The sequence below is a fragment of the Saccopteryx bilineata genome, chromosome 3 (assembly GCF_036850765.1).
Source record: "Saccopteryx bilineata isolate mSacBil1 chromosome 3, mSacBil1_pri_phased_curated, whole genome shotgun sequence".
In the NCBI taxonomy this organism is placed as follows: domain Eukaryota; kingdom Metazoa; phylum Chordata; class Mammalia; order Chiroptera; family Emballonuridae; genus Saccopteryx; species Saccopteryx bilineata.
Window position 1 is genome coordinate 213,801,491 of NC_089492.1, and position 144,179 is coordinate 213,945,669.

Below are 144,179 nucleotides of genomic sequence, written 5' to 3' on the forward strand. Positions count from 1 at the left end.
TGAGGGTAAAGACTCCCTCTCAGTGCTCCTCTCTCCCAAATCTTGTCTATCCAGCCCACATGGATTCTTTCTGTCAGCTAGCCCCTTTTCTTAGTATAAATAAATGTGTAATCTAGTCTGAAAATTCAGTTAGGTGTTTTTTGACTTCATGAGCAGCCAGCAGCTCTAAGTATTTCCAAAAAAAAGGCTGTCTATATTGTTCCTCTGGAAGCTTCTTCCTCACAACCCAGCTATTTCAATGCTCTTTCCAGCACTACGTAATTGGTGGTGCCCCAACTAAGATTTTAAAGTTACCACTCTTCTTAACTTTGCTCACCCTCCCAAAATTCCCATTCCCTGAGCAGTGGGTGAATGAATGACAAAAGCTAAATATCCTGCAAACTACAACAGAATTTGAAGGGTTAGCACAAAACAGCCTACTGCTAAGAAGCCATTTCTTTGGGGTCTCCTTATACAGCAATAATAATAATAATCATCATCATCATCTCAACATGATGTAAAGATTAGGTGAAAGTGCCTAATGCCCCGTATGTTTTTTAGATTTTCTAATCTTGGTAGTTTGAACTTTAAGCCAGTCTCAAGTTCAATGCCCATATGCTGGTTGATACGGAGGGGATGTTACTGACAGAGAATTGAAATAATAAAAGTTAACACCTTCTGTTCTACCTGAAACCTATTAGGAGTCCCAATATATAGCCAGCATATATTGAGTTTGCTTCAGCCACTGCTAGCTTCTTTCCATGCAGGAGTGCATTTGATCTTCACAGTAACGCTAAGAGATTTGTAATACCATCATCTCTAGTGCATAGGTGAAGAAACTAAAGCTTGGAGAAGTGTAGCATAAGGCATTTCTTTCATTTTCATACATGATCAGATTTACTTTTCAACGCAGATCAGAGTGGGTCTTCCTATTCCAAGCCTATGGTTTAGCTTCTGTCCTAGTACGTCTTCCAGTTTCTTCAGAGTCAAGAATTGTGGTCATGCGCGCCGAGCTGGAAGGGAGGATGCCTCGCAGGAGGCAGGGTTTGGCATAGCCCCGCCCCGAATGCGGGATCACGGGGGCCGTGGCCTCAGTCCTAATCGCTGACTGACGATCTGGGCGGACCGCCGTAGAGCCGTAAAGAGCTCTGGTGAGTCGTGAAGTAGCGAGACGCGAAAGCGTTGCTTTACGACGATTTGGAGCAACACACCAGGTCGGCGTTCACGGCTGATGGCTTCTCTGTGTCAGTCTTCCGCCGGTAATTCATACCTGTGAGCGTGGACGGGCCACGTTGAAAATTAGAGTGGCAGCGGAAGGCAAGGGTCGTGAGCTGATGGATTTTGCTGCTGAAAATGAAGCGACTTCCGTGGGCCGTGTCCAGCGTGGAGCTGAAGGGGTGCGGCTGAGGCACGAGTCCGGTAGCGAGGGAGTCAGGGGCAAAGCCGAGACGGAGGGGGCCGGCGGTGGAGAGGCGGGGAATGGACTGACGGGAATGGAGAAGATAGGGGATAGAGAAGAGGGAAGTGGGCAAAGGGCAGAAGAAATGCGAGTGAATCCAGCGATTGTGAAACAAGAGGTTATGGACTGGTCGGAAATGGAAGAAAGCATGCTAGATGGCCAGCAGATAAAGCAGGAGGTGGAGGATGGGCCTGCGGTGAAGGAGGAGAAACCAGACACGTTGGAGGTGAAGCAGGAGGTGGATAATGGTTTGATGGTAAAAGAGGAGAAGCCAGAGATAAAGGAAGAGAAAGTAAAGGTGAAGGAAGAGGTGATGGACTGGCCAGAAGTGAAGGAAGAGAGGAAAGATAACTTAGAGTTAAAACAGGAGGAGATGCTTTTTGGCCAGAACGTAAAAGAGGAAGTGATGGATGAAGTGTGGGTGAAGGAAGAGAAGTATTTCCTGAAGGAAGAAATGTTGGATGATACAAAGGTGAAGGAAGAACCTCAGATAAATCCTCCCGTGGGCTCAAAGCGGAAACTGGCCATGTCAAGGTAAGGCAGGGAGAAGTCCACTGGGGGAATAAAGCTGTGGAGTCCTCAGTTGTCTAGTTTAAAGGAAACCACTCTTCCAGCAGGTGTAGAAAATTAAGCACAAGTTTGGGGTCCCTGGAGCCTGAGCGGTGGGAATGGGGGAGTGGGTAATTGGGAATGGAGAGTTTTGTCAAGGTAACAACAAATTCAGTGAACATATGTGAGGTTGGTAGTACCCAGTGGACAAGTCAGGAGATGAAAATTCTGGGGACCAGAAAACCCTTGCACCGGATTCTGGCTTGGCTTAATATGCTCTTGACCCAGTATTTGAGAGAGGATAGAGATGAGGAAAAGTCTACTAAAACCAACAATGACAAAGCAGATTAACTTGAAATTAGAGAAAAATGCACTCGAACTCATCTGATTGTTTAATTTTCTATGGGTGCTTGAATATTCATTATTTCTATTTAATTTTTCAGTAGTGTGTGATCATGTAACAGCATAGAAAATAAAAGTGTTCCAATTCTTGGAACTTCTATCTAGATCAATAAGCAAAATAGAAGTTGTTACTATCCCAAGATCCTAGAAGAGTAGTTGAAGACAGTGGGTAATAATAGCATTCCTAGATTATTCTGATATAGTTGATGCAACTGCTACTCCCTAAATTTGACTGGGTCATATATTATCTTACTGGTGTGTGTGTCTGTAGGAGGTCTAAACATAGCTTATTTGTTGAACTTCTGGGTATATACATGCACTCACACAGTCATTAAGAGATTGCCAGGAATTACAAGTTAAAATGTTACTGAGTAATCTCATTCTTTGATTATAGTAGAAAAAGAAATCAAAGTCATCAAAGTGAGATGACTTTTAAAAAATCTAATACTTGTTCTTTTGAATTACCTGTCATGAACAACATTATAAATGTAGTTGTCATTTGGACGCACTTTTTTACAGGAGAATTTTCTAATGATGTTTGACAGCTATCATGTATTTTATCAGAATTACTTGCATATGCTTTATTCACTGTGATTATGTCTGTAAGTTGATTATGATGAATAATTGACTCAGATTAAAACTTTATAAGCAAATAAGTAGAATTAATAATTGATTGTCATGTCGGCTTTTGTAGGTGTGAAACTTGTGGTGCAGGAGAAGCCAAGTACAGATGTCCACGTTGTATGCGGTATTCCTGCAGGTATATATTTAATTTCCTACCTTATTACCACTATCTGTGCCGTTTTTACCTCAGAGTGTCAAAGTACTTTCTCTTTGTCTCTTCAGTTTGTCCTGTGTAAAGAAACACAAAGCAGAACTGAAATGTAATGGAGTTCGAGATAAAACTGCATATATTTCATTACAACAGTTTACTGAAATGGATCTCCTAAGTGGTAAGCTATCTAATGTGTAGTGGATTGATGCTTCCTGGCTATTGGCATATGTCGTTTGTTTATTTTTCTATTTTGAAATTTTTAGATTATCGATTTTTGGAAGATGTGGCAAGAACAGCAGACCATATTTCCAGAGATGCTTTATTGAAAAAACCATTAAGCAATAAACACGTAAGTATTTCTTCTCATCTTTTCCATTTACATTTTCTTTTAATTAGATTGATTTTTTCACTCAAATGTATTAAGTGGCTACCATGGTCCGTGTCTATTCCAGTTTCTAGGGAGACAAGCACTGACCAAAACAAAGTCCTTCCCCTCATGGAGCTTGTATTATACGGGGAGAGACAGGAGTTGAGTAGAAAAACAAATATAATTTCAGATAGAATTAAATGCATGTGGAAAATAAAGAAGGTACCAGAGATTAAATAAAACGAGAATGCTGTTTGTTGGGAGGAGGTTGTAAGGATACTATTTTCGATAGAGTGGTCGGAGAGGCTTTGCGAGATGAATATGAATGATGAGAAAGATGCAGTCATGAACATTTGCACGAAGACTGTACCAGGTAGAGACAAAAGCAAAAGTAAAGACAGGAACAAGATTGGTGTGTTTGAAGAATTAAAACAGGGGTAAGGTGACTGAAGTGTAGTTGAGCAGAATGTTGAACCTTATTTCTAAATTCTAAGTGAAACTGGAAGCCATGAGAGGGTTCCGAGAGTGTGCTTTCTGAAAGATCACTCTTGCTGCTGTCTGGAAAGTGAGCGTTAGCAAGGGTGGAAGATTGGAAGCAGGGAGACGAGTTTAAAGGCAGTTGCTGTGGTTCAGGTGACAGATGATACTATTAGACTTATTAGGAAGTAATTAGATTCTGGGCTTAAAGAAAGAGTTAATAGGACTTGCTGTTTCAATGCACTTTATTTTCACACTCTCTCATCCCTTTTTCATTCATGAGCACTATTCAAAATTAAAACTTACATATTTGAAATTTTTGTAACTTCTATACTTCCAGAAATTCTTTAATATTGTTATTAAAGCATGTCATGTTTCAGAGACTATTTTAATATTGAGGTTGCAGAATTTTAATACCTTTTAAACACCTCCTTTTATTGGTGTTACTGGTATAGACGTGACATCACACATATCTGAAAGAAAAATTATCATGCATCAGTTTTTTTCCTCAAGCTTAATCAGGCGTATTAAAATTCTACTTAAAAGATATTTTTTTTTTTTTTTACAGAGACAGAGAGAGAGAGATAGGGACAGACAGACAGGAACGGAGAGAGATGAGAAGCATCAATCATTAGTTTTTTGTTTCAACACTTTAGTTCATTGATTGCTTTCTTATATGTGCCTTGACTGCAGGCCTTCAGCAGACTGAGTAACCCCTTGCTTGAGCCAGCGACCCTGGGTCCAAGTTGGTGAGCTTTGCTCAAACCAGATGAGCCCACGCTCAAGCTGGCAACCTTGGGGTCTCGAACCTGAGTCCTCTGCATCCCAGTCCGACGCTCTATCCACTGTGCCACCACCTGGTCAAGCTCTACTTAAAAGATAAATTAATTTCTTTTTCTTGTCAAGTATGACATGCACACTAGAAAAGCATAAAAGAAATTCACTCTTTAATGAATAGTTATAAAGTTATCCATGTAACTCTCACTTGGGTCTAAAATTAGAACATTCACCAGCTTCTCAAAAGTTCCCTGCTACCCCTTTGTTCCCTTCTTATTTCTTTTTCTTTTTTTTAAATTTTTTCCAAAGTTAGAAGTGGGGAGGCAGACAGACTCCTGCATACACCTGACCAGGATACACCGGCATGCCCACCAGGGGACAATTCTCTGTCCACCTGGGGCGTTGCTCCATTGCAGCCAGAGCCATTGTAGCACCTGAGGCAGAGGCCATGGAGCCATCCTCAGCGCCCTGGCCAACTTTGCTCCAATGGAACCTTGGCTGCAGGAGGGGAAGAGAGAGATAGAGAGGAAGGAGAGGGGGAAGGATGGAGAAGCAGATAGGTGCTTCTCCTGTGTGCCCTGGCTGGGAATCGAACCCGGGACTTCCAATCACCGAGCAGACACTCTATTACTGAGCCAACCATCCAGGGCATTTTTTTTACTTTCTAATTTTTATTAATTTAAATTTTGTTCCCTTCTCATTTCTGAATAGTTTTTTTGTTTAGGATTTAATACCACAATTTATCCATTTTTCTCTTGGTGGGCTTTGGGTCTTCTGTAATCACATACATACAAATAGAAACAATGCTACTGTGAACAATTTGTTTATGAATTGTGGTTTGCATTTGCACATTTTTCTGAGGTTTATCTTCTGGGAGTGGAATTACTTTGTTGTGGGGTGTACATATCTTCAGTTTGACTAAATGTTACCAAAACATTTTTTGAAGTGCTTATACTTCGAATAGCTCCCAATAGTATTTAAATGTACCTATTGTCACATCCTGTCCAATACTTGATTTGGTCAAAGTTTAAAAAGTTTTGTCAATTTGATTACTATAATTTTTACGTATTGTGATTTTTAATTTGCAGTTCTCTGATTCCTAATGAGACTGAGCATCTTTAAATATTTTATTGACCTTTTAGATTTTCTCTTTTGTAGAATGCCAGATCAAGTCGTTTGCACATCTTTTCATTGGTCAGCTTCCTTTTTCTTACTGGTTTGTAGGAATTCTTTGTATTTTGTAGATGGTTGTGTATATGTTACCTTGAAGTTATAAAGTTATTCTCCCATAATTATTTTCTAAAAGCATTTAGTGTTGCATCTCACATTTATGTTTGTAAACTACCTGCAATTGATTTTTGTGTAACATGTGAAGTGGAGGTCCCATTTAATTTTCCATATGGCTAACCCAGTTTTCCTAACACCATTTATTGAAAAGTTTATCTTTTCACTGTTGCTTTGCAGGACTGTGTTTTTTGTACATCAAGCATCCACATATGCTTGGGTCAATTTCTGGCCTGTCTGTTCCACTTGTTTATCCACACCAATACCACACTGTAAAGCCAATAGCCATGGCCACCATCACCGCTGCCTGGCCCGTGCAGGTTCACATTTGATTTGGACAGACGGTAATGAAACAATCTCAGAGCCAAGAACTGGTGGGCCATTAGCTTTCATCCTAGCTTGTACCCGGTGGGCAAGAAATGCACACAGTAGGAAAACACTTCCCTTTCCGTTTAGGACTCCCAAAACCACTGACTTATTCGAGTTTCCTAGAATCAAAGGTTTCTACCTCACCAGCCTTATTCACCTCTGTTCCCCATCTTCTTCTCTCTGCACAAACTATGCACAAACTGGCTTCTCCTTCAGCACTCCGCCATCTTGGCTGCTTCTCCTCTCCTCCATGTGGCCTTTCTCTGCTCTCCTCTTGCATGGGCTCCTTTGCCCCATTTTATAGTGTAGAAATCAAAACCTTTAATCCAATATACAAACAAGGAAGTCTCTGATACAAAGTCACTTATCTGAGGCAATAATGGGATTCCTCATGAGATTGCACCACCCCACATCATGCAGCAGTCAAGGGTGTGGGGAAAAGCTTAGTTTTGAGAAGACCTTAGTATCAGAAGGAAGGGAAAGATTTAGTCTTAAAACTAAGCCTTAGGCTATAATTTCTTTGCCAGCTTACAGACTGTCTCCCACACTCAAAGTGAGCAAACATATCATATTTACAAACTTATTTGACCAACCCACAGTCTTTCAGTTATTGTAGTTTTGTTGTTGTTTTTTAACTGAAACTTGCTTTCTGATAGACTAAGTCCTCCCACTTTTTTATTTTCTAGAGTATGGCTGTACTCTGTAATTCTATACAAATAGGAAGAATCAGCCTGTTGATTCTACAGTCCTCTTTCCCCCCACCTGGGAATTATGATTGGGGTAGCATTTATTTTAAAGAATAACTTGGGTGATTGTTAGACTTCTTTATAGCATTGAATTTTTATTCTTTGACTGTGTCTCTGCATTTATTTGTATCTTCTTTAATATTTCTGTAATTTTCTCAGTGAAGGTCTTGCACATTTTTTGTTAGATTTATTCCTGGGTGCACTACTTTTTGAGGCTATTTAGATAGCATTAAAAAAAGTTATCTTTTTCTGGTATTTAAGAATTAAGTATTTTTGTTGTTTACTTTATAATGAGCAGCCATATTAAAATCTGTCCTAGTACCTTATCTTTATACAGTGGCGCCTTGAGATACGAGCAGACCAACATACTTTTTTTTTTTTTAAGATACGAGCTGCGTCTCGGTTCATACTTTTGTTCAAGATCTGAGTGAAATTCCGAGATACGGGTTATGATTTGGGAAGCTGCCGCTAGTTGGCATGTTGGCACATGGGTCCAGTATCAGCAGCACAACACCAGCATCTCGTTCTTTCTTGTGTTACCCGCAGAATCAAGTCGAATCTCGTGCACTGTACTCATTCTTGCATCATTTTTGCATTTTTTACTACCTTTTTTGTGTGCTGTCATGGGGCCAAAGAAAGTGAGTGTAAAGGACAGTGGTGAGAAGAAGAGAATGATGTCAATAGAAGTAAAGCAAGAAATAGTAGAAAAACATGAGCATGGTGTACGAGTGATTTAACTGGCAACGCTGTATGACTGCAATACATCTACAATTTGTACCATCCTAAACAAAAGGATGCCATCAGAAGTGCAAATCCAGGCCCTGGCCGGTTGGCTCAGTGGTAGAGCGTCAGCCTGGCGTGCGGAAGTCCTGGGTTCGATTCCCGGCCAGGACACACAGGAGAAGCGCCCATCTGCTTCTCCACCCCTCCTCCTCTCCTTCCTCTCTGTCTCTCTCTTCCCCTCCCACAGCTGAGGCTCCATTGGAGCAAAAGATGGCCCGGGCGCTGGGGATGGCTCCTTGGCCTCTGCCCCAGGCGCTAGAGTGGCTCTGGTCGCGACAGAGCGACACACCGGATGGGCAGAGCATCGCCCCCTGGTGGGCATGCTGGGTGGATCCTGGTCGGGCGCATGCGGGAGTCTGTCTGACTGCCTCCCTGTTTCCAGCTTCAGAAAAATACAAAAAAAAAAAGTGCAAATCCAGCGAAAGGAACTACAATTCTGTCCCAATTAAGGACAAATATCCATAAAGAAATGAGAAACTTCTGCTGGTGTGGGTGAAAGAGAAAGAGCTGGCAGGAGATACAGTGATGGAGACTGTAATATTCGAAAAGGCACATATTATTTACGGCGACTTGAAGAAGAAAGAACCATCAACCTCAAAAGAGGCAGTAGAAGATATGTTTAAGGCAAGTCACAGCTGGTTTGAAAATTTAAGAGATCTGGCATCCACTCGGTGGTGAGGCATGGTGAAGCTGCAAGTGCTGACGTTAAGGCAGCTTAGGAGTACATGGCACGTTTTGCTGCGCTTACCGCAAAGGAAGGCTACATCCCCCAACAAGTGTTCAACTGTGATGAAACAGGATTGTTTTGTTGGAAAAAAATGCCCCAGAGGACTTTCATCACCCAGAAGAGAAGAAACTGCCAGGCCATAAACCCATGAAGGACGGTCTGACCCTTGCATTGTGTGCAAATGCTAGCGGTGACTCTAAAGTAAAGCCATTGCTAGTGTATCATTCTGAAAATCCTTGAGTCTTTAAGGCTCACAAGATTCTTAAAGAAAAACTGCAGGTTATGTGGCGCACCAGTGCTAGGGCATAGGTTACACGGCAGTTTTTTATTGAATGGGTAAATCTCTTCTTTGGTCCTACAGTGAAGAAATATCTTCAAGAAAATAAACTCCTGATGAAAGCATTACTCATCCTTGCAAATGCTCCAGCCTACCCACCTGGTCTTGAAGATGACATTCTCAATGAGTTCAAATTCGTCAAGTCCTCTACCTCCCACCCAACACGACTTCGATCTTGCAACCTATGGATCAGCAGGTCATTTCCAACTTTAAAAAGCTTTACACGAAGCACTTGTTCCACCTTGCTTTCAGGTGACTAAGAATACAGAGCTAACTCTTCCAAGAGTTTTGGAAAGATCACTACAACATTGTGATATGTTTATACATTATTGACTTGGCATGGCAAGAGTTTACAAGAACTCAGCATGGAAAAAGTTATGGCCTGATGTTGTTGCAGACAGGGACTTCGAAGGATTCGAATCAGAGACCGAGACCAAGGTAGAAGCATTGGAGGAGATTGTGTTGCTCGGAAAGTTGATGGGCCTGGAGGTAGATGAGGGTGACATAAATGAGCTCATCGAGGAACATGAGGAGGAACTCTCAACTGAGGAGTTGAAGGAGCTACAGATGATGCAACATACCAAGCTTTTGCAAGAGATTAGTAGTGAGAAGGAAATAGAGTCAGAGGAAGTGATTTCTACAAGTGAAATTAAAGACATGCTGGCAATGTGGGAGAAGCTTTCAAGTTTCATTGAAAAGAAACACCCAGAAAAAGTTTCAACTGGTTGAGCTTCAGCACTTTTTAATGACACCTTTTTAATTACACTTTTTAATGTGTTGTCACATTTCCATGACATTTTAAAAGGCAGGCAAAAGCAAACCTCTTTGGAGAGATTTTTATTCAAAAGTCCTGCAAGTGAAAGTGCCGAAAGTGCAGCCAAAAAGGCAAAAGCAGGTGGTGATTAAATGAAAAAATACGTAATGTTAAGCTTAGATTAAGTTTAAAATTAAGAAAGTGCATTTTTTAGTTACGTTTTTGTGGTTTCATTTTAAGAAAATGTAGTTTCAGTTTTGTTTAAAGAAAATGCAGTTTTAGTTTACATTTTAGTGTTAAGAAAGTGCAGTTTCAGTTTACAGTGCCTGCATCCCTTCCTCCCTCCCTCCTCCTCTGCCATTCACCTCCATTAGCCACACTAGTCTGTCTCCAAGGTAATAATACAGTACTAAATAACAATTTTTTCTTTTATTTCATATATTTTGTTATGCATTGGTAAAGTATACATGTGTGTTTCTTAATTAAAAACGTCTTTTTTCATAATTTAGAATGATTTGGGGATGTTTCATAGGGCTGGAAAGGATTAAATCTATCTCAGTTATTTTAAGTGGGAGAAATTTGATATACGAGTTGACTGACTTACGAGCTCGGTTACAGAACGCATTAAACTCATATCTCAAGGTACCACTGTATTCTTAAGGTTTTCTGTATAAATAATTCATTATGTTTCTATCCTTAACTTTTTAGTGTCTCTATCTCTTCTTTCTCTCTTATTTATTTATTTATTTATTGCCTTGTTGAAATAGCTATGACTTCCAATTCAATGTCAAATACTAGTGATGATAGTAGATATTTATGTTGTAAGTCCCAAGTTCACCCCCAGGCTTAATAGAGTGATTTTGCTGGAAATACATACAGTTGTACTCGTCGATGTAATTTATGGATATAATTTATTATAGTGAAAGGGTACAGAGAAAAATTAGCCAAATGAAAAAGCATTTGGGGTAAAGTCTAGAAGAATTCAGTCACAAGCTTCCAAAAGTCCTCTGCTGTTGGGGTGACATAGTATACAGTTAATTCTTTGGCAGTGGGTTGTTTTAATATGTGTGAAGTATTATCTACCAGGAAGGCCCATTAGCAACTCACTGCTCAAGGGTTTTATTGGGGGCTGGTTGCAGAAGTACTCTCTGGCCAGCATGTGCCAAATCCCAGACTCCCAGAAGGAAAGCAAATAAAACCACATTGTTTATACAAACAATTTAGGCACAATGACCCACTTTCATCATTTGGAAAAGTTTTATGTCAGTGTAGGGAACCATTTACCAGTTAGTCAAATTTCCAAACACCAGCCAAGGGTCAACTTTGTAAGCAGAACCTTTTAAGGATAACAGTCTCAGGCCCCCTGTGTTAACTCTTCTGTACATCTTTGTTTTGTAAATCCTGATTATAGAGGGAAAACTTTCAAGATTCACCATGATGTTTGCTTTTAATTTTTTTGTAGATACAATTTGCTATTTGGATTAAGGAAGTTCTATTTCTGTTTTGCTAACAGATTTTATCATGAGTTACTATATTTTATCAAAATTCTTTTTCTGTATTTGATTATTTTATTTTTGTTTTTTAATTTGTACTATGATAATAATATGAATAATAATCCTAATTTATTTTCTATTTTAAGCTAAACTTAAACTCCTCTGGTGGCAGTTGGTGTCAGCATGGATAAGTAGAAACCTTATAGCTGCCTCAAGAGTAGTCTTGAAGAGGCTGCCAGCCCTGCTGATAAGCAGGAGTGTCCCACTGCATGGGGAATTCGAATTAGGGATGCTTGATTGTTATAGAGCAGTGGTAGTCAACCTGGTCCCTACCGCCCACTAGTGGGCGTTCCAGCTTTCATGGTGGGCGGTAGCAGCAACCAAAGTATAAATAAAAAGATAGATTTAACTATAGTAAGTTGTTTATTTATAAAGATTTATTCTGCCAAACTTAGCGAAAATCCAACATAAAGTACTAGGTAAGTAATTATTATTATATGCTTTAACTTGCTGTAACTCTGCTTTCTAAACTTTATAAAGTAAAGTTACTTGCCTGCTTGATAAATCACCATTACTGTGGAACCGGTGGGTGGTTAGAAAATTTTACTACTAACAGATACAAAAACGGGCAATAGGTATTAAAAGGTTGACTACCCCTGACATAAAGCTTGTGCTCTACTGGGACAACCTTTATTAGTTATGGAACTGATCCATTTTCTGAGTCTTCTTGAGTCCTTTATTAATAGATTACATTTTTCTAAGAACTTGTCCATTTGACCGAAATTTTCATATTTGTTGGCATAAAGTTCTCTAATATTCTTTATGTGTGTGTGTGTGTGTGTGTGTGTGTCTATTATGAGTCATAGTAATTTCATTTGTGGTATTGGTTACTTGTCTTCTATTTTTCATAATCAGTTGCTATTATTTGTTTTTTATTTTGTTAATATGTCCTCTTGACTGTTGTTATATCTTTTGAAAATTTTTTAATTACATTGTGGTCAGAGAACATAGTCTTTATTCTGAGTTCATTCCTTTAAAATACATTAAAATTTGTGTTTATAACCCAGCATATGGCCATATTTTATAATGTTCTGTTTGCTTGAAAAATAAAAAATATTGTGCAGTTGCTGAATATATAATAGTATTCTATATTTTCCTTTTAGGTCAGGTTTAGGTAAAATCAAAAGGATTTGTATGTTTCTCCTTATGGTTCAGTTAGTTTTGCTTTAAGTACTTTAAGGCTAAATTATTAGATGCATACCTCAGGAAGTATTTACTAGTCTTTTGCTTGGTATTTCCATAGTGTATTTTTCCCCTTTTATTATGTCTTTCTGTACCCTTATGTTCTGGTTCTGTCTTTTCTCTATACCATATAATTGAGTTCTAGTTTTTCTGAAGTCTGACAACTATAACTTTTAACTGAATCATTAATTTCATTTACATTTTGATAAAATTACCTATATATTTGACTTTCAAATTTTTATTTTTCAATTATAAGTGACATTCAATATTATATTTGTTTTGGGAGTATGGCTTAGTGGTTAGACATTTATAAAATGTATATGTAATTTATGAAGTGATCCCCCTAATAAGTATAGTACCCCCGACACCATACATAGCTATTACAATATTTTTTACTGTATTTTCTATGTTGTACTTTACCTCCCATGACTATTTTAACTGCCAATTTGTATTTCTTAATCCCTTCACCTTTTTCACCCAGTTACCTCCCAGCACCTGACAGCAGTCAGTTTGTTCTCTGTGAGTTTGTTTCTATTTGTTTGTTTGTTGTGTTTTTGAGATTTTACACATAAGTGAACTCATATGGTATTTGTCTTTCTCTGTCTGACTTATTTCACTTAGCATAATACCCTCTAGGTCTATCCATGTTTCACAAATGGCAAGATTTCATTCTTTTTATGGCTGAGTAATATTTCTTTGTATATATGTACCACAACTTCTTTATCAATTGTCTATTGATGGACACTTAAGTTGCTTCCATATCTTGGCTATTGTAAATAAGACTGCATTGAATATAGGGATACATTTGTCTTTTCAGATTAGTTATTTGGATTTCTTTGGATAAATACCCAGAAGTGGAATTGCTGGGTCCTTCTCTGTCTCTTGTTATAGCCTTTGTTTAAAGTCTGTTTTGTCTGATATAATTATTGCTACCCCAGCTTTTTTATTGTTTCCATTTGCATGAAACATTTTTTTTCCATTCCATTACTTTCAGTCTGTGTGTGTCTTTTGATCTAAAGTGGGTCTCCTTTAGACAGCATATGTATGGGTCTTTGTTTTCCTAACTGTTGAGCCACGCCATGTCTTTTGATTGGAGCATGTAACCATTTACATTTACTGTAATTGATAGGTATGTAGTTATTGATTTTATTAGTAGCATTTTTTTATCTTTATCTTAAAGAAGTCCCTTTAGCATTTGTTGCAATACTGGTTTTGTTGTAATGAATTCCTTTAGCTTTTTCTTATCTGGGACGCTCTTTATCTCTTCTTTGATTCTAAATGATTGCCTTGTTGGGTAGCTTGATATTGGTAGTAAGTCTTTGCTTTTTATCACTTTGAATATTTTGAGCTGTTTTATAATCTCTATGATTCTTTTAAGTTTCTTAATACATCTGGAACTCTCTAAGCTACCTCTTTTTATCTCTTTTGGCTCCTACTCACTAAGCCTAGTTTTCCTACATTGTTTATGCTTGTTTATTTTTTATTGTATACTGCTTTTTCTCTTTAAGATATTATTTGTGAGAATTTTTTGAAAACAGGATGAACAGGCTTTTTATTCTACCTGGTACCTGAGAACATTGCAAATCTGGGCCTATCTAAAACTAAGGTTAAGATTACGTTGACCACACAAGCAAGGGAAATTTTCATTTTAAATCTGAGCAAGGGCTAACTTGTGATTACAACTTCTTTTTTATTTATTTATTTATTTATTTATTTAAATTTTTTTAAAATTAATTTTACTAGGGTGACATCAATAAATCAGGGTACATATGTTCAAAGAAAACATGTCCAGGTTATCTTGTCAATCAATTATGTTGCATACCCATCACCCAAAGTCAGATTTTCCTCCGTCACCTTCTATCTAATTTTCTTTGTTCCCCTCCCCCTCTCCCTTTTCCTCCCCTACCCCCCCCCCCCCGAAACCACACTTTTATCAATGTCTCTTAGGCTCGTTTTTATGTCCCATCTACGTATGGAATAATACAGTTCTTGGTTTTTTTCTGATTTACTTATTTCACTTCGTATAATGTTATAAAGATCCCACCATTTTGTTGTAAATGATCCGATGTCATCATTTCTTATGGCTGAGTAGTATTCCATAGTGTATATGTGCCACATCTTCTTTTTCCAGTCTTCTATTGAAGGGCTTTTTGGTTGTTTCCATGTCTTGGCCACTGTGAACAATGCTGCAATGAACATGGGGCTGCATGTGTCTTTACGTATCAATGTTTCTGACTTTTTGGGGTATATACCCAGTAGAGGGATTGCTGGGTCATAAGGTAGTTCTATTTTCAGTTTTATGAGGAACCACCATACTTTCTTCCATAATGGTTGTACTACTTTACATTCCCACCAACAGTGTATGAGGGTTTCTTTTCTCCACAGCCTCTCCAACATTTGCTATTACCTGTCTTGTTAATAATAGCTAATCTAACAGGTGTGAGGTGGTATCTCATTGCAGTTTTTATTTGCATTTCTCTAATAACTAATGAAGATGAGCATCTTTTCATATATCTGTTGGCAATTTGTATTTCTTCCTGGGAGAAGTGTCTATTCATGTCCTCTTCCCAATTTTTTATTGGATTGTTTGTTTGTTGTTGAGTTTTATGAGTTCTTTGTATATTTTGGATATTAGGGCCTTATCTGAGCAGTTGTTTGAAAATATAATTTCCCATTTAGTTGGCTGTATGTTTATTTTGTTATCAGTTTCTCTTGCTGGGCAAAAACTTCTTAGTCTGATGTAGTCCCATTCATTTATTTTTGCCTTGACTTTTCTTGCCTTTGGAATCAAATTCATAAAATGCTTTTTAAAACGAAGGTCCATGAGTTTAGAACTTATGTCTTCTTCTATGTACTTTATTGTTTTAGGTCTTATATTTAGGTCTTTGATCCATTTTGAGCTAATTTTAGTACAGGGGGACAAACTGTAGTCCAGTTTCATTCTTTTGCATGTGGCTTTCCAGTTTTCCCTGCACCATTTGTTGAAGAGGCTTTCTTTTCTCCATTGTGTGTTGTTGGCCCCTTTATCAAAAATTATTTGATCATATATATGTCGTTTTATTTCTGGGTTTTCTATTCTGTTCCATTGGTCTAAGTGTCTATTTTTCTGCCAATACCATGCTGTTTTGATTGTCGTGTCTCTATAATATAGTTTGAAGTCAGGTATTGTAATGCCCCCAGCTTCATTCTTTTCCTTTAGGACTGCTTTGGCTATTCAGGATTTTTTATAGTTTCATATAAATCTGATGATTTTTTGTTCCATTTTTTTAAAAAATGTCATAGGAATTTTGATGGGAATTGCATTAAATTTGTACAATATATTGCTTTGGGTAATATGGCCATCTTGATTATATTTATTCTTCCTATCCAAGAACAAGGAATATTCTTCCATCTCATTGTATCTTTTTCGATTTCCCTTAACAATGGTTTGTAGTTTTTATTATATAAGTCCTTTACATTCTTTGTTATGTTTATTCCTAGGTATTTTTGTTGTTGTTGTTGCATTCGTGAAGGGGATTATTTTTTTTTTTTTTGAGTTCATTCTCAAATGTTTTATTGTTGGCATATAGAAAGGCTATGGACTTTTGTATGTTAATTTTGTATCCTGCGACCTTATTACTGTATTGGTTTATTGTTTCTGGTAGTCTTTTTGTAGATTCTTTGGGGTTTTTGATGTATAGGATCATATCATCTGCAAAAAGAGATACCTTTACTTCTTCTTTTCCGATATGGATGCCTTTTATTTCTTTGTCTTGTCTGATTGCTCTGGCTAGAACCTCTAGCACCACATTAAATAAGAGTGGAGAGAGTGGACAACCCTGTCTTGCTCCTGATTTAAGGGGGAAAGCCCTCAGTTTTGTGCCATTTAATATGATGTTAGCTGATGGTTTATCATATATGGCCTTTATCATGTTGAGATATTTTCCTTCTATACCCATTTTGTTGAGAGTCTTAAACATAAAATTGTGTTGTATTTTATCAAATGCCTTTTCTGCATCTATTGATAAGATCATGTGGTTTTTGTTCTTTGTTTTATTGATATGGTGTATTACATTAACCGTTCTACGTATGTTGAACCATCCTTGAGATTCTGGGATGAATCCCACTTGATCGTGATGTATTATTTTTTTTAATATGTTGCTGTATTCAATTTGCTAGTATTTTGTTTAGTATTTTAGGATCTATATTCATTAAAGATATTGGTCTGTAGTTTTCTTTTTTTGTGCTGTCCTTGCCCGGTATAAGGGTTATGTTGGCCTCATAAAATGTGTTTGGAAGTATTGCTTCTTCTTCAATTTTTTGGAAGACTTTGAGTAGAATAGGAACCAAGTCTTCTTTGAATGTTTGATGGAATTCACTGTATAACTGTCTGGGCGTGGACTTTTAGTTTTGGAGAGGTTTTTAATAGTTTTTTTTCTATTTCTTCCCTACTAATTGGTCTGTTTAGGTTCTCTGCTTATTCTTGACTCAGTCTAGGAAGGTTGTATTGTTCTAGGAATTTATCCATTTCTTCTAGATTGTTGAATTTAGTGGCATAAAGTTTTTCATAGTATTCTAAAATAATTCTTTGTATATCTATGATGTCCGTGGTGATTTTCCTCTTTCATTTTGGATTTTGTTTATATGAGTTCTTTCTCTTTTTTCCTTGGTAAGTCTTGCCAAGGGTTTCTCAATTTTGTTGATCTTTTCAGAGAACCAGCTCCTTGTTCTATTAATTTTTTCTATAGCTTTTCTGTTCTCTATTTCATTTATTTCTGCTCTGATTTTTATTATCTCCTTTCTTCGGTTGGTTTTGAGTGGTCTTTGTTCTTCTTTTTCCAGTTCCTTAAGGTATGAAGTTAAGTGGTTCACTTGGGCTCTCTCTTGTTTGTTCATATAGACATGAAGTGATATGAACTTCCCTCTTATCACTGCTTTTGCTGTATCCCATAGATTCTAATATGTCGTATTGTCATTTTCATTAGTCTGTATATATCTTTTGATCTCTGCACTTATTTCTTCTTTGACCCATTCATTTTTAAAAGTATGTTGTTTGGTTTCCACATTTTTGTAGGGGTTTTTTCCTCTTTTTTGCAGTTGTATTCTAGTTTCAAGGCTTTGTGATCAGAAAATGTGCTTGGTACAACTTCGATTTTTCTGAATTTGCTGATGTTGTTTTTGTGGCCCAACATATGGTCAATTCTTGAGAATGATCCATGTACACTGGAGAAAAATGTATACTCTGTCACTTTGGGATGAAATGTCCTATAGATGTGTGTCATATCCAGGTGCCCTAGTGTTTTGTTTAAGGCCAATATATCTTTATTGATTCTCTGTTTGGATGACCGATCTAGAGCCATCAGCGGTGTATTGAGATCTCCAAGTATGGTTGTGTTTTTGTCAGTTTTTATTTTAAGGTCAATAAGTAGCTGTCTTATATATTTTGGTGCTCCTTGGTTGGTCATATATATTAAGAATTGTTATGTCTTCTTGATTCAGCATCCCCTTAATCATTATGAAATGACCATTTTTGCCTCTGAGTACTTTTGCTGTCTTGTAGTCAGCATTATCAGATATGAGTATTGCTACACCTGCTTTTTTTTGGATATTTGCTTGGAGTATTGTTTTCTAGCCTTTCACTTTGAATTTATTTTTATCCTTGTTTCTTAGATGAGTTTCTTGTAGGCAGCATACAGTTGGATTTTCTTTTTTAATCCATTCTGCTACTCTACCTTTTTATTGGTGAGTTTAATCCATTTACATTTAGTGTAATTATTGACACTTGTGAGTTCCCTATTGCCATTTTATACATTGCTTTCTGTTAATTTGGTGTTTTGTTTGATTCTTCTCTTTCATTTTTCTATCTTTTGTTTTAGTTTGGTTGTATTCCATACATCTTTCCTCTGTTGCTCTTTTTTAAATCATTTACTTCTGTGGTGGTTTTTTCAATGGTGGTTACCATTAAGTAATGACAAGGGTTCATACCCTGTTCATCGTAGTGTGCTATCTTGTGAGTACTTTTGCACTCCATCGTCTTTTGCTACTGTTAATCTCCGTCCTCTCCCCCCACCTTTTTTTTTGTTGTTGTCACAGTTTAAATTTGGTTTTATTATGTTCCTGGTGGAGCTTTTACTTGTGGTTTTGTTTTGTTTTGTTTTGTTCTTTGTATCTGGTTGGAAAACCCCCTTTAGTAATTCCTGGAGTGGGGGTTTTCTGATGATAAATTCCCTCATCTTTTCTGTATCTGTGAATGTTTTTATTTCTCCTTCATATATGAAAGATAGCTTTGATGGGTATAGTATTCTTGGTTGAAAGTTCCTCTCTTTCAGGACTTTAAATATTGGGGTCCACTCTCTTCTAGCTTGTAGAGTTTCTGTTGAGAAATCTGATGATAATCTAATGGGCCTTCCTTTATATGTTGTATTCTTCTTTTCCGTGGCTGCCTTTAGAATTTTTTCTTTGTCATTGGTTTGTGCCAATTTCATTATGATGTGCCTTGGAGTAGGTTTGTTGGGGTTAAGAAAACTTGGTGTTCTGTTTGCTTCTTGAATTTGATGCTTTAGTTCTTTCCACAGGCTTGGGAAGTTCTCATGTATTATTTGTTTGAATTTGTTCTCCATTCCATTTTCTCTCTCTTCTCCCTCTGATATACCTATTATTCTTATGTTATTGTTTTTGAAGGAATCAGACAATTCCTGTAGGGCTTTCTCATTTTTTTTTTTAGTTTTTGAGTCTCTTTCTTCTTCTCTCTGTTGTGCCTCAAGTTGCTTGTCTTCTATTTTACTAATCCTACCTTCTATCTCGCCTGTTCTATTAGCTAAGCTTTTTACCTCGTTTTTCAGCTTGTGAATTGAGTATTTCATCTCTGTTTGATTTGTTTTTATAATTTCAATTTCCTTGGTCATATATTCTTTGTGTTTGTTGAGTTGTTTTCTGCGCTCCCTAAATTACCTTTCTGTGTTTTCTTGTATATCTCTGAGTATTTTTAGGATTTCTATTTTAAATTCTCTGTCATTTAGCTCCAAGGTTTCCAATATATTAAATTTTTCCGCCATAGATTTTTCCTCATCTATCTGTGCTACCTCCCTGTCTTTTGTATCTATGATATTCGATTTCTTTTTCCTTAATGGCATCTGAGGGTGGTTTTGTTGATAGTGTTAATGAGAATTAGTAAAGAATAAAAAGTTAAAAATAAAAATAAAAAAGAATAAATAAAAAAATTATTATTCCCCCCTTTTTTTCTTTCCTCTCCTCTCCCCTCCTTCTTGAGAAAATCTTGTGGTGAACTGTGAATTATATTGTGCTAAATAGAACAAAAACTACCTATAATGGAGGGCTTGAGTTGGGGAGAGGAGATCAAGGGGCAAAAAAGGGGTATGGGCCCACAAAATGCAAAAAGGAAAAAAATTGGGTCAAGAATAAAATGATTTGCTTTTTGGTGATGGTTGACTAAGAGGTATGATGAGAGGAATAAGAGGGAAACAGGAAAAAAGGGGAAAAAATTCAAAAAGTACTATTGTATTTAATGGAGCATGAACTAGATAAAATGGAGAGCCAGGGTTGGGGGCTCTGCTAGTGAGTTAAAAAAGCGAAATAAAAAAACCCCAAAGCGCCACAAAGAAAAATTTAAGTCCCAGATAAAGTAATTTGTTTGTGATTGAGGATTGAATGAGAGGAAAAGTAAAGGAGAAAAGAAGAAACTAATATAGAAGGAGAAAAAAAAGAGGAAAACACAAAAAGAAGAAAAAAGAATTAGAGAGAGAGAGAGAGAGAGAGAGTTAAGGGTTTTGGAGTACAACCCTCATAGAGAGAAAGGAAGAAGAAAGAAAAGATAATGGGAGATGTGACACTTATGGGTAGTGTAGTTTAAGGAGAGGAGAGAGTAAGACCAGCAGAGAATTAAATGACCAAATTGGAAGAGGAAGAAAATAATCAAGACAAGAAGATAAAGAGAAACAAACAAACAAATATAATAAAATGGGATAGGTTATAAAGTCTGTGGATTATTCTTGATTTTGAGAGGTTATCTTCTTGCTTTTTTTTTCTCTCCCTCTTCCTGGTCGGTGACTCTGTACCCCGGGTTCTGCCCCTATGGCATGCTTAGGTAGAGGTGTGCAGTTGATAAGTCTCTATGGCGATGTCATATATTGGGCTTCAGTCTCTTTGGCAGTCGAGGCTCATTAGCATTTGCAGGCTCCGCCAATGAGAGAGTCCATATTCCCGGAGCCTCTCTCCTAGTCTTTCCTTTCTGAATTAGCAGCCTGATGATCCAGCTATGGGGTTGCTGCTGCCTCTGCCTGGAGAGTAAGAGGTTCAAAGAGCTGGCAAATCCCCACTCTATTCCCACTCAGTGTAGGGATCTGGGTAAGGCTTAATCATTCAGAGCCGCTAGTATAATCTGGCAGGGCTTTGGCCCACACAAAGACCTCTGACTCTGCCCCTCTGTCCGGGAACATGGGCGCCCACTCCCCGGGGGAATCTCTCGCCGACCAGGATATCCGTCCAGCTGCCTCTCACTCCCGGTGAGGCGCCCTGCCCACATGGAAAAGATCCAGAGTAGGAAATTTCGCTACCACTCACTCCCCGCTTGCTGCTTTTGGGGGCGCAGGGGCGACCTCAAGTCTCTGGTTTTGGCCCAGAGAAAGGCCTCTGACTCTGCCCCTCTGTCCAGGAACACAGGCGCCCACTCCCTGGGGAATCTCTCACCCACTCTCCGCACTCGCCGACGAGGAGATCAGGCCGGCTGCCTCTCACTCCGGGTGAGGCACCCCGCCCGCACGGAAAAGTTCGAGCGTAGGGAATTTCGCTCCCACTTACTCCCCACGCACTGCTTTTTGGGGCTCAGGGGTGACCCCGAGATTCCGGTTTTGGCCAACACAAAGGCCAGAGGGCCTATGCCCCTCTGTTTGGTAACACAGGCGCCCACTCCTGGGGCTCTAGGAGGAATCTCTCGCCCACTATCTGTGCGCACTGGCCAGGAGATCGGGGCGGATGGCTGTCCCAAGTGCCTTTCTTTGTCTGGATTTGGCGCAAGTGTTAGCTTGTGTTGACTGGGTTGCCACAAGCACAGTTTTTCCTCTGCTTGGATGTCCGTGCCACAACCTGGTTTGGACGTTTGTGCCGCAGTCTGGTTCTGCGGCACCGTATGCCCACCTTAGTTCCTATACTCTCAGTTCCCAGTGAAAGCAGTCCTTATTTAGGTTACTGAGGAAGGCAGAGTGTTTCTTCCTCCTTATTTCCTTCAGTGTTGATTATATATTTAGTCAATTTTTCGCTCAATCATACCTTTGTGTTTAGTGTGGAACTTCTGGAGGCTCCAAGGATAGATTTTTCTGTCTCTGGTTGAAGATCTCGTTGAATTTTGGGGGAGATTTATCGGTATTGCTCCTTACGATGCCATTTCTCTGACGTCATTGTGACTACAACTTCTAATGGATTTTTCCCCCTCCTGTTTCAGTTAGACCAGTGCAAATTTCTTAGCATGCTGTCAGGGTAGAATTTATACTGGGTCCACCCTTTTTTGAGGGTGTGTTATTCAGTGACCCAGCTTCATTAAAGGAAGGCTTCCTAAAAGATAACGAGGTCTTGATTCAGGCCCTCTTGCTGAGGAGGCTGTGAAAGGGGAAGCCTGTTTTTGCCAGAGTGAGCAAAAGTGCCTTCATTACATTACTACCTCTCTGAGTTTTCACTTTTTATTAAAATTGGCCAGTATTTTCCTGTTTCAGTCAGTTCCTCAGTGCTTTTAATGTGATTTTAAAATACATCTAATTACATATATGTATTTCCTCCATTGTCTGGTATTCTTGGATGCTTTCATTGGGGAGGTTGGTCATTATAACCACTGCCATAGTTGAAATGAAAGTTCCATAGTTATAAAATTACATATAATTTCTTAAATCATTTTTATACTTATCCAGTGATGGCTGGCCCTTTCTTTTTCTTGGCTTATGTCTTGATTTTCTTAACTTTACATTGCATGTTTTAGATCCCCATTCAGTTAACCAATAAACTTGCTTCTATACCTTGCCATTTCTTTGAGTAATCTTTGTTCTTCCTTGATGATATTACTTCCTTTATTAATCTCTGGAGTAGATTAGTTTAGCTCAACCAACCCAGGTGGTCAGTGGAGTAACACATGTCAAAGCCAGAATGTTCTCATGTCCCATTTTGTACAGCCTACAACATGGGCTACTTTAAGTTAGGCCTTGTACCTGACAGTGCCATGATTCCTCCCTGAGTGAACTACCTGTCTAGTAATAAAAGCAAGTGTTGTATGTGTGTGTAGCTGTTTATGGTTTAGTGTGTATATCTAACTAACTATGGTATAAAACCATCAGTAAAACAGAACTGAATAGGTAACTCCTGTGATTGCCAATTGACCTGTATTTTTTTCTAATCCTTCTCTTGGCTTATACAGTGTATCGGTAAAAGCTCAGGCCCTGGAATTTCCAGACTTGGGTTTGAATACAGTCTCTACCTCTCAGAAATATATAGTTGTGTTATATTATCATTTTAATAATTCTTACTGTTAAAATGGGGGGTAATAGTATCTTTCTCATAGTATTGGAGGAGTAAATGATATTGCTGCTTAGCACCATTTGTGAAACAAGTAACTCAATAAATCTTAACCATTATGTTTTAAAAGTTACTCACTTTTGAACTTTAAGGCATTTTAAAATTAGTCTTTTTTTCTTTGGTTGTTAGATGTACTTTATGAAAAATCGTGCCCGAAGGCAAGGTATTAATTTAAGACTTCTACCCAATGGATTCAGCAAGAGGAGAGAAAATTCAACATTTTTCGATAAGAAGTAAGTTTCTATCAGCTGTTTCGATTTTATCAGGATCATCTTTTAAGGTTTGGTTTGATCTAGAGCTACCAAAAGTATGTCTATGAGCTATCTGGGTTTTTTTGAGCTGTTTGTTATTTTTTCTATGAAAACATATTTATACAAATTAAAAATAAGCATTTAGAAACTTAAGCTAATTTTGTTTCATGTGACTCTTAATAAAAATGTGGGCTTTCAGAGTGTATGTATGTGTGGTGTTTCTCTATGTTTGTGTGTCTGTCTGTCTCTGAAGCCTAAGATACCATGGAAGTATTTCAGAGGCTTCAGGGACAAAGGAATGAATCAAAGCAGGATTCGTGAACAGTTTTAACCAGAGCAACTCAGCTTTTTAGAATTCTTTCTACTTTGGCATTTTAAATAAGATTTCATTTGAAAGCCAGTGATGGGAAGGATTGGGGACTTGGGAAACATTTTACTCTGTAGTGAGTGTGAGTACAGGCAATACAATAGAGATTAATTTGCTGCTTTCCAAAAATACTATATCAGAAAGGCCGCACTGGTATAGAATACTGGAAGGATTCCAGAGTACTCTACATAGCCCACTGAATTATTGGGTAATATCTTTTAAAAGTCAGGATTTTGGATTTGGAGTAAAAAACTGAGTGAGTCCCCTCCTCTTCAGTCTCTTATTATATATGAGAACTTGTACAAATTACTTCTTTCCTCTGGGCTTCATCTGTGTGATGTGGAAGTTATACTACGTAAACTAAGATTCCCTTCCAATTTTCCTACTCCATAAATTGAAAAGGCAGAGCATCAGAGTTCTTATTCCAATAGACTTTCTACCTTTTTAAAGCATGTTATATTAATAGATAATGAAGTTATCCATTTATATTTTTATGTTTCAAGACATAAATATTTGTAAAGGTGGTTTTCCTTTTTCCTGGTTGGCTTCCAAAAGTAAAGTAATGCCTTCCATTGTCAAATGTGAGATGATTCCTTTGTACATTTTGAAACTAACATTTGGAAGATGATATAGTTTTTTGAAATTTCTGGTTGGTGCCTTCTCAAATATAAAAGTACAACTTTTTTCTGCAGCTGGCTTTTTTCTCTTTAACAATATAGTATGGACCTCTTTTCTTGTGAATGCTAATCTGCCTCATTTTTAAATCTCTGCTCTATGACTACTATATACTAATTTATTTAATTGTTCCCATGTTCATGAACATTTAGCTTATTGCTAGTTTTTAATTTTTTACAAATAATGTTGTAATAAATATCATTGAACAAGTTGTTTTGTATGCTTATGTAACTTTTTCTGTTGGATTGGTCCCTAGAAAGTGAAATTACTGGGTCAGAGACTACGTGCATTTAAACTTTTTAGAGAAATTCCTATTTTCTCCAAAAAAGTACCATTTTGTACCTTCATCAAAAAAAGTATCAGAGTGCCTATTTTATTTATTTATATATTTTTATTATTATTTTTTAATTGATTTTAGTGAGAGAAAGGGAGAGAGAGACAGAGAGACAGGAACATCAGTCTGTTCCTGTATGCACCTTGACTGAAGATCAAACTGGCAACCTTTGTACTTCTGGACAGTGCTCTCACCAATTGAGCTATCTGTCCAGGTCTTCAGAATGCCTATTTTATTGATAGTTATACCTGCACTTTAACTGAATATCAATTAAACTCTTGCCTATATGATTGTTAGAGAGGCTGATCTCTCAATTTTCTTTTTATTTCTTTTAAGATGTGCTTCTTTATATATCATCTTGATCTGTTACATATATTTGAACATTTTAATCAATCTATTTATCCTTTAATTTTGTCTTCCATTTATGATGCATTTTAAATAGTTATAAAAAAAAGTATGTAAAACATAGAGCTAGTTGATAGAGTGGTTAAGAATATAAACTAGGCCAGGCTACCTGAGTTCAATTTCTCTGGTCAGCCTTTTCCTAGCTATGTTGTCATAAGCCAATCACCTGATTACTTTCTGCCTTCAGTATCCTCATCTATAAAGTGGGACAAGAAATAAATTAGAGTTAAGCCAGTTTTTATTTCCGCTCGTAGTCCTATATGGGAATGCCTGTGTAAATATCTCACCAGTACTGAGTTGTCTCTTAAAAAATTTACTGGCCCTGGCCGGTTGGCTCAGCGGTAGAGCGTCGGCCCAGCGTGTAGAAGTCCCGGGTTTGATTCCCGGTCAGGATACACAGGAGAAGTGCCCATCTGCTTCTCCACCCTTTCCCCTCTCCTTTCTCTCTGTCTCTCTCTTCCCCTCCTGCAGCCAAGGCTCCATTGGAGCAAAGTTGTCCTGGCACTGAGGATGGCTCCATGTCCTCTGCCTCTGGTGCTAGAATGGCTCCGATTGCAGCCGAGCAACACCCCAGATGGGCAGAGCATCACCCCCTGGTGGGCGTGCTGGGTGGATCTCGGTTGGGCACATGCGGGAGTCTGTCTGTCTGCCTACCCCCCCCCCCCCCCGCCCTCGCTTCTCACTTCGGAAAAATAAAAATTAAAAAAATTACCAATTTTAAAGGATGAAATAATATTTTGTTTTAATTTGGTTTTAATTACTACTGAGTTGGAATATTTGCCCACAAGTTTCAGAGTGATATCTTAAAATTTAAGTATAATATTTTACTTTAATCCAGTCTGCTAATTTAAAATGATCTATCATTCATAGAACCATTTTGGGAGTTCAGTGGGAAAAAAATTTAATCTATGTAACCGAATTTTTCCATTTGTTCATTGTTAAATGGCCAATTATATTTTTTAAATGAAAAATGGTTTTGCTATTAACTGAACTTAAAATGTCTGTCTTCAGATGTTAGGTGAATAATAAAGCATTAACAGGAATTCCAACTCTCTGAAAGCCATACTTAAAAAATATTATTGGCTAGTCCTAGCTTGGAAATCTCTTTAATCCCAATTATTTTGTTCATTCTTGTTCTTCATTTTCATCATTGATTTAAATCTTGGCACTGTTGACATTTTGAGTCAGAGAATTCTTTGTCATGGAAGTTTGTCTTGTGAATTTTAGGATGGTAGCAGTATCCCTGGCCCTCTACCCTCTAGATCAGGGGTTGGGAACCTTTTTGGTTGAGAGAGCCATGAACGCCACATATTTTAAAATGTAATTTTGTGAGAGCCATACAACGACCCGTGTATGTTATGCATTATTCAATAAAAATTTGGTGTTGTTCCAGAGGACAGCTGTGATTGGCTCTAGCCACCCGTAACCATGAATATGAGTGGTAGGAAATGAATGGATTGTAATATATGAGAATGTTTTATGTTTTTAACGTTATTATTTTTTTATTAAAGATTTGTCTGCGAGCCAGATGCAGCCATCAAAAGAGCCGCATCTGCCTTGCGAGCCATAGGTTCCCGACCCCTGCTCTAGATGTTGCACAGACACACACACACACACACACACACACTCTGTTATGATAACAAAAATGTCTCCAGACATTGTTAGATACCCCCTGAGGTGGGGGCGGAGGAGAGGGACAAAATCACTCTTATTATTAGGATTACAGAAAATTTCAATTGCTAAAAGGTGGTATGCAAATATTAAGATAAGTAAATAAGGCCTAGGGGAAGAATATGAAAAAAGAAACAGAAGTACCGTCTTTCTGATAACTCTGTTTTCTTAACCAGTCATAAACAAATGACCAAGGTATTAGATGATGGTAGGATTATTTATTGGAAGGCATGAAAAAGTGAATACTAAATCTTTTAAAAGAATTGTTTTCACCTGGCTCTTAGTAAATAATATACAGTGATAGCTAAAGTTCTACATTTTCTTATCTGAAATGCTAGGTATATAATACATTTACTATATATTATATTTACCTGTAGTAGTTCTGGGGCAGCATGGCATAATCATGCAATACTATTTCTGCATGAAACCTACAACTACTCACATTATAATGGTAAATAATGGCAGTGAATGGGCTCAGTCAGGTTTTGCTGCACAAGGAGTTATGAAAAAATTTCGTTTCTGATATTTGGGGATTTTGGACTTGTTGATGTGAGATTTGGTCCTACACTAGGTTTATTATTATTACCTAGGTATTAAATTGGTCCTATACTAAGATTATTTTTATTACTCCCTAACTATTAAACTGGTCCTTTGTTCCAGCAGCTTGAACTATAATATAATCAAAAGCTCAAATTGAACTGTCTGACTAGGTGGTGGTGCAGTGAATAGACGGTTGGCCTGGGACACTGACCCAGGTTCAAAACCCCAAGGTCACTGGCTTGAATGCTGGTTCATCTGACTTGAGCCTGGGGTCGCCCACTCAAATATGGAATCATAGACATGGCCCCATGGTTGCTGGCTTGATGAAGCTCAAGGTCACTGCTGGCTTGAAGCCCAAGCTCAGTAACTTGAGCAAGGGTCACTGACTCCGCTGGAGCCACCCAACCCCCCACCCCCCAGTCAAAGCACATATGAGAAAGCAATTAATAAACAACTAAGGTACCGCAATTATGTGTTAATGCTTTTCATCTCTCTTCCTTTGGTCTGTCTGTCCCTTTCTCTCTTTTGCTAAAAAACAAAACAAAACAAACAACTTCAAATTGAACTTACTTAAAATCAAATGTTCTAATGGTAATTTGATCAATCTGAGTGAAGAAGAATCTTTGGATATTTTTGTAACTTTTCTATAAAGTCTGAAATTATTTCAAAATAAAGTTTTTTAAAAATTTAAATACCCCTATATGAAGTGTACTAATGGGTCATGTGCCTGAACTACTTCTGTAGAACTACCAGCAGGTTATGTAACAGTAGACACAATCAGTTACCTCAGAAGCATAGGTTCATTCAAACTCAGGCATCTTTTATGGCAGGAGTGTTTGATCAGTATCACCCTGAATCTCCTAAAGTTCCATAAAATATTATGTAATGTGTGAATATATTTAAGAACAGCAACTGTAATTTTCACTTTATAGTCAAAGTGGGATGTATCGCTAACCAGTCCGTGAGGTCAGAAATGTAGTATTTAATAGCAGTGGATTTTAGAGGACTGATGAATTTGCAAGGACATCATAATGGATAGCTTTAATGAACAAAGAAAAGTTAAGGGATGTATATGTTAAGAATAATTGAGCCAAAGCAAAACCAACATTCATTATGAAAAAGAGGAGGATGGTATGAAAATGTGTCCAATAGAAGGCTCCCCTACTTTGAGCAGATCCCAAACTACCTCTATAAAATAGTGACTCTTTCAGAGGTAAATCCTTTACCTCATCTCTTGGTGGGCCATATAACTTTATGTTCCCTTTTACCCAATGCTAATCAAAACCAGTTGAAAGAAAGGTAAAGGATCTATATATGAGGAAAACTAAGTCTACCAAATGACTGAAAAGATTTGAACAAATGTAGAAAAAGTACCTTGTTTGGGGGAGAGTCAGTATTTTAAAAATAACAGTTATTTTTTAAATGAATGATCTTTAAATCTGATGTGATCCTAATCAGAATACTAATGGGATTTTTGTTGTTACTGAAGAACAAACGTGAGAGGCAGACTGGTAGTAGCACAGTAGATGGAGCTCAGCCTGGGATGCTGAGATCCCAGGTTTGTGGCCTGGAAGTTACCAGCTTGAACATGGGCTAATCTAGCTTGAGCGCAGGCTTACCAGCCTGAGTGCAGGATTGCTGGCTTGAAGCCCATGATTATTGGCCTAAAGCCCTTGATTACTGGCTTGAGCCCAAGGTTGTTGGCTTGAGCAAGGGGTCACTGGCTTGGCTTGAGCCCTTTGGTCAAGGCACATATAAGAAGCAATCAAGGAACAACTAAAGTGATGCAATTACAAGTTGATGCTTCTCATCTCTCCCTTCTACCACCTCCCTCTTGCAAAAAATAATAATAGTAATAAACATGGAAGAAGACAAGGGAAAACCTGAGAAAAAAGAACAATGAGGCTAGATTCATTAAAATTTATGAAATTCTAATTGTTTTATGGTGTTGACATGGAAATCTACAGTGACTTAGATTGTAGGAGATAAACATGTACCGTATTTCCCCATGTATAAGGCGCTCCCATGTATAGGACATACCTTAATTTTGGGGCCTGAAATTTTTAAAAAAGTACATAAAGTTATTGAACTCAAGTTTTATTCGTCATAAAATTCATACAACTCCTCATCACTATCAGAACTCCCATCCATTAGCTTGTCCTCCTCTGTGTCTGATGAGGAATCAATGTCTTCAACAATCAGCGCAAAAACAAGTGGGAAATGCAAGTAAGAAAATCTACGACCACTGTATAAGATACACCCAATTTTTAGACCCCAGTTTTTTCGGGGGAATGCGTCTTATACATTGGGGAATACGGAATATTTGATCAAGATAGCATTTGAAAGTAATACATATATTCCATTAATGAGGTAGAAACAATTTGCTTGCCATTTTGTAGGGAAAAGCTGGATCTTTTACGAGAACTTCCAGGTGGATCAAAAACCTAAAGTAAAATAAATAATAGTGGAATATTTTCATAATTTTTTTTTTTTTGTAAACAAGAGAGACGTTTATTATAAAGATACAAGGTGTCAGAAACCAAGGATGAAATAAATCTGGGCCTCCTTATGTTTTTTCTCCAAGTGCCTCTTATGCTTCATTTTTTAAAAAATTCTATTTTAATTTATTGGGTTTACATAAATTTTACTGTCCCCCCGAATACCTCCTCCCTGTCCCATGTTCCCCACCATATCACCCTTGCCCTCCTCTCCGCAACGCAGTCCCCCCGGTTTTGCTTCTCTGCTCTCATCCCATCCTATCATCCCCTTTCCTTCTATCCGCTTTCCCTCTGGACCTTTTGATCCTGCCTCTGTCTCTATTCTGCTCCTCAGTTCATATTGTTCATTGAATTCCTCAGATGAGTGAGGTCATATGGTATTTTTCTTTCTCTGCCTGGCTTATTTCACTTAACTTAATAGTTTCCAGGTCCATCCATGTTGTCACAAAAAGTAAGATTTCCTTCTTTTTCATGCCCCATAGTATTCTATTGTGTATATGTACCACTGCTTTTTAATCCACTCATCTACTGAGGGATACTTGGGCTGTTTCTAGATCTTGGCTATTGTAAACAATGCTGCCATAAACATGGGGGTGCATTTCTCCTTTTGAATCAAAGTGATTTGGTATTCTTAGGATATATTCCTAAAAGTGGGATGGCTGGGTCTGAAGGCAGTTCCATTTTTAATTTTTTGAGGAATCCCCGTACTGTTTTCCACAGTGGCTGCACCAGTCTGCATTCTCACCAGCAGTGCAGGAGGATTCCCTTTTCTCCACATCCTCACCAGCACTTATTCTGTGTTGTTTTGTTAATGAGCACCATTCTGACTGGTGTGAGGTGATATCTCATTGTGGTTTTAATTTGCATTTCTCTAATGATTAGTGATGTTGAGCATTTTTTCATATGCCTATTGGCCATCTGTATGTCCTCCTTGGAGAAGTGTCTATTCATTTCTTTTGCTCATTTTTTGATTGGATTGTTTATGTTCCTGGTGTTGAGTTTTACAAGTTCTTTATAAATTTTGGTTATTACCCCTTATCAAACATATTGTCGAATATGTTCTCCCATTGTGTGGTTGGCCTTTTTATTTTGTTCATATCTTTAGCTGTGTAAAAGCTTTTTAGTTTGATATAGTCCTATTTGTTTATCCTGTCCTTTATTTCATTTGCCCGTGGAGATAAATCAGCAAATACACTGCTGTGAATGATGTCGGAGAGCTTTCTTACTGCCTATGTTTTTCTCTGGGATGCTTATGGTTTCATGACTTACATTTAAGTCTTTTATCCATTTGAGTTTATTTTTGTGAATGGTGTAAGTTGGTGGTCTAGTTTCATTTTTTGCAGGTAGCTGTCCAGTTGTCTCAGCACTATTTGTTAAAGAGACTGTCTTTACTTCATTGTATGCTCTTACCACCTTTGTCAAATATCAATTGTCCATAAAGGTGCGGGTTTATTTCTGAGTTCTCTGTTCTGTTCCATTGGTCTATATGCCAGTTCTTATGCCAGTACCAAGCTGTTTTGAGTACAGTGGCCTGTAGTATAACTTGATATCAGGAAGTGTGATACCACCCACTTTATTCTTCTTTTTCAAGATTGCTGAGGCTGTTCGTGTTCTTTTTTGGTTCCATATAAATTTTTGGATTATTCTATATCTTTGAAGTATGTCATTGGTATTTTAATAGGAATTGCATTGAATTTATAAAGTTCTTTGGGTAATAAGGACATTTTAATGATCTTTATTACCTAACCATGAACATGGTATATGCTTCCACTTGTTTGTATCTTCCTTGATTTCTTTTATCAATGTTTTATAATTTTCCGAGTACAAGTCTTTAACCTCCTTGGTTAAATTTACTCCTAGGTACTTTACTTTTTTATTGCAGTAGTGAACAGGATTGTTTTTCTTAATTTATCTTTCAGACAGGTCATTGTTGTGAATAAAAATGCCTCTGATTTCTGAGGATTGTTTTTATATCCTGCCACCTTGCTGAATTCATTTATCAGGTCCAGTAGTTTTTTTACTGCGACTTTAAGGTCTTCTGTGTACAGTATCATATCATCTACGGATAATGGTAGTTTTACTTCTTTTCTAATTTGGATACCTTTTATTTCTTCTTCTTGTCTGATTGCTGTGGCTAGGACTTCCAGAACTATGTTGAATAAGAGTGGTGAAAGGGGGCACCCCTGCCTTGTTCCTGATCTTAAGGGGATTGCTTTTAATTTTTGCCCATTGAGTATGATGTTGGCTGTGGATGTGTCATAGATGGCCTTTATCATGTTGAGGTATGTTCCCTGTATTCCCGCTTTGCTGAGAGTTTTGATCATAAATGGGTGCGGGATTTTTTTGGGGGGTGGTTGCTGGATTTTATCAAATGCTTTCTTTGCATCTATTGATACTATCATGTGGTTTTTCTCCTTCCTTTTTGTTTATGTGATGAGTCACATTGATTGATTTGCAAATATTGGACCATCCTTGCCTCCCCAGAATAAATCCCACTTGATCCTGATGTATGATGTTTTTAATGTATTGCTAGATCTGGTTTGCTAATATTTTCTTGAGAATTTTAGCATGTAAATTCATCAGGGATATTGGCTTATAGTTTTCTTTGTGTTGTCTTTGCCTGGTTTTGGAATCAGAATTATGCTCACCTCATAAAAGGAGCTTGGAAGTCTTCCCTCCTCTTCAATTTTTTGAAATAGCTTGATAAGTATAGGAGTAAGTTCTTCTTTGAATGTTTGGTAGACTTTGCCTGTGAAGTCATCTGCCCCAGGGCTTTTCTTTGTTGGGAGTTTTTTGATAACTGTTTCGATCTCATTTGTTGTAATCAGTCTATTTAGGTTTTCTGATTCTTTCAGATTGATTTTTGAAAGATTATATGTTTCAAGGAATTTGTCCATTTCACCTAGGTTGTCTAATTTTTTGGCATACAGTTTTCATAGTATTTTCTTACAGTTCTTTGTATTTCTACCATGTCAGTTGTAACTTCTCCACTCTTGTTTCTGATTTTATTTATTTGATCCTCTCTCGTTTGTCTCTTGATGAGCCTGGCCAAGGTTTATTAATCTTGTTTACCTTTTCAAAGACCCAGCTCTTGGTTTCATTGATCCTCTGTATTGTTTTTTTAATCTCTATGTCATTTATTTTCACTCTGTCCTTTATTATTTCCTTCCTTCTACTTCCTGTGGGCTTTACTTGCTGTTCCTTTTCTAGTTTTTTTAGTTGCAGGGTTAAGTTGTTTATTTGAACTTCTTCCAGCTTCTTAAGGTATGCCTGTAATGCTGTATGTACTTCCCTCTCAGGACTGCTTTTGCTGTGTCCCATAGAGTTTGAGTTGTTCTAAGCTCATTTTCATTTGTTTCTAGGAAATTTTTTATTTCTTTCTACATCTCATTGTTGACCTATTCGTTATTTAATAACTTGCAGTTTGGTTTCCAAGTGTTTGAGTGTTTTTCAGGTTTTCTATTGTAGTTGATTTCTAGTTTCATGCCATTGTGGTCAGAAAAGATACTTGATATGAATTCAATCTTCTTAAATTTGTTCAGTCTCATTTTATTGCCGTAATATGTGGTCTACCCTAGAGAGTGTACCATGAGCACTTGAAAAGAATGTATATTCTGCTGCTTTAGGGTGAAAGGTTCTGAAGATATCTATTAAATCAAGTTGATCTAGTGTGTTTCTTAATTCTGTTGTTTCTTTGTTAATTTTCTTTCTTGAGGATCTATCCAGTGATGTTAGTGTGGTATTGAAATACCCTACTATTATAGTATTGCTTTGATCTCATCCTTTATGTCCATCAAAATCTGCTTTATATATTTAGGTGCTTCTATATTAGGTGCATAGATATTTATAATGGTTATCTCTTCCCATTGGATTGTTCCCTTTATCATTATGTAGTGACCTTTATTTCTTACTATAGTCTTTGTTTTAAAGTCTATTTTGTCAGATATATGTATTGCTACCCCAGCTTTATTCATTTCTATTTGCATGAAAAATTTTTTTGCCATCCTTTTACTTTCAGTCTATGTGTATCTTTTGTTTTGGGGTGGGTCTCTTGTAAACAGCATACGTACAGGACCTGTTTTCTTATCCATTCAGCTATTCTATGTCTTTTAATTGGAGCATTTAATCCATTGATATTTAAGGTTATTAGTGATATGTAGTTGTTTGTTGCCATTTTTTTCTTTAAATCTACATTCATCTTTTACTAGATTTTTTATTTCCCACTTTGGTCTGTCTACAGCAGGACAGTTAACATTTCTTACAACATTGGTTTGGTTGTGATGAATTGCTTGAGTTTGTTTGTTTTTTGTTTTTTTCTTTGTCTGGGAAGCTTTTTATTTCTTCTTCAATCTTAAGCATTAGCCTTGCTGGATAAAGAAGTCTTGGTTGTAAGTTCTTGTTCTGCAGTATTTTGAATATCTCTTGCCATTCCCTTCTGGCCTCAAGTGTTTCTTTTGCGAAGTCAGATGTCATCCTTATTGGGGTTCCTTTGTAGGTGATTGACTTTTTTTCTCTTGCAACTTTTAGTATTCTTTCATCACTAAGCTTTGGTATTTTGATTATGATGTATCTTGGTGTGGGTCTCTTTGGGTTCTTTTTTAATTGGGTTCTCTCTGCTTCTTGAACCTTTGTGACTCTTTCCTGTATCAATTTAGGGAAATTTTCAGCTATAATTTCTTCAATCAGGTTCTCTATCCCTTGTTCTTTGTCTTCTCCTTCAGGATCCCATATTATGCAGATATTGTTTTTTCTTCATGTTGTCACAGAATTCTCTTAGTTTCCTCAAACTGTTGATCCTTTGTTTTTTTCTTTGCTGTTCTGCTTTCATGCTTTTACTTATCTTGTCCTCTAAGTCGCTGATTCAATCATCTGATTCATCCAGCCTGATTTTAATTCCTTCTAGTGTGGTTTTCATTTCTGATACTGTGTTTCATTTCTGTCTGGTTCTGTTTTATGATTTCAATGGCCTTTTGATACTTGTTATAGCTTTATTAAGTGTTCATTATATCCATCTATTGTTGCTCTAAGATCTTTGAGCATCCTAACAATCATTATTTTAAACTCTGAATCCAGTAGTTTGGTTATTTCCATCTCAGTTCTTTTTCTGGGGATTTTTCTTGTTGATTCAATTAGATTGCAGTGTTTTGTCTTCCTATTTTATCACTGTATACACTCTTCCTTTGGGTGTGTTGTTTGTGGAGCTGAGTCTAGGGTTGGTATTATCTGCCTCCAATTTTCAGTTGTGTTGTTTCTAGGTCTTCTTGGGTTGGCATCAGCTGTTGTTTGTAACCTGCTGTGGGCTACTTATCTGCTATCACTATTCCTTTTACTATTTATGTTGGCATTTTCTATGTCTTAGCTGGGTCACGTGTGAGGAGCCCTTCCTTAAGCTACCACTCTAACAAAGGTTGTTAGGTCCTGAACTGATGCTCTCTGTATCTGGCCACTGGATGTGCCTGCACTGGACTTCCCTGGCTGGAGTCTGGCACAAATCGGTGGAAGTCACTGCCTATAACTAGTTCTTATCAACCTTTTTGGAGATACAGGTGATCCAGATCTTGTGGCTGCCTCTGTTGGGCCCAGGTGCTATTGTAAGTATCAGCTGCTCTCCTAGGTTAGCTTTTATCTACTCTTGTCCTGGGGGAAGGTCCTCTACAAGTTCAAGTTCCCTTGAGATCCACTCTCTGCTGCTTCTTATTGCTGGCTACTTGTTGGGCTCAGTACTATAATTCATTGATTAGGTACAGTACTGGATGTGGCTTGCCCCTTAGCTTCAGCTGTCTTTCTATCCAGATATTTTATTTTATTTTGGTTTGTTTTTTTCTTCTTTTTCAGCACTCAGAAGAGTGTGGCCTTAGGTCCAGTGGGTATGGCCTCTGTGCTCCTGATATGTGGTCTGTCCGCTGCTGCCTCCTGCTTTTGGGCTCCCGCGCTGCCAGTGCCAGCCTACCTCTGCGGTCTCTGCGGCTTCCGCTGCCCCAGGTGGGCCCGCGCGTGCCTGCTCAGACCCCAGCCGCAGGCAAGGGCTGGCTTGCACCATGGGAGGCATTGTGTGGGAGCTCGGACCTCCCCAGCAGCCCGCCACGGCTTCCGCCTCTGCTGACGAGCCCATGCGCGCCTGTTCAGACTGCTTCTGCTGTCGCCCAGGCCTCAGCTGCTCTTAGGGGTGGGCCCACGGCACAGGTGGGATTGTACATGAGCTTGGATCTCCACAGCAGCTGCCGTGGCCTCTTCCTCTGAGGGCAGGCCTGCGCATGCTTGCTCCGACTGCCTCTGCAGTCGCATGGGCTCAGCCGTGGGCGGGCTTGCGTGCTCTCTCTGACCTCCGCTGCAGCTTCCGCCTTCATGAGCAGGCCTGCGTGCACTTCGGCGGCACTGCCTCCAGCAGCTGCGCCCCACCACCACCTGCCCGCCTGCCCCCAGCGAGCACTCAGCAGCCTGGGGGGGGGGCAGTGTAGCTCAGACCTCAGCACTCACTACCTGTGTCCCTAACATGCTGCCTGCCTCTAAGCACTTCTGTTCTAACTGGTGCAGGAGAGCCTCTGGTGGACAGAGTAATTTCTTCCCTTTGCTGGTGTTGCTGCTCTGAGGAAAAATGTTTGGTTTACATTTGGGGAGTGATTCAGCCCAGGGGTTAGGGTGTCCATCCCTCAAAATATCTACTCCCTGTGCCTCCAAGACCACACTCTCCCCTGGCAACTCCAGTTCTCCCAGCGCTCCTGCTTTTGGAGCCTCGGGCAGGTGGCTGTGAGCGAGGCTCTCTGTGCGGTTCCTTTAATACAGGACCTGCGTCCGAGAGTTCTGTCTCCTCTCAAACAGTATCTAGGCTCCTTTTTCAGCCAAATACCGTCCATTTGTCCCTCTAGGCTCCAGGGCACTAGGCCAGGACTCCAGTTCTGGGGCTGAGGACCCACAACCCGCCAGGCAATACTGCCTACCGTGAGAGTCCCTCGGGGCCACCACTTACTCCAGGGAGCGGGGCAGCCCTTTCCATGTCTCCGCCTTTCCTACGTGTCTCAGTGTGGGTTCTTTGGTGGTCCTTGGCTATAGAATCCTCTTAGTGTAGTCCAAAGTTGGTCTTTCAAGATGACTATTCTCAAAATTAAGTTGTAATTCACTTTGGTTCTGGGATGTGGGAGTTGGAACTTCCGCCTACTCTGTGGCCATCTCGTCTCCTATTTTCATAATCTTAAAGAAAGGAAAGGAAACAGCCCATCCAAAGCCCTAAAGGGGGAAAAAAAACCCCTAAATTTACATAAAATTTTAAAAAATTATATGGCAAAAAAGGGCCATAATAAAGTTAAAACATTGAGTGGACAAAAAAATCTATAACATATATGACAAAGAATGCATATGCATTAGTAAGAACAAAGACTAGCAATTAATAAGGAAAAGAGGTAAAATAAGAATAGATGGTCATAAAAAGATATCTATGCATATATAATCTATGGCTGTAAGCATATATTAATAATACATAAGGAAGGTATAGGTTAGCCAGACCCTTTTCCTCTTCACTGTTCTTGAGAGTATAAATTAATAGTTCTGTAGAAGGCAGTTTGATAATATTTATGAAAGTCTTATATATGCTTCCTCAAGGAATTTAGCCGACAAATGTATTAGTGTAGTTTACAGAGATATATGTACACATATTTGTTGCAGTATTGTTTTTTTTAATTAATTTTAATGGGGTGACATTGATAAATCAGGGTACATATGTTCAGAGAATGCAGCATTGTTTTTAATAGTGTAAAAACTCAAAAACCTCAAGTATACATCAGTATGGGAATGAGTTAAATTAATGATGTTACCTTTATGCAGTGGAATTCTATGTAGCCATTAAATAAACAAGTTAGATGTAGAAGTACTGTCATAGAATGACATCCATGATGTATTCAGTGGAAAAAAATATGCTGTACTTTAAACAATTGAAAAATATGAAGCTCACTTTTTCTAATGATGTAAAATTTACATGCATGAAATACACAAATCGTAGGTGTTCATTTGTTGGGTTTCAACAAATGCATGTACCTTGTGGAACCTACGCCCTATTAATTTATAACTTTACCATCACCCCAGAAAGGCTTTTCTAATTAGTTCCTGTCTTCCCCAAAGACAGCCTGTTCTATACTGCTCACAAAAATTAGGAGATATTTCAAAATGAATATGAAGCAATAAAATATCCTCTAATTTTTGTGAGCAGTATGTTTTTTTTTCCTGAAGATGTTGCCTGTTTGTAAATTGTATATATATGGAATCATATAGCTTACCCTTAACTTTTGTGTGACCATTTAGGTGAATATGAAATATCTTAAGTTGGCATTTATTTTAGTACTTTGTTTGTCTCTCACTTTTGCCACTGTTGAAAATGTTGTTTTATATCGTCTTTTTTATTTCTCATTGCTTTTAAGGTCTTTGTCTTTGGTGTTCTGTGGTTTCACTGTGATGTGTGTCTTCTTATTTATTTATCTTCCTTAGGATTTGTTGTCCTCCTGAATATGGCAGTTCTGGAAAATTCTAATGAAATATCTTAATCTCTTATATCTTTTTCTTTGCTACATTCTGGGTAATTTACTCAACTATATCACCCAAGTCATTTTCTCTCCCCAGCTCTATCTAATTAATCTGACCTTTAGCCTGTGTTGTTTTGTTTCAGTTATGTTTTTTATTTCTAGAAGTTGTTTCTTTCCCAAATCTATCTGGTCTTTTAGATAAAATTGTGTTCCTGAGTGACGTCACGGAAATGGCGCTGTGAGCAGCGCGTCCGACAGCTCTCCCCTAAATCACAACAAATTTATCAACTAGAAACAGAAAAATTTATCCTCGGAGCATTCCGGAGTTCCACACAAACTGATAGTGAAAGGACTGTTATCACTTGAATCTGAGAGACGAGGGTGTGGAGGAATCTACCACAGGGACGTTCTTTCAAACCGCGAGGAAGTGCGCCTGTGGTGAGTTAGCCCATACTTGGGAGCCAAGAGCCGCTGCCGCGAGCCGCTGCGAGCGGCCGCGCGCGCGCCCGGTCCGGTTGAGCACCGCTGACGTTCCCAGCAGCCCGCACACTGCGAGTGGGGGTCGTCGGCCACCGGTGCCCGGAGTGCCCCATTCGCGCGCGTGCCGTGGACATTCCACGCGCCCAGGGCGCCCTGCTGGCCCGCACACCCAGGGTGCTCCATTATCCTGCGCCTGGTGCGGTCCAGCCGCCAGCGGCGGGGCGAGCGGGAGAGGCTTGGGAGATTCTCTCCGTGGGCGGGGCACCTCACCCAGCCATTCAAGCTAACAATCAAGCGTTGGGGGAGGGGCGCGCGCAGGCAGCCTAAAATACCTTCGGAAGCACAGCTGCGACCCAATCACTGAAATTAGCTTAACCCATGAAATCTGTGCACCCTCAGTTCTAATTGATAAGATCTCTCTCAGTTCAGCGACCCAAGACAAGAGGCGTGATATTTTTTAGTGCCTCTCGCTAAAGGGGCGGGGGCAACTTCTGATAGATAGAGCCTCCATATTCAGGGATAAACGCTAACAAGAAGGACTTGGCAGATAATAAGATCTATACTACACTAGTCGCAAGCAGAGACTAGTGCCTCTTCTTCCCTGCAAAAACAGGCTACAAAGTGTGGAAAGCCTGGGTTGAGAAGTCCAACTAAATGATAGGCGCTGAACAGTCACCTTGACAACAATTGACTCCCACCCCCGCCTGATTACACTGGAGGCCCTGACTGTCAGAGCCTTTCCCAAAGCCTTGCACTGAGTGGGGATAGAGTGGGGATTTCCCAGCTCTTTGAGCCTCTTACTCCCCAGGCAGAAGCAGTTGCAGCCTTATAGCTGGATCACCAGGCTGCTAATTCAGAAAGGGGGGACTAGGAGAGAGAATCCAGGAAAGCAAACTCTCTCATCGTTGGACCCTGCAAACGCCAACAAGCCTTGACTACCAGCAAGACTAAAGCCAATTATATGACATTGCCATAGAATCCCATCAATTGCAAATCCCTACCTAAGAGTGACACAGGGGCAGAGCCTGGGGTACAGAGTCACTGACCAGGAAGAGGGAGAGAAAAGAAAAAGGAAGAAGTTAACCTCTCAAAATCAAGAAAAATCCACAGACTTTACAACTTGATCCACTAATTTTTTTTTTGTTATTGTTTGTTTCTTCTATCTTATTGCCTTTATTTCCTCCACCTCGGTCCTTCTATTCTCTGCCCATCTTATGCTTCCCCTTTCTTGAACTACACTACCCATGAGTGTTGCATTTTATTTCTCTTATTCATCCTCACCCTCCTTTAAGGTTATACTCCAAAACACTTAACTCTCACTCTCTCCTCTTTTGTTTTTTTTTGTCTTGCTTTATTTTGTTTTTTTCTCTTCCTATTTTATTTCTTCCTTCGTTTTTCTCTTTTTCTTATTTTTTCCTTTCTATTCGTTTTTTCTTTTCTCATTTTATTTTCCTCCCATATAATCCTCAATCACGAACAAATTAGTTAATTTGGGATTCAAGGCTTTTTTTGGCTTTATTTCTCTTTTTTGCTTTTGTTTTTATTTTTTTTTCTTGTTTGTTTATTTTTGTGGCATTTTGGGTCCTCCCAACCCAAGGTCTCCTTTGTATTTAGTCTTCGCTCCACTTAATGCAACAGATTTTTACTTATTATTTTTATTTTTTCTTCTTTATTATTCTTTTTTGGTCCTTTTTTCTGGTTCCCTCTTATCCCCCTCATCCCTCTCATTATATCTCTTAGTTGGCCATCACTTACAAGCAAATCATCTTATGCTTGTCTAAGATTTTCTTCTTTTTTTTTTTTTTTTTGCATTTAGTAGGTCCCTACTCCCTTTTTTTTGCCCCTTGAACTCTTCACCCCAAATCAGGACCTCCATTATAGGCACGATATTTCCCTGAGGAGGGGAGAGGAGAGAAAGAGAAGAGAGAAAAAAGGGGGAAATAGTAAATTATTACTGTTTTTTTTTTTGTGGGGTGTTTTACCTTTTTTTTTTTTATTTTATTTTATTTTTTTTTTTTTTACTTTTTACTCTTTATTAATTCTAATTAGTGCTATCAACAAGACCACCCTCAGATGCCAATAAGAAAGAAGAAATCTAATATTATGGATACAAAAGAAAGAGAGGTAACACAAATAGATGTGGAAAAATCTATGGAGAAAAGACTTAACATATTGGAAGCCTTGGAGCTAAATGACAGAGAATTTAAAATAGAAATCTTAAAAATACTCAGAGATATACAAGAAAACACAGAAAGGCAATATAGGGAGATCAGAAAACAACTCAATGAACACAAAGAATATATTACCAAGGAAATTGAAACTATAAAAACAAATCAAACAGAAATGAAAAACTCAATTCACGAGCTGAAAAACGAGGTAACAAGCTTAGCTAACAGAACAGCCCAGATTGAAGATAGGATTAGTGAAATAGAAGACAAACAACTTGAGGCACAACAGAGAGAAGAAGAAAGAGACTCAAAAATAATAAAAAACGAGAAAGCCCTACAGGAATTGTCTGACTCCATCAGAAAGAATAACATAAGAATAATAGGTATATCAGAGGGAGAAGAGAAAGAAAATGGAATGGAAAATATACTCAAACAAATAATAGACGAGAATTTCCCAAGCCTGTGGAAAGAACTAAAGCCTCAAATTCAAGAAGCAAACAGAACACCGAGTTTTCTTAACCCCAACAAACCCACTCCAAGGCACATCATAATAAAGATGACACAAACCAATGACAAAGAAAAAATTCTCAAGGCAGCCAGGGAAAAGAAGAGTACAACATATAAAGGAAGGCCTATTAGATTATCATCAGATTACTCAGCAGAAACTCTACAAGCTAGAAGAGAGTGGACCCCAATATTTAAAGCCCTGAAAGAGAGGAACTTTCAGCCAAGAATACTATACCCATCAAAGCTATCCTTCAAGTATGAAGGAGATATAAAAACATTCACAAATACAGAAAAGATGAGAGAATTTATCAACAGAAAGCCCCCACTCCAGGAAATACTAAAGGGGGTTTTCCAACCAGATTCAAAGAACAAAAGAAAACAACACCACAAGTAACAGCTCCACCAAGAACACAATAAAACCAAACTTAAACTGTGACAACAAAGGAAAAAAGGGTGGAGAGGATGAAGATTAACAGTAGCAAAGGACGATGAAGTGCAGAAATACTTATAAGATAGGGTACTACAATGAATATGGTAGGTACCCTTTTCATTACTTAATGGTAACCACCCTTGAAAAAAACACCACAAAAACACTTGACTTAAAAAAGGTAGCAACAGAGGAAAGAAGTATGGAACACAAACAAACAAAAACAAATGATAGAAAAACAAAAGAGAAGAATCAAACTAGATACAAAACTAACAGAAAGCAATTTATAAAATGGCAGTAGGGAACCCACAAGTGTCAATAATTACACTAAATGTAAATGGATTAAACTTACCAATAAAAAGACACAGAGTAGCAGAATGGATTAAAAAAGAAAATCCAACTATATGCTGCCTACAAGAAACACATCTAAGCAACAAGGATAAAAACAAATTCAAAGTGAAAGGCTGGAAAACAATACTCCAAGAAAACAACACCCAAAAAAAGGCAGGTGTAGCAATTCTCATATCTAATAATGCTGACTACAAGACAGAAAAAGTACTCAGAGACAAAAATGGTCATTTCATAATGATTAAGGGGAAGTTGAATCAAGAAGACATAACAATCCTTAATATATATGCACCAAACCAAGGAGCATCAAAATATATAAGACAGCTACTTATTGACCTTAAAATAAAAACTAACAAAAATACAATCATACTTGGAGACCTCAATACACCGCTGACGGCTCTAGATCGGTCATCCAAACAGAGAATCAACAAAGACATAGTGGCCTTAAACAAAATACTAGAACACCTGGATATGATAGACATCTACAGGACACTTCATCCCAAAGCGACAGAGTATACATTTTTCTCTAGTGTACATGGAACATTCTCAAGAATTGACCATATGTTGGGCCACAAAGACAATATCAGCAAATTTAGAAAAATTGAAATTGTACCAAGCATATTTTCTGATCATAAAGCCTTGAAACTAGAATTCAACTGCAAAAAAGAGGGGGGAAAACCCACAAAAATGTGGAAACTAAACAACATACTTCTAAAAAATGAATGGGTCAAAGAAGAAATAAGCGCAGAGATCAAAAGATATATACAGACAAATGAAAATGAAAATACGACATATCAGAATCTTTGGGATGCAGCAAAAGCAGTAATAAGAGGAAAGTTCATATCACTTCAGGCCTATATGAACAAACAAGAGAGAGCCCAAGTAAACCACTTAACTTCACACCTTAAGGAACTAGGAAAAGAAGAACAAAGACAACCCAAAACCAGCCGAAGAAAGGAGATAATAAAAATCAGAGCACAAATAAATGAAATAGAGAACAGAAAAACTATAGAAAAAGTCAATAAAACAAGGAGCTGGTTCTTTGAAAAGATCAACAAAATTGACAAACCCTTGGCAAGACTCACCAAGGAAAAAAGGCACAGGACTCAAATAAATAAAATCCAAAATGAAAGAGGAGAGATCACCACAGACATCATAGATATACAAAGAATTATTGTAGAATACTATGAAAAATTATATGCCACCAAATACAACAATCTAGAAGAAATGGATAAATTCCTAGAACAATACAACCTTCCTAGACTGAGTCATGAAGAAGCAGAAAGCCTAAACAGACCAATCAGCAGGGAGGAAATAGAAAAAACTATTAAAAACCTCCCCCAAAATAAAAGTCCAGGCCCAGACGGTTATACTAGTGAATTCTATCAAACATTCAAAGAAGACTTGGTTCCTATTCTACTCAAAGTCTTCCAAAAAATTGAAGAAGAAGCAATACTTCCAAACACATTTTATGAGGCCAACATAACCCTCAAACCAAAACCTGGCAAGGATGGCACAAAGAAAGAAAACTACAGACCAATATCTCTAATGAATACAGATGCTAAAATACTAAACAAAATACTGGCAAACCGAATACAACAACATATTAAAAAAATAATACATCATGATCAAGTGGGATTCATCCCAGAATCTCAAGGATGGTTCAACATACGCAAAACGGTTAACGTAATACACCATATCAACAAAACAAAGAATAAAAACCACATGATCTTATCAATAGATGCAGAAAAGGCTTTTGATAAAATACAACACAATTTTATGTTTAAGACTCTCAACAAAATGGGTATAGAAGGAAAATATCTCAACATGATAAAGGCCATATACGATAAACCATCAGCCAACATCCTATTAAACGGCATAAAACTGAGGACTTTCTACCTTAAATCAGGAACAAGACAGGGTTGTCCACTCTCTCCACTCTTATTCAACGTGGTGCTAGAAGTTCTGGCCAGAGCAATCAGACAAGACAAAGAAATAAAAGGCATCCATATCGGAAAAGAAGAAGTAAAGCTATCACTTTTTGCTGATGATATGATCCTATACATCGAAAACCCGAAGGACTCCACAAAAAGATTATTAGAAACAATAAACCAATACAGTAAGGTCGCAGGATACAAAATTAACATACAAAAGTCCATAGCCTTTCTATATGCCAACAATGAAATATTAGAAAACGAACTCAAAAAAATAATCCCCTTCACGATTGCGACAAAAAAAATAAAATACCTAGGAATAAACATAACAAAGAACGTAAAGGACCTATATAATGAAAATTACAAAGCATTGTTAAGGGAAATCGAAAAAGATACAATGAGATGGAAAAATATTCCTTGTTCTTGGATAGGAAGAATAAATATAATCAAAATGGCCATATTACCCAAAGCAATATACAAATTTAATGCAATTCCCATCAAAATCCCTATGAGATTTTTTAAAGAAATGGAACAAAAAATCATCAGATTTATATGGAACTATAAAAAACCCCTAATAGCCAAAACAATCCTAAGGAAAAAGAATGAAGCTGGGGGCATTACAATACCTGACTTTAAACTATATTATAGGGCCACGATAATCAAAACAGCATGGTATTGGCAGAAAAATAGACACTCAGACCAATGGAACAGAATAGAAAGCCCAGAAATAAAACCACATATATATGGTCAAATAATATTTGATAAAGGGGCCAACAACACACAATGGAGAAAAGAAAGCCTCTTCAACAAATGGTGTTGGGAAAACTGGAAAGCCACATGCAAAAGAATGAAACTGGACTACAGCCTGTCCCCGTGTACTAAAATTAATTCAAAATGGATCAAAGACCTAAATATAAGACCTGAAACAATAAAGTACATAGAAGAAGACATAGGTACTAAAATCATGGACCTGGGTTTTAAAGAACATTTTATGAACTTGACTCCAATGGCAAGAGAAGTGAAGGCAAAGATAAATGAATGGGACTACATCAGAATTAAAAGTTTTTGCTCAGCAAGAGAAACTGATATCAAAATAAACAGACAGCCAACTATATGGGAACTGATATTTTCAAACGACAGCTCAGATAAGGGCCTAATATCCAAAATTTACAAAGAACTCATAAAACTCAACAACAAATAAACAAACAATCCAATTAAAAAATGGGAAGAGGACATGAACAGACACTTCTCCCAGGAAGAGATACAAATGGCCAACAGATATATGAAAAGATGCTCAGCTTCATTAGTTATTAGAGAAATGCAAATCAAAACTACAATGAGATACCACCTCACTCCTGTTAGATTAGCTATTATCAACAAGACAGGTAATAGCAAATGTTGGAGAGGCTGTGGAGAAAAAGGAACCCTCATTCACTGTTGGTGGGACTGTAAAGTAGTACAACCATTATGGAGGAAAGTATGGTGGTTCCTCAAAAAACTGCAAATAGAACTACCTTATGACCCAGCAATCCCTCTACTGGGTATATACCCCAAAACCTCAGAAACATTGATACGTGAAGACACATGTAGCCCCATGTTCATTGCAGCACTGTTCACAGTGGCCAAGACATGGAAACAACCAAAAAGCCCTTCAATAGAAGACTGGATAAAGAAGATGTGGCACATATACACTATGGAATACTACTCAGCCATAAGAAATGATGACATCAGATCATTTACAGCAAAATGGTGGGATCTTGATAACATTATAAGAAGTGAAATAAGTAGATCAGAAAAAAACAAGAACTACATGATTCCATACATTGGTGGAACATAAAAATGAGACTAAGAGACATGGACAAGAGTGTGGTGGTTACCAAGGGTGGGGGGGAGGGAGGACATGGGAGGGAGGGAGGGAGAGAGTTAGGGGGAGGGGGAGAGGCACAGAGAACTAGATAGAGGGTGACGGAGGATAATCTGACTTTGGGCGAGGGGTTTGCAACATAATTTAATGACAAAATAACCTAGACATGTTTTCTTTGAATATATGTACCCTGATTTATTAATGTCATCCCATTACCATTAATAAAAATTTATTATAAAACAAACAAAAAAAAAATTGTGTTCCTTTCTCATGTTTTAAGCTTCCTTTTGTTCATTAGTTTAGGGTACTTATTATCTGTATAAGTAATTCCAGTATCTGAAGTGCTTGTAAATCAGTTACTACTAGTAGCCTGCTATTTCAGTTGAGTCTTGATTATGGTGGCTGGTTTCCTTGTGTTTTTTGTGTTGTTTGTTTGTTTGTTTGTTTCCTAAAATGTGATCGTGAAGTCAAGTTCATGTAGAAGATAGTATGCATTTGCTTATGCCAGATACTATGGCACCAATCTAGAACCTTCTTTAATTTCTAGTCTGAAGCTTCTGAGGCTATAGTAGTAGGAATAATCTGAATCCCAAACCGATCTGAGGAAGGTGTAGTTAGACATTCTCAATTGAAACCTTTCTCCCTACCTCATCAGCTTTATTCTCTTCCTAGAGCTCAAGCTGGTGTCAACTAGTCTCCTTGTAGTCTCCCTTTGCTGGTGGTCAGTATTTTTCTGGTTCACCCTTTCAATGATTTTATTCAATGATCTCAGTTTAAGGTCTCCAATTTATGTGGGCCCAAGATCTTGCTTTATGTCACCCAGTAGCTGTTGAAACACAAGCCTATTGGTTATCAAGATTGGCAAAGGCCTCCAGAGCTTTTGTATCTTAAGTATTCCACTATTGTTTGCAGTTCCTGCTTTCTTTTGGTCCTAAGATTTTTTTTACTTTATGATGAGCTCAGTACGTGTATATCTCTCCAGGGTTTCTTACCATATGCTATTGGAAGGGTTTTCAGATTATTTTCTCTATCATCTTGCCTTTAATGTTTAAAATAAGCACTGGCCCCAGGACAAAGATAAAGTCATTAGTGGGAAAGAGGTGGATCTGAAAGGCATGAGAATTACGTTTGCCCTGCAATTCTACTTGGAATTTGTCTGATAGATAAAATCTTTTATACAGAAAGTGAAACATGTATAAAGATACTCAGTACAACATTGTAATAGCAAAAAAATGGTATGAATCTAAAATACTCATCAATAATGAACTGCCTAAATAAATTATAACATACTTTTACAATAGAAAAAGAATGAAACAGCTCTAAATATACTAATGTAGATTGACTGCCAGAAATATTAAGTGAATAAAGATAGATGCAGAACCATGTTAATTGTATGTTAGCGTTATGTGAAAATAAAGTTTTTATACATATATGCTTATATTATAAACTGGTAACTGATTATCTTAAGGAAAGGAAATTGGGTAGAGACATACGGGGATGGAAATTATGTACCCTTTTGTACCTTTTTGAATTTTTAGCCCATGTGCATATAAAGCTTATTTTAAGAATAAATAAATGAATTTTTAAAATAATTTTAAAAAACATTGATATAGGCAGGATCATTATACATTTTGAGTTGTAAATATGATCTTTGAAAAGTATAAAAACTGTCATGAAATTCCATATTTTTATCCATGGCTGCAACTCCTTTAGTTGTGTTATATAGTGTTTTGCTATAGGAAGCCATAGATATCAAACCTGGAGACTATCTGGTTGTTATTGAATAACATGTCTCATTTGGTTTCATTAGTGCCTAAATTTTCTGGCTATTTGAGTTTGAGGATTTGACAGTGATGTGGGAAATGTACTTTGATTTGTCAATTGGAAAAAAAATAATAATTGGACTGAGACCCTTCCCCAATATCTTTAACTTAACTCCAGGCTTTGACTCATGTGTGGGCTAACCACCCATTCCCCAGAAATGGACTCAACTTTTGACCTTCTTCTCCCACTGACCTCAACCCTCAGTTCTAAGCAACTCAGTTCTCCTTACCATTCATTTACCACTGTCAGCTTAGAACTGAGTTTTTAACTTCCTTTTAGCCCAGGGGTCTTTATCTCTCTGTCCCTGGGTCTCTTTTAGACTTAGATATTAAGATAGTAGAAATATGCCCATTATTAAACAAAAAATGTAAATTAAATTACTATTTGTGCTCTGATCCTATTTTAGAAGCTAGCCACTAGATGTCTCTCTTGTAAAGAAATAACCTATTACAGATTTAAAAATTTACTTTTTGTTCTTTGGATAAAATTACAGCATTCTAATTATATTACAATGATATACCCATCCACCTCTGCACCTAAAGCACAGTAGTTTTTGTTTTGCATAGTGTCTTGTAATACAGGTTTGTGCTTTTCTGCAAACTGACTTTAGAAAAGAGAGCAAAGGAAAATGAAATGATGGATTTAACAGTTGTGGTCATGGGGAACAAGTGGATTTTGAAGTGGTCTTTGGGGGAGTACGTAATAGGCACTCAGTACAAACTTGTTAATGATTGAAAAGGTTTAAATTTTCAGTTTCTCTGCCACAACAGTTTTGATATAGTTTGGTGGAATAATTTCAGAGCAACAGCAAGAATATAGAAAAACACTGTGGCCCTGGCCATTTGGCTTGGTGGATAGAGTGTCGTCGGCCCATCATATGGATGTCCTGGGTTCAGTTCCCAGTCAGACACACAAGAGAAGCGGCCATCTGCTTCTCTCCCCCAATTCTCCCTCTTCCCCTTTCACAACCAGTGGCTTACCTGGTTTGAGCATTGGCCTGAGTTCTGAGGATAGCTTGGTTGGTCCAAGCATTTGCTCCAGATGGAGGTTGTCTGGTGGATCCTGGTAGGGTCACATGCAGGAGTCTATCTCACTATCTCCCCTCCTCTCACTTAATAAATAAATAAATAAATAAAGGAAAAACCGTGTGAAAGAATAGAAACCTAATGGTCCCCCAGTCCAGCATCTTCTTACTGGAGCCGTGTAGACTGATGAGGAAGTTCCTATGATGTAGTTTCACAAAGGGTGTATCCACAACAGCAGTTAGTGAGCATTCATGGAAATGAATAGGTCCTCAAACTGGTTCATTTAGGGAAGTCCTTCCCTAGTTAACCAACTGTGCTCCTTCATAATGTGCCTCTGGAATATGTCCCTTTCATTTCCTTCACTGCAGCTTTTATCAGCTGTATTCTCCCATGCAAGCTCATCTTGTCTCACCCTGAACTATTGGGGAACTTCTAAGTGCTCTCCCTACTTTCAGTGTCTCTTCACCTCAGTCGCCTCTTATACACTGCTGCAAGGTACATCCTTCCAAACGTGTTTTCATGGTGATGTCACCTGCTCAGAATCCTTTAATGCTTCTGTGCCTACAGGAGTCGTTAGCACAGAGATACCTTCACTGACCATAGGCATCTCCTGACCTTGGGCTGTTTGAAGCCCACAGGTGTTGTACCCTATTCCATGGCCTAAAATTAACTACCTTTTCTTATCCCACCCCCATTTAAAATTGCTACCTTTCAGGCATTTGGAAGTATAATATTTCAAGTATTTGTCATTAAGCAAAATAATGTGAGTCATCCTTAATATATTTGCTTTATAAAAGAGGAATAATATAATTCTTGAATGTTTATTTTGTATTAAACATGACATTTAATTTTTATGTGTAAGAGAGTTTTCTTGGCAAGTTACTTCTCTGTACCTGTTGCCGTATTTGTACGATGAAAACAATAATAGTGTCAGTTTGTGTAGTATGTGGTTTCCATCTAGAGTGCTCATTAGAATTAAGTGGACAATTTCAAAATGCAGATATCTGTGCTGACCAACAGAGTTGATAATTCATTGGGCATAGGTTAGAGTTTAGGCATCCTTATTTTTAAAACACTAGGTGAAAATGTGCGAGTGCGGGGGCAGAGGTGTATGGGAAATCTGTACTTTTCTCTTGATTTTGCTGTGAACCTAAAAGTGCTCTAAAAATTGTCTTAATTAAAAAAAAAGGCCCTGGCTGGTTGGCTCAGTGGTAGAGCATCGGCCGGGAATGCAGAAGTACCGGGTTCGATTCCCGGCCAGGGCACACAGGAGAGGCACCCATCTGCTTCTCCACCCCTCCCCCTCTCCTTCCTCTCTGTCTCTCTCTTCCCCTCCTGCAGCCAAGGCTCCATTGGAGCAAAAGATGGCCCGGGTGCTGGGGATGGCTCCATGGCCTCTGCCCTAGACGCTAGAGTGGCTCTGGTCACAACAGAGCAACGCCGCAGATGGGCAGAGCATCGCCCCCTGGTGGCGTGCTGAGTGGATCCCGGTCAGGCACATGTGGGAGTCTGTCTGACTGCCTCCCCGTTTCCAGCCTCAGAAAAATACCAAAAAAAAAAAAAAAAAAAAAGAGCACCAGATGATTTTGCTGTTTACTGCTACCTGGAAACCACTGACCTATATGCCAGTAAGTCATTGTCCTCTTTCTCAAGTAGTTCAGTCAGTGGGAAGACAAGTCAAGTCTGCAAACTCGTACACAGAGTGTAGTCAGTGCTCTGATTAGTCCTCACAGACTGCTGTGAGAGCGTGAAGGAGGGCTGCATAGGGGGCATGTCATTCATTGGGAGCTGGGAACTGGAAATTCAATTTCCCCAGAAGATAGAATTCAAACACATTTTAAAGGGCAAGGAGAAGGTTTTAAGTCTATGTTTTTATCCAGACAGAAGGGAAGAATGGTCTTGTGGTGAGAATAAGAGAAACAAAAAGATAAGAGTAATAAAGTTAAGACAATGTAATAGTTTGGTGTGTCTAGAAGCTTCAGTTGGAGTTGGTAAGAGTAAGGGGATGGTCATGGAGAGAGTCATGCTGGAGCTGGGCCATGCAGGACCTCATATGCCATACCAGGGAGTTTAACTTCAGTCATGCTTGATTAGGAAAGTTTCCTGTTCCTGTGAGGGGTCCATACTAAATGTGGGTCTTCATAGTCAATCCCCACCTGATTTCCTAATGTATTCAACTAAATGTACCCAGGCTGGTTACTGTTCTTAATTCTAGAATGTCCTCCCTGCCATATTTCTTACCTATGAAAGTACACATATGGTAGCTCATCTTCGTTATTTCTCCTTTGCCAGAATTCCTATAGTACATATTTTCTCCACAGTTAATATGAAACAGATGCCGGCATTTAATGCTGGTATTCAGTTTTTGGTTTGCATATATCTGCTCTCCTTTCTGCATTCCGGTGTTTCTTGGTAGTGGCTCAATTGGCATTTTTAGCAGGACAATTTTTTGTTGTATGGGACCTTCCCATGTATCACATAAAGGTTAGCAGTTCTGGGCCCTGCCTACTAAATGCCTAAATTACTCCTCAGTGAAACTACCCAGCCATTTCCACATGCCCCCCCCCAAACCCAGGTTGATACCACTGCCAGTTGAGAACTGCTTGCCTTATTAAGTGCCCAAGTATTTATCAATTATTTGAAGCAAAATGTACTTTTTCATTTCAATCTTTCCCTACTACGTCCATTTTCTTAATATAGTTTCTATTAAAGCCAATACCACATACATAACCTGTTTCCTATTATTATTATCATTATTATTATTATTAAGTAGTGGTGAAATTAATTTTTAAAAAAGCAAACTATATAACTGGAAACTCTCAAATTATTTTCATAATGATGTGAGACATAAAATTTTGGCTTTTGTTCTCAATTCCAGTCATTTTAATCCATGCTGAGTAACTATACAGATCGGTCTTCACTCTTCCAAAATCACTTACTATGGTATCAGCCCTAATAAAAAAGATGGATTGTTTTTATGAGGAAAAGTTTATTTTATTTTTGAAACTTTAAATTTTGATCTCGAAATATATTTAAAGATGAAATGCCTGTGAGTGAAAGAGATTATATAGATTATTTTTACATTTGTTTGTTTGTTTGTTTGTTTTGGGAGGTTTTTTTTTTGTTTTCCTTGAAGAGTTTTCGAATTTGGTAGATTTTCTTCCTGCTTTAAATTAAAATATGGTTTTACAACCAATAGTGGAACAAAACACTTTTCCCCTGAAATTCCTTCGGGTATTATTTGCTGATTCCAAATTTTATACCATTTGACAATTTACAGATTAGTCTATCTTTTTTTTTTTTTTTTGCTTAGAAATAAAAGATGAAATCTCAAAAAAAAAAGAACACTTTAATTTCTTGTATCAGTTAGGATGCTTTTTTTTGCATTAAATAAAATACTCAGTTCAGACTGGTTTAAGCTATCAAACAGTGTATTGTTGACCCTCATAATTGAATGTCCACAGGTGGGATGGAATTCAGGGTTCATAGATACTGTGACTAGAGTATATATATCATCAGAGACCCAGTGTATTGCTGATACTCCAATGTATTATCTAAGATGTCTTCTGAATCTCATGGTCATAGGATACTTGGGGTACAGTTTGAGTTACTGTAAATATTCAGGAGTGCTTCGCTCCCAGAATTACTGGACAAGAAACCTAAAATTCATTATGATTGGACCACCTAAGCCATCTGCCCAATCCTGAGCCATTGTGTTCAGGAGAATATAAACTAGTGATGTTCTTAAGCCCACCAGTAAGTGCATACCCATGGAGATTGGGATGGGGTATTTATCAAAATATGGTGATGGGTTAGGAAGGAGGATGGCAGTATAGGAATACCAAGTAGACAATCAAAATATTCACTATAACTCTTTAAAAGGATTTTAAAATATCAAGGCAAATATTTAAAATAAAATACAATTGAGATACTTTTGAATTAGCAGTACAGAAAAATCCATGGTTTATTATTGAATTTTCAGTTCTGGAAAGTTCATAATAGCATAGTACACTGCCACCTTTCAGCTGTATAATGACCTTGTAAGAGTGACTTTCTTTTCTCTATGTTAGTGTTCTCATCTATAAAATGAAAAAATAGCATTTGATTCAGAGTTACAAGGATTAAATGAATTACTATATGTATTACAATAATGTCTGACATAAAAAACACTTAATAAACTATTGTTATTACTGTTACTACTCACTAGTGCTCCTTGGTAAAAGGATCTACTGGTAGTTTTTATAACCTATAGACTTTTCTAATTTAATTAATGGTGTAGTATTCTGGAGATCAGACATGTGGAAAGTCTAACTTCAGTTTATTTACCTCATGGAGTGACCAGTATTTTAAAAATCAGAAGTAGAAATTTTAGGCATATTTGAACTAACGTAATACATCAGTGTGCTTTCTCAAAAGCAGTGGAAAATACTTCCCTTAATAACTAAAACCAATGACTGAAAAGTTAATGTCCTGAATATACTATAGAAATGTTTATTAGGAGCGTTAAGTAGTAAGATGATGAATCTCCCTTTAAGCCCTCATTTATTTCTTCCTTAAAAACCTTTGTGGTTGGTGCATTAATCACAGAATAAAATATATACTGTTTAGCAGAACGTTCATGGCCTTTTACATTCTGGTATTAATCCACATAGCCAGTTCCATCTTGAGCCCCTAAACACTAAGTTCAGTGTCAGTAGAGTCTGGTTATGAACTCATGTGGAATATTCTCAGTTAAAGGCACTGCAGTGTTACTCATCTAAGCTTCATTAATTCAGGACACTGAATGTAAAATTTTAACAATGGTAATAACAGTAACATTTTTAATTGCTATATTCTGAATTTTTGATGTATGTTTACATATTTAATTTTACTGTGAGAAACACAAGACACAGAGGAGATGTGTCTTTTGCACAAGATGACATCAAGTAATAAATTGTTAAGAAGAACAGGAATCAAACAGAGTTCACTTAACCTCTGTTCTGTCGTGTCTCTGGCATTACAGCATACTGAGTATCCTTCCTACGTACAGAGCCAATAAAGAATAGGGTGCTTTCATGTGAGAGCTCTGTACTCTTCTAATAGTGATGTGGAAGGGAAAGTGCAGTGCTCAGGCTTGTTGGTAGACTCACAAAGAAATGTGTTGTGGGCTCATCCCCTTGATCTCTTTCATCCCTAATGCCTAGTGAGCTCTCAGAATTGTTGAGTAATGTTGCTTAATCAGTGAAGGAGCAGGCAGTTTGAGAATTGGTTTCTGTTGTTGTTGTTTTTTTAGAACAAGAATATTTAAATTCATTTAAACTTTGTATTGGAAATCTTCTTTTTTTTTTTTCTTTTTTTTTTTTTTTTGCATTTTTCTGAAGCTGGAAACAGGGAGAGACAGTCAGACAGACTCCCGCATGCGCCCGACCGGGATCCACCCGGCACGCCCACCAGGGGGCGACGCTCTGCCCACCAGGGGGCGATGCTCTGCCCATCCTGGGCGTCGCCATGTTGCGACCCTCCTGGGTGTCGCCATGTTGCGACCAGAGCCACTCTAGCGCCTGGGGCAGAGGCCACAGAGCCATCCCCAGCGCCCGGGCCATCTTTGCTCCAATGGAGCCTTGGCTGCGGGAGGGGAAGAGAGAGACAGAGAGGAAGGCGCGGCGGAGGGGTGGAGAAGCAAATGGGCGCTTCTCCTATGTGCCCTGGCTGGGAATCGAACCCGGGTCCTCCGCACGCTAGGCCGACGCTCTACCGCTGAGCCAACCGGCCAGGGCCAGAAATCTTCTTTAAATTCAGCCTCCATATGTAACTCTTAGTTATAGCCTTTTTTTTTTTTTTTTTTTTTTTTAAGGAAAATAGCTTTGATGCTGTCAAAATGATTAGATAAGTAACACCAGTTCTGGTTGGATAATAATGTCTCAGATAAAAAAGTAACATCTTAAAACTTTGAATAATGAAATATTTTTAAGTTTAAAAAGAATGTTAAAATTATTCATCTTCTGTGACTACCATTCTGTATACCTCCCCAGAAAATACTTTTTACTTTGCTGATTATAAAAATAGCAAGTCACTATGTCAAAAATTTATTTAATACGGACATATATAGTAAAATTAACTCCTTTTGTTAATTCCCATAGTTCAAAGTTTGGAGCATATCTTTATACTTGTAAATAATGTATAAGTACATATTTTTAAAATATAAATGCCATCGTTAACACACATATTTTTCTTCCTTATTGCATATAGTTTTGCCTTATTATTATGTAGGTCCACCATGATTTTTAAAATCACTTTCTTAATGATACGCATTTACATTATTTCTAATATTTTTCTAAGAAATGATACAGTGGACATTTTATACTCTTAATGATACACATTTACATTATTTCTAATATTTTTCTAAGAAATGATACAGTGGACATTTTGTACATATGTCATTAGATCTCCAGTTATTTCTTTGGGATAAATTCCTGAGAATAAAACTGTTGAAGCAAAAATATAATTTTTTGTCCCCTGGCCAGGTTGCTCAAGGTTACAAGTTCAGTTCCCATGTCAGGGCACACGCAAGAATCAATGAATGAATGCATATATAAGTGGAACAACAAATCTGTGTTTCTCTGTCTCTCTTTAAAATCAATAAATAAAAATTTTTTAAATGTATATACTTTTATTAAAAAGTTTTATTTATACCTTTTGTGAAATTGAACCACCAGAAACTTGCACCGGTTTATACTTCTGTCATTAATGAACAGTGTCCATTTTCCTAGCATTTTTAATTTTAACAACATTTTTGTAAATCTGGTGGGTGAAAATATTTCATTTATATTTGCATTACTTTGGTTATAAATGATCTTGAGCATCTAAATACTATTAAGTGCCATTTAAAAGAATCTGATTACTTTTTTCTTTTTTTATTTTTTATTTTTTATTTTAATTTATTGTGTTAACATGGATTTAAGTGTCCCACTCAACATAACACCCTCACGCCTCATGCATGCATCCCCCATTATACCTCCTTTGCCCCCCTTCCCATAACTCCCTATCCTTTCCCTCTGGGATTTGCTGTCCTGTTATCTGTATTTATGTGTTATGTTTATATATAATTTCACTAATCCCTTCACCTTCTCTGATCCCATTCCCTCATCCCCTTCCCTCTGACAGCTGTTCCTCTGCTCCCTGTGACCCCGTCTCTGCCCCTATTCTGTTACTAGGTTCACTTTGTTCATTAGATTCCACATATAAGTGAGATCATATGATATTTTTCTTTCTCTGCCTGGCTTATTTCACTTAGCATATTAATCTCCAGGTCTATCTATGTGCCATCACAAAAGGTAAGATTTCCTTCTTTTTCACGACTATATAGTATTCCATTGTGTATATGTACCACTGCTTTTTAATCCACTCATCCACCAACAGATACTTGTGCTGTTTCCAGATCTTGGCTATTGTGAACAGTGCTGCCATAAACATGGGGGTGCATATCTTCTTTTGAATCAGCAATTTGGTATTCTTAGGATATATTCCTAAAAGTGGGATAGCTGGGTCAAAAGGTAGTTCCATTTTTAATTTTTTGAGGAATCTCCGTACTGTTTTCCACAGTGGCTGCACCAGTCTGCATTCCCACCAGCAGTGCAGGAGGATTCCCTTTTCTCCACATCCTAGTCAGCACTTACTCTGTGTTGTTTTGTTAATAAGCGCCATTCTGACTGGTGTGAGGTGATATCTCATTGTAGGTTTAATTTGCATTTCTTTAATGATTAGTGATGTTGAACATTTTTTCATCTGCCTATAAGCCATCTGTATGTCCTCTTTGGAGAAGTATCTATTCATTTCTTTTGCCCGTTTTTGATTGGATTGTTTATGTTCCTGGTGTTGAGTTTTACAAGTTCTTTATAAATTTTGGTTATTAACCCCATATCAGACGAAATGTTGAATATGTTCTCCCATTGTGTAGTTTGTCTTTTTATTCTGTTCTTATTGTCTTTGGCTGTGTAAAAGCTTTTTAGTTTGATATAGTCCCATTTGTTTATCCTGTCCTTTATTTCCCTTGCCTGTGGAGATAAATCAGCAAATATATTGCTGCGAGAGATGTCAGAGAGCTTACTGCCTATGTTTTTCCATAAATCTTTCAAACAGTTTCCTTTAGATAGCCATCTTACTTCAGTATGAAATAAAAGTCTCACATGGTCTTCATTTTGTTCTTCACAAAATAGCTAGAAAAGATGCTCACATTTGGCACTAGCTTTAATAGCATTAACACACATTATTACTGTATGTAATACTTCATTCAGAACAGGCGAGATGTTTTTAGCTACCAACTTTTCCCTATGAATAACACAATGCACAAGAATCATTTCTGGATTCGTATCTTTCATCAATTTTAAGCAGCCATTTTTCTTGCCCATCATATTGGGAGCACCATCTGCGGCACAAGATGTTATATTTTTCATTGGTATATCATTGACATCTAAATAGTTTTTTAGCTTATTACATATATCTTTGGAGGTAGTGGTTCTTTCTCATCTTTTACAGAACAACATTTCTTCAGCAAAATGTCCTTTATCAATATATCTTACGTAAGTTATCAATACTGCCTCACTGTCTCTCAAAGTTGATTCACCCATTTGCAAGGAGAATTTTCTTGTTTTCAGCTTTTCAATAAGTTGTTTTTCAATATCCTCACTCATTTCATCTATTCTTCTGCTAACAGTATTGTCACTGAGTGGCATAGCTTTTACATCTTTGTCATCTTTTTCAAGAACCGTTTTAAGAAATGCTGGTATTGACGGTTTTATTAAATTCTCTCCTATAGTGTGATTTTCTCCAGTTTTAGCGATGAATAAAGAAATTTGATAACTAGCCTCAAGAACACGATTATTAGTTGAAGTATAAGCAGTAAATAGAGACTTTAATGTTGTTCTTTTTTCAAAATTTTTCTTTAAAGTTTTAAAGTAACTCAAATCTGAATTAATATGAGCACTATGTTTTGCCTTCAAATGTGCCTCAAGACGACCTCATTTCATTGATTCATTGGTCAAGCATTGCTGGCATAAAAGACAAAAAGGAATCCACTCATCGTGAACACTGGGTATGAACCCAAATTTTAAATATTCCTCCGAATATTGACGAGGTTTTTCTTGCTTGTACCACTCATTTTACTATGGGCTATAAGAAATAAAAATAAGATCAATTAATATGTGTTAAAATATATTCAATGTGACATAGAGTAAACGTATACTAAAAATTCATATTTATTTAAATGTATATAACACATTTACTACACTACCACCGCAAATCAAAAGGTATCTATATTTTTTCCACTTGACATAATTTTCTGGAAAGTTATGCTTCTAAAATTAAAATTGTCGTGCATGCACTATTATAGCCCCAATAATATTTATAAAATATTAGTGCTTTCTAGCCCCGATGTAAGAAGTACTTAATAAAGAGTTTAATATTGATAAAAATAAAATTAAATACTTACCAATTATATCTATACAATATATATGTATATTTATTAAATCAACGAGCTTTTACAACAGTTTTGACTGACACTTATTTCAAATTAACACCTACTGAATGATGTGAAACACTACAGAAGTTGTGATGGGCCAATTAGGTGAGAATAACTGCGTTGTTTAATGAGTTTTTAAAACATCCGGGATTCCCCGTGGCAGATGGCATGCTCCGCGGTGAACCCAGGACAAAGTTTACTTGACGACGCCAATCACCCAGTTGATATTTTGGTCTCGTCAAACGAAATTATACTTAATAATTATTTACCGCAATTATTTAAGAATTGCATTTTTTGTTAAATCTGGCACTGATATCTAGCATTGCATTTAAATGGCCTGGGGCGAAAGAGTTAAAGGCGTGTTGAGTCTATTTTCAAATTGCCCCCCTTAACTATCGAATTGCCCCCCTGTGGGGCGTGGGCCCCACGTTGGGAAACACCAGGTTAGGGTGTCCATCCTTCAAAGCATCTCCCCCTGTGACTCTGAGATCACTCTCTCCCCTGGCAACTCCAGTCCTCCCAGCACTCTCTGCTCTTGGAGCTCTGGGAAAGTGGCTGTCAGCGAGGCTCTCCATGCAGTCCCTTTAATACGGAGCCAGGGTCTGAGAGTTCTGCCTCCTTCTCTCAAACAGTATCTAGGCTCTTTTCTCGGCCAAATATAGTGCGTAAGTCCCTTCCAGGCTCCAGGGCTCTAGGTTGGGATTCCGGTTTTGGGGCTGAGGACCCTCAACTCGCGGGGCAACCCTCCCTGTCATGAGAGTCCCCCCGGGCCACTGCTCGCTCATGAGAGTGGGGCAGCCCTTTCCACATCTCTGCCTCTCCTACCAGTCTCAGTGTGGCTTCTTTGGTGTTTCTTGGCTATAGAATCCTCTTAGTTTAGTCCATAGTTGGTCTTTCAAGATGAGTGTTCTCAGAATTAAGTTGTAATCCATCTTGGTTCTGGAAAGTGGGAGTTGAAGCGCCTGCCTACTCTGTGGCCATCTTGTCTCTCTCATTGTGGTTTTAATTTGCATTTCTCTGATGATTAGTGACTTTGAACATTTTTTTCAATATGCCTATTGGCCATTTGTATATCCTCTTTGGAGAAGTGTCTATTCAGTTCTTTTGCTCATTATTTAATTGGATTGTTTACCTTCCTGGTGTTGAGTTTTAGAAGTTCTTTATAAATTTTGGTTATTAACCCCTTACCAGACATATTGGCAGATATGTTTTCCTGTGTGTGTGGGTTGTCTTTTTATTTTGTTAATGGTGTCTTTAGCTGTGCAAAAGCTTTTTAGTTTGATATAGTCCCATTTGTTCATCCTGTCCTTTATTTCATTTTTGCCGATTCATCTATGGAGATGAATCGGCAAAAATATTACTACAAGAGTATCGGAGAGTTTACTGCCTGTTTTCTTCCAAGATGTTTATGGTTTCACGACTTACATTTAAGTCTTTTATCTATTTTGAGTTTATTTTTGTGAATGGTGTAAGTTGGTAGTCTAGTTTCACTTCTTTGCATGTACCTGTCCAATTTTCCCAACACTGTTTATTAAAGAGACTGTCTTTACCCCATGGTAGGCTGTTACTTACCTCTTTTGTCAATTGACCATAAAGGCATGGGTTTATTTCTGGGTTCTCTGTTCTGATCCATTGATCTGTATGCCTGTTCTTATGTCAGTACCAAGCTGTTTTGATTACAATGGCCTTGTAGTATAACTTGATATCAAGAAGTGTGATGCCTCCCATTTCTTCATTTTCAAGGTTGCTGAGGCTATTTGCGTTCTTTTTTGGTTTCATATAAATTTTTGGAATATTTCTTTTATATCTTTGAAGTATATCATTGGTATTTTAATAGGAATTGCATTGAATTTATAGATTGCTTTGGGTAATGTAGATGTTTATTCCTATCAATGAACACGGTATATGCTTCCACTTGTTTGTATCTTCCTTGATTTCTTTTTTCAATGACTAATAATTTTCTGAGTACAAGTCTTTTACTTCTCTGGTTAAATTTACTCTTAGGTACTTTTTTTTTTTTTTTTAATTTTTTTTTTTTTTTACTTCATTTTTTCATTTTTCTGAAGCTGGAAACGGGGAGAGACAGTCAGACAGACTCCCGCATGCGCCCGACCGGGATCCACCCGGCACGCCCACCAGGGGCGATGCTCTGCCCACCAGGGGGCGATGCTCTGCCCATCCTGGGCATCGCCATATTGCGACCAGAGCCACTCTAGCGCCTGGGGCAGAGGCCACAGAGCCATCCCCAGCGCCCGGGCCATCTCTGCTCCAATGGAGCCCTGGCTGCGGGAGGGGAAGAGAGAGACAGAGAGGAAAGCGCGGCGGAGGGGTGGAGAAGCAAATGGGCGCTTCTCCCGTGTGCCCCGGCCGGGAATCGAACCCGGGTCCTCCGCACGCTAGGCCGACGCTCTACCGCTGAGCCAACCGGCCAGGGCGGTACTTTATTTTTTTATTGTTGCAATAGTGAAGGGGATTGTTTTCTTAATTTCTCTTCAGACAGGTCATTGTTGGTGAATAAAAATGCCTCTGATTTCTGAGGATTGATTTTATATCCTGCCACCTTATTGAATTCATTTATCAGGTCCAGTAGTTTTTTTACTGCAACTTTAGGGTTTCCTATGTACAGTATCATATCATCTACAAATAATGATAGTTTTACTTTTTTTTCCAATTTGGACGCCTTTTATTTCTTCTTGAGTCTGATTGCTGTGGCTAGGACTTCCAGAACAACACCCTGCCTTGTTCCTAATCTTAAGGGGATTGCTTTTAATTTTTGCCGATTGAGTATGATGTTGGCTGTGGGTCTGTCATAGATGGCTTTTATCATGTTGAGGAGGTGTGTTCCCTGTTTTCCCATTTTGCTGAGAGTTTTGATCACAAATGGGTGCTGGATTTTATCAAATGCTTTCTCTACATCTATTGATATTATCATGTGGTTTTTCTCTTTCCTTTTAGTTATGTGATGAATCACATTTGCGAATATTGGACCATTCTTGCATCCCGAGAATAAATCCCACGTGATCCTGATGTATTTTTTTTTTCATGTATTGCTGGATCCAGTTTGCTAATATTTTGTTGAGAATTTTGGCATCTGAATTATCAGGGATATTAGCCTATAGTTTTCTGTCTTTGTAGTGTCTTTACCTGGTTTTGGAATGAGGCTTATGCTTGCCTTGTAAAAGGTGCTTGGAAGTCTTCCCTTCTCTTGAATTTTTTGAAATAGCTTGAGAAGGATAGGTGTTAGTTCTTCTTTGAATGTTTGGTTATATTTGCCTATAAAGCCATCCGGTTTAGGACTTTTGTTTGCTGGGAGTTTTTTGATAATTGTTTCAATTTTATTTGTTGTAATCAGTCTAAGTTTTCTGATTCTTCCAGATTGAGTTTTAGAAGATTGTATGTTTTCAGGAATTTTCCATTTCACCACCTAACCTACGTTGTCCAATTTTTTGGCACATAGATCTTCACAATATTTTCTTACAATCCTTTGTATTTCTGCAGTGTCATTTGTTACTTCTCTTTCATTTCTAATTTTACTTATTTGAGTCCTCTTTTTTTCTTGATGAGTCCAGTTAAAGGTTCGTCAGTCTTGGTTACTTTTTCAAAGAACCAGCTCTTTGTTTCATTGAACTTATATATATATATATATATATATATATATATATATATATATATGCGCCTATATGTCATTTATTTCTGCTCTGATCAGTATTTTCTTTTTTCTACTTCCTCTGGGCTATATTTGTTGTTCTTTTTCTAGTTCTTTTAGATGCAGGGTTAAGTTGTTTATTTGAGTTTTTTCTTGCTTCTTAAGGTATGCCTGTAATTCTATGAACTTCCCTCTCAGTAGTGTTTTGCTGTGTCCCTTAAATTTTGAGTTATTCTATGTTCATTTTTATTTGTTTAAAGGAAAATTTTGATTTCTTTCTTGATCTCATTGTTAATTCATTTGTTACTTAATGACATGCTATTTAGCCTCCAAGTGTTTGAATGTTTTTCAGTTTTTCTATTGTAGTTGATTTCTAGTTTCATGCCATTGTGATCAGCGAAGATGCTTGATATGATTTCAATCTTCTTCAGTTTATTGAGACTTGTTTTGTGTCTTAACCTGTGGTTTATCCTAGGGGATGTACCATGAGCACTTGAAAAGAATGTATATTCTGCTGCATTGGGGTGAAAGGTTCTGAAGATATCAATTAAATCCAGTTAATCTAGTGTGTCATTTAAAGCTGCTGTTTCTTTGTTAATTTTTTGTCTGGAGAATCTATCCATTGATGTTAGCGGGGTATTAAAATCCCCCACTATTATAGTATTGCTGTCTATCCTGCCTTTTTTCCCATTAAAATCTGCTTTATATATTTAGGTGCTCGTATATTAGGTGCATAAATATTTACAATGGCTATATCCTCCTGTTGGGTTGCTTCCTTTATCCCTTACTATAGCCTTTGTTTTAAAGGCTATTTTATCTGACATAAGTATTTTTACCCCAGCTTTTTTTTCATTTCCATTTGAATGAAATACTTTTTTCCATCCCTTCACTTTCAGTCTATGTGTATCTTTTGTTCTGAGGTGTGTCTCTTGTAGACAGCATATGTACGGGCCCTGTTTTCTTATCCATACAGCTACCATATGTCTTTTGATTAAAGCATTTAATCCATTTACATTTAAGGTTATTATTGACATGTACTTATTTATTTCCATTTTATTCTTTAAATCTACAATCCTCTTTTTCTCGATTTTCTTTTTCTTTCCTCTTTTTACAGCAGGCCCCTTAACATTTCTTGCAGTACTGGTTTGGTTGTAATGAATTCCTTGAGTCTTTTTTGGTCTGGGAAGCTTTTTATTTCTCCTTCAATTTTAAATGATACTCTTGCTGAAGAAAGCAGTCTTGGTTGCAGGTTCTTGTTTTGTATCACTTTGAATATTTCTTGCCAGTGATTTCTGGTTTCAAGTGTTTCTGTTGGGAAATCAGGTGTCATTCTTTGGGGGCTTCTCTGTAGATAATTAACTGCTTTTCTCTTGCAGCTTTTAGTATTCTTTCTTTGTCTCTTAACATTGGCACTTTAATTATGATGTGTCTTGGTTTAGCCTTCCTTGGGTTTCTCTTTAATGTGACTCTGTGCTTCTTGAACTTGTGTGACTTTTTCATTTATCAATGTAGGAAAATTTTCAGCTTTGTTTTCTTCAAACAGATTCTCTATCCCTTGCTTGTTCTCTTCTCATTCAAGAACTCCTGTAATTTAGATGTTGTTTTTCTTCATGTTGTTACAGAGGTCTCTTAGAGTTACTTCAGTTTTTTTGCACCTCTTTTTATTTTGCTGCTCTGCTTCTGTGCTTATGTTTATCTTGCCTTCTAAATCGCTGATTTGATCCTCTCCTTCATCCAGCCTGCTGTTAATTCATTCTAGTTCAGTCTTCACTTCTGATATTATATTTGTCCTTTCTGACTGACTCCTTTTTATGATTTCAGTGTCCTTTTTAATGCTGGCTATATCTTTATTTAGGTCACTGTGACCGTCCATTGTTGCTCTGAGATCCTTGAGTATCCTAAAAATCATTATTTCAAACTCTGCATCTGGCAGTTTGGTTACTTCCATTTCACTTAATTCTTTTTCTGGGGATTTCTCTTGTTGATTCATTTGAGTTGTATTTCTTTGCCCACTTTGTCTGTGTATTAGGTAGCACTGTCTGACTTCGAAATTTGTTGTGGTGTCTTTTTGAGAAAAATGCGCTCAGTGGTACTGACCTCCAGGCCACCTGAGTTCCTTGCTCTAGAAATGCTTCTTCAGTTTAGTATTTTGCCTCCTGATATATGTGAGTATTGAATATAGTTGGTCCTTTCATGGGTGCAGTTATCCCTTCAGGCTGGCTGGTTCTAAGGGAAAACTTTGATCATGTGTATTAGACACTGTGTAGTGTCTGTCCTATTGAGCATATTTATTCTGCACAGTGTCTGGTGCCTGTTGGACTCCTCCTTTGGACATGCTGCTTGTGTAGCTAGTAGAGTCTAGGGTTGGTGCTGTCTGCCATCCACTAGTTGTGTTGGTTCTAGATCTTCTTGGGTTGGCATCAGCCATTTATAACCTGGTCTGGGCTGCCTGTCTGCAGCTATAGCCCTCTTCACTGTTTGTGTTTGAATTTTCTGTTCCTGAGTAGTATGGGAGGGGTCAATCTTTTTATAAGGATCAGATTTCTCTTGCTTAGAGATGACAGCAGCTCTGTAAAAGCCCCAAGCTCTGTAAGATTTGCATCCCACTTTCAGCTGTTCCACTTCCTCTTGGAGCTGTCTGGTCTAACTACAGAGTCTTCTGTAGGAAGACTATAGTGTGCGCTCAGACTGGCCTCACCCAACCAACTCCTCTACAGGTTGCACGCTTGGTGGGTTAGGGCAGCTGAGGTTGGGAATACAGCGTTAGCACGGACCCCCAACTTCAGGGGTCTCTTGGTCAGGAGCTCAGTACAGGAGAAGTGGCCCCTATTAAAGAACCTAATCCCTCAGCCACTGCTGGATACTCAAATTTTATTTTTCCCCAACAAGGTGAGCAGCAGGTTCAGATCGAGTGTGGCTGACACTCATTTCTGCAGAACTTCTTACAGCTGGTGAGACCCCGGTCTGAAGGAGGAAGACTGAGAGAGTCCTCTCCTGAGGCTGACTGTGCCCCCCCGCCCCGGAAAGTGGCTAAGCCCTTCGACCAGACCCAACAGTAGGCTCAAAAGGACCCACACTTTAAATATCCATGCTCCAAGCCTCTCTCCCTTCCCACTGTGAAATCTAGCCCAGTGGGCAGGTTATTTACCACCCAGGCTGGTTGACTGTGAAGCTCCACCTATTAAAGCACATGAGCCGCTGTGCAGATGTTGATCACAGAAAGCAGAACTCACCTCAGCTGGGCCCAGTGTGAGGAGCCCTTCCTTTGGATATCACTTTAGCAAGGGTTGTTAGGTCCTGAACCAGTGTGTTCTCTGCAGCTGGCCACTGGATGTGCCAACTCTGGGCCTCCCTAGAGGGAGCCTGGCACAGACCATTGGGAGACACTGCCCGTGACTGGCCCTCAGCAACTTCCTTGGAGCTACAAGCAATCCAGAGTTTATGGCTGCCTCTGCTGGGCCCATGTGCACATGGAAATAACAAGCTGCACACCTAGACTGGCTTTTACCCACATTGGGCCTGGGGGAAAGTCCACTTAAAAGGCCAAGGTTCTTTGAGTCGCCTCCTGCAGCCTCTGTCTGCTGGCTGCTTGTTGGGCTCTGCTACTAAAAAACTTCTGGTAGAGTCTAGAACCTGAAGCAATTCAGGGATCAGGAAGGGGGGTGGGCATGGCTCCAGAGTGTGGCTCTGCCCCTGAGCCCCAGGTGTCAGTCCAGACATTTTTCACAGACCTCAGGAGGGTGTGGCCCCCAGGAGTCTGGTGGGTGTGGCCTCTGAGACCCAGAGCTGTGGTCTGCCTTCAGTCCAGACAATTTCTACTGAATCTCTGAGGCAGAAGCACTAGTCATAGACTCGGGAGCATGGGGGTGGGGGGGGGGATCAGGCCTCAACATCAGAAAACTGAATCATTGATGGGCCTCCTGCTTCCTGGCTGACTTCTCCGAATGGCCCAGTCTCCATGAATAGGCAAGAAAGACTCCTGAGGGCAGGGCAGTTGCTTTTCCCCAGGCTGATGCCACTCATAGGGGACTGCTCCACCCAAGAGAGATGGCAACTGTAGTATTAGAGGATGACTCCACACAGGGGTTCTGGTGACTGTCCCTCGGCCATCAACTTTACACTTTTCTTATGCAACTCTAGTCCTCTCAGCCCTCCCCACTGGAGCTCAGGTAAGTGGCTATGAATGAGACTTTTTGCACTGGCCCTTTATGACAGAACTTGCATCTCCTAGAGCTCTGTCTCTTTCTCACAGGCAGAAACCTCAGCTCTTTTCACTGCCAGATGCTGTATGGGTGCCTTTTCTAGGCTCTGGGGCTCCAGGCTGGGGTGCCGGCCTGGAACTTAGGATACACACCTCTCAGGGCAAACGTCCCCTCAGTGAGAGCACCTCTGGACCTTCCACCACTCACTCTGGGAGCGGGGCAGCCCTTGCCACATCTCCGCCCTTCCTACCAGTCTTTGTGTGGCTTCTTCTATGATCCTAGGTTATAGACTCCTCTTCGTTTAGTCCAAAGTTGGTTTTTCAAGATGATTCTTAAATTAAGTTGTAATCCAGTTTGGTACTGGGAAGTGGCAGTTGGAACATCCATCTACTTCATCTCCATCTTGGAATCCCCCTCAAAGAATCTGATGACTTTTGATTTGCATCTTCTTCCTTGGAATTATGGTAGTACTCCATAGGAAAATTAGTCGTTTTAAGTCATGAAGTCAGAAGAAAGTAATTGAGTATATGGGTATAGAACTTCCCCCCAAATATGTCTTTTTTGTGTGTGTGACAGAGACAGAGTGAGTCAGAGAGAGGGATAGTGACAGACAAACAGGAAGGGAGAGAGATGAGAAGCATCAGTTCTTCGTTGCAGCACCTTAGTTGTTCACTGATTGCTTTCTCATATGTGCCTTGACTGGGGAGCTACAGCAGACCGAGTACCCCTTTGCTCAAGCTGGTGAGCCTTGCTCAAACCAGATGAGCCCGTGCTCAAGTTGGCGACCTCAGGGTCTCGAACCTGGGTCCTCCACATCCCAGTCTGACACTCTATCCACTGCGCCACTGCCTGGTCAGGCCCAAATTTGTCTTTATTCACATATCACTTGCATGAAATTATGGGACAGAATGATTCTTAACAGTTTCTAGTAAGCAAGAGTTATTACATAAGTGTCCTGTATTAACTCACTAAAACCAAAGACCTATAAAATAATATTTTTCTTTATTTAATGCATGTATCATCTAAATGTTTTTCAACTTTTTTTTCATTATCACATCCTAAAGGGCCTTTAATGCCCTGCATGTCTTTAGTTACCACAGATATACTGTATTTATACAGTGACCACAAGCCATTATAATATCTAAGGTTATTTTTACCCCCAGAACCAGTTTACACTCCTTTTGGGGTGATGCTACCCCATTGAGAATGCATGGTGTGTGTGTGTGTGTGTGTTTGAGGAGGAAGAGAAAAGGCTTTGCTATGCATATATAGTTACTTCATTTTCATGGGACTCAGAAGAGGTCAGTGTTTTAGGCTATCTGGAAGGGAACATCAGGTTTAATAATTGTTATATTAGTAATAATAACTTCATCGCTCTATTATCAAACTTTAAACATATTTCCTTGGGGGCCTAAGTTACCTAGAATATTCTGGGTACTGTGTTTTTACTCTTAGAATGTTGATAAATATAACAAGGGCACAACAGGGGGTTTAGATGTTGACAGTGACATCTCATGGGTAGAGACTTGGGATGCTGCTAAACCTCTTGTAATACACAGGACAGTTTCTTCTGCCCACCTACATAATAATTATCTGGTCCAAAATGTAAGCCCTACTAAGCTCGAAAAACCCTGCTCTATCCTAATGATTCTCCTTTCTAGGTACTATCTTTAGAAAATAATCCAAAATACAAAAGCAGTTTTACATATGCATAAAGATACTCACTGAAGCATTAACTTTAATTTTTTTCTTTATAAAGTTTGTTCTTTTAGAAGACATGAATATAAACAAAATATATAATTACCCACCGTTCCCTTCACAAGTAATGTTTTTCTAATTTTGGTTATGTGTGTTTTTTAAAGGGGACATGTATCACTAATGTACAATATATAATTATGAAGTATGATAAACAAACTTAATTCTTTGAGACTTAGGAGGACATTTGATTGACCTTGTCAGGACTTCATCAATTTCAGAACACCAAAGAATTGGAAACTAGTTTAGAGATAATTAACTCACTCATTTTAGGAATTCTTTAAACAAAACTCTCTTTGAACTTTTTTTGCCCAGTCCTTTACTTAAATCTCTTACTCTGAACTACTCCTCTCTGCCCCCACTTGGTTCTGAATTACTGTTCTTGAATAATGCCTCTTATACCACTATAGACTAAAAAAGTACAGGTAGTTTTTCAATGAAGTTAACTTCTAGTTCTGTGTACTGTAAAGGTAAACCATAGCCCAGGGGTCCCCAAACTACGGCCCGCAGGCCACATGCGGCCCCCTGAGGCCATTTATCCGGCCCCCACCGCACTTCTGGAAGGGGCACCTGTTTCATTGGTGGTCAGTGAGAGGAGCATAGTTCCCATTGAAATACTGGTCAGTTTGTTGATTTAAATTTACTTGTTCTTTATTTTAAATATTGTATTTGTTCCCATTTTGTTTTTTTACTTAAAAATAAGATATGTGCAGTGTGCATGGGGATTTGTTCATAGTTTTTTTTATACTCTGGCCCTCCAACAGTCTGAAGGACAGAGAACTGGCCCCCTATGTAAAAAGTTTGAGGACCCCTGCCATAGCCCCATCCTTGGGGATATTCTTTTATTCTTTACTATGATTTAATATAGAAGATCAATAGTAAACAATTGGAAGCAATCATAATGTCTATCAGTAGAGTATGGACAAATGGATTTGACATTCTTCATACAATGGAATACTGTACAACAGTTAAAATTAATGAACTAATCTATATGTATCATAAATAAACCTCTAAAGCATAATTTAAATGAAAACAAGGCATAGCCAATTCAGAGTATGATAACATTGAAATAAATGTTAATATCACATGAAATATTGTACTGTTTATAGGTAGATATATATAGATAACATAAAACCGTATATGGCAAGAATAGTAGTACAAACCTCAAGATAGTAGTGACATATGATGATAAGAAGGGAATTAGATCAAGGACCAGTACAAAGGATCATCAGCAATGTAAGTACCGTTTTATTTCTTAGAAGGAAAAAAATACCTCAAATAAGACAATATGCAAATTGGTTGAATTTAAGCATGAGTACATTGAGTGTTTTTTTGTGGGTTTTTTTTTGTTTTTTTGTGGGTTTTTTTGTATTTTTCTGAAGCTGGAAACGGGGACAGTCAGACAGATTCCCGCATGCGCCCGACCGGGATCCACCCGGCATGCCCACCAGGGGCGACGCTCTGCCCACCAGGGGGCGATGCTCTGCCCCTCCGGGACGTCGCTCTGTTGAGACCAGAGCCACTCTAGCGCCTGGGGCAGAGGCCAAGGAACCATCCCCAGCGCCTGGGCCATCCCCTGCTCCAATGGAGCCTTGGCTGCGGGAGGGGAAGAGAGAGACAGAGAGGAAGGGGGGGTGGAGAAGCAAATGGGCGCTTCTCCTATGTGCCCTGGCCGGGAATCAAACCTGGGTACCCTGCACGCCAGGCCGATACTCTACCGCTGAGCCAACCAGCCAGGGCCGAGTGTTTTTTATCTTATTCTCTTTTTCTTTGTTTTTGAAATATTGTAAGATTACATGTTCTAAAAGTAAATGTAGCCTGACCCGGCGGTGGTGCAGTGGATAGAGCATCGGACAGAGATGCGGAGGACTCAGGTTCAAGACCCCGAGGTCGCCAGCTTGAGTGTGGGCTCATCTGGTTTGAACAAAGCTCACCAGCTTGGACCCAAGGTCACTGGCTTAAGCAAGCGGTTATTCGGTCTGCTGTAGCCCCCCGGTCAAGGCACATATGAGAAAGCAATCAGTGAACAACTAAAGTACCACAACGAAAAACTGATGATTGATGTTTCTCATCTCTCTTCGTTCCTGTCTGTCTGTCCCTATCTATCCATCTCTGACTCTCTCTCTGTCTCTGTAAGTGTAAAAAAAAAAAAAAAAAAAAGTAAATGTACTTTTGAAATTTGTTCATGTTTGAACTAAGGTCAAAAACAGTAATGAATGATTTCCTTATAAAGACAAGTAGTTAACTACCTCAAGTAAAATTATTTCCAAGGGCTTTCCTCTTGTTTTTGGAATGTTGAGTACTTTCTGAAAGTATTTAGGGTCTATTGAATGTTAAGAAAGGTGAATGGTTCTTCAAACTACTCAAGCAATGATTGGGGTGATTATGATTTACAGTTCTATAAGATGACAAGTTTATAATTTTCCCCCTTTAACTTAACATGGAAAAACAAATATGTTTAAGAAGAAACTATTTGCATTAATATTTAAAAATCAATTTATTTCTCATGAAGAAGTCAATGTGGTCTTTCTCATCCTCTTGATGATGATATATAATATTATGCCAGTTTCACAGATAACAGCCATTGCAAGGTATTTTCTTTTAGAAGAACTATTTATTTGAAACCAGTAACTTGTATTTGCATTCAGAATTTTTTAATAAAGTTTTTTTCCTCTGAGAATTGAGACATCTGGCCTTTAAGTTATTAAAGGGTGCCATACAACAATGTTCTATCAAAAAGATATTAAACACAGTTGTTTCTTGTATGATAAGTGGCACTATTGTCGTAAGAATAATCAAGCATATTTTTCTCTAGCTAGTGCCAAAATCCATCTTATTATCAAAGAGAACTTTCATGAGCAGATTGATGATTACTTACCCTAATAGAAGGATTTTTACTTGATTTTTTTGGTCATTGTCTTCTGACCAAGTTTGACTAAATCATATAAATGTTTAGTGGGTACTCTACCAGATTATATTAAACAAAAATTATTTTATTTTATTTTATTTATTTTTTATTTTTTTACAGAGACAGAGAGGGATAGGCAAGGACAGACAGACAGGAACGGAGAGATGAGAAGCATCAATCATTAGTTTTTTGTTGCGACACCTTAGTTGTTCATTGATTGCTTTCTCATATGTGCCTTGACCGCAGGCCTTCAGCAGACTGAGTGACCCCTTGCTGGAGCCAGCGACCTTGGGCTCAAGCTGATGAGCTTTTGCTCAAACCAGATGAGCCCGTGCTCAAGCTGGCGACCTCAGGGTTTCGAACCTGGGTCTTCCGCATCCCAGTTCGACGCTCTATCCACTGCGCCACTGCCCGGTCAGGCAACAAAAATTATTTTAGATTTCAGGGCCATGTTGCTAAGGCATAGTTTATAGGAGATACTGACCATTGGTCATTAACTTGCAACTAGATTGTTAGACATTTTTTCTAAGTAAGGGAAAAAATGTGTAAAACCATCATGTAGTGAAGATATTTAAATTCCTGTGATGGAGTCAATGTTTTGAGTGTTAAATATTTTTTAAAAGAATGGTGTCTAGTGTTACCAAATTTAGATATGGTAAATAGAACATACTGTCATTTTTCTAAAATCAGAATTTAGTAAATTATTACTGTCGATCATGTATCAAAGTTTAGACTTGAAAGCAAAGAGACTCTGGCTTAGAATGCAGTCTGCATAGCAACCAACTTGTTGTCTACTGTTTTGCTACTGAATGCATGTACTCATGGCTTATAAGTGTGTCTGCAGCCAGCCGGTCTCAACCAGACAATACTTCATTCACCTAATTTCCAGACTAGTAAGCAAAGGCATCAGCTCATTGTTTTTAATCATGAGGAAATTGATTTGTAAACTTCAAGTAGTAACACACTGATCTCAATGGCCCCTGAACTATGAGAAATTGCCTTCTAATTCAGGAATGTGAAATCCTTGAAAATCAGAACTGCTTCACTTAATGTTTTTTTTCTCCTTAAAAAGTCTTGCAAGAGTCCCTGCCTGGTAGCTCATTTGGGCAGAGCATATTCTGGACATCCCATGGGTGTGGACTCAATCCACCGTCAGGGCGCATACAAGAAGCAGCCACTGAATGCATAAATAAGTGGAAAAACGAGTTGATATCTCTCTCTCTCTCTCTCTCTCTCTCTCTCAATAAAAAAAAAACTAAAAAAAACTTTTTAAGTATATTGTTTGAGAAACATGGCCTCTAAAATCATAGGAAACATAATAACTCTTAGAAAAAAATGTTAAAATCTAAAAATACTTTTAGAATTATTATCTGAAAACAAAAATTTAGGAAGTTTGATTTATGTTCGAACTTTTCTACCTTGATCCTCATGTGATTATTTTCTCTCTTAGAAAACAACAGTTCTGTTGGCATGTAAAGCTCCAGTTTCCTCAGAGTCAAGCTGTGTACATAGAAAAAAGGTATAGTATCACCACTGTCTATTAAGAACTTACTTGTTTTAATTATGTCTCTGTATTTAAAATAAATTGTTAACTTAAATGTGCTATCAAGAAATATATGTCAGTAAAATAGATAACTAAGTTGTGGTGTATTGATATACAATGAAATGCTAAACGCCACTGAAAATGAATGACATTCTACACACATCAACATGGATGAATCCTAGAAATAATGTTTAGTAAGAAAAGCACGTTAAGGAAGAGTGTGCATAGAGTTTGTAAATATAAAAAAGAAAACCCCAAAATGTATACTTTTGGGTGATATCTACAGAGATGGTAGAACTTTAAGGGAAATGATTAGCACAGAATTCATGATTATGTTTTACTTCAGCATAGAGAGCAGGATTACAGAGAGAGATGCAGGGAGTATTAAGAGAGCTAAAAACTCTATATCTTAAGTTGGGTGGTTATGTAAGAAGTGAGAAAATGACCCATACTTCTACTATGCAGAGATTAGTACTATTAGAAATGCATTTTTTGGACGTATATATATATACTCATAATTGGAATTTACATAATTTTTTTCATCATTTTCTATATTATGAATATTTTCAAGTATCATTTAAAAGTTTTAATAGTTGTGGACTAATTGATTCCTTGGACTATGAAAATTTTAAAGCTGCTTTTTAAATAATATAATTAACATATATTCACACTATATATGGTGCCCTTCCTTGTCATTGTGATATAGATTTTAGTGAAAAATTTTAGACAGGGAAAGGACTTAAATTTTACAGATAGAGCTATATAGCACAATTGTATATATAGTATATATAAATTAAGGAAAATTGCTAGTTCAGAACAGTGTCTTAATTTTGTTTCTACAGCTTTACAGTTTAAGTAAAACAATATGCACACATATAGAAAAGTTGGGAAACCTAAAATACTCTGTTTCCGAGGAAAATAGTATCAAGTTTTTAACCTGGTCTTATGATTTAAAATGAATAAACTTGAACATCCACTGAAGTTAGCATCATTTGAAACGTTTTTTTTCCAGATTTTTTATTTCTACAACTTTCAAATGTATTTCATCCTGACTTCTTTCTTTTCATCTTTGAGCACAGGTTTGTGTTAAAAGAGGCTTCATGTTTTTATAATCAATTTATAGGAGCTTCTCAAAATAATTATTTAAAGACTTTGTTAAGTGTGTCCAAAAAGTCTTTTTGAGATATTTTTCTAAGTAATTTTTGCTTAACAAGCCATTATATTTTGCCAAGAGTAAAATAAAAGGTCTGTGTTCAGTCACTTAAACAAAAATACCACAAGATTTAGTAATTCTAAGTTAACACCTTTAATAGAAAATTATAAATATTGTTTTGTTTTTGTTTTTTGTTCTGAAGAGTACCAGATGATAAAACTATTCATGAAATTTTAAGTCCTTACATTGACCCAGAGAAGTCTGATCCTGTAATTCGTCAAAGGTATGTTTTTAAAATCTTGTCACTTTCTGAAATTATTTAAGATGTTGAGATATTTGTTATATATACATAGCTATTATGGAAAGTCATGACTGTATTAGATTGTGGTGTGACAGTGCCATTCATTTACTTTCTGTCCCATTTCCTTGGTTTTTACTCATGGCTTTGTCAGTCAATAGATGATGCTTTTGGATAGTAATAACAGTAGTTTATACTTACTCTTTACTGTTCCAGACACCCTTTGAAGCAGATAATAATAAATGAAACAGATAATAATAATTCATTTAATTCTCACAGTAACTCATTAAGGTAGATTACTAGTATTATACCCATTTCACAGAAGGGGAAACGGAGCCATAAAGAGGCTAAATGACTTCATATAGCTAATAAGCATGGGATTCAGACCTAGGCAGGCTGCAGTCCGTGTCTTCACTCTTAACCCTTAAACTTCAAATGCCTTTCAAATTGAACCAAAAACTGAAACTTAGCAGTTTCCAAGTAACTGTTACAGACAGGAAATCCTGTTTCAGCCAAGTTTTCATAAAACTAAGATATACTCTGTCTCCTGTTCAGAAATACAGCATGAACAAAAGTAATTAACATAGCATTGCGGAAAGAGTCAGTAATGAATGTCTAGGTTAGAATAGCCAACTTTGTTTCTTACTAGCTATGTGATCAGGAGCAAGTTACTTAATTTATGGACCTTAATTTTTTTCATTATTATTTCTAGTAAGACTGATAATAATTAGTAAATAGGGTTGTTATGAAGATTAAAAAATGGCTATGTAGGCCCTGGCCGGTTGGCTCAGCAGTAGAGCGTCAGCCTGGCGTGCTGGGGACCTGGGTTCGATTCCCAGCCAGGGCACATAGGAGAAGCGCCCATTTGCTTCTCCACCCCCCCGCCTCCTTCCTCTCTGTCTCTCTCTTCCCCTCCTGCAGCCAAGGCTCCATTGGAGCAAAGATGGCCCGGGCGCTGGGGATGACTCCTTGGCCTCTGCCCCAGGCACTAGAGTGGCTCTGGTTGCAACAGAGCGACGCCCCGGAGGGACAGAGCATCGCCCCCTGGTGGGCAGAGTGTTGCCCCTGGTGGGTGTGCCGGGTGGATCCCGGTCGGGCGCATGCGGGAGTCTGTCTGTCTCTCCCCGTTTCCAGCTTAACTAAAAAAAAAAAAAAAAAAAATGGCTATGTAAAGTTCCTAGTATAGAGCCTAGTAGGCAGTGCTTTAGAAAGGAAACTATTATTAGAGTATGGTACCTACTTGGGATATGAATGCTTGGTTTGGTTTCAGAGTAATCTGGTGTTTCAAATTTATACTGAGTAGATTCTAAAATGCCTGACTCAGTTCTAGTTAAATCCCATCATCTACTTTTGGGAGTTCCCAGACTGAATCAGACCCATGTCACATATACAGTGTCTTGGGGCAGTGTAATAGTTGACTTTCATTCTCATTACTGATTGTCAGGTTGTTTTTACAGGTTATGTATTTGTCAGTAAAACAAAATACCTGCCAACAAATTGCATGCATTAAAAATATAGCCTGACCAGGTGGTGGCGCAGTGGATAAAGCGTTGGACTGGGATGCTGAGGACCCAGGTTCGAGACCCCGAGGTTGCCAGTTTGAGCGCAGGTTCATCTGGCTTGAGCAAAATAAAAAATGCTTACCAGCTTAGACCCAAGGTCGCTGGCTCAAGCAAGGGGTTACTCGGTCTGCTGAAGGCCCGTGGTCAAGGCATATTATGAGAAAGCAATCAATGAACAACTATGGTGTCACAACGAAAAACTGATGATTGATGCTTCTCATCTCTCTCCGTTCCTGTCTGTCTGTCCCTATCTATCCCTCTCTCTGACTCTCTCTCTCTCTCTGTCCCTGTAAAGAAAATAAATAAATAAACTTACTTAAAAATATAAATAGCAAGATGTCTTAATTTAAGTTATTTAACTGTACTATAAGAAGGTATTTTAATTTAGATTTGTGATTAGAAAATATCTAACTTTTTTTCTATGCTTATATAAATAAATTTTAAGTATTGTTAGGTACTCATAAATGGTCAAACATGAACACTATTTCAAAATATATTAAAAGTAAATTTTGTTTTTTCAGTGTGCCATTTTTATTTCAGGTTGAAAGCCTACATTCGCTGTCAGACTGGGGTCCAAATTTTAATGAAGGTTGAAAATATGCAGCAAAATTTAGTAAGGTAAAATTTCTTCCCTCCCCATTTCCTTAAATATTTTATAGTTCTGCAGTATAATTAAGTAGTTTGATTAGTGTAAGTAGTTAGCTATTTATTATAATACTAGTTATCTAGCTATTAATAAGGCCTCGGCTTTAGAAAATGACTTTCAAACTAAAATTTGAAAATAATCGCCCTTATAGGATAAATTTGGTTGAAAAATCATCCAGGTTGAAATATTTTAAAATAAAATCATGTGCATCTAAATGATTTCTAAGTTGCATTTTAACTTATTTTAAGAAATATTCTCTCCAAAAGAATTCCAGCTCAGAGTTCCAGTGTTCAACTTGTTTTTGGAAATACAGAAATTTTTGTGACCAACTGACCATTGCATATATTGCAGTGGAAAGAACACTGCATAGAAATGTGAAGGGAGACAGGTTCTAACAAACCGAGGATTTGATAAAATTCTCAATGTCACTGGGCTCTGTCTGTTCTCTTTAAGTGAAATGAAGTAGAATACACATAGAATGACCTCTGAGAGTTCCTGCAAAGTCTGCTTAAGTGTAGGTTATGTGTCAGCATATTGAATTGTTTCCATTGTTTCATTAACAAAACTACTAGATCCAATTAAGGCTAGATCTGGTTGGTCTTACCTATAATTTGATTTGCTAATATGCCTTAAGAGTTGTGAGAATCCAAACTGTGAAAGCAGAGCTGCATTTGAATCCTAGCTGTACCTGCTACCATTTATGTTAACAAGTGAGTTATATAACCTCACTTGCTTTGATTTTCTCATGTCTAACATGAGGATGATAATAATAATTATAAGATTGTCATAAGAGATTAAGAAACGGCATTTAGCACATGATAAATGCATGCTTTTATAACTACTATATCACTACTACTACTACTACTACTACAGATAAATAGATTCTTACTAAAGGTCTACTTGGAAGATTATAAGATTTGTATAACTAAGGATGGATCTAAACACAAAATTTTGACCACTTTTCTTACCAACATATCTCAAAAACTCCTAGCTTTATATCATTGATCATAGTTTATTGCTGAAAAATTCAAGTTTTCAGCCCTGGCTAGTTAGCTCAGTGGTAGACTGGCAGCCCGGCTTGTGGAAGTCCCAGGTTCAATTTCTAGTCAGAGCACACAGGAGAAGTGACCATCTGCTTCTCAACCCCTCCCCTTTCTCTCTCTCTCTCTCTCTCCCTTCCTCCCACAGTCCTGGCTCATTCGAACAAGTTGGCCCTGGGTGCTGAGAATGGCTCCATGGCCTCGCCTCAGGTGCTGGAATGGCTCGGTTGCCAAGAAATGGAGCAACAGCCCCAGATAGGCAGAGCATCACCCCCTAGTGAGCTTGTTGGGTGGATCCTGGACAGGGCACATGTGGGAGTCTCTCTCTGCCTCCTTACCTCTCACTTAATTATAATTTTTAAAAAAAGAAAAGAAAAATTCAAGTTTTCTATCACATAGTCGTTTCCCTAGACCAGTGGTCGGCAAACTCATTAGTCAACAGAGCAAAATATCAACAGTACAACAATTGAAATTTATTTTGAGAGCCAAATTTTTTAAACTTAAACTATATAGGTAGATACATTCCTTATCGAGGTAGTGCCCGCACGTGATATTTTGTAGAAGAGCCACACTCAAGGGGCCAAAGAGCCGCATGTGGCTCACAAACCTTACTTTACTGACCAGGGCCCTAGACTTATTACTTCAATATATTTACATGTAGTTCATGCTTTATCTCCATTTCTTCCCCTAAAGGATTTGGGGTCTCAAAAGAGGATAGAAAGTTCTCTACTTTCTGCAAAGATAGTTATCCAGAGTTATACTATCCTTGTTAACCAAAATCAGTTATTTCTGAAATCAGTAATCCCTTATATAATTAATGAGAAATACTGATATAAAAGGTGCATTTTTTTCAGTTTTGTTTAGCAAAATCCTAAAGTGAATTCCATAGAATTCATGTTTAAACAAAATAATTTGCATTGTTCCCTTAGAATTTAATTTACCTATGGTCAATCATTGATTATTTTTTTCTTCTTTTATTATGTTTCCTCTTCCAAATTTAATTTCTTTCTTAACATATTTTATCTTGCTAGTTTATGTAAATGTTACTCATTTTTCAAACTGTTGTGCATACTTGATGAGTATATCATGGCTTTAGTCTCATAAGCCTGCTAACAGAACACTTGTCTGAGGGTTTTTATGAAAGGTGGAATTGCTTTTTGGATAATTGTCTCATCTCAACTCTAGGCTGTAGAACTAATGTATGTTTTCCCAGTCTTCTGACAACCTGGTAACACGTCCAGCCATTCTAACAGTTCAGCACCAATCCGAGCATTTACCAACTCCTTTGCTGGTGTGAGGACAATATATAAATGATTCCAGAAGGAATAGGAGGGAGACAATATAAGCACTATCCATCTCAGTTCAGGAAATTCTTATTCTTAAATGCAATAGGAAAATAAAATATATTGCCTCCTCATTTCCTTTGCGTGTATTTGACCTTGAAAATTATAAATAGTGGTCACTGGGTAGTGTTGTAATGGCTGTGTAAATGGAATTATTTATTTTATTTTTTAAGTTAATATGTACTTGAAACACCAGGTTGCTTTTATACTATTAAATAAAAATATCTATTTTGGGTATCAACTTGACCACATTCACCTTTTTTTTACCTACTCAGTGATATACTTAAGCTTCTTTACCAAAATTAAGGAAAGTAACCTATATCATTTAGTACAACTGGTAAGAACAAAAGGTATCTTGTATTTTTGTTTTTTGGTATAGTTTGGTTTTTGTTTCTGTTTTTACTTCCTCCATTACCTGAAAGGGAATGTTTATTGTATTTCCATTTTAAGTTAAGGCAAATTGGGCTGTGGCCAGTGAAGAAATGTGCCAACTCACTAAACCAGTTAAACTTGAATATTTGGCAAAAATATTCTCTTCTTCCAAAATTTGAGGAAACCAAAATTGTATATGATAAAAGATAAATATAAGATACTTAGTATTTTAAAGTTTATACTATAGGACAGATTGCTTGCACCCAGAAACCATTCATTTTTAACTTGGAAATATGTATTATAAAGTCCTGAAGAGGCAATGAGGACAGAGCTTTCAGCTTGTCCTATTAGACCAGGGTTTTCTAGGGGTGTGGCAGAATGTGTGACATGATCCAGGTGGACTGGTTAGGAAAATCGTTTTATATAGCTGCATAGGAAGAAGTCAGAATATATAGAGACCAAAACAGAGGAGATGCTAGTAGATTGGTATGGTTTATCTTAAGAGTCAAAGGGGGTAAACCTGAACCCAGAGAAAGGTCAAAGAAATGAACTGAAATGAAGGTCAGATGACCTGATTCTAAGCATTCAGCTTTTCTGTACTTCATTTTTCTTAAGATCCTTTACTTTTTTTTACTTTATAACTTTCCTTCTCTGGGAACCCAGGGATGACCAAAGTTGGGCCTTGGGTTAATCTTTATCCCCAAAAAGGAGGAAATGATAGATTAATAAAGTAAAAGGTGAATGGTGTTAACTTGAAGGAATACCTAGAATAGGCTGTTTTGATACTAAACCTGAACCAGATTGAGTAACATGAGAAGTGCTTTAACTTTACCTTATTATCTATCTATGTAGAATACTTTCCTTCAGATTTCCCCATTTCAGTTGTTTGCTTGAACTCAATGTGACATAAGAAAATACCACCAAAGAAAAAGAAGTAGATGGTTACAGCCTAGGTCCAGGAATTTGAGATTTAAAAATTCCTACGTTATTTAACTTTGAGTAGCAATGACATCACTTTAAGGTAATAATAATGACAGAAACTCCTATTTAGGTAGCTACTAAGATGGACCTAAGTTGGGATAAGATTTATCCTTATGTTTTCAATTAAGTCAGCCTCAAGATACAGTTACTCTAATTTCTTTCTTTTTTTTTTTTTTTTTTATTAAGTAAGAGACAGGCTTCTGCATGTGCCCCAACTGGTATCCACTCTTCAAGCCCCTTACAGGGCGATGCTCTGCCCATCTGGGCAACTGCTCCATTGCTCAGCAACCAAGCTACAATATTTCAGCACCTGAGGTGAGGCCATAGAGTCATCCTCAGCACCCAGGGCCAACTTGCTCAAATCATTTGAGCCATGGCTGCAGGAGGGGGAGAGAGAGAGAGAAGGGGAAAGGAAGGGGTGGAGAAGCAGATGGTTTTTTCTCCTGTGTTCCTTGACTGGGAATCAAACCTGGGACTTCTACATGCTAGACCGACGCTCTACTGCTGAACCAACCACCCAGGGCCCCTAATTTCTATAAAACTCCCCAGTATTGTAAGTATTATCTAATCATGAATAATGAAATTAGATATTATGGAGATACATTAAGATAGAGATTTTATTTTTATTCAATATTTTTAAACCAGTGCTCTCTAGATAATACGTTCATAGATAGGATAGGATGAGCATTTACATTTGGTTGTATACTTAATTACAGTCATACCGTTTAAAGGAAAGAACATTCAGAGAACATCTAAGTAAAATTATTATAGGTTATAAAATGTTAGTTTTCTAATACAAGATAAGCATGCTAAGTAAAAAGATTTTATTATTTCCAGAAAAGTGCTTTAAAGGCAAAAGCAAGTAGTTTCCTTGTGGCTGTTTGATTTTAAATGTATCCTACGATTTAGAACATTTCAGTAACTACACAAGGAGGGGTTTTTTTTAAACCAAATACTTGATGTTGCCAATTTCCACTGGTTGTGTTTTCCATATTTTGAGGGTTTATAACAATTGTCTAATGATATACCTAATAAGTTAGAGTAATATTAAATGTTTCCCAGGATTTAGCTTTGCCATACACAACTTTTATTTTTAGATTTAGGTGATGATAAACATATGTTTAACACTAAGAAATTTGCTGTTGATCTATTTGGGAGTTTTCTTTCCAGAATATACAGGTTTTGAATTTGTGTCTTATAAAAGCTAATATGGCTTTTTAAGTAAAATCTTTTATTCATTCACCAAACACTTAGTGAGTATCTACTATAGTGCAGATACTGTTCTAGACAGTAGGGTGATACCAGTAAGGAAAACCATTCCTGCCTCTGTGGAGCTTACATTCCAGGGGGAGGAGAATTCATGTAAGATGCCTGTGTTAGTAAGACCAGACTTGCCCTTCCTACCAGCTTTCTACACTCAGAATGTAAATGAATGGTTTTGAAGCAGAAAATCCTACATTGGTCGTGCCCGGCATTATCCAGCAACCATGTGCTGCTGCTCACTGCAGTTATTTACTGAAGAGTTTAGATTCTCTCAGCTTTGCTGTTGTCCGTGCAGTTGTAATTTCCCAAGTCTATTAAGTTTGGGTCTTTATTATATTTTTATTTACTAATGGAACAGTTTATTTTCATAAAGAAGTTCTGATGCATTTTCTACTCTTTATGTTTACTTTGCGGCTTTGACATATAAAATTTTGGTTTTCATAAATGCTTTGATATTACATAAAACTCTAGTTTTGACAAGTTTGTGGTTTAAGCTTTTGTGGAATAATTTTTTTCAAATTAGCTCAGAAACTATTAAGCACATTTAACTTTTTATATATATAAATGAAAATTGAAATTTATACAAGAACAAATAGGTTCTGTTATAGGAAAAACAGACATGAAGCCAAGGTGATTGAGATTTCTGTCATGTACCTATTTTCTGAGATGGACTTGTTTTCTGGATGACAGGTTTAAGGCATGTTGAGTTTCATGTAAAAGTGCCATCATTTTTGGAAACAGTATTTTCAGAAAGAATGGCCTTTTTTTTACTAACACTTTATTATTAGGATTCCTTCAGAGTGAAATTATATCATTCCAGTAAGAAATAGTAATATTATTTTTCCAGAATATATAATCTATGGAGAAGTAGGCCTTATTTTAAAGTTTCAAGCTAGACTTGGTAAACTTTTGGTCTACCAAGTACTAAGTTTATTAAATCACTGCTTCTCAAACCTAACCCAAATTATGCTATGTTTGAAATAACCTTTTTGCTTTTCTTCAAAAACCTGTATCAAAGCAGATTCTCTATAAAATCAAAATAATGTAATAATTTGATACAGACCTTAAAAAGTTACTAACCCTTTTTTTCTATCTGAAAGTGGGGATCAAGACAAATAATACTGCATGGTTGTGAAGAGTACTTAGAGGTAATTCCTATTAGCTCCTTAGCACAGTGCTTGGCACATAGCAAATCACTTTCAGTGACTGTTGAGAATTTAAAATCAAGTTGAGAGTTAAGGTATATTTTCCAAGTTACTAGAGAAAACTCATTTTATATTTCACATAATTAATTCCCTTAACCAATAATCAGAATAGTACATATTTGAATTGAGAGCATCAGTAAGTATCAATAAATTATAGGCTTATAATCTGCTAAGAATTGGCCTATCACATCCTTTTGGATCTGTTCTTCAGTTTGTCCACTCTGCTTATCTTACATAATAATTTGTAAGCAACTTATACATACTCTTCAGATGGAATAATGACTTGATTACTTGAAATTTCTAGGTGATTCAGATATTTCCTTTTAGCCAAAGAGCATTAACCTTCTCTCCAACCAGACCTCTCACTGTAATTTGCTATAAATACCAAAACTATATGAATTCTGTATGTATTCCTACATCCATGCTGTACTCAGTCTTTTAGACACCAAACATTCCTGACTCTTATTTTGTATACCGGGTGGGGCAGAAGTAGGTTTACAGTTTGTATGGAACATTATAGTACAAGAATAAACAGTGTTTCGTGTATTTACAACTCAATACCTACTTTTGCCCCACCTTGTATACACTTTGTTCCTAGAAAGCCAGCCTTCATCTTTTTACCTTCAGTGAATGTCTGATACTTCACCATTATATTCCCAGGGCTTGGAGCAGTGTGTGATAGATACATGGTAGATCTCAGTAAATATGTGTTGAGTAAAGAATAAACAAGCAAACAATTGAGTAAAGGAACTCAGCGGTCTACTTTCTAGTCCCAACTCTGCATCTCCTTGAGTGATTCTGAGTAAGATACTTAACTTCTCAGAGTTTAAGTACCCCTACCTGGAAGACAGTAAAGACTAGCATAGTTCTTGCTAACTCTAAAGTTAGCATAATTCTATTATGTAGTCAACTCATGAACTATATGACCTTTAAGCAAAAGCTTCTTTGAAAGACCTAATCATATTTTGAAAGTGACACTTCCCCAATAAAGATTGGAAGATATGAGTCTGTACTGATCAGAATTTTGCATTCGGTTTAGCACCAGAGGAGACATATTTTGTTAACAAAGGTTAGGCTAATTAAAATTCCCAATGTTAATTAAGAGAAACTCTGTGGAGGAAGAGGAATTGTAAGAACCAATTAAGTGAGGGAGAGCTAGGGTTAGCAAATGAACTGCCTAGGTATGGAAGGCACGGTGAGCCTGAAAGAACAGTGGCCGGTGGATAAGGAACAAGAGAGAGTGCTTACTGAGTATCTACTTAGCTTTAGATTTCTAGGGTGAATCTTGTCCCAGCGAGAATGTGGTAGTTTATTTGACTGGCACCACCAATAAACTGAGATTTATTTCTACGAACTACCATTACCTAACAGACTATCTATACATGGTAGACCTGAATACATAATTGGGGAATTAATTGATGAACAAATTGCAGACACTGTTTACTGCATTTTCACATGAAGTAGGTATTGTAAATCTACAAGATATGAATCTTAGGCTCTGAGAAGTTGACTTACCCAAAGAAACCATGTTACACTTACAAAGCTAGGGTTTGTACTCAGGTCTGTTTATCTACGGAGTTCAGGCTTTTTCTACTAACTAGTTTCATCATAAATCATGAACATAATTCCTGATAAGTATGTCATTTCCCTGTGAGAGGTACTAAATTCCTGTAGAGTTAGACTATTATTACTGATACTAGTTGGGCAAATTACATTTTAGAAACATTTTCACCTATTACAATGAACCTTTACAAGCTAACTGATGAATAGTTATCCTTTCCATCATTATACTGATGAGGAAAATTGAGTACCCTTCAGGAGTCACAGCTCATAGGAGCAGTGATTAGACTGGAAGCCAGGCCTTCTGGATCTAAAAGTAATTGACCTTACCAGTTAGGATAAGAAAAGACTGAACAAGTCGTATCTATCAATAGAACAAGTAAGAACCTTATAAAACCCTCTATAAGGGATGTTTTAAAATGCACAGCTTGTCGCTGTTTTACTGCATCCCAAAGCTTTCATATCATGGATAGATGAGGATCCTTTACCAGTGCAGTTCTGAACTGTTGAGCTTTCTGAATAAAGGCATACAATCTGCACTAACCAACTCATGACTAGTGCCACATGTCAAGCATGTATAGTCTGTTTCTACATGGATGCATTAAAGTCTCAAAGTAAATTACAGCAAACCACTAATACAATTACTGTATTTTGTGAATATGAAAACTAAAAGATTAGATAAAAAAAAACTTTATCTTGCCAAGATCTGTTTCTGATAGGAGAGGGGCAGTATGAGTTGCAAAAACTGTCACCCAGTATTATTTGGAGACATTTCAAATAATACCTTTTTCTTCTGAACAGAAGAGTTAAAACTGTCTGCCTCTGTAGTTAGTTTGATTTTATATACATACTAAATAGTTTGATTATATATCTTTATTTCTCCTATTTTGAGTCTTTATTAACAATGTGACTTCTTCATTTTTGTTTGGATTTTGAAAGCAGTTTGTTCTCTTTCTACTCTTAAAAGTAAATTTAGTATTTTTAAGATTGTGTTAGTTTAAAGGAATTTGATAAGTATGAATCTAAAACATTTAGTTTCTAGTTGATTCAGAAACTGTACTGAATTCACTAATGCCAGGGTGGAGCCATACTTTAACAACCTTTAGTTTCCAGATAACATGAACTGATTTATATTAGGTTTAATATTTTTAAACATCCAAAGATTCAGCTTTATACGTTTGGAATCAGTTAGTTGCACTTTTTTTTTAATGTTTATTTTATTGATTTTAGAGAGTGGATGGGAGAGAGTGAGAGAGAGACTGGAACATCCATATCTGTTCTTGTATATGCCCTAACATGGGATCGAACCATCCAACTCTGTGCTTGGGGGTGGTACTCTAATCAACCGAGCTATCCGGCCAGGGCAGTTAGTTGCATTTAACCTAGAAATCTTGACTGAGAAATAAGTATGACTATTAAGAATATTGGTTAAGAGCTACCTCTGGCAAACACATATCAAAACTTGTATTTTAAAGCTGGAGGGATCTTGGTATCTGCCTTATCCAGTGACCTTATTTTATGGTGAAAAAAAATCTGTAATCTAGGAACTATTATATTGTTAAAGTTGGAGAATATTCAAATTTAGTTTCAGTGTTTTTTAGGGGATCAAAGGGGAAATGATCTCTAAGGGATGTCAGTGATCAAATGGAAAATAAAGTGGCTAGTGACTTTTTTTTTATTCTCTGTGTCCTTTTGAGTTATGAGAAGTTTTGTTTTTTGGTTTTTGTTTTATCTTGCTAATAAAATGCAGAGAAAGAAGTTCAGGAGTATGACCAGTTTCTTTGAAAATAGTAACAGAGCCAAGATTAAAAGCATACCCTTAAGTATGGAGACAACTTCTGTTCATATAATATCAATCACTGTACCACCTGTTTAGCATACTGAGCCATGCTGCCCTTCTATGCTCCTGTGAAGCAGCCTGGAGCAGGGTCAGTGAGCAAGCCTGTGAGGGAAAGCAAGTGAAATTACAAAAGGAAATGTGTGAGAGGGTCCCCTAAGGGTAAAAGAAAAGACAAATGTTGGTATCTCAACTCTTCCAAACCTAAGTAGTTTGTCTTATGGTAGTAGAGCTATTCTACTAATGGGAACACCAGAGATTTTGAAAATTTCAAAAAGATATAACTGTCTCTTAGGATTCAGTGACTTAATGGCTTGCAAAAGAGCTGAAGCCTAAATGTTTTAGGCAATGCCACGCTGGACTGTACAATATGGTACAAGATAATAGAAACAAACATTCAAAGTACTTTTAGCCTCTTGGAAGTAAATGTGATACAAAATAATGGTTTGAAGGTCTTACCTAAAGTTGCAAGGCTATACATTTAAATGTAAAATGCATAGAATGGCAAATATGTATTTCAGTGTTTATATAACTATTGCTATTCTTTGTTATTAAATAAGTTTGATGACTTTGTCCTAAGTTTCTATAAGAATGTATTGTTATTTTAGGTAATACAAATGTAAAATAGTGTTCCTGCCTTAAGTTAACAATTTTCAACCCTTTTTATCTTATGGCACACATAAAGCTAATTACTAAAATTCTGTGGCACACCAAAAAATGCATTATTTTGCCAGTGTGACAAAAGATAGTAAAATTTTGATTTATACACACTGAGTGGCTATTATTGTGTTGGCTGTTGTCATTTTTCTATTTGACAATCTAAGGGTAAAGGGGTCAGTGGCCCTGATATTGTATGATTTAAAAATTCTTGGAGTAATACCAGTTGAAAATCGCTGTAGTAGACTAAGAATAGTCACCAGTAGTAGAAAAATCAAAGAAACTCAGAATTTCAGCTAAAAGATTATCTAATAACGTCTGACATCTTTTATTAATAGACCAGAAAGCTAAGGCCTAGAAGCTTACTGACCCACTCAATAGCAGTATTGCCTGATGGGTGGTGGCACAGTGGGTAGAGTCTCGACCTGGGACACTGAGGTCCCAGGTCCAAAATCCCGAAGTCGCCAGCTTGAGTGCGGGCTCATCAAGCTTGAGTACGGGGTTGCCAGCTTAAGCATGAAGTTGTCAACATGATTCCGTGGTCGCTGACTTGAACCCAAGGTCACTGGCTTGAGCAAGAGGTCACTGGCTTGGCTGAAGCCTCTTGATCAAGGCACATATGAAAAATAATCAGTGAACAACTAAAGTGACACAACTACTAGTTGATCTTCTCACCTCTCTCCCTTCCAGCCTCTCTCCCTTCCAGCCTCTCTCTCTCTCTCTCTCTATCTCTCTCTCTTGATAAAAATATATATGTATTTATATATTGCTGTGATTAGAAGTTGGCCACATTTTAGAGTAAACACTAAATAAAATCCATTGGTTCTAATCAAAACCATACAACAAACCAGATTTCCCTTGCACTTGAATAATATATTTTTTAAATTATTCATTATAAATTTTTATAAAAATTTGCATCCTAAATATTATATTTTGTGCAAGTGCCTGATTGGAACATAAAATAGGGACCAAATTAAAAAAAAAAAAAGCTTAGCAAGTGTAATCATTCTAGTTTTAGATTGAAATAATATATAACTTAAAACATGGTGATTTTTAAGTATCTCTAAATGTCTCTGGGCTAGGAACATATGTTATACTGTATTAGCAGTAATATTAGGCTCTAGATACCATGTGGCTTTTGAAGAATTTTTTTCTATTTTTTAATTGCTTCAGCTTTGAAAATCTACAGAAACCTAACAAATATTAATATTGTAAAAAAAAAAAATAAGAAAATACCCAAAACATTAAGTATACACTGAAAATTATCAAAAGTTGAAATAAGTAGAAAATATTTTTTTATTTGGCAAATTTCTCTTAATGGAAGCCTGATGATTCAGTTAAACTGCACAGAAGATAAGTTACTGCGAGTTTTCATAGGGATACCACTTGAAAAGTTTCTATTTGAGAATTCAAGTCTTTTTTCTCCTAAGAAAAATTTAGTGAAATCCATTTTGTATTTTATTTTATAAGTTAATGTTATACTTTGGTGACTAATTCAGTCTCATCTTTTTTTTTTTTTTTTTTTGTATAATTAACTGCTAGATTTTTTTTAATGCTGCTTATTTCAAAGAGAAATAATGCTTAAAAGATGTGAAACATTTAATCCTTGAATGCTGGAACCACTTTTAAAAGTATTATAAGCACATCTGTATTACATTACACGGGGAAGAGAATGTATGCTTTCTGTGGCCTTTGGGTACTAGAGTGGCTGGTTCAAGAAAACTGGGTATTTTGCATTTCAAGTCTCTTTTCAACATAAAAAATATTCTGTGATTCTAAAATAAAGAATTTAATTCCAGGGTTGAGGTGTGTGGTCAGGCAAACATAAGTAAACTTTTGGTTTAACATTTGTTCTCTCACTTTGTCACCTACTTTTTAAAAAGAAATCAGTTTTTTACAGTGGGCTTGACTTTGCATTTTGTTAAGTTCTTCTGTTTTCCCTTATTTGACAACCATTACATGGGACAAACTTAGAACACAAAGAAATCGCTACACCAGTTCTTAGTAAGTGTGCTATATGTTTCAGTCAGCTGCACGTTATGGGGTAAATAATATGTTACTAATTAAGAAATACCAAAGTTTGGGAAGGATTTACTCTTAAAATTATAGCAGATTCAAGTGTAGACTAATGATAACCTCACTTTTGAGCATTTGTATTCCAGTATGTTTTTTTGAGCAGGAGGGAAAGGATGGAGTTACAGCTATGAGGCTGGGTGTCCCTGGGGATGTGTGTTGTGCACGTGGATATCATCTATCATTGGTACAGAAGAAAAAGTAGAGAACTTCTGTGTATTTGTGGACATGTTCTCTACTTTTTCCTCTGACATGACATGATACTCACATGTCAACACATTCCTATTTGTGACTCCCTGAAAGCTAGCTGAAATTCCACCACTTTCTCTCTTATTCAAGAGAGCAGGCAAGGGAGAATCTTAGCAGAATGCATCTTTAATCAAACCAATTTTTTAAAAAAGTTAAGGACATGAGAATCTCATACCTTAAGGAATATAAGCATCTAATTACCTGTAACATATTTGACAGCTGTGTCATACATGATACCATGACTGACAAACTCCATATTTCTTATATTTTGTGCTTTTGCTTCATTCAGAAATCCAAACCTGGTTTTTAAAATTTTTTTTAAAAGGTCGTATTTAATTCTTTACCAATATAAATTTCTGGAAACTATATTTAGAATGAACATTTACAAAAGTATGTTGTAGTTAGTTATTTTACTGATATATATTACTAGAAATTATTCTGCATGTGACAATATTTGTTTTTCTTTAAGGCTAAAATTAAGTATATTTGAAGAATTTCAATTTTTAGGTAGTCATTGTTTTATCCAAGAAAATTTTATGATACATTAAATATAGATATTATATAAAAGTTAGTCTTTATTTCTTATGATATGAAAATGAATGACTTATTCTAGAGCTTTCCTAATTTCAATTTGTTTGATATGCTTTTGATACAGCTTTAGAACCTCCATAATAATGGCTCTTTTACCTGTTTTTTTAGTAGTATTTAACTTACTTTATTATAAAGAAATAACTACTGAATTAATATTATCACCATTTACAAATTCTTTAATATAAGGGACTCTGCCATATTTTATTTGAGTATTTTTAATGTTAAGAGTACTTTCTTGTTTTGCTTTTTTATTATAAGATATTATGAATTGGATCCTCACAAAAGTCTCCTTGACAATTTGAGGAACAAAGTGATCACTGAGTACCCAACATTACATGTGGTATTAAAAGAATCCAATAAAGGCATGAATGTTCTTCACCTAGGTAAGTATAAGTTTGTTTCTGTAATGCTGAGAATAATTCTAGTGAAACTGAAGCAGTTAGGGCTGTGTTTCTCTATGTGTTTTTTTCCCACTAGATTTACACACTTAACTGAATTTACTCTGTAGCTACAGTTAATACTGTAAATGACTAAATGAAGGAGCTGCTCTTTCTGTCTGGTTTGAGAGCATGTGAGCTTATAGTATCAATTTAAAATGAATGAGCCTGACCTGTGGTGGCGCAGTGGACAAAGCGTCAACCTGGAAACACTGAAGTTGCTGGTTCAAAATCCTGGGCTTGCCTGGTCAAAGCACATATGGGAATTGATGCTTCCTGCTCCTCCCCCTTTCTCTCTCTCTCTCTCTCTCTCTCTCTTTCTCTTTCTCCCCCCTCTCTAAAATGAATGAATGAATAAATAAATAAATAAAATTAATGAATTAGTTTAAATGTCTGGCTATCAAAAGATACTCTCTGCTTTATTGGCTTCTTTGTGTTGCCTTTTTTTTCCCCCATTGATTTTTAGCAAGAGAGGAAGTGAGAGAGAGACAGGGATACTGATCTGTTCCTGTATGTGCCCTTACTGAGGATTGAACGCGCAACCTCTGTGCTTTAGGACGATGCTCTAAACAACTGAGCTATCCAACCAGGACATTTACATTTTTTTCTTCTTTTAAGCTAGTAGTCTTTAAGTAACTGTCTGTCATGATCAGATAAATGTAATCCCTAGTTAAAAAGTCTTTTTTTTTAAAGAGATACCTAAAATGAGAGATTGCAAAAACATTCCTACTGTCCTACCATATAGAAATAGAAATGTTGTAAGGAAAATTACATTTCAAATTTTAACTGTATTTAAAATGATGTGCCATAAGGATCAAGTGCCATTGCCTTAACCCTTTATCGCCTTTTATTTCTAAACCCACTGTTTTAAGTCTTTGAGTTTGTTTTCTTGCCTATATTCCTTGGCATTTTCGTGATTCTTTAGAAGTATACACTTTTCCCTCTTTGGTGAGCAGTGGAGTTGTGATGAAATGCTGGATAGAGCTGAAAGTGGTGTATGTAAAAGTTTAGTTATAAAATGACTTATCCATATTTGCAAGTATTGATGAAAGTAAGCTAATTGTGTTTCTGAATGCAGATTCTAGAGGATGAATAAAATCCAAAAATTACTTTTTAAAAAGGAGAGAAGCTACTTACCTTAACTCAAAACCATTAGATACCACTTTCAGCTAAGAATTACAGGTGCAGCCTGACCTGTGGTGGCACAGTGGGTGGATCGTCGACTTGGAATGCTGAGGTCACGGGTTTAAAACCTTGGACTTGCCTGGTCAAGGCACATATGGGAGTTGATGCTTCCTGCTCCTCCCCCTCTTCTCTCTCTCTCTCTCTCTCTCTCTCTCTCTCTCTCTGTCTCTTCCTCTATCTCTCCTCTCTTAGAAATATGAATAAATAAAAAAGAATTAAATAAAAAAGAATTATAGGTACAGACCAAGTTTCATTGTAACAAACTCCACAGTACCATAAAATCCTTGGATTGGATTGAACTCTATTTTTAAAGATAATATTACTTGAAATACCTAGTTTGGGTTTTATTGTTATACCAGCATTATAGACTGTAACAGGCATTAACCTTTGTTGTAAGGTGTTCTCTGTACCTGTGTATAGTAGCTTTTTTCCTTGGCAAAGTTAATAGGAGAAAATGTTTTTTCCATGTGGCCAACATTTTGTCAGTGCCATTGTTGGAAACTAGATTTTTAATTAGGAAATGTTAAGTTTCTAATAATCAGTTATAGATCTCTAAATCTTGAGGTTAATTCTTGACTGTATTTTTCAAAGTTTAAGACTATTCAATTTTATTTCTCAAATTAAATTAGAAATTTTAATTTTAAATAACCAGTTTCGCTTTTTTAAAAGGTTACTTTTTCCTTAATATAATTCACATAGCTCTCTATAAATGTTGGTTTCAGGGAAAGTTGTTTAGTAATGTGGATTACTAGCCAGTGCAAACACTGTCTGTGTAAATAAACATAGCACACACAGCTCCTCTTTCACCTTGTTTAGGAATGCACACTGAAGTAAGGCTTCCTGTAATGAAGCAAAAAGAAAAGGCTACTTTTGTAGTGTACTTGGAACCTTCTTCAGTAACATTTGCTATTTTTTGCTGGGTATATGATATGTGACTTATTTACAGGAAGCACAAGTGGCTCGTGCTTTCAGTCTAGACTAGAGGATCATTTAGAGCTGCTGTAGCAAAGAACTAAAGACAATCTGACAGGATTTGAAGAACCACACCAGTGTTGTCACATCATAAATACATAGACTATAAAAAAAAATGCCAGGTCCCTGGAGGGGTAATTAAGTTGGTTAGAGCATCGTCCCAATACGTCAAGGTTGCAGGTTCAGTCCCCGGTCAAGGCACATACAAAAATCAACCAATGAATGCATAAGTAAGTGGAACAACACATTGCTGTTTCTCTCTTTCTCCCTCTTTTCCTCTCTCTCTAAAATCAATAAATAAGAAGAATGATGATGCCAGGTCTTCCCTATACATATATATCTTTGTGCAAGCACTTCAAGGTGTCTGTTTTTTTGTACTTCTCACAGCATTGGATATTTTGCCAGGTGGTCCCTTAATGCAGAAGTAGGGTTCTGTAAGAACAGGGCATTTTTGCCTGACTAGGTGGTGGTGCACTGGATAGAGCATCGGACTGGGATGTGGAAGACCCAGGTTCGAGACCCCAAGTTCGCCAGCTTAAGCACGGGCTCATCTGGTTTGAGCAAAAGCTCACCAGCTTGGACCCAAGGTCTCTGGCTCAAGCAAGGGGTTATTCGGTCTGCTGAAGGCCCGCGGTCAAGGCACATATGAGAAAGCAATCAATGAACAACTAAGGTGTCGCAACAAAAAACTGATGATTGATGCTTATCATCTCTCTCCATTCTGGTCTGTCTGTCCCTATCTATCCCTTTCTCTGACTCTCTCCGTCTCTGTAAAAAAAAGAAAAAAAGAACAGGGCATTTTCTTTGGAAAGCCTTGACATTCTTTCTTCAGAACCCAGAAGTTGGATTTTAATCTTGAGTTCATAGCACAAGATATCTCTCTTCTAGATTTGGGAAAATGTGTTTCTGGGCTGGGATTGAGTAGATTTCACAGTTGATAGTTGTTATAATCTTTGTTATGATTGTAGATTGCCATAATTTACTTTTTCAAAAATCTGCCTATATTGATGGGCAATAGACAAGTTTGTTAGCTTTTTGCTTTTTAAGGAATGAAAAAAAGTTGACTAAAAAGTTAAGCAGTTACTGTAGCCCACTAGATGGGAGATGTAGAGTGCTAACCACCCATCTTGTGGTCAGAATAGTGTTACTTGCTTCACGGATCCTTGTTTGCCAAAACTAACTAGTAGATCAGGTGACTCGATGAAAGCATGCTGCATTTCAGTCTAAGGAAAAAAGAATGGAGCTCTATTAAAAGAAGAAAACTAGGCAGCTTCAGTATTCAAAGAGAGGGAAAAGTTTTCTGCAAACTGTAATGCCAGATAGTACAAAGCCCTCTTAATTTAAAAATACCAGCAGAATATATTTCTCTGTTGTTCAAGATAACTCGAAATTAGAAAATGCCTCTGCCTTTGAGAAGGAATCCAATCCAGAATTGATTACTTGAGTTAGTGAAAATACCTGACATAGCAGCTATTCATACATCAGTCTCTTCTTGGCTGAATCCTTTCATTCGTTCTCCCTCCTTCCCTCTCTCTCTTATCCCTCCTTACCTCTCCTTTTTTCTCTTCGAGTATGTGTGTGAGGTAAAGGGGTAAGATAAGGGATGGATCTCAGGCACAGGAACACAGATGTAAGCTTTATAATACAGTAGGCACTATAATAGAGTTTGCATTAAGTGCAGAAAGAGCCAGAAGAGAAAACAACTAATTTGTAATATCATGGAGACACTTGAAGGACTCCACTAAAATTTATAAAATTCCACAAGGATTGAGACATATCTTGGATGGAAGCTATTTTAAGGCCTTACTCATAAAAAGAACTCAATAAACACCAGTTTGGTTGCTAGTACAATCTAAAATCTAGGTACTATCAGCAAACTCCAAAGAACTTGGCAATTGGAATATAAGGCAAGATCCAGATTTTTTTTTCTAGCACCAACTCTTACTAGCTTTGGGTGGGCCCTTGAACATTTACTCTGAGCTTCATTTTTCTTATGTATACAATGGAGATAAATGAGTATAAGCTTCAAGCAAAATAATTTGTATTTTAACCTTAATTTTCATAGTGTTTTTATGCATTATCTCTTTTTAGCTTCACCATACAATGAAATAAATAGAACATTCTGGTTCCCATTTTTTCAAATTAAAAACAAAAAAACTAAAAGATATAGTGACTTGCATTTATATTGACTCAGCAGGCACACTACACTGGGGGATAGACATAAGGAGGAAAGGTCTAGAGTCTGTCCCCAGGGTCCTCTCACTGTAGTGAGCAATCATAGACTTGCTTGCTCTAGTCAAGGCAGACCCTTGAAAGGAACTCCACTTCTGCTCTGCGCCTGCTTTCCGTGCAAGGAAGGAGATGGCGATTAGCTAGTCTTCTGTCAGCCACATTCACTCAATCTATACTGACCCTCAATTTTAAGTTAAAAAAAATTACAGAAAAATTTATCCCAACCATTCTTGGCTAGCCTATGTGATAATAGTGATCTGTTCAGTGGTGCACAAGTATGGGATCATAGCCACACTGAAGTGACCATTCCCAAGTCTTCCACAAAGTCAGGAAGGATGTTACTTCACAAAATGTAATTGCCGCTTTCAGACATCTTTTATCTATAGTGGCCAGAATCATATATCCCGGCTGCCTGGGACATGATATGGTTTGTCTGTGCCTGTGAGCAGTGCTGTTGGTATGCATCAGAAGGGAGGAGAGACGAGGGGAAACAACAGGCTAAATAGAAACAGTACAAACACTTGACTGTATGTTTATTTTTTTTCAGTGAAAAGTGAATCTACCAAGAACATTGGCAATGAAAATTGAGCACTTCTGGAGGAAGGAAATTCCCAGATTGCAGAGGACCGTGCATTGACTAGCTGTTAGGTGATTGTGGTATTGTTAGTGGGTGGATGCAATTTTTTGTTTTTCTGAAAAGTAATTAACCTAAAAAAATTTTTTTAAGTTGTATTTTCTAGCCTCTTGAATTGACTTACAAGGTCCTTTATTCCTATTAAGAACTCCTCTTTTGCACCTGATTGGCATAGTGCTTCTTATAATTAGATCCTGACTTTTAGTATACTGCATTGTGTAGGCTGAAAACTTTTCTGTGTGGATGCAAGACCAAACCTGTGTTAGCCACAAAGTTGTCAAAGGCCACGCAGTACACTAGCTAGCCATCCGTTGCCCATTCTTGGCTTTGGAATTTATATGTAACTAACCCTTTTGAGATGACTGAATGGGTCTTTTATACTTGGGTAGCACCCAGTATGATGTCTTGTATAAAGGCTGAATAAATACAAATGGCTACTATTTCTTATATTCAGTTCAGAAAATCAGTGGCTCCACATTCTTTGAACCATCACTGCTCACAAATTTGGCCACACTTGTTCACACACTGAGCTGTGTCTTATGAATTCTGTGTCTTTTATGCCATTTCTACTCTAATTGTCATTGCCACACAGGGATGTTGTGATGCCTGGTTTTATGCTATGTTTTGAAACATCTAGCGATCACTAGAGAAAAACACTTGGAACTCTTTAGTGTTGTTGTAATGTATATGTGTATTTAAGATATACCTGGTTTAATTTATACCTTATGGCAGCTCTGTATACATTATGATCTCACATATTGAAATTAAATTTTTCTAATTTTATTGGAATTTATACAGTTATGAAGTTGTAACATGCATGACTAGAAAAGAGTAAAAGATTATTACATCTGTGTTGCATCTGTGTACTTAATAGTTAAGAAAACAACAATAAAACCGGACATTAATGAAATGCATTTTAGTTTATAATTGGAATAAGTTTTAGACCAAAAGGAAACTAGAGGCATTAATTAAAGAGACTTGCCTGACCAGGCGGGGGCACAGTGGATAGAGCGTCGGACTGGGATGCAGAGCAGAGGACCCGGGTTCGAGGCCCCAAGCTCACCAGCTTGAGTGCAGGCTCATCTGGTTTGAGGAAAAGCCCACCAGCTTGAACCCAAGGTCACTTGCTCTAGCAAGGGGTTACTTGGTCTGCTGAAAGCCCACGGTCAAGGCACATATGAGAAAGCAATCAATGAACAACTAAGGTGCTGCAACGCGCAATGAAAAACTAATGATTGATGCTTCTCATCTCTCTCTGTTCCTGTCTGTCCCTGTCTATCCCTCTCTCTGACTTACTCTCTGTCTCTGTAAAAAATAAATAAATAATTGAAGAGACTTGTAAAGATTAGAAATATGGAAAAAAAATGAGAAGACAAGCCTAGAAGAAACTTGTGGAACACAAATATATATAACTTGGGGTAGAAATTGGAAGAGAATCCAAAGACAGTAATGCCACAGAGCCCCTTGGTATAAAAGTAATGGTGGAAATGGGTTTAATAGGAAATAAGGCCATGCAATTTGAAATATATATACACTTCCTAAAGCAACATCAGAAATCTTCTCTCTCACACAGTAAAAATTTGTGTAGAATTATGTCATTCTACAATATTACTGGGGAGACAACTAAATGGGATTTCAAGAGATTAATCTAAAAGGGAAATTTGTCTTCTTGAAACAGACAAGAAATAAGATGAATTTAATCAAAAGTGTGAGTAGATGAAGAGAATTGTTATTGGGAAAAGTGGGATAAAGTACACATGAACATGTGATCTGAACATCAGGATGGAGAGGAATTTCCTGACAGTGAAATCTGTTATGATGTAGTCTCATTTCCAAGAAAAGGGTTGAGTTCCATCCCTTCTAGAATTTAAACTGAATACTGGACAAAACCCAAAGAACTTATCCTATGTTTTGCCCCTGCCCAGAAGGAAAAGGAAAGGGAAAAATCTGCCTGATTTAATAATGCACCTTTGCCATCTCTATTGTCTAGAATTCTATGAGACTTTTCAATTATAGACTATTCCTTAAGAATGAATTTAGCACAGTTCCTTTAAGTATAACTATCAGCTCATTTGAGTAATGTGTACCTTTATTCCCACAGGATTTACAATAAACATATGTTTTAGTGAATAACCATGTTAACTGCTTGGAGGGGATGAAATTGGAATAATTTATTGAGAGACCTAGAAGTTTATAGTATTGAGACCCAATTTCTTTTTTTGACGACCCTATCTATTTTGGATGCTTAACAAATTCTGATGCATAAACAAATTCCCTGACCTATGGTAAGTGCAACATCATGCATTGTTCATGACTCATATTTTAAAAGGATAAAAGCTCCACCTGGCCTTCTTTATTTTTTAAACAATGATTTCAAAGTGAAGATAAGCTTTTCATAATTGCTAATTATCACATATGGGATTAATAGCCATAAATTATAGTAAACAAAGCTTGCACCTGTTCATATTATAAATATAAATTAAAGAGAATTACTATCATTTAACTCTATAATTTAAGTATAACTTAAATATAATTTAAATTTAACTATATAATTTAAATATAAAGATATTTAAGAATCCAAAGTGTAGTTGAGCCAATTTGTTTCCCTTTAACAAGTAGTGGGATTCAGATTTCACAATGTAGAGTAAAACATTAAACATGTTAACTATAATGCCAAAACTTTTTCTTTATATATTTTGTATAATTTGGCTGACGTATACAAATATGTTGTACTTGATTTCATATTTGTCATTAATTATTTTTCTGTTCAGCCATTTCATATAGGAAGAAGACAGAAACAAATAAATCCTCTCTCTTCAGATCATGGCAGTTTTAACCTATCCCATTAGCATAGCCACTAAAATCTACTATTAGGAGAAAATAGTCATTAAATTAAGTGTCAACTCTGGGCACTGAGGATAGCTAGGTTGGTCTGAGCGCATCAGCTTAGGCACTAAAAATAGCTCAGTTGATTTTGAGCATCAACCACATATGGTGGTTGCTAGGGGGACCCCAGTCAGGCACATGCAGGAGTCTGTCACTGTCTCCCCTCCTCAAAGAAGAAAAAAAAAGTATTATTTTCAGGAAGATATTGTGCACTTTTGATTATTAATCAGTTGGCCCTCAGTTGCAAGTAACAAACTCAGTTCATACTGGTGTCAGCCTAAAGTGCAATTGATTGGGTCATGTACAGGGAAGTCCACACATGACTGGGTTCAAACACCCAAAGAAGCTATCTTTCCGTCTGCCATATTTGCCTCTAATTTTTTTCTTCTTGGATTGGTTTTCTTGTCTCAGCAGACTCTCTCTTTGGGGCTGTTCTGTTGGGGGTGAGAGACAGTGAGGTAAGGATGGTAGATGGCAACTGTTGACAGTTTCTGCTTATGTCATCATAACCAAAGCATGGTAGCAGGTGATATGAAATTTGATAAGAACTTTGATTTTTCCCAAATTAGATGACATTTTATCCCTGTGCTGATCAGGAGAGAAGTTCTTCGAGAAAAAAGGGAAATTATCAGAAAAAGGAACCGTGTAGGGAACGGGAGGAAAGGTAGTGACTGAGAATACAAAAGTCACAGGTGTCCACTGCATGCTATTTGAATTTCGAGTAGCAAGAAGTTTCTGATATGTAGTAACTTTTCAAAATTAACACAAACAATCCCTCAGTGGCTTTAACTAGAAATTTTAATTCCTTTGATGCCATTACTGCTTTGCCTTTACGGGCTTTTAAGAAATGCTTTACATTTGCCTTTGATTTTGTGTTGCTACTGGTTTGATCAGATAGATGCACATAGCACCGGTCCATTTCCATCATGGATTTGGGAACTTCCAATTGCATCAACATTAGAGAAATAATCATTTTAGAGAAATATTCATTTTGAAATTAGAATTGTACTGAGGGGAAATGCTTGAAAAAATAAAGACAACAACAGTAAAAGTTGGCCCTTAAATAAACCTTTGGGGATCTGTACTTAATTATAAAGTCTTTTCTTTCAACTTTGATCAGTGGAAGCTATCTAGAGGATATGTGCCTGTGTTCTTCAAAATGAACTATAATGTATACATTTCCCGTATTGAAGTGTGGCAGACCACTCGTTTTGAACTTCATAACCAAATGCATTCTTTTTTTTTTTTTTTTTTTTCTCATTTTTCTGAAGCTGGAAACAGGGAGAGACAGTCAGACATACTCCCGCATGCGCCCGACCGGGATCCACCCGGCACGCCCACCAGGGGCGACGCTCTGCCCACCAGGGGGCGATGCTCTGCCCATCCTGGGCGTCGCCATGTTGCGACCAGAGCCACTCTAGCGCCTGGGGCAGAGGCCACAGAGCCATCCCCAGCGCCCGGGCCATCTTTGCAGCCTTGGCTGCGGGAGAGGAAGAGAGAGACAGAGAGGGAAAGTGCGGCAGAGGGGTGGAGAAGCAAATGGGCACTTCTCCTGTGTGCCCTGGCCGGGAATCGAACCCGGGTCCTCCACACGCTAGGCCGACGCTCTACCGCTGAGCCAACCGGCCAGGGCCCAAATGCATTCTTTAACCTTTGATGAGCTACTACACGACTCAGCTATTAGGTTTTATTTTCTTGCTGAATAATTATCAAAATTCTTCCCCTCCATGGGTTCCCAGGACTGGGCCCTAACTTGGCAGCATTCCTTCTTTTTTTTCACCCTTTCCTTCAGTCACAAAATACATGAAGGTTACCATGTGAGCATCAGGCTTTTCCCCACCCGAGGGCCTCTCCTCTTTCATTGTCTCCGACCGTGTGCTCTGCCTGTCCCGAGGGGCAGCTGAGCAGTAGCGGCAGCGTTCCTCCCATGTGGACGTGGTGTTTGTGTTCATGGTGTATGTCTCCTGCTTGGCTGAAGCTAATGTCATCCTGGTTGTTAAATGATTTTAGTATCATACTGGTAATAAGAGTAGTAATTAATATGTATCAGTAGTTTACTAAATACCAAGCACTAACAAGCACTTTAAAAACAGCAACTCTTTTCGATTTTCACAGCAATCCTACAACAGTCAAGTCCTGCAGTTAGTACAAAAAACTCAGTAACACCAACTGGGTCCATGATGAGCCTGTACAGCTAGCTCTCTAGGAATTGCTAGCACCTAACTATAGGTTTAAAATCCATTCTGTAGTTTGGCACCACATGATGGCAGAGGTCCATCCGGGTTAAAATACCAGTGGGGACAATTCTGAGTTGGTCCTGTGTCTGACTTGCATTTCTAGGATAACAGAGTGAATCCAGGAATCTCTCAGGTAGTTGATGCCCACTTCATCAACCTGATCGGAGGTAAACCCACCCTGTGCCTCCCCATTTCCTGAGACAGCCTGCCATTTCCTCGCCTGGCTTTACCTTTACTTTCATAATCCTCACCTTCACCAAGAGTTAAGACTTTGAGCCCACATGAATTTGTGAACAGGTACTAGGTAAAGAAGGGAACTTACTCATGTTATTTTGGGCAGCATTAATGATGGGAAGGGCTATAAATCATTTTACAGATCAGAAAACCAAGGCTCATAGAGGTTAAAGCTTCCTTTTTTTTTATGTTTATTGATTTTAGAGAGAAAGGAAGGGAGAGATAGGAATATCAATCTATTCCTGTATGTGCCCTGACCAGGGATTGAACTGGCAACCTCTGTGCTTTGGGCCGATGTTCTAATGAACCAAGCTATCTGGCCAGGGCAAAAAGCATATTCTTAGGTCAAACTATTAAATGATAAATAATGGAGCTTGGATGTTTTTCTTCTCTTAATTTCTCTCTCTGCCTGGCATTATCTTTCTTCCTGTCTATGTAATTATTGATAAAATTCTTCTATGTTTAACTGGGCTTGGAGCCAAACCTGTGGTTGATACTTGCATCTTCCCAGCATCAAGTCCAGTTTCTGGCATAAAGTAATTCCTGAATAAAGACTGGGTGTTGAGATGAGGTGGGAGCAGTAGGGAAACTTTCTAGGTTGAAAACAAACAACAACAAAAAAAATTAAGGCTGTCTGATAGATTGTTATCTCTCAATCTATAGCAAAGCCCTGACTAATAGGATAGTATTGATAGCTAAAAACTTAGAACTCATCATAAGCTAGGCACCATTCTAAGCACATCACAACTGCTAATTATCAACTCTTCACAATTCTATGAGGTTAGGCACTGCTATTTTCATTGAAGCTAGAATGTCATTTATTATAAAATGTGCCATTTTATGTAACACTAAGAAAAAATTCTACCAATTATGACAATGCTTATTTTTTTTAGTTTGACAAAGTTATTGCTATTTACTAAGGCATTTGTCTCAGCCGTGTCTGTCTCCCACCTTAACCATACAGTCATATTTCATTTGCGTCAAGAAAAGAATGTGCAGGGGAGGAATGTTATTTTAACATAAACAGTAAGATGGACAAAAATTAAGTTTGCCTACATTAAAACAAGTTAAATTTGTGTATCTTAATATAATTAAACCATGTAAGTAAGAGCAATAGTTCTATATACATGTCCATTGTTTTACTTGGGGCTTCCTCTAAACTTAAATGCAAGTGAACAAAGTGCTAGATATATACAGGCTGCTTCTCTAGGGTTATGACATAATGCTTTTTAAAAATTCAATTTAGAATGATTATTCATCTATAAAGAGCTCTTTTCGGCATTTTATTTCATCAGCCTGACTCCCATCAGTTGTAAGACACAGCATTTTGTATACCACTGAGAACATGGCTTACTTAATTGTGTGACACACCCTGCTTGCCACGGTAAAATATGAAAAAAGAAAAGTGCAGAATTTATGTACAATAGCATCAAGACAAGTTTTTATATCATTCTTTGCTTATATAAAAAGAAAAGCATAAGTGAAATTAGCTGGGTAAGCCATTCCTAAACTTCACATTCCGTCTGACATTTGTGACAGAGACCTCGTGGTGCAGCTTCTCTCACTGAAGTACTTCACCACTGTTTCTGCAATTTCGTCAAAGTTCTACAAGGTCTGATGCTGGTTTTCTTGACCAGGTGTGTTAACAAAAGGGCTTCTGTCCATGATCAGGACAATGATTTGTGGACTGAAATCTTGAAGGGTTGCAGTTGTCTGTTCATGCCTCCAAAATTAACCACCAAGTCTACATGTACACAAGCAATAACAGCCTCAAGACTGGCCTGGCCTAAAGCTGTTTGAGACCAAAGATTTCAGAGATGTTACAGTGTAGGCTCTAGAGTCGAGTAAGTACAGGACGATCACCCCTATTTTATATGGGCAAGAAAACTGAGTTCCAAACAGATTGGTCACATGAGAAGTACATGTTGTAGGTGAGCCAGGATTCAAACCGAGGCAAGCTGAGCTTCAGAGGTCACCCCTCCGTGGGCTCAAGCCATCCTAAAGTCCTACTGTATTTCATGATGATTTGGAGTGAATACTGTAGTTTACTGCCACTTAAAAATGGAAATAATTATTTTAATAAGCTACTTGATCAATTTTTTTTTTTTTGCAAAGGTAGAACAGTTTCTTCATAATTTGTGAAACTACTTTTCTTGGAGGCTTTTCGATGTTGGACTACAGGCTGCACTTCTCTTAGCAGGTTTAGTTTCTGTCTTTTATAATGTTACATGTTTTGCTGTTTTGGGCATAACAACTTTAATCACTTCCGTTATTTTGAAACCAGCTATTAATGCTAATACTATTTTCTTTCAGTGGATTCAAAGGTAGGATATTAGTATCAAGTCTGTTGCAGTGTCCATTATGAATTACGCACCACTGAACTGAACACAGCTCAAGGCGGGTGCAGCAGACCTCAGGGAATGTAGCTGTCCAGGACTACATTGGTGAAGGGCATAAGGGTGCAAAGACACCTGTTAGTGACTGTCACCGTGACTTGATATTGAGCTGCAGGAGGAACACGTGCTTGGTATGCTGGGGGCTCCATCTGAAAGCTGTTGGGCATTGTCTCTCACAGCGCAACTTGGGGGCCAGGCTAGGGGGAGTCAGGACAACCAAACAAGAAGTGTGATTTCAGGACCTGTTGGAATTCTGGGGAAATGATGGCTTCAGAAGTGGAAATGGGATGTTTGGAGAAAATTCATGAAAAGGCTGGAGCATATAAATAAATAAAAGGCCTTGTAAACAGTAGAATATGAGTCTTAATTCTTAATTTCATGGAATTAAAGCAAGTGTTCATGCTCTGAACTATATAACCAAGGAGAGCTAAACTAAGCCACATGATTTTCAAAAGGGCAGTTTCCTATCGGATAGGTAATGTTGTATGTAACTATCAAATAGTGGTTTTGCTTCTGTATTTCAGAAAAACGCCCCTTCTCCCAGGTTTCTGCTAAGTACTTGAAGTTATTTTTGCTGTGGAAAGAGATTGTCGCACACTACCTCTTGGTATCATGATTTCTTTTGGCTCCTTGAACAGTTGATTCTAGTTGAAGTCCATATGGTATGAATCTGTGGTGCAAAGACAGTCCCTAAAGCCCAATAACTTCTTATTTTTCCTAGAGCCCTGTGGTCCTATGCTTCTTGACTGCTGCTCTGTGTTCCTAAAGAAAAACAGTAGAGTCTGATCTCTGTGTTTTGAAGTTTCAGTGGTTGGTTAACCAGATGCTGTGATGCTGTGCTTTAGGGTCCCTGCCAACATAGAAGAGACAGCAACTTTTTCCATGTTCCTGACAGATTGGGAGGTGTTTTTTCAAAGTCTCTGCTTCAGATCTCTGCCTGGAAAGGTTTGTCAGTTGTTCAGCCAACATTCTTGGCCTCTGCAGCTAGTGCAGCTAAGAAGCCTGTAAATAGTTTCTGCCACATTTGGACCCTCACAAACAAAACTTCTAAGTATTGGAAATGGAAAACTCGAGGTAGCAAGGAAAGCCAAGTGCGAGCGGGCAGCCGGTCTTCCAGGTAAAGAATTAATGGGACTCTGAGAAGGAAGCTACTGTTTGTGGCTGACCTGTGTGTGGACAGGCCAAGGGAGAGCGTGATCCAGAGGTTCTTTTCTCTCTTTCCCGAGTGGCAAGGAGAGCAGTTGTAAGGTTCGATGTGATTTTTTTCTCTAAGCAATCATAGTCTTCTTTCCCCTGCCGAACTGGTGTGCCCCTTAGGGGTGAGAGGGAAAGCAAGTTCTTTCTCAGGTCTTTTAGTGCATCAAAAGTACCTTACTTGAAATTCTGTAACTTAACTCACCCAAAAGTACTTTATAATCTGTAATCTCCTATACTCCTATTTAATAGTTCTCCAAAGAGTAGTCATGATTCTATAAGCTTAGGCCAAGTGATGGTACAAGTATAAATTATATTAAAGGGTATGGTGAAAATCTGTTGTTTGCCACCCAGCATGCATCCACCTGCTTTCTGGTAACCATACCTTGTGCCCTTTGGGAAACTACCAGCTTCCCCCGTCAGCTATCTGGTTTGGATGGGATTAAGCCCAGCGTCAGGTACTGAGCAGGATTTCATCAATCTGGACAGCAAAATGTCCTACCTGCGACCAATCAGTGCTTGGTTCAAACTGCAGGGGATGGGAGCTGGTGCAATCTAAGGGAACCACAGCACAGGCAGGGCACAGACTCCTCCCTGCGGTGAAGAGGGGAGGCTCAAAGCAGGTGAGCCTGTTTTGCTACTCTAAGGGTAGCCAGGCTGAAACTGGTGACAACGCAGAGGAAGCTGATTAGGTCTAGATTAAGCCAAGCCATCTATCCCTGTGGAATGTTCGGTTGTATTAGCCAGTACATTCCTTTTTTATTTCTTTCTTATTTGAGTTTCTTTAAGTTGGATTTTCTGTCAACTCTATCAGAATTTAATACCAGGAAATGAAGTGTGGCAAGTTATAGACCCTGGATTATGGAATTGGCTGAGTCAAGATGGTAAGGAGAACCTCTGTATCCTCGGCTTAGAATGTTAGCAGGGGTTACAAAGGAAAAACAATCTTAACTGTCCCTTAAGGACATTTTATAGAAGTTGCACACAACATTTCTGTTGACCTATTTGCAGAACTTGGCCATGTGGCCACACTTACTTGCGAGGAAATGGAAGAGTTTATTCTGGGTGGCAATGTGCCTAATTAAAAGTTACAGATCTTACTTAGTGGAAGGATTAAATGAGTATCGGGGGGTAAATAACAGTCTTTGCCACAATTGGCTATTGGCAATTCTTGCTTTGTGGTACTGTAATAATTGGTTATTCCATTGTCTAATATATATTGGCACCATCAGAACATAGTCTCCCTGGACTGCTGCAGCATTAAGAGACTTGGACAAAAAATTCAGGCTATAGGATGTGTTTTGTAAATCTTTTAAGAAAGAGAGGTGTGTTTTGAAACTAATGCTTCTAAAAACCAAGAAGGAATGAAATAAAGCCTTGCTACAAGAAACACTTTCTGCCTGTGATCTGCAGTCTAAGTCAACTAAGTACAGTAGTCTGGATCCTTGTCTCAATGGAAAAGCCAAATTCCTCCCTCAATTTGTTAATTTAAGCAAAAGAAGGGAGAAGGGAAAAGTATAATAAAGATTAGGACCTGAAATAAGTGATCTTCCAGGCCTCTTCTAGAATCCTCTTGTTATACCCTTCCAACATGTCAAAAGGGACATTCTTGTCCCTGAAAAGATGCTGGTGGTGTGCAGCCTTCCAGAAAAAGGACAGTTGCTGTTCCTTCCCTCTCCTGGTCATTGCTTTGCATTGTCCCATACAAAGGCCAATATGGAATCAGAAGCCACTAATTTACAGCCATCTAAACCTATGTTATAAAATGAGAACTATTAATCAACTAGATCTCTAGTTACTACCCATGGAATTGACCAGTGTATTAATCAGGGTTCTCCAAAGAAACAGCACCAATAGGATGTAGATATATAGATAGAGTGAAATAGATTTATTACAGGAATTGGCTAGTTTGATTATGGAGTCTGGCAAGTCCCAAGGTCTGCCTAGTGAGACGGCAAGCTAGAGTCCCAGGAGAGCCGATGTTTCATTTCAAGCCTGGAGGAATGTCCCAGTTCAGAGCAAGAAGAGAGTCAGCCTTTTGGTTATATTCAGGCCATCTTCTGATTGGCTATGTCCCACCCACGTAAGAAAAGGCAATCTGCTTTACTTAGTCTTCAGATTTAAATGTTAATCTCATCCTAAACACCCTTACAGAAACATCTAACAGGGGTCCCCAAACTTTTTACACAGAGGGCCAGTTCACTGTCCCTCAGACCGTTGGAGGGCCGCCACATACAGTGCTCCTCTCACTGACCACCAATGCAAGAGGTGGCCCTTCCGGAAGTGCGGTGGGGGGCCGGATAAATGGCTTCAGGGGGCTGCATGCGGCCCGCAGGCCGTAGTTTGGGGACACCTGATCTAGAATGATGTTTGACCAAATATCTTGAGCATCCTTGACTGCAGCCCAGTCAAGTTGTTGCATAAAATTAACCATCACAACCAAAAACACAAAGATGGGAGCCAACTATAATTATGAGAGATTTCCATCACAGATAAATCCCCAACTCTGACAAAGATGATTGCCCAACCCATAAATCTGTCCTCGGGGCCCAACAAGCAGTGGCTGTGAAACTGCCTAGTCCTCCGAAGAGGCTCTCACAGGAATAATGGACCAGGGAGATCCTGTTGCAGAGTGAAATAAAGGCTGCCCCAAAAGTTTACTGTAGAACAGGGAGTCTTTGCCATTCCTGTCCAAGGAGATTGTCCTGTGTGTGAAAACTGATCCCCTTTACAATTTTTGGAATATTTATTGTAGTTGTGTTTTGTCTCTCCTATTAGATGTAGGGTGTGGTTAAAATTATTTACCCACAGATTACTGAACCATGAAGAGTCACTTGACATGATTTGCACATTGGCATGAAATGCTGGACTTGGAGCTAGCTTTAGTAACTGGATGAGATTTCATATTACTTCCCTTTGGCAGGGATAGAGCTATAACCTGAATATGTAGAAGCTGTGGGTTGATGATAGTGAGCCAAAGGCTGGATTGTTCCCTGTTGGTTAGTCCTTCGATCTGGTTCTCCACACGTCCTTTGAGAACTACTTGCCTTCATTCTTAAGAGTATGGTTTGGTTGGGACTAATACCCTGTTTGCCCCATTCTACCCTCTTAGTCACAGTAAATCCATACCAGAGTGAAACCCAGTTTTTTCCTGGGAATACTAGAACTTAATCTCTATTCCCCATTGGGCTAACTTATGTGGGGATGTGAGCTTTAGAACTGCCGTCACCATTTTGGGTGCTGCAAGGGGAGCCAGCCTGAGAATCCACCTGCAAGGAGAGCTCAGACAGGGATCCTAGTAACAATGGTTTGCCTTCCTTTTCCAGTCATTCTGAGTGCTTCCCCCTCGTTTGCCACAACAACAATAACAAAGTTGTCTAAGTGATACAGAAAGTGTGGGGGAATTTAAATGAGTACCTCCTTCTAGTGGTCTTGTCATCTTCTCCCAACAGCTCTCCCCTGTGGTCACCTTCAACATATGTGATTGAAATCTGCAAAACCACAAAATCTTAGGATCTTAGAACCAAAGGATTATAGAGATTAACTAGTCTAGAGATCCCAAGGTGCCTCAGAGTTGATGCAGGTGATTTTTAGGTGACTCATGAATATTTTAAGTTTTAATAAATGTAATTAGTATAATGAATCTTAGTAAAATGCAACTAGCATTTTCACATCAAACTTGTGATTTCACAGGTGTTAAAGTAATACTTTTACTTAAGGGAATACTTTTTACTTAAGAGGAACTTGAAGCTTTGAGAGCTCAATAGCCTTTTTAGGGCTTACCCAAATGGTAAATTAACATTGAGAGATTGCAATCTTATACCTAGAAGGATCCTAGATATCATGAAGTCTCGTCCACTGTCAGAGTTCCTTCCAGAGCACGCCTCACAAGTGGTTATTCAGCCTTTGTTTGAACACCTCCCAAGGATGGGACGCTTATCACCATTTGAGACAGCACATTTCATTTTGCAGTTCTGACAGTTAGAAATTTCTCCCTTATACTACCCCAAAATCAATCCCTTGAAATTTCTTTACATTTGGTTCCAGTTTTTCCCTCTGAAGCCACTACCCACCTTCAAACGTTTAGTTACTCTCCCCCCTTCACTTCACACGCACGCAAACACCAACCCTCTTCATGCAATGTGATTTTCACTCACTCCAGCATTTTCTTATTATTTTGAGGAGTTTTTTTAGTACTCAAATCTTTTTGTTGTTGTTAACACTGTGTGTCTAGAACACAACTTAATATATATACAGTGTAGGCTAACCTAGTGGATCTAGCTCACCCCTTCTCCTGGACCTTGTGTCTTTATTAAGGCAGCCTGGGATCACCATGTCCATGTTTGACCATTGAGTGACACCGTCTAGTTTCTTTCTCTTCTTTTTTTTAACCATCAGTCTAGTTAACTGGCTAATTATTTGAACCGTAGTTTACGATTTGTAATTTATTATTTTCATTCCATCATTTCAGTCTGTTGAGATTTTTTTTTGGATCTTGATTCTATCAGCCAATTTATTAAATCTGGGAGTGACAGAGCATGAGGGCTGCCCTTGAACTCAACAAAAGTAATTGCAGGATACATAAAAATGTAGTAAATGAAGAATAATAAATGTATGTAACCCAGAATTCGATAGACTAATGTGTACTGAAAATATTAGTTGGGCTTAACCTAGATCAGTGAAATATTAAGAGATATTTAGGAGATTATTCAATGTTTTTAACACAATGACCTAACCTTGTCTATCTTATGTCCCCGCTAGACAATATCAGAGATAGAACATTTAATTATACTAGTTAAAGGTCTAACTCAGCATGATATTTCTTACCAATGTCTCCCTGCTGTAGGAATAAACCTGTCTTTGGCCCCTAGAGCCAATTCAGTATACTGATGGAAGGAACTGGTTTATGAGTTAAATAGAACTAAATTCATATCCTGACTCTGACTTACTAGCTGAATGGCCTTTTGCAAGCTGTATAGCTTCTCTAAGCCTCAATTAACCAAGGACACAATATGGTACCTGTCTGAGGCTTGTGAGAATTACATATAGAGGTCCTTGAATAACATTTCATTGAATGTCATTTCGTTATGTTGATGAGATGCTGTAGGAACATAAATCTTGCTCATATTGATTAGCCTGTGGTAAAATTGGTTTTGTTGTATGTCTTTTCACTTAAAGTTTCAGAACCTATCAGCATTTTGTGAGGACGTACTATATAAAGCATCTTGGCTGTACGTATGATTGTTTCTAAATCTATTGATACACACACAAAATAACAAGAAAAGAGGAAAATAAAGATTAGTCCATGAAGACTGGAGGTGTGAGCTTATATACTTTGGTTTAGCCAGTTTATGTCCTGAAGTTCTTCAATCAGGATACTCTTAATTTTCTGAAGAAAATTCCCACGTCTCCTAGGGCTTCCCACATTGGGAGCAGTGGAGCTGTGAGGCTCAGAGCGCAGCTTTGATGAAGGAGCCCACAGAAACCAGCTGGAGATGTGTCCCTCACCAGTTTTCTAAACGGTACTGTGGGAGGCATTCCCTCTGTCAGGAGGCCACTCACTCTGAGTGTCTAAACCTCTCTAGAAGCATCCAAGTCCTCTAGACTTTCCATCCAAAGGGGTTTTAAGAGACCAAAAGCTTTAGTAGTGAAGAGACAGAAAAGGAGGAGCAGATGGGGTGTTTCTCTCCCACAGTATTTTTTTAGCCTGCAATTTGCCATCCCACCTGAGCACCGTTCTGAATGTAGAGAAGTCGCCGGGTGCATGTGTCTGGGCAGGCACGGCTTCCAAGGATTGTGCTTTCAAACACTGACTGGGCTTGCCAGCGTTGGGCGAGGGTGGCCTCATCTGCTCTGAGGATTATTGTCAGGCAGGAGGGTTTTAAATTTTAAATCCTAGTTTTTTTAACATGCAGGAAAACACCTGGCTTCCTACCCTGTGAAATAGATGGCTTCAGTTGGCTTTCTCTTTTTTGAAGAGTTTTTAGATCTAATGCTTTCTTTTTTCTTCAATGCCTAGATACCCATCCCCGGGCCCCACTGGTAGGACTCACAAAGGCTCCTAGGGTTGTACCTTTTGATGACCCCATGATTTATGCCAACGCCCCCTCTCACTGCCATTCCTATGACACGCAGTGCTGCTTTATTGAAACGGGAGTTCTCCCATCCAAGTACTAACCAGGCCCAACCCTGCTTAGCTTCCGAGATCAGATGAGATCGGGCGCGTGCAGGGTGGTGTGGCCGTAGACAGAAACGGGAGTTCTAACCAACATTTTTATTTGCAGCTTTTTAGGGGTATTTAATTAGTCATTCACCTCTAGGTGCGTGTGTGCATGTGTGTGTGTGTGTGTGTGTGTGTGTGCGCGCGCGTGCGCGCGCGTGTGTGTGTGCGTGCGTGTGTGTGTGTGTGTGTGTGTGTATGTGTGTGTTGTCCTTGGCCACATTGGTTGTGGCTTTTCTCTTTATTTCCATTTGTACAAGGTCACATTCAGAGCTCTTCCTCCCTGAGGGGAGGTTGCACATTCGTCAGTCACTTAATCTGCCTCCCATTTCCTTCTGTTGGGATCACACAGCCCTTCCTGAAGTATTACCATTTTTCCATTTCTTTTTTGCTCCCTCCTTTCTTTTAATAACTCTGGGAGACAGGGAGGCACCTTGTAAAGTTAATTTCCTCCAAAGCATTCAAAGCAAAAGCATCCTTCAGCCCAGACACCACCACCCCTCTCCACCCCTCAGCGACGACTCACACCCCTCCTCAAAGCCTTAGTCACTCTGGGCTGTGCCCGCCGCCCAGGACTATCCTTGCCCAGCTCTGCCTCAGGGACACAGTGAATTGCTCTGTCTAGTGGTTCCTCTGTTTGGGTGCGGCCGGCCAGATTTAGGAAGAGTCTCTTGCACCTTCCTCCTCTTTTTTGCTTCCTCGCTGTGCTCCCCCTTCCTGGCCACTGCTTTCTGCTTCTCTCTGGTACTTTCAGGACTCAGGAGCTGGCTGGCTGCCTGTCCCAGGCATGGCATTTCCTCTTCAAAGGCCTGTGGCCACAGCCACCCAGCTCTCCCAAGCACACAAGCCTTTGGAATTGCTGTGGCTTTCCTGCCTGCCTACTTGGAAGGCAAGGGCAGCTTTTAAACACCCCTTTGGTTTCATGGGGTGAAGCTTTTCTCAATCCTATTTTATTTATTCGAACATGATCTGTGGCTTTTGAATGTTTGCTTTTGAATGTTTGTGTTAATAGACTAAGCTGAAAGCAGTTCCTCTTACCGGAGGGAGGGCCCAGCACAGCTGGGGGCCAGGCTGCTCAGCTCAGGCGGAAGCTGTCCCAAGAGGAACAAGTCTCCAGCCAAGGAAGTCTGGAGGCTTCAAGAGGAATTCATTGAGGCCTTCATGGGCAGCAGTGGTCAGAAGTAGGATCATAAACTAGGCCAAGAAGCTCAAGCATTTCTTTGATTAATAAGGAGGGCTGGACCGGAGACACCTACATTTTTGCAAATACATTTTTGAAATTGTATATATATTTACCAAAAAACTGTGGTTTTCAGCAGCTTCGGTGTTTGATCTTTCCATCCTCATTCCCAGCCTCCTGAGGCACCTGGCCTGGTTGATCTTTGAATCATCTGTCTGTAGGTGACCTGTCATGTGAAAGGGTGGCAGAGTGCTAGCTCAGCCTATGAATGGGCTTCCTGCATATCTCTTCTCTCTTCCTGGAACCTGAGGGCACTGCAGATGGAAACAGATACAAAGAACCAAAGGATTCACTCAGTGCCGTCCTTCCATGTCCAATGACTAGCCCTGGAGTGAGGAAGGGAGGCAGGAGAGGGGCAGACAAGGCCAGAGAGGACTGTGTGGAGGGGATGCGATCCTCAAATCTGCTGTGAGGATGAAGGAACAGAGTAGAAGGGTCTCATTCAGGGCTGGGCTATCTTCAAAGGTGGATGGACCCCACCATCTCACCACCATTGACCATATGCCTGTGTAGCCCTGGATCCAATGGGCGTGGACACCAATAAGCCCTTGAACCAAAGGTGGGAGGCTCTAATGGAAAATTTGTGTGCAGATGTGAACATGATGACGAATACTACTTCTTTCAAACTAGAGCAGCAGTTGGCAAACTGCGGCTCGCGAGCCACATGCGGCTCTTTGGCACCTTGAGTGTGGCTCTTCCACAAAATACCACGTGCGGGCACTACCTCAATAAGGAGTGTATCTACTTATATAGTTTAAGTTTAAAAAATTTGGCTCTCAAAAGAAATTTCAATCACTGTACTGTTGATATTTGGCTCTGTTGACTAATGAGTTTGCCGACCAGAGAGGGACCTGAGCAGACTGGTTGGGAATCTTTCTACAAGCTTGTCCAAATGGTGAGTCCACTAGGAATGTGGCCTAAGTTACTCTTCTTCTTCTATGAGGAGGCTGGCTAATGCTGAAGAAACAAAATGACAGCAGAGAAGAATTCATGTGGAACTCCACAGAAGACAGAAGTTATAGTTCTTGAGGCCAAATATTACAGGTTTTCCTTATCTAAAATATTAGTTCAATGTTGGTGACTGTATAGCCAGTATCCACAGCCACCATCACAGCTGCCTGGCCCATGCAGGTTCACATTGGATTCGGACAGTTGGTAAAGAAACAACAGAGCCAAAATCTGATGGGCCATCCTCTAATCCTAGCTTGCACCCAGCGTGCAAGTAAAAACACACTCTGGGCTCCAAAACCTACTCATTCAGTGCTCACAAAGCTGACTTATCCGAGTTTCCTAAAATCAAAGGTTTCTAGCTCACCAGACTTATTCACCTCTGTTCCCCATCTCTTTCCTTCTCCTTGCACAAACTGCACAAACTGGCTTTTCCTTCAGCACTCTGCCATCTTGGCTGCTTCTCCTGGCCTCCTCCACGTGGCCTTTCTCTGCTCTCCTCTCTAATGCTAGTCTCAGGAACCGAGAGAGCAAGATCCCAGTCTGCCCCACTTTATAGTGCAGAAATCAAAACCTTTAATCCAATACACAAAATAGGGAAGTCTCTAATACAAAGTCACTTATCTGAGACATGATGGGATTGTACCACCCCACATCAAAAAGGGTGGGAAAGGCTTAGTCCTAAAACCAAGTGCCAGGCTACAAGGATCCTGCCTGCCCACAGCCCGCCCCAAAACACGTTAATCACACCCATCCCAAGAAGGGCAACTAATATCACCTGGGTGACAGGCTTCTGTCTTTAACAAAGTAAGCATAATATATTTTATCTGCCCAACAGTGACCCTCTCTGTTCAGTCTCTATCCTCTTCTTGGGGAACTTCTTCTAACTCCTTGGCTTAGTGACCACCAATAACTTCACATTCTGAATCTCTCTCTTGACTGCTTACTTGACATGAGAATCATACACGTACTCAGTGTGACCCAGAGCTAGTTCATCCTTTTCTCAACCTGGCCCTAAGCAGTTCCTCCTGGGTTACCCATTGTCATCACCATCCAGTTGCTCATTTCAAAAGTATCAGAATTATCTTTGTTTCTTCCCTTTCCTATAACACTCCTACCACTTGATATTTATTCTACCTAAATCTCTTTATTCTGTTCATATCTCTTTATTTCTTTGGCCACCAAACTAGTCCAGACTAGCATCTTTTCTCATCTAGCTATTTCATTGGCCCTCTGATTGGTCTTTTGGCCTCTTTTTTTCCCCTTGCAGTCCATAAAATACACACCAATTAGAATAATGTATCTGAAATATAATCTGGTCATGTTTTTTGCCTGCCCAAAACCTTTGAGTAGCTTTCTATTGCTTTACAGATAAAGTTCAAAAGTCCAAATTCCAACCACTCCTTCCAGCCTTATCTGTCACCAGGACAGAGATCTTGTCTTTCCATTTCACTGCTGTTCCCTGGGCACCCTGAACAATGTCGAGCACAAGGTCACTCTGTAGACAGCGGTAGCATAGATGAACAAATGAATGAGTGAATATGCAGAATTTCTAAGCATTGAGAATAGTCAAGGAGAAAGGAAAATGAATAAAGGCCAATAAAAAAACCTTTCAGTGTGGTTGTTATTCTAAGAGTTAAATATGTTGATCTGAGGGCTGGAATAGTGAAAAGTACTTGAGCAAGCATTGCACAAAATGCAAAGAATATGATGGTTTCCATTGTTCTGCCCATGGGCTCCCATTTTGTATGTAAGCAGTGTGCTGTCAGGTCATCTGTGGTGACTATGGGAACTGGACAGGTTTAATGATGAAGAAAGAAGTGACAATTGGAAAGTTTAGTGTAGAGGATAGTTTTGTTTTGGTTTCGGCTGACTAGCGTCCATTTCACTTCCTAACAATACCCTATATTCCTTTTGAAGAAAGATCTCTTCCTCATTAGATTCAGCCTGTTGGGACTTTAATTAAGAGCCTCCCTTCCCTTAAGGCTCAAGTAAAGCCAATTAGAATTTTTCTCTGTGGAATTAGACTCCCTGAGCACAGAGATTAAGAAACTTAAAAATATTTGCTGTGTGGAGGTCACCCCCAACTATGCCTGCTATGAAATCAAATATAACTGACTTCTCTAACGTAGAAACATGTAACATTCAAATGTGGATCTTCTTAGGGGTCAGTATCTCAAAATATCACTGTTTTCATTGATCAACTGTATAGAAAAGAAATAAAACCACACCTTCAGTTTTGTCTTTCATTGCAACATAGTAAAAGAAAAGACTAAACGTGATGATTAATCTTACTACTGATCACGTAAAGACAATGTAAAGTAAGTACCTTGTTCTTGCCAAAAAGTTCTGCCAAACTTTAGAAACTGGCCATATCTATTGTTAATGAGATTGTGAATGAACAAAGGGCACACTTTCATTGTTAACAGAAGCATAAACTGGTCAATCTTTCTGGAAGGGAATTTGTCAGTACTTATCAAAATTCAGTACATTCATACCATTTGACCCAGCAAGTGTACTTTTAAAAAGAAAAGAATTAGAGGTATAAGAATGTTAATTGTAACAGTAATTTATACTATAAAAGCGAGTAAAAAAGCTGTGGTACATTTACACAATGGAATACTACTCAGCCATAAAAAAGAAGGAACTCTTACCATTTGTGACAACATGGATGGACCTGAAAAACATTATGCTATGTGAAATAAGCCAGTCAGAAAAACAAATATCATATGATTTCATATGTGGACTTTAATGAACAAAATGAGCTAACAAGAAAATGGGGGCAGATTCATTGATAGGAAGCAGGCTGACAGCTGTCAGGTGGGGGGGAGGAATGGGGAGATTGAGCAAAAAAAGAAAAAACAAAAAACTTATGGACACAAACAACGTGATTGAGAGGGAGAAGGTGAAGGGGTGTCGGAGAAGGGTATGGGGAATAAATGGTAATGGACAGAGATCTGACTTGGGATGGTGAATGCACAATACAGTTACAGTGTACAAATAATGTGTTGTAGAATTTTGCACATTGAAACCTGTATAATTTTGTTAACTAGTGTCACCCCAATAAATTCAATAAAAAGGAAGAAAATAAAAGGAAAGTAAAGAAATATTCAAAACAGCCTAAATGTTCCTTAATAGGCTGAATACCTTATAGTATATTTTTCTATGATCTCATGATTCACTCAGGAGCCATTATAAAAATATGTGGTTGATATGAATGCAATAGAAGTAGAATCCATAATTTTTAGTGAATGCAAAAAGCGAGATACAAAATAGTGTGAACAGAACATTATTAAAAAAATAAAGCGATACACATATTTTATAAATGTAGTTATATAGAGAGATATAGATCCACACCCATGGAACTATGTCTGGATGTGCAGAGAGAAGACCCAGAAGTGTTCACACTAATGGTGGTTATTAGCGGTTATTCATGAACAGGCAGGAGCAATAGAATGGGAGAGCAGTGGAAAAGAAAGTTTGGTTTTATATTTTATGTACTTTGGTATTATTTGAGTTTTTATTGCCTTTGTATTACTTTAACAGATCGATGCTTCTGTCTCCCTTCCTCACTCTGTAAAATCAATCCATTTACGACAACATGAGTGGACCTTGAGAATATTATACTAAGTGAAACAAGTAAATCATAAAAAGCTAAGAACTAGGTAATTTCACACATAGGTGGGATATAAAACTGAAGTGGTTAATGGGGGTGGGGCAAAAGTGGGACAGATAAATGTTGGTGGTGGAAAATGAGTTGACTTTGGGTGATTGGCACACAGTGCAATCAACAGTTCAAATGCCGTGGAGATGCTCACCTGAAACCTATATACTCTAATTGGTCAATGTCATCTAAATTTAAAAATAATAAAATCAAATTCTTTAATGAGTTACTTTTGTTAAAAAAGAAACCAAAAAAAAAAAAACCCAAAAAGGAATAAAACCTACTAAAATGAATGTAATTAATCAGAAAGCAAGCAAAGTAACCTTTCCCAAGGTCACAAGTGAGTTTTGACCAATATGTCTGGAAGAGTGCTCAATCCCAGTAGGTGGACTCTGAGAGACTAACCATGGCCAGGACCCAGCCAAGTTCTGTAAGAGATCCACCTGAGCAGGCCACAGGAGCTCCCCCGAAAAGCCTTTCCCAGCCAAGTGAAAATCAACCCCTACGGGATCTGGAATTGTGCATTTGATTATTTTCATTGGCTCTGCCCATCTTACCTGAATACCTCCTTTTGTTCCTGAACCTTTGGCATTCTGTTATGGTTGAAGCAAGATTCCCACCTATCTAATGAACGTAATGATTCTGACATGAGTGTCCGACAGAAAGTAATTAGCACCTCTTAGGTTCACTGAGATGTCATAACTACTAGATGCCTGCTTTTTATGCTGCCTTATTTGGGCAGAAAGTTTGTTTTCCACTACATTTCAAAACACATTGTGTTTCAAATATTATGGGTTTGTTTTTTTGTTTTATTTTAATAAATTTTTATTTTAATGGGGTGACTTCAATAAATCAGGGTACATATATTCAAAGAAAACATGTCCACGTTATCCTGTCATTCAATTCTGTTGCATACCCATCACCCAAAGAGAGATTGTCCTCCGTCACCTTCTATCTAGCCCTCCCCGTACCCCTCCCCCTCCCCCTACCCCTCTCCCTCCTTCTATGGGGGTTTTTTAATTTAAAAAATGATAGGTATAAAAGAGAAATAAGGGTATAAAAATAAGTACGCCAAAAGCGAGGCTGTCACACAAACTACATGTTACTCACATACATACATATGTGTGTGTATGTATAGAGCCAAGAAAAAAATATCCTTCCCTAGTCTCATGAACTTGAGAGCTGAATCCGGACTAATTAAGTTAATTTACAGTCCTTTTTCTAGGCAGCAGTACTTTCTTTCACATAAACTACTTTGAGTCACTGGGTCCCCTTGAATTGTCCATTCCAGAGGAATTGCTGCCCCTTCTCTCTAAACCATAATCCTGGGGAATAATGCTACTTTGTTAAGTTATTCTTGCTTATTTTGAAACTTCCTAAAGCTCCTATCATCTGGTTCCAAGTTTAACCATAGTCACTTTGGACGTGATTTTGTTTCCACAGTGTGTATGTCAGCAACCACAGAGTGAGCTTCTTGTATTTTTATATCAATATGATACCCTTTGTTTATTTGTTCCTCAGAGGTTTCACTTTCGCTTATGTAATAGGCTTTGGCATTTTTTGCTCATTACCTCATGCTGGGATCTCCTTTTAATTTGTACCTCCCAGTGCGTCATATTCTTGACTCTGTACTTCCTTGGATCTCTTGGATACAGTGCTCTTAGCTGGAGGGCAGTTGTGGGTGGAAGCCCGATTACATGATTCCTGTTCACCTCGTTGCTCAATCCAAAAACTTAAGAATTATGCTTGATCCCTTGTTCCCGTTCTTCATCTTTTATATCTATTCCAAATACCCTGTTTCTTCTTCCAAATTATATTTAAATTCATGCACCTTCTCTATATTGATGGCCATTATCCTAGTCCCGTGATGGCAGACCTATGACACGCGTGTCAGCACTAACACACGTAGCCATTTTTGATGGCATGCGGCTGCATACCAGAGAAGTATGGGGCCGCATGCTGAGAAGGACGTTTCATACTTGGCTCCTGCACGGCCAGGTACAGTAGCCAAAGATAAAACATTTGCTGTAGTGTAGACACTCTGTGCCAGAGGCCTGTAGGCCAAAACAACACAACTCCAGCACAGAGCATCTAGTTCTGGGACTTCCGGTTAGGCCATTTAGGGGATCTTTGACCTCACTTCCGGCCTGCGGAGCAGGGAGCAGTGGGATGCGGGGGTGGGGTAGGGGGAGGACACATACCTGGGGGCCCTGTGATCGCCATTACCAGTAACTACCATCCAATCTACTGTTCTAGGGTGTCCTGGATTTCTAATTGACCATCATTACTGAGATAAGTGAGGGGGAGGCTGGGAGAGGCGAGGGCCTGTGCTATGGGTGCTGTTTCCCGCCATTAGAAATAACAGCAGCCATCTTAATTTACATAAGATGCAACTTGCAGAATTTCAAGACAGCATCTGGGCTCAGGTGTTTGTCAGCTTGAGGTCAAAGCTTGAGAATCTGGAAAGGTGCCGCTTGGAGAATCAAGAGGAGTGCCACTATGAACAAGAAATTTGGAGTGCCTGGAACCGATTACCAGACACTTTCAGCACTCTGAAAAATATAGCAATGGCTTTACTCACAGTTTTTCCTTCTATGTACTTTTGTGAGACCTTATTCTCAGCATTAAATAATATCAAAACCAACAAAAGAAACAGATTGACAGATAAAGTTAGTAGTGCTTGCTTGGGCTTGAAGTGTACAAAATACCAACCTTCAATTGAAGATTTAGCCAATGAAATTCAGTAACAAAAAAGTCACTAATAGGCAGGTTAGTTAAAGAATTCCCCCTCCCCCTCACTTATCTTAGTTCATGGCACCCCACACAAGTTAAATAATATCAAGACCAACAAAAGAAACCGACTGACAGATGAACAAAGAAGTCACTAAGCAGGTTAGTTAAATAATTAGTTTTTGGTTTATTAAATACAGTTATATATTACAATTATACATTTTTGTTATTTAAACTATAAATATCAAGAAATTATGATTTTTTTCTCGAAGTGACACACCACCCAAGTTATGCTTGGTTTTTTGGTGAATTTTGACACACCAAGCTCAAAAGATTGCCCATCAACTGTCCTAGTCCATGCTGCTGTCACATTTTGCCTGGACAACTAATATCACTAGCTAAGTTCCCTGCTTCCATTCTTGCCCCCTCCCCCACAATCCATTACTACACAGTAGCCAGGGTGACAGCACATTGCCCCTGTGCTTAAAACTCTCTAATGACTTCCTGCTGCTCTCAGAAAAAGAAATCCCATTGCTTCTGTCTACCTCTGAGATCACATCCCATACTACTCTCCTGTCACTCGCTGAGATCCAACACACTGGCTTCTTTCTCTTCCTCAAAATGCCAAGTTATTTCTCAACTCAGGGCCTTTGTACTTGCTCTATTTTCTTGAAATGTTTTCACGTGACTTATCACTCAGGTCTCACTTCTTCAGTGAAATCGTATGTCCAATATATCTGTTAAATAACCCCTTTTATTGCCTTCATAGCACTTCTCGCAATCTAGAAGTATTTTGAGTATTAATTTGTTCACTTGTTTATTATTCGTCTTGTTCATCTGGAATTATAGCTTGATGAAGACAAAGATTTTGTTTTGTTTACAACTGCATCTCCGGTGAATATTTTTAAAAAATAAATAGGTGTATGAAACAATGGACAAGCAATGCTACAGCACACATGTCAATTCAACTCAAAAACATTTATTGGACATCACTAAATACCAGGCACTTGCCAGGTGTTTTAGGTTCAGAGATTAAACAAGTTCTACCTCTTGCCCTTAATTCTGGAAACATTTTAACTATTATCTCTAAATATTGCCGTTTTCACATTCTATTTTTCCTTCCTAACTCCTTTAATAACTCATGTTTCTCATTTCTTCTTTTTTTTTTTCCTGTATCCCAAGTAATTTATTCAGATTCACCTTCCAGTATCCTAAGTCTCTCGTTACCTGGATCTACTCTACTTTTACTTGTTGACTGTGTTTCTAATTTTTGTAGTTATATATTTTTTTCTCCATAAGTAGTATCTGGTTCTTTTTCAATTTTTCCTGGTCTTTTTAGATTTAGTTCTTTGTTTTTCATGTTTTATTATTATTTTTTTATTTTAGTGAGAGGAGGGGAGGCATAGACAGACTTCCACATACACCTCAACCAGGATCCACTGGGCAAGCCCACTAGGGGGCAATGCTCTGCCCATCTGGGGCCCTTGCTCTGTTTCAACTGGAGCCATTTTTTAGCACCTGAGGAGGAGGCTATGGTGGCATCCTCAGTGCCCGGGACAACTCACTTTAATCAATCCATGGCTGCAGGAGGGGAGGAGAAGAGAGAAACAGAGAGAAAGAGAAGTGAGAGGTGGAGAAACAAATGAGCACTTCTCCTGTGTGCCCTGATCAGGAATCAAACCCAGGACATCCACATTCTGAGCCAATGCTCTACAAGTGACCTGGCCAGGGCCTCCTGTTTTTCTTTTTAACATTGAAACAATTTGTATTTGATATATGAAAAGTGTTACATAATGTCTAATTCTGGTCATTGTGGTTTGTACTGACTTTTACTCCTGGCACTTGTTTTCCCAGTGTGGCTTGTCATTTTAGATTGTGATTTCATGTTTAGTGGGGCCTTATCTATTAGATGACTGTGAGGTCCGATGGCTATCCTTCAGAGAAGATCTCTGCCAGGCGTTCTGGGATGCTACCCACCTCGGACCAATTTAAACTAATTTTTCAGCGGAAGTTTTCCAGACTATGTAAATAGTATAAATTCAAATCCCAAGGTTGTGTGAGGGGCAGTCTGTGATTTTAACATCTTCTAAGTTAAGGACAAGACAAGTATTATTGTATTTCTTTATTACAGTAGGGTTTTTTCCTAATCTGCCCTTTCACTTAGTATGTATTCCTTTGTGAGACTCACTTTTGTGCAGAATTCTCTGTTCCAATGCTCCATCTATTGAGGACATTAATACTTGTCTCTTGTCCTCCCTAAAACCAAGCCTCAGCTCAAAGTCACTGAGATAGAATTCCAGAGCCACAGAGCTTCCATACCAGTTGACCTCTTTGAAATCCAGTCCTTCTCTGTGTGTTGTGTGTGTCCATGAAGATTTTGCTAATTTACATGAAAATTTGTCTCTGCATTCAAAAGTACATTTGTTGTACTTCATCTAGAATATCTAGATGTTCTGTCTGCCTTCGAGCTAGAAGCACAATACTCCCTACCTTCTATAAGCATGTGATATACCATAGTTCTGGGAGACAGGTACATCCATTTATCAAACCATCAACATTTATTGGTTTTCCTGTGTCAGATGCTAATAGCCAGGTAGGTACACATAAAAATGTGCTAAGAGGCATGCCCAGAGTTATGTGAGGATACAAAGGTAAAAGTGACCAATTCTAATGGAGGATCTTGGAAGGCTTAGCAGATAAAAAAAGGTGTTGCAATTGGATAATAACAACAACACGTAACCTTTATCTCATGCTTACTCTGGACCAAGCACTATGGCAAGAACTTTGCATTATGGTTACCTTATCCTTACAACAAAGCATAAAATTGGTACTATTCTTAGCATCTCAATTTTACAACTGAGGCACAGAGAATTTGAGCAATTTTCCCAGTCATACAGAAAGTAACTGGCAGAACCTAGAGACAAATTCAAGCAGTTTGAGTCCTGATCCAAAGCTTTTAGCTATTATGCTATATCTTGGCTTGAACAGTGACTGCAAGAGGGCATTCCATCCATCTGTTGAATAAAATAGTGCTTACTTCCTAGACTAATGAGGATTATTTAAGATACTATTGTATAAGGATCAGCAGATAGTACCATGCACATAACACTCCATAAATGCCTACTATCTTCCCCCTTTTATCTTGTACCATCAAGTTATTCATAAATTCCTTTAAGGATGGGAGCATACTATACATGAAGATAGCCTCACCACCACAGAACCTAGTGTTGATTAGTTATTAATCTCTGGACTGATTCATTGATTGAATTGATTGAATTAACATGTTACTTAGATAGTAACTTAGGTTCGTATTGCAGTTCAGCTCGGACAGCACCTTTATTCTATCAGCTCAATTTATCAGCACATCAGTTCTTGGAGAGAGAGATGACATCTCTTAGAGGGCTGACATCTGGCTGTAGTGGGTGGCTAACACGAATGTTACTGAGGCAGGACTACCTTAGTCTTGGGAGAAGGGGGAGATGGAACTCTGTGCAACTGGATGAGAAAGAACTAGAGAAGATTCTGTCTACTCAGAAAGGAGGTGATGGCAGAGGCCAGGCTTCTATTCCTGAATGACCTCTGGTGTTCCAACTCTGTCATCAGCCATCTGGGAGAGCCTGGATAAGCTAATCCACCTCTGTGAGTCTTAGCTGCCTCAACATCCAGCCATTGCTCAATGCTTAGACCTGGGTTTTCCGTCCCATATCCTCTATCACAATTTATCATCAGTTTCTCGTTAGACTGTGAGCTCCATGAGAGCAGAAACTCCTTGTTCCCTTATAACTCCAGCGTCTGGCTCATGTCTCACAATATAGAAGGTAACCAAATATCTAGTGATCGAATATCTAATAATTTGGACTAAAAGAGGAAAGGAGAGAGAATTAACAAGGCCAAAGTCAGAGATTCTGATCTAAGGTACACAGGAGGCACACAGGAAACAATGAGAAAGTTGAGCCAGAGAGACTGGTCTGCTATAACTGGGCATTCAATGAGCTGGGTACAGTCATATTTGATTAGGAAGCACTTTTAAGAATTGGGGGGCTTCCATGGGGTACTTTGATCATAACTATCCTTTCCATTTGTTTAACCTATGTAGCACATGAACTTTAGCCTTGGTCTTGCCCAAAGGGCCACAAATTTCAGATAACTGAGGAAACTGGGTTAGTAGGGTATATCTTAGTGAGATGTAAAGGGCTTTGGGAGCATGACCCTAATCAGCTGTCATATGCAGAATAAGGCTCCATTCCTTTGGGGTCCCCTTTCTCTCTTCAAACACCTAGGTCATTGTCCAGCCTCTGTACTGGCTTGAACATCATCTGCATGCATTTCTGGGCTCAGCTCTGGGAGCAGTGTGTCCTTCCTCCTCACCCTATTACTTCCCTTTCCTTCTCAGGGTCTATTTTAGCAGACCTTCCACAGACCAAGCCAGGAAACAGTCCTTTCTTTTTGTCTGGAGCATACACAACAATACAGGGTAAGATTTGGCCCAAGGAACAGCATGATTAGATCAGCAAATCAACCCAAAACTTATAGAAACAAGATGTGCTCACCCACAGTTACAAAGGGATGTCCTAGTTCTCGCCACTTGGTTGGATGACCTATATTAAAACTCATTTCCTGGGTGTTAGGGTCTTTGGAACCAACAGCATGGAGATCGAAATAGACATCTCAGGGGGTAGCCAGCTTCCACCTGGAGCTCATCTTAAGTCTGAAGCATATCCTCACCCAACTATGAAAATTACCTAATTGTGTACAGACAACAGCAATTGTACAAGGAAAATAATACAGGGATGCAAATATTCAAACCAAATTGGAAAAGCAAAGCAAGAAGGAGCCAGAAAACATTAGATCATTCAAACTGCAACCTGGCCAAGACAGCATCTGGGCCTGCATCCTTTGTCCAGCTTTTGTTCACATACCATCCCTAATGCTTCTTTGCATTTATAAAATAATTTCAGCAAAACCCTTTGTGTTGCTGCCTTCTAAGGAACAAGGTTTCTCTTAGTGTCCCTTCAGAGAATTCCCCAGTGGAATGCTTTAATAGGCTTCCAGGTCAAAAAGGTCTTTCTTTCTCTGACGGGAGGTGGAGGAGGTGTGATGTACCTTTGGCCAGCATATATGTTTTGTGTGATCAGGGCAAGCTGTGCTCATTTTCCTTCCTCACTGGGTCATTTCCACTTTAGTTCTGAAAATTAAAAAAAGACAATTGGTTAAAAAAAGAACCTTCCTGGCTGAACCTTGGATCCCCTTTGAATTTGGAAAAGAAGCGTGGGGTGTTCCCACTCTTTTCCCCCTTCTTATCCTAAAGCTGGTTCAAGTTTGCCTGAGAGTCTGAGGAGAAATATGTTCTCTCCTGGCACAATCTTATATGTGTGTGTGTGTCCCCTTGACTGAACTCTACCCGCTTCTCTGGGGAAATCAGTCCTGAACAGGCTCGGAGAATGAAGCCCTTGGCAGAACCCAGCTCTGCCTCTGCGGAACCTCAGAGAGGTAGTCTGTCCTCTGAGGTAGTTTGAGTCAAGCTTTGGGTCTCTCAGGTGTTAAACAAGAATAATAATACTGTCTTCCTGCTGGGTTTGTGATGAGGAAATGTTATAAGGAGCTTCTCAGCGCACCTGGCACCTGGTAAGTATGCGGAAATGGCAGGTTTTCTTGTCACCAGTCGGCCCTCAGCCTCAGCCTCCTGCCCGTCACCTCAGCACAAGCCCAGTGAGGAAGCAGCCAAAGAATTTTCTTCAGGTTCTACACCCTGGTCCTAACAAGATTCTCTGAATCATGAATGTGAAACACGGGGAATGACATTGGTGGTGTGAAATTCCTACCTCCTTCAGCTAGTGAGTGAGGGGCCTTCCACTATGGGAATGGGAGCAAATCACTGCTCAACCCCCATTGCCTCGTTGCTGGAGAATGTCTTGGTTTCTGTGGCGTCTCCATTTGTAGGATTTAGAAAGCCTCTTAAAGCTGGGGCTCCAAGGAGCAAGGGGATTCAGAGGGGAGAGGCAGGGACCGCCTCACCTGCCTCACTTGGCAAGCCTGTCCCTGGAGCTGCCGCCTACCCTGGGGCTGCTTCAGGAGGGAGTTACTTCGCAGGACGAATAGGAGCGCAAATAGGTACCCGGCGCGCTAGGAGTCAAAGTAGAGTAAAAAAAAAAAATTAAAGTCCTGGTTTCAAATCCCCCTACTCTTCCTCCCCAGCTGTGTCAGTTTGAGCAAGTAGCTACCCTCCGTGAGGCTGGGGTGGTAATTTGTAAAATGTGGCTGTTAGCGATACCGCTTGGGAGGGTCAGGGGGCGGATAAAACGGGGCACGCCACACCTCGCAGCGGCGTGCGGAAACAGCGCGACCCGATGGCAGGGATGGGACACCGCGGCCTCCTGAAGCTGTTGGGGCCGGCCTTCCCCCTTCCCACAGCCACGTGTGGTTGAGACGCGCCAGGCCTCCCGCGGGGACCCGACTGGCTTCGTCGCTGAACCGCTCTCTGATTCCACAAGGCCAGGGGCACGGCCCCGCGGTCTCCGCGTGCGTCCCGCGCCGGCGCTGAGAGCTGCGGGGCCGGAATTGGCGCGTGCGTCCAGCAGCGGCCATTGTCCCGCAGAAGCCCGCGCCGGGCTGGCGGTTCATCCGTCACAGAATTAGAGCTTAGTCACAAGGATTGCAACCCAGTTTCTGTTCTAAAACTATTACCTTGCTAAGAAATTAGGCCAAAAAAAAAAAAAAAAGATTTAAGGAATCCAAGTTCATCATGTTTGTGTTTGTTGCCATGGGACCAAGTTCAACTGTGTACAGATGTAGTGGGGGGGTTTTTTTGTTTTGTTTTGTTTTCTTTTTTAATTAAAGTTGTGTACTGCATCAGACAAAGATTACACCATGTTTGTGTTGCAGTGTTGCTATGGAAGTGCTTATGGTTTTATTTGGTGGAAATTTGCAGAGAAATTGAAGGAAGTCATATGTATGTATGACAAACACGAAATTTCAGAAAAAAAGGCCTCCAAACAAATACTGAAATTAAGACTTCTGACAGTACCTTAAAATCTGGAACACCAGTGCATGGGTGCCCTTCTACCAGCCTAGGCCCTAACTCAATAGGCAAGGGAATGGAGTTGGAGAGTCAAGGGCTTACCCAGACTGCCACTAACCAGCTGGGAGACCTTAGTGAGTTATTGAGCCATGGCTGACCTTGGCTTTCCTATCTCTGAAACAAGGAGCTGTTTCCCCTGCAATGCATTGCTATTGTTGAGAGAAAGAAGATAATAGTCTTGGACCCTGTTCCTAGTAAGTGTTCAATAAATGGTAGCCATGATTATGGAGTGGCCCCCCATATTCTCTAAGAGTGTAATGTCACTCATCAAACTATCCTTTGGGCACTTTGGGGAAACCAAGGGTGTTCAGGGCTGGCCTAACTTGGTTTTGTAGACAGTTGTCATCAGACTGGATGATCATTGAAAAGTTTAGACTTCAGCTGTCAAATCAAAAGTGCTGATTTGCAGCAAGTTGGTGACACTTGCCAGGTGGAGCGCTGTGGCCTCTAAGCATCTGGCTCTGACTACCTCACTCTATGTTGCCAGCAGTAAGTAGTCTAGCCCCTCAAAGCTGCAGCACCTCTGAGAAGACAGATGACCCATCTCCAGATCCTTATTATAACTGTAATATTTTAAAATCTTCCTTTAAATCTTCAAGTAAATTTCTGTAGATTGAACTTTGCCAGGGAAGTAGTACTCCATATACGTTCTTTGTATGCCTTGCACTTTGAAAGACTCACAGACCTGTTGGAATGCTGTCTACCCTACCCTCACCCTTGACCTCTCTCCAAGACACACAGTAGAAGTTGGCAAACCACACTGAGAACTTGTGCCAACTTTAATCAAGTTACTGGATCTTTCTGGCCCTTTGTTTTCCGATCTGGGAAATGAAGATGCTGGATTAGGTCGTTTCTGAGGTCCTTCTCGACGTAAGAGTCTATGTATCTCATCCGTCTATCTTGAAAAGGATACAAGAGCCTCTTTCAGTACTATACTGTTGATGTTCTAACCTACATTAGGAAACAATAAGAAAAGAAGTCTGTATCCTCTCTCAAGCTGGCGTTTTAGTTTTTCTGAGCCCCTCAAAGTACCCTCAGAAATAAGGATCTAGCCTGACCAGGCAGTGGTGCAGTGATGCAGTGGATAAAGTATCAACCTGGGACACTGAGGACCCAGGTTCAAAATCCCAATGTTGCTGCCTTGAGCATGGAATTACAGACATGACCCCATGATCGATGGCTTGAGCCCAAGGTCTTTGGCCTGAGCAAGGGGTCACTGACTTGGCGCCCCCAACACCCCAGTCGAGGCACATATGAGAAGCAACCAATGAACAACTAATGTGATACAACTATAAGTTGATGCTCCTCATCTCTCTCCCTTCCTTCTGTCTCTTCTCTGTCTCTCTCTCTCTCTCTCTCATTCTCTCTCTCTCTTACAAGAAAAAAAAAGAAAGAAGAAAAGAAAAATAAATAAGGATCTAAACTATACCAACTCACTATGCTTTTCATGGACATGCCTGCCACGGACCAGCGCAGCCAGTAATTGTCCAGGTCCTGAATGAGAATGGTGCAGAATGAAGAAATAAACTGAGAGATAAAAAGGATGGGATTGGGAGGTCTCTTTGCACAGCCAGCAGCTTGCAAGAGCAAAACAAAGCCCCTGGTGTGCTCTATTATATAGTGCAGAGCCCTATGCAAATAAGGAAGTCTCAGATACAAAATCACACATACATCTGAGGCATAAACAAGAATTCTCTTAAGGCATAAACAGGAATCCATTTAAGGCATAAACAGGAATCTCCCCACCATGCATAACTGAAATCAACCAACATCAGAACAAACAAAGGGTGAGAAGAAGGGCATGTATATTGCCTCTAGGTACTTAATAAAACAAGTGAGGTAGGGGGATGAAACGAGTACAATATGGAGATGGGGGAGAAAGCTTAGCCTTTAGCTTAAGCCTGAAATTGCAAGGGCTTTGCCAGCTTGCAGTCTCCCACACATGCCCTTCTTCCTTGTCCCATCCCGAGGACTCCACACTTGGACAAATGGTTCCTCATCCTGCCAAGGTGTGTGTAGGGCTGATTAATTTAACATTTACTTTAGGTTAGCCTATTCAACACCTCCATTGTGACTCAAGTTGCTTTTTAAAAACTAATAAATTGTGAAAAGGAGAGGGAGACCTAACCAATTTTGTTTTTAAACTATAAGCCATATAACTTTATCATCATTCTGTGTATAATTCAATTGAAGTTTTTTAATCTGGCAAAATTAAGGGACAGTTGTTCACTCATTCAATGTTCATCATTCAATCTATATAATAGAATGTCTAAAGTGTGTGCTTAGACAAGGATATGTGTTATATAAATCTCTTTCTATATGTGTATCTTCTCTAAGATCCTAAACTTGAAAAAAACATGTCTGCCACAAATGGTTAATGGTACAATCACCTCATTAGTGTAATAAATATTGCCTCTCACATTAAGGACTTCAGTATGTTTAGCTGGTTAATGATATTAACTGTGTGTCCAATCTTAGGATTGCTGATGACTTTCAAAGCCTGTAACTTTTCCTCTTCTTCCCGTCTCCCAACTATTTTGATCTTGAGTTACACACAGACTGAGGCCTGGGAGTGACAGTCAGCTAACCTTGGCTCTGCTCCCAGCTGTGCCTTGAATCAGCTGTGTGACCTTGGACAATCCTTTTAACCTTTGTGGACCTAGGTTTCCTCATCTGGAAAGTGAAGGACTTGGCCCTGGGCCATCTCTAAGATAACTTCTGACTAACAGTCCAGGATTCTGCCATCCTCAAACCTGGAGAGGTTATCCACTGCCAGCTACTGTTGACCTCTGAAACTTCTTTTCAGATGAGGCTGATCCTCAGCTCTGGAATTCCTTGACCCTTTCACTGTATACTGTTCTCCCAGGAATCAAGACTGATGCTTTGTGCTCAAACTTGGGTTTAAATAACCCAGAGTCAGTAAGAATCTCCTCCTATTTCAAGACTAATTCAAGAATGACAGCCCTTTCAAGGGTATGTAGGTCATATTTCCTGTGTGTTTGCTCTGTCACCCAACGTTTGCTTATCTTCTGTTCAATCACTGAGGATTAACATTCCATTTTTTTTGCCCTCTTCAGATTCCAGCCCATTGGGCTTGTAGGCCCCTATGAAAACCTTCCCTAGGCCATTTCTCATCTTCATTCTTTTCTCTATAAATAGAGAAGAGGCCTTTTGGGATCCGCGCAATAAAACCTTTCAGGCGAAAGCTTATGTGGGGAGAAGGAGTACAAGGGGCCAAAGCAAGAAGTGAGGTTTTGTTCTGGCAAAACAGCTGCCATGAGGCACATCCTTCTCCTCCCCCTCTTCTGCGGGATCCAGTGCGGGTTGCATGTGGTGCTTGGGAAAGGCCCTTCAGAACGGGCGAACCACAAGAATGCAGTCCTGTGTGTTGCCTCCCGAACCAATCAGGGCAGTGATGATTGGTTCCACACAATGTGCAGATTGGTTCTGCTGCTTAACAGCTCATATCTGGAAATAGATATTCCTGGCATTGCCAGACTAGGGATGAGAGCAAGGTTGGGGGCTGGTTTGACAGTTTGGGATTTTAAGTTCCTAAGCAGGGAACACAAGTTGGACAGTGTGTCCAACTTTGCCTGTTTGTATCTTGTTCCTGCCCTGTATATTGTGTTTCCTTTTCCAAACTGGTATTTTTTCCTGAGTCTTAGGGCACAAGAGAACAAACAGATGGAATACATTAGCTGCATCTCCATGGCCCTTTGCTGATACTAGTTAAAGCTGCTTTGCTCTTTACTTGGAAGTAGTTTTGACTTCACTTTAGAAGTAACGTTTGCAAAGGGATGCAAACCAGTCCGTTGTCATGATTCCTTGTGTTCAGGAAATTTGAGAGTTGAGTTCTTGGCTGAGTGAATGAGGCCTCAGAGAGCATATCTTATGAGACTGTGGCTCAGAGAGCTGTGGCTGCAAAGATGCTAACCAGAAGGAAGGCTGCTGCTTCTTGCTTCCCCCAACTCACCCTGATAAAGCTTTCTGCAAACACCTCCACAGAGGCTCTTCATCATTAGGTATCTCAGCAGGTAAGTATGGCTATCAGTGAACTCTTTAAGGCATTTACAAAGCCCTTTAAAGAGACCCAAGGGCTGGGAGGGTGAGACTGAGACAATGTATGTATGACATGCAAAACCTCAAGCCAACCCTAGCCAGATAGCTAGCTTGGTTGGTTAGAGCATCATCCTGACACGCAACGTTGCCAGTTCGATCCCCAGTCAGGGCATGTATTGATGTTTCTCCCCCACTTCCTGCCCTCCCCCTTCCTCTCTCTCTAAAATCAATAGATAAATAAATAAAAATGGTTAAGAAGGTAAATTAAATAAAAAAACAAACCTCAAGTCAGCAGCAGTGGTCTCACTGTCAGCTGCAAGGGACTTGACTTATTCAAAGGTATTGTCAATTATCAACTGAAATTTGGTGACATGGACAAATATCACTAGAATAAGGGTGAATGAAATAAGCCAGACATAAGAGTATGATTTTTTAAAAATAAAACTACATAAACAGGCGCAATTAATCTAGTCTATTAAGAAGTTGGCGGAGGCCCTGGCCAGTTGGCTCAGTGGTAGAGAGTCGGCCTGGTGTGTGGGAGTCCAGAGTTTGATTCCCTGCCAGGACACACAAGAGAAGCGCCCATCTGCTTCTCCACCCCTCCCCCTCTCCTTCCTCTCTGTCTCTCTCTTCCTCTCCCACAGCCAAGGCTCCATTGGAGCAAAGTTGGCCCGGGCACTGAGGATGGCTCTATGGCCTCTGCCTCAGGTGCTAGAATGGTTCTGGTTGCAACAGAGCGACGCCCCAGATGGGCAGAGCATCACCCCCTGGTGGGCATGCTGGGTGGATCCCGGTCGGGCGCATGTGGGAGTGTGTCTGACTGCCTCCGTTTCCAGCTTCAGAAAAATACAAAAAAAAAAAAAAAAAAAGTCGGTGGAGTGTTACTTCGATGAGGGGTGGGCGGTGCCCAGAAAGTAGGGCGGGGGTGACTTTGGGGAACTGTTAGTTTCTCTTCCTTGATTGGGTGCTGCTTGTACCCAATCAGTTGGTGAAAATCCATCCAGCTGTACACTTACCATATACAGGGTGGGCAAAAGTTGGTTTACAGCTGTTTGTATGGAAAATAGTACAATAATTAATAAATAATAATACAAGAATAAACTCTGTATTTTATGTACTCACAACTGTAACCCTACTTCGCCCACCCTGTATGCACTTTTCTTTATGTATATTATATTTCAATAAAAAATTTTACTGAGAAGCAGTTTTATGTATATTATCCAAGGTATATACAATTGTTACATGGGAAATGCAGAACATAGAATATGCTATTATTTGTGTAAAAAAAAATGTAGGCATATAAATGTGTGTGCAGAGAACATCTTTGGAAGAATACTGGGAAAAAGTATTTGTCCCTGGGGTGCCTGGAGACAGAGATACGAGAACTTGCTTTTTACTCTATGTCTGGAATATTTGTGTCATGTGCTTAAATGTTTTATTCTTTTTTTTTTTTTTTTTAATTTTTTTTTTATTTATTTATTCATTTTTAGAGAGGAGAGAGAGAGGGAGAGAGAGGAGAGAGAGACAGAGAGAGAAGGGGGAAGGAGCTGGAAGCATCAACTCCCATATATGCCTTGACCAGGCAAGCCCAGGGTTTTGAACCGGCAACCTCAGCATTTCCAGGTCGATGCTTTATCTACTGCGCCACCACAGGTCAGGCAAATGTTTTATTCAATAAAATTATTCATTAACGTATGAATTTAAAAAGACATTATCCTAAGTGAAATAAGCCACCAAAGGACATGGAAGGACAAATACTATATCATTCCACTTATATAAAGTATAGTTAGAACAGGAAGAACTTAGAATAGTCAAATTCCTCAATACAGAAAATAGAATGGTGGTTGCCAGCAGCTCAGAGGAGGAGGGATGGGTGATTTTGTTTAATGGGCCCAGAGTTTCAGTCTGGGAAGATGAAAAACGTTCTGGAGATGAATTGTGGTGGTGGTTGCATGACAACGTGAATGTATTTAATGCCAATAAACTGTGTACTTAAAAATGGGTAAAATGGTAAATGTTATACTGTATGTGTATTTTGCCACAAGTAGAAAAACATTTAAATATATTAAATGAGGCTAAACGGTCATTTTAAGATTAAGGTAAATTTATATGTGCTGACTCTGTCCTTCACAAGTTGTCTGACCTAGACGGTTACTTAACCTGTGTCTCCATTTCTCTGTTTCCTCGTCTGTAACCTGCCATAGTATTAGTACCTATTATATAGGACTGTTAGAAGAAGTGAATGAAATAATACATTAAAGATCTTAGGCTAGTCCTTGAAACATAAGTGCTTAAAAACTGTTAACTTATCATTTTTACATGTTGTGATTTACAAAAGCAAGTGGTAGACTTCTATGTAATATCATCCCATTTATATTTTGGGGAAAGACTCTATGTGTATGTTGTGTACCTAATGTCCTCACTCATGTATCCATCATGTATTTAGCAAATACCTTCTCTGTGCTGGACATTGTGCTAAGGGCTGGGTGGACTGCTGAGCATGTAGTGTGGGGGCAGAGAATGGCAGTAGGGATGGGATTCCTGTTTAAATAGAGAGATCACAGTGAAGGTGACAGTTCTGAGAAGACAGTAACAGAATACTGACAAAAAGAACTTTCCTGGCAAAGGAAGTCTAATGCTGTGATACCCCAAATGTGAAGACCTCTTGTGGGTGAGTAAGGAGGAGAGTAGTGTAAGAAGAGGTTGGAATGTACACAGAAAATTCTAGAAATATGGGGGAAGAAACTGTTAAGAGTAGTTTCTGCTGGGGAGTGGGACTCAGGGAGATGTGGAGAAAAGGGTGTGGAGTGAAGAAGAGAATTTTACTTTTCACCTCATTCCCTTCTACACAGTTTGGATTATTTGCCATAAGCATGCATTTTGTTATTAGAAAAAGAAAAAGCAGGTTAATAAAAAATTGAGGAATTTTAATGATTAATAGTAAGGAATCTAATAACCTTTTCTTCTTTCAAGAATCACCTTGTCTCAACTTTCCAGTTACCTTTCATGAAGCAAGGGAGTCATGTAATTTATATCTGCTCGCTGGTCCGAAAATAGGACAGACATTGCCTTCTCCTATCTATTCAAGCATCTTTTTCTTTGAGCCAGTAATACTTTTATTCAATTCCCTTCAGTGAAACCCTTAAATCATCTCCTCCACTGGGACTATTTTTACTTTTTGTAAAGACCTTTTAAATTCGTGTCTGATTCTTACTTTGTGGTCACTGTAATAACAGATGCACTCAGTGGCAGGTGCTGGGCCCTTCCAATTAAAGTAGGGAGGAGGAGGGCATGGGGGTTGGGGGGCTGAGGGAGAAGGAAGAAATAAAGCAATTTGCTGGTAAAATGAACTCTAGGGGCTCCACAGGGCTATGTGCTTCCCCTCCTCTGTACCTGCACTAGGGGCTGAGTGCCCAAGCTGGGCAGGAGTGAGGATTCCCCTGCAGAGCGTCCTGAGAGGCAGAGAGAGGTTCTCCTGTCCACACAAAATTCCAGCAGTGGTGAGAACACATAGGCTCAGACCTCGGCATCAAGACAACTGAAGACCTGTTCTAGGACAGACCTGGAAACCAGCTCCAAGGCAGAGTGGGTGGGCCTTTGCATCCTGCAGTCTCCTGGCATTTTCAGTCCTCAAAAGTGAGCCGGGGTCAGAGGGGAGGGAAACAGAACCACTGGTCTGTTCATTCCATTGCTCACCTGGCAGCCAGAGAAATAAGGTAAATAACCAATCTGGAACCTTTCAGTGAGCCGTTTGTACACCCAGCCTGAGCTGCAAAAGTCTCTTCTGTGTCCCCTGTCTTTATTCCCTGGATATTTTGATACCTTTTCCCAACCTGGAAGAAGTACTTTTGTTGCAACTTTATCTTTGGCATCTGGCCCTAGGACACTTGGGTGTCTTCCGTTCCCAGTCTCAGCACTGCCCTTCCCACAGTGTGTATGCCATGTCCAGAGTCCTCCAGGCCAGACAACGCCACACACTGCAGGGGACGTGCTCCTCTCAGGGCTACCCCACACGCTGCTATTTCCAGAAGACGTCTTCTTTGTGTTTAGAAAACTCACTCTTTGCCAACTGTGAGCTGTAATATTAACAACGAACTGGTATTTATTGGGTGCTTATTATGTACCGGGCAGTATTCTATGCACTTTACATGGTTAACGGCCTTCATCCTAATCACCACTGTCTGAAGTGGGTGTGGTTACTGCCCTGTGTGTAGATGGGAAAACCGAGGATGACTTCCAGAGCTCTATTTTTTTCAACCAGTGATCTCTGCTCTCTGGATAAGCCAACCATTCTCTGTGCTCATAGGGACCCTGCCAAAGGGACCCGGCTCTTGGTGAACAATCTCTCCTTAACTCCTCATCTACTTTCACATCCTGAGCAAAAATGTGTCCCCGGATTCCTCCTGCCAACTCCATCTGTGAAGCATGTGGGCCGATGTTTGAATAAGAATGACTAAAGAGAAAAGCGGTTTTATGAACTTCAGACTGTGAACTCAGGGAAGAGAGTGAGTCAGGCCTCCACATTCCTGACATACTTTCAGGAGGCTCGGTGACCTCAGACAATAAGAACCTGAGGTAGAGCCCTAGGCGGCCATCCTCTGGAGGCCCCCACAAGGAGGAAGGTGAGGGTGACTCTGCCCCCGCCCCTGGTCCCTGCGGTTCCAATGGTTCCTACGGTTCCTACGCGCTGTGAGGGGCGGAAGGAGAGCCGGACCAGAGGGGTCCACGGTTGCTCAGAAAGCCTCCTCGCAGGCTGTTCTTTCTGCCTGCAATGCCTTACCCCTAAGCCTTTGTCAGCTTGTCTCCAAGGCTCGGCTAACACGGGGCATCCTCTGGCTGCTCCACGCAGAAGCAGGGGCCCGGAGGTCAGCTCCACAGGGCTCTGGGCATGCATCTCTCACTCCCCAGCTCCTGGCTCCTAGAGAAAACTGCTTTCAGTGTGGTCTGTGGAATACACCACTCCTGACATCCTCGGAGACCGGCAACAGCTCGGAGGTTGAGGAAAACGTCCTGTCCTGGGAGGTGGGAGATGTGGGTTCTCATCCCATCTCTAGCCTCAGCCATGCCATGTAAGCTCCTACACCTCACATTCCTTCTGAATTAAAATGATTTGTTTTTATCTGCCTCCCCCACAGATGGTAACCTTCGAAGTACAAAGACTTTTCAACCCTGGATGGACACTGTTCTCAGCGAGATTAATTAACATGTCTGTTAGATAAGTCTGAAAAATCACGGGCAAGTCTTTCTTCCTGGCTTGTACCTCCATCCATCCCTTTCATCACCAAGTTTAACCCTATAGGTGGTGTGGTATACAGACACTCACAAAAGGAAAGCACCATCCACTAAGTCAAAAAAATAAAAACTAAGAAGGTTATTTCTTGTGTATGAAGAAAGTCGCATGAGCCTGAGCTCTGGCACCACACAGGGGAGTCGCGGAGGACTCACTCAGGACGAATCATGCGTTAACCTCAGGAATCCTTCCCGGACCCTAGCACGTGGAAGGAGTGAAGCTGTACTTGGGCCCACTTTGTGGATGGAAAAGCCGAGAAAGCAGAGTCACAGACAAGAGAGTTCTCTAACAGCTGCCCCTCATTCTAAAGGAAACACTAAGAGGAGGATGGAATGAGGACATGGAACTAATTAAGCTGTGAGTTATTGGCCTAACTAGCAAGATTTAGATACTCCAGTCCCCTGACTCCTAGGGAAAGTGCTTTCAACCCTTTGCCCAACTCACTCATTAAAGTATTGAGACTGGCAACAGCACTGATGCTGAGAAAGCCCGGCCCTAGAATTAGGAGGTATGGATGGGTTCTAGTCTGGAGTGATGAATTCGGTGGCCTTGGCTTTGTCAAGTAACCTCCCATGTCTTGTCGTCTGTGACATGAAGAAGTTGGGCTGGAGAAGAGGTCAGCTAAGGTTCAGCACTCCGCCCACCTCTCCTGTCTCCCATGGCATCTACACAAATGTTTCTCCAGTGACCAGTCTGGCACTAGGGCAAGCCTCTACTTTACAGGTAACAAGGCTGTCACCTAATAGTGCCACTCTCCAAGAGAGAAAGGAGGCTGTGTGGGTTAATGCAGGTACATATGACAGGCATTCATTCTGGCAAATGGGATTTTTTATTACCTAATGAGCTTCAAGTCTGTTTGCAGGTTAGATAGGAGAAGCCCTCTTCCCCCACCTCAACCTTGCATTCATTCGTGCTCACTGGCCCTGTCCCCACCCACCCTGCACAGTCGTGGCCTCTCCCTCCTGGCCGACCAGTGGAAACCACCTGAGGAAGCCTGGCTCTGTCATCCTAACCAGAGCTGCCCTGGTTCCCCTTGCTGCACCTGCCAGATGCCTTCTGCTACCTCCCAGGTAGTTAATGATCTCCCCGGAGGCAGAAGAGCCCTTTAATAATTTACCAGAGTAGATAAAGAAAAAAGCATAGTTCTCTACTTGGAGGCCAATTAGGCTGGCAATTCAGTCAGTATGGATGGGGTTAAGATTCACTTCAAGTTCAAACCAAGCTTTTTTGTATAGGAACCCTGCCTTACAGTTATGTATATAAAGCCTTATCAGAACCTCCATTCAGATATTTAAACATCTAGCCCTACTGTATGATCAGCACTTTAGGGCTCCTTCACACTCAGGGGAATTAACTGTATAAAACAAAAGAGACCAACTTACCCCAGGATGAAATAGGATTTAAATGTTTGAGAACCTCTACAGAAAGAACTTATTTTGCTTTTCCTGACTTTCTGAGTTCTTTATTAGAATCTGAAAAAAAATATATATATATATTTTGTATTTTTCCAAATACAGAGACAGACTTCCGTATTCGCTTGACCAGGATCCACCTGGCATGCCCACTAAGGGGCAGTGCTCTGCTCATCTGGGGCATTGCTCCACTGCAACTGAAACCATTCTAGTGCCTGAGGTGGAGGTCATGGAGCCATCCCCAGCACCCAGGCCAACTTTGCTCCAATGGAGCCTTGGCTGCGGGAGGGGAAGAGAGAGAAAGGAGGGGGGGAGGGTGGAGAAGCAGATGGGCGCTTCTCCTATGTGACTTGGTCGGAATCGAACCTGGGACTTCCACATGCAGGGCTGATGCTCTACCGCTGAGCCAACCGGCCAGGACTGAAAAACATTTTTCTTGCAGGATATTATATATTCCTTTGAGTTAAAAGTTCAGACTCTGAGAGACAGTGTGATGCAGTGATTTTTTTAAAATGCTTTGGAGTTAGAGGCCTACATTGAAATCTTGCCCTTAACTAATTGTGAAACTTTGAGGAATTTATTGAGGTTCTCTGAACCTCACTTTTCTCATCTCTAAAATGGAAGTAATAGTTCTGTGCTTGGGATGCTTTTCAATCATCCTAAATATGTAAAGAACAACCTGACACACCGTAGGCAAAAAATGATGTAGCCTCTTCATCATCATCTTCAACATTAACAGTCTTGCTCATATCCAGAAAAATTTGGATTTTATAAAGACAGGAGAAAAATATACTCCCTCTCAAAAGTATAACAGTGAAATTTAATAAGGATAAATGTGGTAAACCATAACATTAATAGCCCCCAGGTAAACACATCTTCTGGTATCCATGTCCTTGTAGGGTTTGCTTCCACATTGACTCTGGGTTTGACCATGTGACTTGCTTTGACCAATGCGGCACTAAGGGGAAGCACTCAAAGACTTAATAGGTGCTTGCACAGTGGAACTTGTCCTCTTGGAACATTCTCTCTTAAAGGCCAACTCATTGGCTGTAAAAAAAAAAGCTCAGGCCAGACTAATGAAATGAATGATAAGAAGCTACAAGAAGCCACAAGATGAGAAGCATCTTTAAGGTGACCAATCATCCTCCTTTAGAGAGGACAGTCATTCTTTTGTAATTTCTGTCCTCCCTCGAAAAGTGACCTCCTATCACCAGCTTAAGCGCGGGTTTATCTGGTTTGAGCAAAGCTCACCAGCTTGGACCCAAGGTCACCGGCTCGAGCAAGGGGTTACTCGGTCTGCTGAAGGCCCACGGTCAAGGCACATATGAGAAAGCAATCAATGAACAACTAAGGTGTCGCAACAAAAAACTGATGATTGATGTTTCTCATCTCTCTCCACTTCTGTCTGTCTGTCTCTAACTGTCCCTCTCTCTGACTCTCTCTCTGTCTCTGAAAAAAACAAAAACAAACAAAAAAAAAGTGACCACCTACATGTCCTCCTCTTTGATATTGGAAGACTAATCTGTAAATGTTTGTATTCGATCCATGCAGTCGATCCATTGCGTGTGCTATGATGTATTTGTATCTAAATGAGTACTTTTTTCTTACAATTATTATTAAAAATTAATAGGCATGTAAGCATTACAATATAAAATATTACAAATGTTTTTATTATGCATTTATCATATTATAGTATATTATTGTTGCAATGAATAAAATGTTTCTTTTATTTACAATATTGTTTTCTTCCATTTATTTTTGTCCTCCTTTTCATTGTAAAAAGGTTGGTCACCTTAGCATCTTGGATATTCCAGCACCAGTCAAGCTCCTAGCTGAGTAACTGCATGCATAACCACCCATCTGAGCCTAGTCTACCAACCAAATTGTAATAAATAATAAAAGGTTGTTTTAAACCACTAAATTTTGGAAGAGTGTGTTTGTTGCACAAATGCCAAGTCCTAAATTTACATTAAGGAAAGCAAATAATACAAGTAGAAGTGACAGATTTTTTCCTATGGAAATTTATATGAAATAGACCATCAGATTTCATTTAACTATAAGTATTAACTATAAGTATTAAGTATTAACTTAACCAAGAGACTAAATGCAAGTTTAGCTTGTTTTTATTAAACAGATGAATTGGTTGATTGACCCCATAGTTACTCCCATATTTCCCCATGTATAAGACACACCTTGATTTTGGAGCCCAAATTTTGAAAAAAAAAATGTATTACATAAAGTTATTGAACTCAAGTTTTATTCGTCGTAAAATTCATACAACTCCTTATCACTGTCAAAACTCCCATCCATTAGCTTGTCCTCATCTGTGTCTGATGACAAATCACTGTCTTCAACAATGAGTGCAAAAATATGTGTGAAAGAGCAGGAAATGCAAGTAAAAAAAATCTACAACCATTGTATAAGATGCACCCAGTTTTTAGACCCCAAATTTTTTGAAAAAGGTTGCGTCTTATACATGGGGAAATATGGTAATTGCCTGCTAGATACAGGCTCTGAGCTGTGACCTGGGGATACCAAGAAAGTTATGACCCAATCCTCCTGTAAAATGTTGCCTCTTAGATTCTGAAATTTAAGTCTGTACTTGCGTTGAGGTCCGGGAAAGCTGGAGAGTAAGTGCTCACAGTTCAGTAGGGAAGGCGGACAGGGAGATGAAAGCACCCTAGGTTCCTTAGGGGAGCTGGTAGACGTGCTGGGCTTGACACTCCGGGAGGCCTAGAGGGCTCTGTTAACCTACCAAGATCCCATTTTTGGGTGACTTTGACAAACTCAAGTGTATCTGAAAGCAAGCAACCAGGGAAATGGAGCCCAGATTATGTGAGGAATCACCGTACCCACTATAAATATATACCTGGGGAGGGGGAGAGAAGGGGAAAAAAGAAAGGCTGGGAGTGCAGGTGGGGATAGAGCAAAGAAATTTGAGGACTTAAATATGAGAGGATTAAATTCATTCTGAGGAATGCCAGAAGGGGACCATAAACATTTACTAAAATGTATAAAAGAAAAATAAAGAAATAAGTTGTAAGGACATGGACTTTTTTTTTTTTAACTTAGGAGATAGTCTTTCAATTTTTTAAAATTTATTGACTTTTTAGAGAGAAAGAAACTTCTATGTATTATTTCACTTATTCATGCATCTATTGGTTGGTTCCTATATGTGCCCTGACCAGGAATTGAAACTTCAACCTTGGTGTATCAGGATGACACTCTAACCAACTGCACTACCCGGCCAGGGCTGGAACATGGATTTCAAGTTAATACTTAGAAGAATGGCTAATACTTCTAGAGCATAAACTGCAGGAAGAGGCAGAGTGGGTGGCATCTCTGTCAGTAAGAAAGGCCTGGATTGCCCCTTGCCAAGGAGATGGAGAAGGGGTCCTGGCAGTAGTTGGAGCCGGGAATCCCTAAGCCTCTCCCAAGTATAAGGTCCCACGATTCATCACTGGAGTTCCGTCATCCTTTTCCTGCCTGGATAGTAGTAAGAAGTAAAGCAGATGATACCTGTCTGCCAATAGCAAGGAAGGGAATTGGTGACAGGAGACTGAGCGTACACATTAGGGATATGGGAATTCAAGCCTCAGAGACTCGCAGCCACTCCCTCAGATGCCTTTTACCACTGCGCAGGGGTCATGAGAGCATGTTTCCAGGGATTATTTAGCACGTTCTGGGAGTAGATGTAGAGGCCAGGCTAATAAGAGCCTGACGCTTTTGCAAGCATGTGACAGTTTAGGAAGGGTGAGGAAAGGAGACAAGATTAGTTCTCTCCTTTGCTGTAAAACCAGAGGGGAGGAGGATTTTTCAGGGTTGTGGGCCTCCTTTTCTCTTAGTGGGCCCTGAAGCAACAATAACACCAGGACTATAGAAAGTACTACAGGTTCATAGGTCTGTAGGAAAGAGATCTGGGAGGTCAAGTTTAGGATCCCCTGGAGAAAATGCCCTTGTGGGCCAGTCAAAGAATGTCGTTCACCATCTGTCACAGCTCCGGGTGGGAATAAAGGAGGGAATTACAGAGTGCCCTGTGAACAGCAATTCTGGGGCTCCTATCCTGTTGCACATCTGTGCCTTTGCACAAGCTGTTCTCACTACCCGGGCAGCCCTTTCTTTGTTCCCTTTCTACCAAGATCCAACTTCCAGATTCTACCCCATGTAAAACCTTCCCCAACTCCTTGAACTGAGGCAGCCTTCGACTTGCATTGCATAACCCAGCACAGCTTACTGCAACTGACCGACTGTGAGGCCAGAGGGCTGTGTCTTGTTCATCTCTTTATTCCCCAAAAGAGAGGGCACGGAACCTGGAGTGTCTCTTATGCTCAGTGCACATAGGTCAAACATATGAAGGCCGTCCTCCCTCCACACACATGTGACACACTCATGCTCTGCTTTGTGCAGGGTGCATACCTGCACTATCGCTGCGGCCTCTCTCTCTAAATGGAATGCAACCCTTGTCAGAAATAACTTCATTCTAAAGTAAATGAAACAAAGGAAAATGTGGTTTCCATTTGCTCCTTCCCCAACAGGGAAATCCTGGCACCTGGGGGTGGGGGTTTGGTCTAAATGGGGCCTGAGCAGACCAGAAACCCTCATGGGAGAGAGGCCAGTCATGGCACAAGCCCTTCAAGTCGCTGACCCAGCACAAAGACTCTACTGTAGGGAAACCGGATAGAAGGGTGTGCCTTGCTCTATGGGAATGCGATACACAAAAAATCCAAAGTCATAAAATAGATAAATCTGGGGTGGTTATTGACTTTACAAGAGAACTCACCAGCAGGTTCCTCTAAATAGCCAGCTCCCACAGTCCACTTAAACTGATTTTATTTTCAGGAGTTTGATATTACACACCAGTTTTCAGGAGAAACATAAATAGATCCCCAGGGAGCCTGGCGTCGCAGTGTGTCTGGCCCGCGCTCACTGACCAGACCTTAAGGTGAGCAAGCTCGGAGCTGCTGTGCTGGAGGAGAGGGGTTCAGGGTTCCTCCAGGGGCTCAGTCAGCCGGCTCTTTCCAGTGCGAGCTGGGGCGGGAAGACCCAGGCCCCGTCTGGACCTTCCTATCCCTAAGTGAGCAGGCTACTGCTTTCTCAGCACACTTTCTTGTAAGGGGAATATATAATTTGTATCAATGACTCGCACGTGTGCTCATTCATTGAAGAGCGCTTACTCGTACTTGTACGTGCATGACCGCCCCAAGCACAGCACAGCAGAGAGGACTGTGAGGTGTGCACCAGTCCTCCTGGAACGCACAGGCTCGTTAGAGAGACAAGCCCCTGGATGTCACTGATTCTAGAAAGTACATTTTTGTACCCCTTAATATCCCTGAAACCAGAATGCATCTTACAGGCTGGGTTTTTCTTAGTGGTAAGTAAAATGATGGTGGATGTTGCGATTGTCAGTGTTAGAAGAAACAGGGTGTATCAGAGCGCTAAGTAGTGGTTTAAGGCTACAGGACTCTATATGCAATTTGATGATTGAAGGGTAAAATTGGGCCCCTGTGTGAAAACACTTCATGGCTTTCACTTTGCAGAGAATGTGGGTGATAAGTTTGAAATAATGTCCCTGACCCTAGCTGGTTGGCTCAGTGCTAGAGCGTCGGTCTGGCGTGTAGATGTCCCAGGTCTGATTCCCGGCCAGGGCACACAGGAGAAGTGCCCATCTGCTTCTCCACCCCTCCCCCTCTCCTTCCTCTCTCTCTCTTCCCCTCCTGCAGCCAGGACTCCATGGGAGCAAAGTTGGCCCGGGTGCTGAGGATGGCTCCATGGCCTCTGCCTCAGGCACTAAAATGACTCCAGTTACAACTGAGCAATGCCCCAGATGGGCAGAGCATCACCCCCTGGTGGGCGTGCCAGGTGGATCCCGGTCGGGCACATGCGGGAGTCTGTCTGACTGCCTCCCTGCTTCTCACTTCAGAAAAATACAAAAAAGAAAAAAAGAAATATTGTCCCTTTTCCACAGTTCTACAAGGATGCTGAAAGTGGGAAATGGCAGCAGCCATGCCCTGATTCCCATCCGTGCAAGTCCTGAGAAAACCAGAGAAGCCAAGTACCAGAAACAGATCTGGGTAGCAGCCCTTCAGGAATGAGAAAATTGGTGTTGATTTTCTTTTCTTTCTTTTTTTTTTTTTTTTTGTATTTTTCTGAAGCTGGAAACCGGGAGGCAGTCAGACAGACTCCCGCATGTGCCCAACCGGGATCCACCTGGCACGCCCACCAGGGGGCAATGCTCTGCCCATCTGGGGCGTCGCTCTGTCACGACCAGGGCCACTCTAGCGCCTGGGGCAGAGGCTATAGAGCCATCCTCAGCGCCCGGGCCAACTTTGCTCCAATGGAGCCTTGGCTGCAGGAGGGGAAGAGAGAGACAGAGAGGAAGGAGAGGGGGAGGGGTGGAGAAGCAGATGGGTGCCTCTCCTGTGTGCCCTGGCCCAGAATCGAACCCAGGACTCCTGTACGCCAGGCCGACTCTCTACCACTGAGCCAACTGGCCAGGGCCGGCGTTGATTTTCTAAGCCCTAGATGGCAAGGCTTTGGTCATCTGTCCCTTCCAGAAGCCAGTACTGTGCCTGACATGAAACAAACAGGAATATAAATGTCTGTGTATATGTAGATAGCATGTAGATATTAGATAGGCATACATACATGACCAGATAAATGCCAAGTGAATAAATTTCTGTTTTTGCAGCCAATATTTTATTATAAAAAGAACTGTTCAGTGTGACCAATAATCTTGATTTCTTGGCCAACATTCAGAAGAAATTTTTACAATTTATCTAATGTTATACGGGATTTTTTCTTTTTTGACTTTGCCATTCCTCACCCAAAAATGCAGTAGTTCCTGTGGCTGGTGCCACACTGTTGCCATCTTCTGTTTATTTAAATGACCACATTCTCATGGCATTCCAAGAGATCTGGTCTCCAACTTTTGAGGGTATAATGAGAATGTGCAGCTTCTGGGCAGATGGCAGTGAGAGTGAGCGTGGGGAGTAAGTTCTTAGCATATGTGGATACCTGGAATGGGTTAGAACAAGTATACTCACATACAAACGTAATCCAAATCCTCTAATTCAGTTATTTCGTTATTTATATATTTTTATATTTTTCTGAAGTGAGAAGCGGGAGGCTGACAGACTCCCGCATGTGCCCAACTGGATCTACCCGGCAAGCCCTCTAGGGGGCAATACTCTGTCCATCTGGGGCATTGCTTCGTTGTAACCGAAGCCATTCTATCACCTGAGGCAGAGGCCATGGAACCATCCTCAGTGCCCGGGCCAACTTTGCTCCCATGGAGCCTTGGCTGCAGGAGGGGAAGAGAGAGATAGAGAGAAAGGAGAGGGGGGAGGATGGAGAAGCAGATGGGTGCTTCTCCTGTGTGCCCTGGCAGGGAATCGAACCCAGGACTTCCACACGCTGGGCTGATGCTCTGCCCAGTTATTTATTGATGTAGCACATAAAGACATAATTACTTTATAATTCTGCCCATACAGAATGTAAAGACATTTGGCTATTTAGTTACACCTTTTCTTGATATTTACTTTGATTGTGAGTGCAATTACGATGGTTCTTTTGTGTCTGGAGGAATAAATGAAGTTTAAGACACCAGCATGGAGCTGCCTTTGTGGCCTTTTTTACATGACACATTGTTGCTGGCTTTAAAATACTGGGCAAGAGAGCTAGCGGGGATCATGAGCTTTACTCCAGAATAAACCGGAAACCATTAAGGCTGGCTTCCTTGGAGAATCTGACTTGTGGCACAAACACAAAAGTGTCAGGTGGCAGTAACCAGGTCACCGCGGCTACTTCTCTCTGGCTATTTGCCTTTGCTGTGAGTCCAAGTAGTTACTGA

The 144,179-nt window shown here is 39.2% G+C and overlaps 1 protein-coding gene and 1 non-coding gene across 2 annotated transcripts; one reads left to right on the forward strand and one right to left on the reverse strand.

The window, feature by feature from the left end:
* Positions 1–1,102: 1,102 nt before the first annotated feature.
* Positions 1,103–95,652, forward strand: ZNHIT6 (zinc finger HIT-type containing 6). Its single transcript, XM_066268759.1, has 10 exons — positions 1,103–1,972; positions 3,084–3,149; positions 3,236–3,342; positions 3,428–3,513; positions 23,204–23,307; positions 72,360–72,428; positions 73,808–73,888; positions 76,006–76,083; positions 89,541–89,665; positions 94,656–95,652. Exons 1-10 carry the CDS (start codon positions 1,314–1,316, stop codon positions 94,694–94,696), a joined length of 1,416 nt encoding a protein of 471 aa, XP_066124856.1. The 5' UTR covers positions 1,103–1,313; the 3' UTR covers positions 94,697–95,652.
* A 1,847-nt stretch (positions 95,653–97,499) lies between these two features.
* Positions 97,500–97,642, reverse strand: LOC136332398 (small nucleolar RNA SNORA29). Its single transcript, XR_010730666.1, has one exon. It is a non-coding gene; the product is annotated as a small nucleolar RNA SNORA29 (small nucleolar RNA).
* Positions 97,643–144,179: the final 46,537 nt, after the last annotated feature.

Coding starts and splice junctions, on each gene's coding strand:
- ZNHIT6 (XM_066268759.1), top strand. CDS start 1,314: ATGGATTTTGCTGCTGAAAATGAAGCGACTTCCGTGGGCCGTGTCCAG. Junction 73,889..76,005: donor GATCCTGTAATTCGTCAAAG/GTATGTTTTTAA, acceptor TTTTTATTTCAG/GTTGAAAGCCTACATTCGCT. Junction 89,666..94,655: donor CATGAATGTTCTTCACCTAG/GTAAGTATAAGT, acceptor ATTTTTTTTCAG/TGAAAAGTGAATCTACCAAG.